This window comes from Falco punctatus (assembly GCF_963210335.1).
Source record: "Falco punctatus genome assembly, chromosome: 5".
Classification (NCBI taxonomy): domain Eukaryota; kingdom Metazoa; phylum Chordata; class Aves; order Falconiformes; family Falconidae; genus Falco; species Falco punctatus.
This window is the reverse complement of record NC_137584.1, coordinates 18,917,946-19,062,124: the sequence shown is the minus strand read 5'-3', so window position 1 is coordinate 19,062,124 and position 144,179 is coordinate 18,917,946. Positions and strand designations below refer to the sequence as shown.

General features: G+C 38.6%; 1 protein-coding gene across 1 annotated transcript; it reads left to right on the top strand.

Moving 5' to 3' along the window:
* Nucleotides 1–27,933: 27,933 nt before the first annotated feature.
* On the top strand, nucleotides 27,934–135,160 carry FAM83B (family with sequence similarity 83 member B). The gene is made up of 4 exons (XM_080388110.1): nucleotides 27,934–61,110; nucleotides 94,344–94,508; nucleotides 102,489–102,613; nucleotides 104,767–135,160. Exons 1-4 carry the CDS (start codon nucleotides 60,667–60,669, stop codon nucleotides 107,114–107,116), a joined length of 3,084 nt encoding a protein of 1,027 aa, XP_080244236.1. The 5' UTR covers nucleotides 27,934–60,666; the 3' UTR covers nucleotides 107,117–135,160.
* Nucleotides 135,161–144,179: the final 9,019 nt, after the last annotated feature.

The following is a 144,179-nucleotide window of genomic DNA, read 5'->3' as shown; positions in this document are numbered from 1 at the left end:
GCATCAAGTGGGAAGATATCTGAAGCACACTGGGAGCATGTGCCTCATGGTCAAAGAGGATGACAGCACTGTTGGCTCCCAGGAATTCCTCATGGGAGAGTAGTTGCAAGTGATGAAGAAAGCAGTTGCCATGAAATCAAGTGTTATGTATTAGTTTTACACTGGGCATACGTACATGCCTGTTATATCAGAACCAGCAGGATTAGTACTAAAGGAAGAGATACATGGACCAGTAGTTTCAGGTAACTTAATTCTTCCAAGTGGATTATCTAAATTGTATATTAACCATACCTTCCCCCATTCCTTCCTCTCCCATGCACATATCACATATACAGAACTGTCCATAAAGTGCTTAATAAAGAAGGCTTGATACAAACAGGTCAAAATCTGCCTGTTGCTATGTAAAAGTACCCCTCTTTTGAGTGAAAACTGCATAAACAGGACTTTTTAAGCTTTGAGAAGAAAATGTACTAAATGTACTATCACAGGGCAATTCATGTGCTTGCTATTATCTGTATTTTTGTTTTATCTAGTTTTTCCCAATCCTCCATTACCCCTGATAACTGAGTGATGACTGTGTACACTTAAAACTCACTGCTTAATGGGAAGAGTTCTTTTCACAGAAGGTCTAAAGACCTAAATGCATGCCTTTGTGCAATTGGGAAAGCTGTAATTATGATACCATTGGGGAAAAAAAGAGACCAATACAGGATTAAATGTGTGTCATGATGTTGTCAAGTCAGAGCTCTCATGAAAAGGTAGTGAATCAAAATAAGAAAGAACTTGAGGAACTGTCAAGGGAATGGAGAACCTCTCAATGGAGAGTAGATGGGAATTGGAGAAGTTTATATAAAAGGAATATATTTACGTAATTTTGGATATTGATTCTGAAGCTGTATTTTTTCTTTAGAGGTATTGGACCTTGAGCAGAAAGGGGATCCATGGAAGATCAAAGGCTTGCATTACACAGGCAACTTACCTAATGGTAGTGATCCCCTCTGGTCTTCAACTCTGTATCATGGCAGAATTATAGGAATCCAGAGCAAACCACATTTTCCCTCTCAGCATTCCCAGAGAGCATAAGTATTGTGAACCTTTTTGGAAGTTAATTCAACTCTGTTGGCTGACTTAGAAAGAGAATTTAGGACCATGGTTCACCTCAGATTTGGGCTTAGATCGTCACTAGTGCATTTGTATACTTCTCTAAAATGCTCCTGTGTTGGCCAGAATATGGAAGAGAATGGAGAGTTAAATACAACTTTCCTGAGGTACAAATGAGTTGGAAATTCACTGAGCAGTTTCTAATCCTCATTGTCCCGGTTTTCCATTGCTGTAAAGGTTTGGAAGAGTGCTGTCACCTTTTGATTGTGAAATGAAAGCTGATGTTCCTATGCGATATAGAATGAGATACATGTTATAAAAACAAAACATACAGAGAAGTTGTGATTGTCACTTCTGAGTATTAACATTATCATATGATGGCTTCCACTTGGATAAAATATGTGTCTATATCTCATGCTTGTTTATTTGCAGATATAGTGAGAACTGGTTGAACACCCTGTAGCATATCAATGAAAACTCTCAGTTTCTGCAAGCTAGAACTAGCAAGACACACCTTGAGTGGCATGAGAGACTAGTAGGCGAGCAACGTGCTTTTCACACATTAATAAGCATGGCATAAGTTTACGGTATGTTGAGGACAGTAAACATGTCTTGAAGGTCAAGGTCCTGCTCAGGAAGAAAGTGTTATGATTTGGAAACACAGTTTTGGGTAAGGCACTGTAATACAGCCTACTCTTCATTTAATTGTCCTGAACGTGCTGGTTAATCATGTGTGGGATGAACTTCCAAGTAATTTGAAGAGTATCATTAAGGAAAAGTAGACAGAACAAGGCACCCTGTGCCAACATTGCTAGAGCTGGCTCTTTCTTAAACACCTCCTACATACTTGATGCTGGGAGAAACATTACAGCTTGCACATTCCACCCCTACTGGCAAGCTTCATCTCAGATTAACAGTCATTGACAGCAAGCTATATAATTTATGAGGAGTGTGAATTATCTCTCACTTAGCATTTCTGCACAAACCTTTAGCAAACAATACGACTTATTCTGTATTTTCAGAAAAAACTTAACCAGTATTTCAGCTCTTCTTGGGGTCTACCATAATATCATTTCTGGATTTGTAAAAATGAAATGAAGGGTTAATGCAAGAAGGAAAGATTTAAATTCCTTATCTAAATCTCATCCATATCATCCACTTCTGACCTCAAATTAAAGTTTTCTTTCTAGAATAAAGAACTTAATAGAAAAAGATAACTTTTATTAAATCTCATATATAATAATCATTTTACTGCATTTAAAAGATGACTTAAAACCTAAATTAAGATTCCAAAACTTTTAAAAAATCTATAAAATTTTCAGAATAATATCTAAATTATAATTATTTTTCTGTCTTTGATAAAGGTTTATGTCACAGGATTTTGTTATTATATGCTGTCGTTTCTAGGATTTCTGATAAACCAGTTTCTAAACAGGCTGACTTTCAGATCTAAAATATTACCAACTTTATCTTCAACCTCCTAATATATTTTACTTGCTTGGATTTTCCCCACACACACCTCCAAACCCTTAGGCCATTCTTTTAAATTATCAAATTAAATTATTTAAATAAGTTTTCCAAATGTGGGATGATAATTTCTGTCAATTTTGAAAAGTAAGTGAAACAAAACAGAAAGTTTTAAGAAAAGATAAAGCAAGAACTTGTCAGGGATAGTGTAGGCAGCTATATCTTAGTCTCAGAACAAAGTTGTGTATCAGATAGCATGGTGAGGGCTGTGCAATTCTATCTTTTTTTTTTTTTTTTTTTTTTTTAATGTATAAGCAACCTTGGGTTAATGGTATCAGAAACTTACCTTGAGCTACAAGTTGAAGTATATGTTAGGCGTGTAAATTAAAATTAAGCTGTTCATTCTCAGAGGATCATAGAAATAAATTAAATATTTTGCTGAAGTGCTTTTTTATTATTTTGGTTGGGTTTTTTTTTAAGAGGACATTTGAAACTTGAAAAATCTACAAAACTTCATCCTAGGTATTCAAAACACAGAAAGCATTATCCTAAAAATTTATTATTACTTTGGCAGAAAAATATAGTTAATTCTAAAATACATTGTACAACCAATTACAATGTCACATGAAGCTTGGCATATCTCAAGTGCTTACTACGTGTAATCTTTCTGGGAATTTTTGGTGCTTTATAGGCGTCATTTTATTATCTTTATTATACAGCACTAGACCATAAAAATTATGGAGGAAGTTGTGATTCAGTTTTTAGTAGAGCCCTTGTGTCCCTGAAGCAGAAGACATTTTCCCCATCCTATTAGGCAGCAAGGAGCATCTCAAATAACATATCTCAGAAGGAGGTTTTATTTGTCTCTTCCTACAACTTATAGTGTAAAGGGGGGTTGCTGAGTGCAAAATGCATGCATGTTTAAAGGCAAAATGGGTTACAGGTGAAGCATGGAGTTTCTATCAAGGGAGCCCAACATACCCAGCGATACAGTATGAAGCAACCTGGACATGAAGAGCAGATGATCAGGGGGTTATAACTAAAGGTTATATGTATGGACTCTGATGTGCCATTTCCATTTCAACCTAGAATTACATCATCCTCCTTATTCTGTTTCATAATATCTTAATTTCAAAATGTGATTTGAAGGGTGGCATCACCTTATATGAATACTTCTACCCTGGAGAAACAGTGGAGGGTAGGGATGCTATTTTCAGGAAAGGGACATTGCAGTCATCTTTTTCTTCTCCAGATGGCTCTTGGATGCTGGTTACATTTGGATTGGATGGTCGCCTGGGTGCTTTCACCCAGGCAGTTAAAATGAAAACTAGCTGGTTAACATAAAAGCAGGTTACCAAACACCAGGAAAGTGAGAGTTACATAAAGAAAAGAGCTGAAACACCTACCAGGCCACACAGGGAGCTTACCAGAGGACTCTCTCCCAGCTCCTGCATTGCTAAACCTTTCCAGACTGCATGTCCACCATTAATGACTGTATGAAGCAAAACCATCAGTAATCTACACCTGTAGCAGGGATTGTCTTCCATGGTATTGCAAAGATGTGATCAACAATTTTGCCTGATGTGCCTTCTGTTCATGAATGGAAACCTAATAAAATGGCATAAACAAGCAATTTTACAACAGGAAAGCAAATTTTACAACAGTAGGCAAATTACAGGGCACAGACACAGCTAGAACTTGTATATTTTGTTTTAATTTTAACTTATTCCATATTTTGCATATTTTCCCTATTTTTCCTTTACAGCTCTGTGTTCTAAATGGCTATGGAAGTAAATGTAAAGTAACTATCTAGTTTATATAAACTAAAAACTGAATGAGGCCTGTAAATTATAAATTTTATATTTTTTAGAAATATTTTAAATACTTAGAAAAATATTGACTGGGAATGGAATAGAAGATCCCATAAAAACAATACACGCTTTATCCTACATCATGTTGGAGTCAAGAAGGGTTTGTAAATGCAAAATAAATCAGGAAATTACTTTCATATAATGAGGAATGGAGGTGGATGGTCAGGTTATCTAACTCTGTAGTTAATCACAAGGCATATTTTGCCCTGTACACAGTGAGTATTTTTCATCTCTATACAGCTTCAGTATACAAATATTACTTTGAAATATCCTGTTTCTTTTATTCCTCCTATTAGATATCTATCTATATTTATTTAAAACTTATATATTGGCATTTTCTCTTGTAAAATGAGCACAAGAATTGTTGCTTTTGCTTCACAAATGCATACATATTTAACAAGTTAGCCAATCCAAATTACACTCAGGTGGAATAGTATGTATACTACACAGGGTATTCCTATACATACCTTGCCATCTGAAAAATAGGAAGTAACACTCATTGTAGCAGTGATTAATATCTCAAGCCAAATGAGTAAGTGAACAGACATTAGCAAGTGTCAGGACTGTCTCCCAGATATGGAAGGGGAGTAGATCAGACATCCCATTGAATTCTCTTCAGCAGTTGCTCATTTATGTAATCTGAGCAAGAAGATGTTTATTAAAGGCTTCCCTGTCTTTGCAATCATCAATAACAGAAGTCGGGGGGTGGTCCCTTAAGTACAATGCCAGTTTTTGACATCTCTGATGTAACTCCAATGAAACTCAAGCAAAGCAAACCTAGTATTATCCATAGGTTCCTCAGGGATATTGAGACAGCAGCAAAACCTGCTTAACCTGTTTGCTTTCCCATACTCCTAGGCTTTACGTAGCTGCCTTATGCCAACCTCCTGTTTAATTGTTTGATTTAATTGTTTCTCATAGAATAATTGTTTTTTCTAACCACATCAACAGCTGTTATACAGTTTTGTTGTTTTTCTTGCTTTCATTTATAGTCACTACATTTTGTTTGTTTGCTTTTGACATTGAGGAGTTTTTACCTCATCCAGTACTTAATTTAGGGCCCTAATGTTTCTCCATTCCCTGTGTCATAGAAAGAGATTAGCAAAGCCAGAAAATTTCATGAGATGAAATTAGCTGAAATTCTTTCAATTATGTCTTCTCATTGTGTTGAAAGAAGACAGGGCCAACAACCTGTAAGTTCTGCTTGTCCTTGGGATCCTAAAAAAAGAAAAGACACAGAGACAATGGGATGGGCCAAATTGCTCCTTTGAAAGGATGGCTGCTGCAACAGCAATACAGCTGCTGGAAAGCATTGTAGGCAAATACTCAGCCCTCCCTCTGTTCTAACAAGCGTGAAATGAATAAGCATGAAGAACTAAACATTTGTCTAACTTCTGTGATTCACTCTCTCATGAACATCTGCAGCCATACCAGTGATTAAATTTAAAAAGCAAACAATGAAAAGCAATGCTCTGCTTGCAAAACTCAGCTGCTTTCTACAGGCCACTCTAAAAAATTCCTTCAGCTGAGTGATGTTTTCTGTCATGCCATATCCCATTACATAGATCCAGTTCCATTGACATTTGTTCAAAACCAAGAACAGCCTAACACGTTCCTATCATGCATCCCAATAGGTACTGCACAGTATTGTTATTTTGAAGGAAATCTCTTAACTTGTTAGAACTTGATTGTGCAAAGGCACATGGTATTGCATGTATTTGCCTGTTAAATGCTAAGTGAAGGTCTTAATTGCTGCGTTTTCAGCTTTTCTCTCACTTCCCAGGGCACATTACCTGTGCTTTAGGTGCTCAGCAGCAAGTTGTTGTTCTGATCACATTTTATCCTATCAGGACTTTCTGTTTCCTTCCTCAGTTTGCAAACAGTTCAATTACTGACGTAAACATTTGCCGGGTTTTATCAATACTCAGTGGAAACCCCGTTATTTTCACTCTGCCTGGCTCACACAGCATGGATGGAAAGCCTGCATCGTAAATATCTGGTGTACGGGGAGGTGTACACAGAAGAGCTGGGCAGTGTCCAAGCCTGTGGTGCATTCCGGTCTGCTGGAATCCACAGCTCAGTGTTCAACTCTCACTGCAAAGCTTCTGCCAATGTCAGCACAACCCCCCTCATATTTTAGCTCATCTCCACCTTTATCAGCAGTTTAAGCTAGAAAGCCAGGCTGCGAATGTGACCAAGTGAGGCAGGCAGAAGTGCTTTCTACCACTCCAGTGTAGTGCTAGCCTTATTAGATGTCTGGGTACGGCCAGTATGATTTCTGGATGTTTTCCAGACGTCTTGGTTGCAGTGCCAACAAACTTCTTAAAAGCCTGCATACGCTCAGTTTTGGGTGGTTTCAGTGTGGCTCATGTGGGACTGACACCACTTTGCTGCTGGGCTGGCAGCGTTAGGCTGGCTCTCCGGCTGCCTCCAGCCCACAGCCAGGAGATGATAGTGAGTGGATACATCCTGGTCATAGCTCTGACAGTGCCAGCCTTTGAACACTGACACAGGGTGAACAGAGGTTTGGGACTGATGAGTGCTGTCTAATTGCAATGGGGGAATAATCCCTGAAGATGGACAGAGAGAGGATGGCTCTGGGACACCAGAATTATCACGGCTTATAACCAGAAACAAGTGCCCAGTCCAGAGTTCTCCACACTATCCTTTAGCAAAGTCAAACAGGCACCTGGGTAACTCTCACACTGCTCAAGGACCTGAAGGTGCAACCAATCCTTGGTTGCAGAAAGGCACTTCACTACATCCAGGACATGGTGCCTTTCTTCCTCTTGAAGTTGATTGACCGTGCTGATCCTTTCTCACAGAGTTGACCCTTGTAGGGTGCTGGGTGACTGAACTGCTCATCCAGCTCATCCATACTCAATTGTATCATGGGCTGGATCAAAATAAGTGTGGCCAGCAGGCTGAGGGAGGTGATTCTGCCCCTCTGCTCCACTCTGGTGAGACCCCACCTGGAGTACTGCATCCAGCTCTGGGGCCCTCAGCGCAGGAAAGACATGGACCTGTTGAGGCAGGTCCAGACGACGGTCATAGAAATGATCAGAGGGCTGGAACACCTCTCCTATGAAGAAAGGCTCAGGGAGTTGGGATTGTTCAACCTGGAGAAGAGAAGGCTCCGGAGAGACCTTATTGCAGCCTGTCGGTACTTCAAGGGGGCTTTTAAGAAACATGGGGACAAACACTTTAGTGAGGCCTGTTGTGATAGGACAAAGGGTAATGATTTTAAACTAAAAGATAGTAGATTTAGACTAGATAATAGGGAGATTTTTTTTTTACAATGAGGGTGGTGAAACACTGGCACAGGCTGCCCAGAGCGGTGGTAGATGCCCCATCCCTGGAAACATTCAAGGTCAGGTTGGACGGGGCTCTGAGCAACCTGATCTAGTTGAAGATGTCCCTGCTTGTTGCAAGGATTTGGACTAGATGACCTTTAAAGGTCCCTTCCAACCCAAACAATTCTATGATTTCATGATTCTAAACCTGGCCTCATGTCTCTTCTCTGCATGATGGACTCCATATGCACACCTTTCGCCTTCTACCTCCATGCAGCAGGACCTGGGAAGAGTTTTGGCAGAAATAAAAGTATGCTAAAGCTGTGGCATGAAGGAAGATGAGGACCAAGAGTGCTTCTGGAGGATGGCCTGGAGTTCCTGAGGAAGGCACGCTAGCTAGGTAAGATGAGCCTTGTAGGACAAGTGAGAACAAAGTAGGATGCAGTCTTTCTGGGGAGATGACCTGTGCTGGAAGAAACTACATATAGGGTATGTTCACATCTTTATTCTTTCTTCTGTTAAGATGAGATGAGGAAAGCCCTATGAATAAAATGGTATTTTCTCACTATTTTTTCCCTACCTGTATCAGTATGATCATACAATCATTTTGAACACATGTGGAAATGAAATGGCAAGACTAATTTGAATCCAGAACTGTTTAACTACTTCTGAGACATTTGAAAAAAGCAGCTCAGAAAACAAAACAGCAACTAGATATAAATTGCCATTTTGCCTCTATGGCTTCAACTGCTATGCTGTATCATGTCATTCATTTCCAAACATAATTTCTCTTTGGAAAGGCGTTTTCCACTAGGTTCCAATAACTATGACCTCACAATTCAAACTTTCTTTTCATTATGGAAATACAAATATTTATTTTGTGTGTTTGTTGAAAACCTGCTTGTTATTAGCCCAACAAACTATTTTTCTGGAGTTCTGCAATATGACTGCAATATGGGGCCAGTTTATGAAATTTGGATGTTTTCATCCTGCTGTAGTATCTAGCTCAGTACTTCTCCTATACTTGCCAGCCATCTCAAATACAAGTAATTAGGTTCTATGGGTCTAATTTTAATTGGCTGTTGTGCCCTATGTTGTGTTTTCTTATAGAGTTGCAATGAATTGCTGTGCTCTTAAATGAGGCAAGAAAGAAGAAATAGATTTTATTAAACTGAGATACTTGTGAGTAAAGGCAGCCACAAATTAGCATGGTGTGGGATCCTCCCTGAATAGATCTCACCTACCAGAACAACGCATTGTGAAATTCCCTGTGTCATGTTATTTAGAGTTTTCAGATCTGAAGGCAGGGGGGAAAGATTGTCATAACAATAGTGGTAATAGCTTTTACTGCAAATATTTTGGAATATAATATTTATTATAAAGTTTATGGAGCAATCAGATTCAGGATTGTGTCACCAGGTCTGAAGATGCCTTTAGGAAAGATGTTACTCGTGGTCTGAAAAAACTGCAATCGGTTTATTAACAGTCATGTGAGTAATCTGTTTGAGAATTCAGGACCCAGCGATGACCCTCATGGAAAACATGATAGCTTCTTTCATTTTGGTGTTGCTGATTCTGATCTAGCTTCACCAATCTGTCAAATATCAGCTGTTTAAATTAGGATCGTTGGGGCTTGTCTTGTTCTGTCCTTCAGCCAGTCATATGCTTTACTTAATTTGCAGCACTACACTGTCACTCTTCCCAACCCCTTATCCAGTGCTTCATGTATTTTGGTTGGTTTGATCTGTTTTTCTGCAAACAGAAAGATACCGCATGCTGTGTCACCAGACCTCAACCTTTGCTAGTACTTTGCACAGTGTACTCAAAGAAATACATAGAGGACATAACTTCTAGCTTCAGGCTTTTGCTTAGGCCAGGATCCATTCTGCAACTGGATGCTTCAGAAGAGGAAAAGACACAGAGATCTGGATTTGCTTACCCATAATCCTGTAGCTATGAAAATAAATATAAAATATTATTGTTAATCAGGAAGAGCATTGCAACTTCTGAGATTACAAATTCAATAAATTATTAAAATGCTGATGAATATTTTTTGTTAAAATTCTGTTTGGAATAAATTCCATCAAAGATTAAATATTACAGGCTTTTCATACAAAAAACTTCAAGAAATCTATTTCCTTCTCTCTACATGATGAAATGCAGATAGTGAATAATGGAATGAATGAGAACTTTGTGTTAATATAAAATAGAATTTTAACAGAAATGTAATTATTTTGGGGTATTTTTAAAATATGAACTTAGAAAATAAAATATTTCTATTTATTTTCAGAAGAAAAGTATTCTCCACTTCAACCAAAAGTTAGAGAGTTGATGCACAGACTGGATGAATTTCTAAAATGTATCATCTTCTTATGGCAGCAGGACTTCTGTTATCAAGATGTATCATCTTTAACCACAGAATTTGAGTTATGTCTCCAACAGCTGGTTATTGGCAAAGGTAGGAACAGGACCTGCATCCAGTGGCTTCCAGGCCAGTGCCCTCTCTGCTGAGCCGTGCAGAGAACACTTTAAAATTTATTACATATATTATGTCTGTTAGAAATGCATATGTTACTGTGTGCTAAACTGGGTAGCTGCTACTCTCGCTTCCACAAATAGTCCTCATGACATGAACTTTATAATGCTGCAAATCAGAGAAGTATATTTTTTATAGCATGTATTCAATACATAGAAACCATTTTTCACTGCTAGGGACAGTGGTGGGTCATCTGTTGATGGAAAAATCAGTTTTAACTAAATGGAAGTGACCTTTTGTCACTCTTGAATACAGCTAGACTGCCAGGTTGGTTTGCTTTCTTGTCTGCTCCAGGGCCAAGTCAACTAATCATTTTACACAGCATACATATTGGTTTACTCCCAAGGTCCAGTTTATAGCAATCCAATGAGTTCTTTTTGATGATGAAACCTTTGGTCAAAAAGAAAAAAAGTTTGCTGAAAGCTGAGTCATTTTTTTTTATTATCCCCAAATGCCACATCCTAATTTATGTATGTCATAGATTTACATGTATAACAAAAATACCCAAGTGTGACAGGCTGCGAAACAAACTTTCCATTATGCACTTGTTTGTCTCTTTTTGCAGCATCTTCTGTTGAGGACAGAGCATGCAACTGCTCACAGTCTTTTCTCAGCCCACTGCAGAGAATTTGCCAGGTTATTTGTGAGAAAATTGGCAAGCCTGCTGTGTGTACTCAGGCATCCTGGGAATTTCACTAGTCAAAGTTGAAAAGTGCAAAAACTGTCAATCAGTGTGTATTTACCATTTTCCTTTCTTTGTCCAAGATTGATGCTGTTGGAGGAGGCAAAAGACTGTGATGAGACAAAAAACCCAGCATGCCTAATGCACAATTTATTCAAGAGTTGTTTTTTTCTCCAAATTTTATGGAACCTTGTGCACTCTGTCTCAAAGTTGCCGTAACACCTGATACACAATACAAAATACATTTATGCACAACACACAACATAAAGGGTACATATGACCCATTATCTTTATATTTCCAGAAAATGGTTCTTATCCAGTTTCCCCATCTTTACACAAATTTTCCAAGGTTTGTTTGAGAGCATTTATGTTTGAATATAATATCCACCTGCCCAATGAAAATTTCCATTTAAAAGACTACCATTTCACCCTGTTCTTATAGCACTTCTTTTTGAGAGGTTTGATTTACTCTTCAAGTCTGAACTTTTAAGTCTTCTTGATAGAGGTAATAAGTCTTTCATTCTACTATACAGTTAGTCCTATCCCAATTCTTACTCCAGTCATTTATTTCTCTCTTCCTAGTCTGCTGTATTGCTATCTGCCCATTTCTTATCCCATCTCCCTCACTGAATTGTGAGGGTTGCCAGTGTAAATATTAAAAGCCTGGGGTTTTAATCCAGCCATAACACAAAATGGTTGCTTATCCTGACATTCCTGTCCTTCCATTTTTTTCAGCTATGCTTACTCAGCCCTACTCTCTCAGAAAATAATATTCAGGAAGGACAGTACCTGCTGACAATAGCTCTTATGAGAATGGATAATACTGTTTCTTCCTCATTTTCCTGAATAATCCTAAAGGGGAAAAAATTGCACTTCAACCATCTATTCCTATCCGTCTTGTTTATTTATCACATTTATCACAATTTAAGGTGTGTTTCAGGTTTTAGAATTTCTTCCAGTAACAGAGACTTTCTTTACATGTTAGGTGTTCTTAACATTTAAAAACTTTGCTTTTAATCAGCTTTCAGCTTTGGAGATAAATTTTACTGTACAAAACCCTATGCTACTTTAGTTAAAAGACAACAATTCTGGGGCATCTACTTCTCAAATGTAAAATGACTTTGAAAGGGTACCTTAGTCCCAGAAGCCACTTTTCGGTTATAGTTGCATACCTTTTCATGTAGAAAATGCACTTAGAATTATCTTTATCAGGGCCAAACACCTTTCCTACTTCATCTAATTCCCTGGAAATATTTCAGTTGAAACAGAAGAAAAAAATAGGAAGATGATTTTAATATGTGCTTTTCATCAGAGTAACACCTTAACCTATAGTAATGCGGTGTCTGCTATGGACTGTTGATATGATACAGTTTTACTCAGTTGAAAAGGGACCAAACAGAGGAATTAACAAAATGAACAAAGGATTTAAGAAGTTTAGCCCCTTTGCTTCATGATTTTTCTGAGGCTCTTAACTCTGAAATCTGTTATCTCTGTACATCTGAAAAGGACAGGACTAGATATATTTTTCCTTGAATTCTGTAAAATTTTACCTTTGAAATTACTACTACAACTGTTGCATTAAGTTGACTGACTGATGAACTGTGGCTTCAGGTTATACTTTGAGTTTTCATAGTGCTTAAAGCAACAGGTTTCCAATGCTAATGGAATCTTTTAGACACTATATTATAGTTATGACCATTTTTTTTAGATTATTGTATATTTATAGTACTCAATCAATGGTTTTATCACACATTTCAGGCTTAGTTATTCATCAGCTACTGTGTGTGGTTTAAAATGATGTCTTCTTTCACATTCTTCATTACTTTACAAACCCTAGCCTAACTGAAGAATCTGAGGCAGCTGAGCTTGTTTGGAGTAGCAGAGTGAAGGCTAAGGAAGTTCTCACAGCAGGCAGCAACTCAAAGGGTAGCTACAAAGATGACAGAGCCAAAGTCTTCTTGGTAGTGGCAATCAATACGACAAGAAGGCCAAAAGATACACTGAACCTTGAAAAGTTCAGATTGGAAAGGAGGAGAGAGAGACAGAGAGAGAGAGGGGGGGGTGGAGTGGGTGTGGGTGTGGGTGTGTGGGTGGGGGTGTCTCTCACTCACTCACTCTCTCACCAGGAAAAAAACGCAACACTGAAACCCCTTATGCCATCCCTGGGGTTTTCAAAACAGACAAAACCATAGCTGAATGAATGTGGTGTTACTGAAAGTCCCACTCTTAGCAAGAAGTTGGACTAGATGTCATCTAGAAGTCACTTGCAAGCATCATTTCCATGATCTACAAGCTCTGTGCAATTTTGATCCACCACGAAGCCAAAAGAATCTCTGCATCACCATCAACATGGGCAGATGCTGAGAAAAATCACAGCCATCTCCTTCTGCACTGAAGGTGTTACAAATTAAATGTGAAACCCTGCAGAGGTGAAATGTGGCATTTGTTCCTTTTATACTGACTTTTGTAGATAGAATGCTTTCCTTGTCCCTGCAAACCACACAGTTTTTTGAAGTTGTGGTGTTTTAAAAATAACTGTCTCCCCCAAAATTCCACACATCTAGCACAAAATCAAAACCTGGTGAATTTATTCACACTGCCTAACAATGGAGGCCTTCAGCAGATCTCGTAAGTACTTTTAAACTACATTTTGGCTGCCTATTTGAGGGGATGGAGCTTCAGAAACAATCATTAAATAACTTAGGTTTGTGTGTTTAAGTCTGTGTAAGTAAATAGACTAGGAGGAAGTCTATTGCAAAAATTATTGTGCCCTTTTTTGCTTGCCTTTTTTTTTTTAATAAATCCTTGTGCTAGACAGTAAAGAGTGCCTTAAACTAAGTAAAAACACAGAATTATGGCACTAAAGAGCCATATTCTTCAAAACACAACCAAGTATCTGTAGATATTCTCAGCTTAGCTGAAAACTGTTGCCTTAGAAATGACTAAATTCAAGTGGATTATCTGCAGCTCATTCTAGAGCTGACAGCTGTGTGGACCTCTTCTTTGATGGTGCTGTTGTCCTTTTTATAGCTGCATTTTCTCATGGCTGAAGTATGTCAAGTGTCAAGACCTGGTGGGGGTTTTTTGTTCTTTTCTTATGCTATAAATCTGTAAATCCAACTCAATCTAAAGCCTGAGAAAAGGGAACTGGACTTTAAAAGCTTTAATTTCAAATAATATAAGCTTCTCTGAGTACCAGTTTGTGAGTACAAGTCTGATGTGTGCTGAAATCTGGTATCTATTCTAACAAAGTAAATTAGGTATTGTACAGTGTAGGATTTATTTTAAAGCATATATTTTGACAAAATGTATAATCCATGATAAAAATAAGAGTATTTACAGCAATATATCTTGAGAGCTCAAAACATAACTGGAGGATATAAACCTCAGAAAAAATAAACACTGGCAAAGTATTAAAAAATAACTTTTAAAGAATCAGATCAGAGAGATTACAAATACTGTGAGGAAAAAAAGAAGAAAACCTGAATACTCAAAAGGAAACAATATCCAGCACCTTTTAAAAAAACTTGATGTAAATTGATGGTCAACTATTTCAAAAGAAGTACAATGAAGACAGAATGTAAGAATGAACCACTCTTGTACCAAGCAATGAAATATTCCATTCTATATTAAAGCTAGTTTTGTCTAGACATAAAACCAAGTAGTACAAAGAAAAAAAATATTTCTCAAGCATGATAATATTGCTTGGAATTAAATCTCAGAGGTGAAAAACTCCCTTTCTATTTTCCTTTCAGACACTTCTCTAGCTAGGGTCTTGACTGAAATTTCATTTCATTTCATTGCTTTTGTTAAACACAGTACAAGAACTATTAAATATTTCTGCAGTAAAAATATTTGACATAGCTCTGGAGAATACACCATTGGACAGCCCTACCAAACCACAATATTTCACTCTGAAGCGGCAGGGTGAAAATATTTATTCTGCAATAATCTCTTAATTCATTATTTTTCATTGACTACCTCTTCCCTTCCCACCTCCTCTGTCTCTCCCTCCTCACACATCCACATTACTGAAGCGGTTTTGAATCTGTAGATACCTCAGAAGAACGAGGAACAAGTGTCTTTAAGCAACATTCACAGTTTTCTGATTCTGAGTGAATCCAAGTGTTGGTGATGTTACGAGAATAATTCACACTTCCAGTTAGGCTAAATCATCTCTCAGTTGACACTAACAAAATCCCTGCAAAGTTAAGAAAGATACAGCCTCGTTCTTAGGTACAGATTTAAATAATAAGATTTAAAGAGCAGATAAATGTTTGTCCTTAGCAAGCCATCTGCTAAGATCCTCTTACACTGCTCTAGGTCTCTTACCCAATGAAGAGAAATAATAACAAATGTGAAGATGTTGCTATCTGAGAATCATCAGGATCATAAAAAATTTGGGCCATCCTCTTGCATCCCAGTATGGGAGTAAAATTCCAGAAAGAGACTTCACAGCAAATAAATATTATTTAACCACTTGCTGATGAGTTTAATACCCCTGCAGTCACATCAGCACAGAAGTGACTAGGGGGGTTCCTGCTAGTGGAAATGGAAACATCATGGTTTCATTGCATGCATTACTTGTTGGCCACTGTTATGCAGCTTCTAAGGAGGCAGAATCTCATCCAAGTGCACAACAGTTGCCTTTGACTTGGATTCACAGTGCCTGGTGCTAGCACTGAGCTGAGCTTTAGAAGTAAGAACACATCTTCGACTTTAAAAACCAGCTGTTAAAGAAGTATGAATCAGAAAGGGTAAGGATATACCAGACAAATGGTAGTTACATGAAAGTTATATCAGACAAAGCATGAATACATGAATTGCCTAGAAAAGTTGCAGGAAATTAACTGTGAATGATACAATACATATAAAATGAAAAAACTGCTGAAATCTGGAGGTCATGAAAAAGATGTAGCAACTGATAAAATTAAAGATTATTAGAATACTGTTTCAGAAAGCTAATTCTTATTCAAAAAGGTGATGGTATCAAGGAGTTTTGAATCTAGCCACATGCATCTTAATGGGCATATTCAAATCCATAACTAAGTAAAAAACTCAAGAGGAAGTGTTTACTGATATGCAACAAATAAAGCTCTATACTAGTTTATACATCACTGGTAATATTATTAACTAAGTGCTGAATCAAATTTCCATTTAAATCAAAACCTAATTTTAAATGAGTCCTTATATTTCACATCATTTTTTCAATTAACATCACCAATACGCAAACCAGAAAGAGCTAGGCTTTACTTTTATGTTCTCATGTGAGTCCAAGGGCTGTGGTTGCATTTTATTTTCTTGTAGAAGCAGCAACTTCATCCTGCAGATATTTCCACACAGTTATTTCAATAGGTCAACCCAAAACAGTTTCAACATGTAATAAAGTCCTGTTAAGGTTCTTTCTCAGCTGTCCAGCTCTCAGTTTATTGTCTGATCCAAATATAAAACTTTGTTATTAGAATAAGTATTTCAGAGCTCTTTGTTGCAAAATACTTTTATTTTTAACAGTAAGACTGTCACAACTATGGTTAGACTGTTGTATTGCTCAGCAAACATCTAAAGTCCTTTTACCATGGCTTTCAAAGGCAAATACATTTTTATGGCAGTATACTGTGACCTGTGCAGTTGTGTAAAGGTGGCTTTGCACTCTCCTTTTATATTTTCTTAAAATTTTCTGACAAAGGCACATAGATGCTGGAATATGTTATGGAATAAGCAGAGCCAAACCCTCCCAAATTATTAGATTATCAGAGGACCAGCCAAATACATATTAGACTGGGTTTTATAAGTACCAGGAAACCCCTTTCATCCTAAAATTAGAGCAGAACTTTATATGCACAATAGGTGATTTCATGTAATAAAGCAGCTTATGCTCTATCACTGTAAACAGGAGATACAATTTTCTTAAAATACAGAAAGCATAAGAATATTTTTTCCATAGAAACAATTATATTGCTGTACATATATTTAATGAACATTTAATTTAAATGGACATTCAAAAAAGGTTAAAACCACTTCATCTGGATATTGAATAATGTCATGGTGAAGGTATACAGCAAGAGGAAAAAAAGCAGCCTGATTTTCAAGGAATTATCAAGGGTGCAAATGTTATCTGGTAGGGAAACCCCTTCCAGAGGTTCCTTAGTACATCCTGTATTAAATAAAGGTGCAACTATTATGATTGTGTCCTTATGCCAACTTGAGGAACACACCCATTTGTCAAGGTGGCTAGCAATTAAATTATTTTTTTTTTACCTTTAGACCTTAATTTCTAAAAATAAATAAAGAAATAGATAATCACAATAAAATGTAGAATCTTATGGGAAATCCCTATGCCAAATCCACTCCTTCAGAATACTGCGTTATAGACAGTCTTCAAGGCATTTTGAAGGCATCCCTGGCATCGATGCCAGTCTGCAGTCTGCAATGACAAAGGTATATGATAAGCACTGATTCAGAAAATACGAGCTCAAAACATCTTTCAGAACACAATAGACCAGATATACATTATTATAATGCCCAGTTAGGTACATTATATTCACATGCATGTGCAAACTCTATGTATTTAGAGATGAAATTTTATTACACATGAAGTAAAAGCTGCAGTTATCGTCAACAGACTCTGTTTCTGAACATGTTCAAAGTTCTCTGAAAGTTCCTGGTTTAGGTCACCCAGACTAACATCCCAAATCACTGGAACCCTTTAAGCTTAAACAACTTCTGTACTATTTTTCTTACTGAAAAAAAAAAATAATCAGTTAATTTGAGTTTTGTGAGACTGAATGAATTAATGTTTGTGAAGCACTCCAACACCCTAGAGGAAATGAATAATTCTGCCTTCCAGCAGTGTTTGAATAACGCAAGGCAAATAAGGCCATGGGGTATACAGTGAACAGTGAGAGGTAAATATAATATACAACTGCTCGCTGTTGGAGTACTGTGTATTCTTCATGCTTAATGAAGCAGGGGTCCTATGTAATTACAGTGTTAGTACATTCAGAAAAAAAAAGAGCTGAATTAAGGTTTCCTGGGCAATCTTAATTCTGGCATCTCCTATCTTTTGAGTACTTGACTCTGTAACCTTAATAATGTTCTTTTGTGTGCAAGATTATTTATATTTTAAAGACATCAATCATTAGAGTATCTAGGCAACACCACATGAAGTACAAACAGCAAATCCTTCATTACAGACAAACTTGCTTTCTTTCATCTCTTCCTCAAGAGGAAATAATCCACAGCACAGTGTATCCCACAGCATGCTCCCAGGAGCAACTCTGTCATTAGCTAGGCACCTGCAGAAAGTAATCTGGTTTTGAATGCTCCTTTAGATTTGAGGACAAGCTTATCTCTGGCAACAGCATGCTCCACAGGGAGAAACCCTTCACTGAAAACACTCTGCCTTCACCCTGTCAGAGTTGAAGCTTTTGTGAACTCCAGTGTCACCATCAAATGCAATAGCTGCATTTGGAGGAAACCAATGTAAAGCAGCAAGCTGCAGAAGCTGAACAGGAAGGCTATATAGGCAAACATGCATTTTAGGGTACTACATTGAATCCAGTGTGGCACAAGTACCCATTTTACAGCAAATTATGGTACAGCCTATTTTCTTCCATCTACAGTAGCAGCCAGGTCACTGAAAAGCAATAAGAGGCTGTAGCTTCTGCAGAGCTTTCAAATTTCATTGGAGTAAATTATAATCCATTTCTGTAGTAGTTAATGCCATGACTTGCTTCAGTTGGGACCTCTAGCAAAAATTTGACTGATATGACCCAGGTGAGGTAGGACTTCTAAAGAAAAGAAATACGCAGCTTCTTACGATTTGGGAAGAAGCCCTGTAGTCCACAGTACACCCAAAAATGTCTTTAGAAATGTTAATCAGAATACACTGTGAGAAAGATACCTGCCCAGGCAGACCTGCTAGGTCTGTCTCTGAGAATGGATGCGGGCAGGAGGGCTTTGTAGTCATGTGCCCACAGCTGGGCTATGTGAAAGGAGACAAAGTTCAAGTCCTTTTTGCTCTCAGTAGACATGTGACTGAACCACATACATACACCAGACACACTGTGGTCAGATAGGAAAACAACACTCTTGCCCAGATGATCCTACAAGCTGCTTATAGCCTATAACAGAGGAAGATCACCGAGAGAGCTCAGCTTTCTTTTTCCAATGAGAATTACTTTAGGTAAAGAACAACACAGAAGTTCAGCTTACTGCATTCATTTTTATTTGACTTCTTCCAGAAAAGGCACTGTGCCTTGGAGACCTTGTTACTGTTCCAGCTCCACCAGGTTCTGTAGAGTATGAAGTCCCCCATCCTCTCCTTTTGAAATAGAGTTTTGTCCTTAAATGAAATTATTACCTACCTCCAACACTATTCTTCTCCTATCAATCTCCAGTACAACTCTTTCAGGACGTATAGAACTTGGGTTTTGAGGAAGATATCTTAGACATGCAGGTATCCTTTTATAATTTGGTTTTTGCTTTTCAATTTCTACAAAAAATAGGGGAAATTTCTATTTCTATGAGGAGTTACAGTCAGTCACTCCTTATGTCTAATAACCAAAGCTGTTTGGAAGGATTATTTGCAAAGTAAGAACACTTTTTTTTTTTTAGCCTGCTGTTTACTACTTCATAATAAATAATAAAAAATTACCAAAACCTTTACTTACTGTCCTTTTTACCTTTTCTTTTTTATATTTGGGATACTAGAATTGCAGCATAAGAATCAGTATTATTTCGTCTTCATCCTCTCTTACATCCATCTCTTTGAGGGATGACAGCTGCACCACTGCATCTCAGATGAATTGTATGGTGATCTGCCTGTAACTCTTCATCAAAGAGAGACTGCTGTTTCCAGTGAAAAGCAAACAGAAAGATATGAGTTTTTTCCCTTGCTAAAGGCTGAAGGAGCAATGGAACAGACTTTTTAATACAGGAAGCATTACTAATATAAGACCAGTTCATTTTACTGTGCTACAGTTCAGCTTTTTGCTCCAAGTGGTAAATGCTTAGAGAGAAATGGAAGAAATATGAGCTATATTTTGTTATTTGCTTAGATTTCTTTAGAAAACAAAACAAAGCAGTCCCACCATTGCTGAAATACTTAATTCTCCTATTGTCAATTTATAAAATCTTTCTCCTGGTAATGCAAAAGATTCAAATTAGAGCCCAGTAAAACCATCTGGAGTCAAGAGAAATGCTCTTGGAGAATTTAGGGGGAAGCAATAATTCAGGATACTCATTGTCAATATAGATTGAACTTGAAGCTGAAATGAGGTTCATGATGAAAGTAAGGAGAGGGGGCCATGATAACATAACCTCTCAAACCTGTATAATGAGAAGTTCCCCATATCAGGTTGTGCTAGTGGGTGGGCAGAGCAATGCTCTCTCTTTTCTCCCTGTGCCCTCTGTGTCAAACTGTGCTGGGTCTGCACCAGCCAGACACATGAGTTACTCCTGGAACAATTCCACAGAGGCCTTGCCATGCATTTCCAGGAAGACATTAACTCCATACACCCTGATTGAGATTCTGAGATGGTACCACAACATGCAGAGAGAAAAAAGATGCCATGCATTCTTATAAAAAAATATGTCTGTCCATCTGATCCAACAGGATTTCCCAACAATGACAATAAGGTTGGCTTAATGTCTTCTGAGAAAACGGGCATGAGTAGCCTATACGGGATGACTGGGAAATAATTGTTTACCATTTTTCGTAATACAATGCAATACAATACAATACATTTAAGAGTTACTCATCTAAGTGAAAGACAGCCATCCTTGGCTCTCCTTTTGCTCAGTGGGAGCTTCTACAGAACAATCCATTTGCATCTGTCCTAAACACTGACTTATCCTAACGTATAGGATAAGCTGTATAGTCTGGGGAGAGTAGCTTCCTCTATTAACTCTATAAAAGAACATTTATGGTGATGCCTTAGACTTGCTTGTAGACAAGTCTAAAGGAGGTCTGTTCTTGGTTTCCTTATGACTAGTGCATGAAATCTGAATTTATCAGGGTCCTAATAAGAGTCAATGTGATTTACATTAGGTGCTGTTTCCACCACATTATGACTAATCCATATGTAACTTGAAAATAATGACAGAATATCAACCTTGTTGAACATTCAGCATGCTAACTCTCTCACTGAATAAAAATGTCCTGATCCAAAGTGAAATCCCATTCTGGTGCAAACCTACAAAGGGATACACTGTTTTTCTTGGATTCTATTATCTACTGTTTCTGTCATAACAGTGTTTAAAAATTTCCATTATGATTATACTACTGAGCTAAGTATTGCATAAATTTGAGAAAACAGATTCCCTCATCTGCAAAAGCATAATTCTAAGGGAAAAGAATTATGACTGACTTTTTTTCCTCATAGCCTCATCACAAGAACCTTTTTTTTTTTCCCAAATTCAGTCTGACAGATGTGAAGGATTACATATAATAAATATTGCAAAGTCAGTATTCTGGTCCTTTTAAGTAATATTTTGGAAAGTTCTGAGCACTATCGAATTCCATATTTGACTTTGAAGTAATTTTTCTTTCTCATCACATGAAGGCAAATCCTGGGAGGTGGCATGTCTGTTTTTTCCTTTACCTCACTGGAAACAGAAAATGAAGGGGAGAAAACATGACAGAGAGGTTAGTGTTTCAAGTTTTCTCTTCCTTTTTTTCGGTCACAGAACTGCAGGATTGCAGTTGAGCTTGGTTACAGGATTTACTAGCCTGGCTGGTGAAGCTGTATGGGCTTTCATGGTATATAACACAAAAATCCAAACCGAAACAAAAAAAGGCAAGAAGCAAACAAGAACCTCTAGCTAGTGCAGGAGCGTTCTGCAGAAACCTGCACAATTTCCAAACCCTCAGCGTAGATCCGGAACAAACATAAGACTTTGTATAGCAAGCAGTTCTCACTTCTTTTTGGTTTGTTTGTTTCTTGAAACAAAAAGGATCAGAAGAACAAACAACAGCCATGTACCTGAGGCTGATACAATACAAACTGACCTTAACCAAAAATTACAGAAATTATAAATATCCCTTTCCATTACTGGCAATTGTATCTTAAAAGCATATCATAATAGTATTGTAATATCATATTTTTCTAATAATTTTGAAATTAATTTTACTGTGTGTCTTAAAAAAATCCTAAATATCAAAAATTAACTCCTGAATTACTTGTATTTTATTGACTTGATGACACCAAAATCTTTCAGTCTTTACTCAGCTGGTGAAGGAACAGGTTTGGTTTGATTTAAACATTATAAACAAGAGGTTAAACACAGATCTTCTAACCACCACCATGTTTTGTTTGTAAAATAGCCTTATTCTCATTTTGCTGTTGAACAAGAATTGTAAGCAATGGTTAACACTACAATATGCATTGTATGACAACTACAACAAAAAAAGTTTATATAACAGTACTGCTCCACTTGGTTTGTAGTTTTGATTTTAAACATAGAAAATATCATTAAAAGATGAAAAAGTGTTAACCAGCTTTTAAAAAATGTTGATTAATAGTCAAAGGCACCAAAGGTAGAGCTGTATCTTCAACACAAGCACTTAATGTAGTTTTATTCCTCATAGTTTCTGCGTGAATAGCCATTGTGGCCTATTACATTTTCATTACTGGATGAATTCCTGAGACTCTCTGTGTGTGTCAATGCAATGGAGCCAACTTTCAAATCCGTATTCCTAACACTAAACTCAATGCTGCCTGATGCAGAATATGTTAGTCTAGTTGAAGAACAAAAGGCAATCAGAAGAGCACACTAATCTTTAACAGCACAAGGCACAATAAAAAGAATGAAACCAACTTAAGCTGTGTTAGTCATACACTTACACTTCAATAATGAATAGATGTTTTGCTGGGTCAGACCTAACAGCTATAGTACTGTACAGATACCACTGAGATTAGGTATCCAAATATTTCTTTCTGTCAACTGAAACACCATAACTTGTCAGCTTTTATTTTAGCAATTTGCTGTCATGTTTTCTCCTTCCAAGCCTGCAACTGTGATAATGGATAAGAGGGGGTTGTCTTGTTGGCTTTGACTTTTTTTTTTTTTTTTTTTCCCCTTTAAACTTCTCTTCTTTAACTGTAATACTGCAGGAAGCAGGTTTTTTATGCTTGGCACTCTGTCAAAAAAGGTGAATGAAATTTTTCTGAGAAATGCCAAAACCCTATCAGCTGTAGCTGTTTACACAGCCAAGACATTTATTTTCAAGAGCCCTGAAGTATAAGGATGATCATCAGGTATGAGAAAATCCAATTGAAAAAATACCGATGTACAGAAATATTTTTTCCATGTTGTAACATGAATTTGAAAATTCTTTACCTAAGTATTGAGTTACACATGAGTATGCTGTGAGACAGCTGCCCGCAAGGCATAGTACAGCTGAAGGTGCAGAGGAGTGAACTCCCCAGAAGAGTCATAATTTACTGCTAACCACACCTACAGCATTTATAAAACGTCAGTACAGCACATCTTGGTGTGGGAGAGAAAAATACAGCCAAGCAATGTTTCCTTTAAGAGCTCTTCTTTTCCGGGATTTATGTCTGCTATACGTTTTCACTGAGTTTGAATGCTCTTTTCTTTTCAAATCAGGATTATCACGTGAACGACACTTACAAATCAGATGCTGTGTACAACTACTCCAGAGGAATTTTGTGGAAGGATTCCAAGTCCTTCTTTCCTTACATATTTATATATATGTGAAAAAAGTTATGGTGTTTGTGGCTAAGATAGACTCAGAACTGCTTGCATCTGGATGCCTTTTCTTGTCTGCAGGGAGACCCTGGGTGGATACCTGGCTCTCACGACTCCATTTGACTCTTTTTTTCTTAGACATTAGTGCTGATACAGCTTTCAGGAGGGAATGTGGTCATGGTATGAGATCCCACTAATGTCAAAAGGGAACATCACATAAAGAAGACACATTGTGTCTTCTGAATCTGCAGACAAAAAGTTCTAGTAGATCTAGTTGTGGCATGGTCTGCTTTGTGGGAGGAATAACAAGAGTTCCAAGAGATCAGGTAGAAGAACAATGTCACTTGAGATAAACTTTTAAACAATCTCTAGAGGGTAGCAGTTTCTTATTACTAACCACCTGGCAGATGAAATGGTAAAAGGAATCAATGTTTTGTGTTGTATTTCTCATGTATTTCTGTTCATTTCGTAAAATGAACACTTGGTCTTCAATGGACCCCTCCAAAGTATTGTCTGTGTGTCTGAGTGCTGGCCCTTTTAAAATAAAAGGCATAAAAACTGTGACAGCTGAGGAACATTTTTACTTACTGAGCAAGTTTGTTCCTCTGTCAGAATTAGTGTTGTGTTTTAAAGGTATTCAGTGAGGATCTGTATGAACATGTTCACAACAAGTAGAGTCACACCCTGCTGCATGGGGTTTACAGCATGAATCAGAGATGGAAAGACAGTTTGAAAGTTTGGCCTGGTTTTTTTTCAGAGTGCAGATATCCCACAGTAGTTGAAAAAGTTATGTGCAAACTTTACTTGGGAGGGCATTTCCTTGTATCTGTAAGCTCATCAGGAGACATTGCCTCTGGGACGTTACTCTTCCAATTAGTAAATCCCAAGACAAACTTTGCAACATCATGAAGTGCCTATAAGCACTCTGTCAGGGGAAGAGTATCAACAGAAGACTGACCATCTACAGTAGAGGATGGAGAAATTATCTAAAAGGTGAAATATTAAACATTAAAAATGTCAAAGACAAAATCATTATAAATCACACAGGATCCTATTTTAAGTCACTCTAGAGCTAGTCTGTAAGCACTACACTTAGAGATCTGCTAGGATGCTTCCGATGAAAATTAAGCTTGTGTTACTGTTCAAATTTAGACATTTTGAGAAATAGGTTTAAAGCAAAATTCTTTTTAAATTCAATTCACTGCCTGAAATTTATGTATTTATATTTATACACTGAGTTTATCTATTTGTTGAACACCTGCTCATAAATGACTCTGCAGGTGGAAACCTGGGTTCAGTCCCTGACTGTCCTCATACTCTTGGTTTCAAGAGAAGGAAACCAAATATTGCTGGTAAACCCAGGCAGGAGTGCTCTGCGAAGGGAAATAGATATACCAATAAATGCCTTTGCAGATGACAAATTCAAAACAGAGAGAGGTGATACGATTTGCCCAAGGAAGATAAAAGGCCAAGAAGAGCAGAAAGGGGAATGGTTCCTGGTCCTCTGGTTAGGGCGATTTGTCTGATTCAATTGTGTGTGTGGTTTGGAATGGTACCACAGAGGACAACTCCTTTAACTTGCACCTTGAGGACAAGTTATGACATTCAGTGAGGATGGACAAACCCCAGCAGCTCCTGTCAGCGATGCAGGCCGGGGCCTGGCTGCCTGAGGGGCAGCTCTGCTGAGGAGGCCTGGGCAGGCCTTGTGGGCAGCGAGGTGAGCCTGAGCCAGCAGGGGCGGCCAGCAGCACCCAGGGCTGTGTTAACAACAGCATGGCCAGGGGGTCAGGGAAAGGTTTATTCCCCTTTGTTTAGCACACTCATTAGACCACATCTACAACATAGTAATTGTATGTAAATTGTATGTAAATAAAAGCACCTAGTATTGTGTCCCCCCTGTCTCCCCCATGACCCCCCCAAAAAAAAAAAAAAAAAAAACAGAAAAAAAAAAAATCAATAAACTGGAGTGATTTTAGGAGAGGCCACCAAGATGCTCAGGGCTGGAGCACTTGCCCTGTGAGGAGAGGCTGAGGGACCTGGGCTTGTTCAGCCTGGAGAAGAAATGGCTCCAGGGGATACTTATGGCAAGGTTATTGAGGAGACAGTGGTGTATCATAGGATGAGAGAAGCTGAAATGGGAGGTTTGGAGTGGGTATAAAGAGAAGTTTTTTCACCATTAAGGGTAGCATGGCAGCATGGCCAGTTGCCCAAAGTGAGGTTGTACAAGTTACCTTCCCTGGTGGTTTTCATACCCATCTGTGTAAAGCCCTGAGCAACCTGTTCTGACCTCACAGATGACCCACGTTTGAGCTGGAGGCATGACTACAGACCTCCTGAGATCCCTTCACACCTGGAATATCCCATGACCCTATGACACTGACTGTGACTATACCTTATGTGACCATTGTGTGCCAACAATAACACTAGAAGTCAACTTAATCATAGCATGCAATACCCATGTTTTATAGAGTATTCTTAAGTGGGTTTTCACACTTTCAGACCAACCAAAGTGAAAACATGAGCTTAAAAATATGAATTAGTACGTGTAGATATTGTTCAAGACAATGAATTTCTTCCAATAGTTAGTATTAGAAAAATGCATCATTAACATTGACCTAATATTCCTAATAAACAATAACTTAAATCATTCCATTAGTGACATTTTAGGGGTACCCTCCTCATGTCACTGAGTACAGCTGCTGGGTCTCTGCTTTAGAAAAACAACATTCTTTTTTGAAGTCACAATAAAAAACAAGCTAGTTCAGTAACATCCAGTTACAAAATACAATAAGGATTGCTCCACATAATTGTGGGTGCAGTATTGGTAATATACATTTCTATATATGCTCAGCTATGTTGGGATTGTTTGTGAGGACACACCATTTCTAATAATTCTGTTGTCATAATCTTTTAATTGATGCTACACGTATAACACGTAAAAAAGGTATGGCAAAATCCTCATGGATAGTCTGAACTGGTGCTTCAAGAATAACATGGAAAATTTTTTGCCAGAAATGAGCTTCATTCTCAAGCAATCCAAAAGATGCTTCTAACTAACAGTAAGGTCCATTATCAGAATCCCTCCAGAAGTCTGTAGCTGGCAGATGACTTGAATTCATGCATTTGTTAGTACTAATCTCATATTACTCAGACATCTAGTTCCAAACCCCCACCATTGCAGTCCTCTTCAAAGATACAGCCCATGATGCCATGCATAAGCAAGGGTGAGCTTCTTCTGGCTCAAATCTGCTAAATGGTGATTCAGACACAGTTGATCCAGAAACCGTGTACTTCCAAGTTTTTTGTTATACAGTAAAACCTTTTGCCACAAACTGTGATGAAAAGAGTGGCTCACTACTAAATCTAGAATTAAGCAGGCATCTTCTGACATGTCTGCTCAGCATAACTGCTGACTTTCAACCTAATCAGATCACAGTGTAATGCTATGCAATTCTGGTAAGGACTGACATTAAGCTGTTGGTTCCAAAAATTTATATGTAAGCTAAAACACAACAGCTTAAATGAAAAACTAAACAACTTCATGTGATTAGTACATTATCTTTCTTTTGGTGGGTGTTCCAGAAACCTGTTAATACTGATATAAAGAGGGGTTACTTGACAATAGTAGTGACTGAAACACAAGGCTGCTTTTAAGCTAGGGCTTCTGTCTTCTCACTTGTCGCTCCTGTGTATTTCTTGCATCAGGCCACTGCATACTCTGCTGCTTAAACCTTTCTCTCTTCTCCTGAGCTGACACTACTGCTAACATCTGTCTGCTTTTGCTGCTGTCCAGTCAGCTAAATCAAGAAAATCAGTGGTGAATATGTAATTTTGGCTAAGGATAGCTTTAAAACTAACCTGGTTCCAAAACCCTTTAATTAGGTATAGGGTATTGCAAACTTGGGGAACATAAAATTGAAAAGGCTGAGTCTTAGAACTGTTATTATTTCAAGTGGTTCACCTCAGAATCAACCCAACTTTTGCACAACAATCCATTCTTTTTTTTTCACGTTCCCTTCCCAAAAATTCCAATGTCACTTCAAACCCTGGAAATAAATTTGCAAATTAGTACGTTTGCTCCTTTTCCACTTGCAAGAAGACATCAACTTGACATATGTCTATTTTTCACTCCTTTCCTTATGTGTAAACTAGCATAATGACAAATTCCTCTAAATGTGAACAAAGCTTTACGATCAAGAGGATTCTCAGAATCTCAAAGCAAGGACATGGCACATTCTCTGTAGTATCTAAAAGCAAATATAGCCCCCCCCCCCCCGTCACCCTGTGCTGGGACTTCCTGAAGCTGTTGAGGAAGCGCTGGAAGAAACACAGTCCATGGTCTCTTATATGCCAGAAGATGCAGATAAACAACCAGCACCCACAGTTCACAGAGGAACTCTATGATAACGAGCCTCCATACTGCCCTCATAGTGATGACTGGCAGAGTGTCATAGCACATATCTTCTCTGCAGATAAATTTACTTCATGGTCCTGGATCCAGAGAGCAAGATGTTGCATCTGAAAGCTAAAACACCATGGGTTTTTGTCTGCTTCCCACCCCTACCACTGCCAAGCACAGGATGCTCTAATGCAGAGATTTCTCCTGAGCAGTAAAAGAGAAGAAAAATAGCAAAGGATCTTTGAATAAAACTGTGTGACACATAAGCATATTTTTATGTTCTACTCCAAGAAAGACCTGCTTCACATCTGACAGCTTTACTGGTTCTGGCTCTCAAAGTATATGTGCTTGCTTTAAGTTGATGTCCTCAGTATTGTTTCTATTCCTTGTCATCCCTCTGTCTGTGACTCCTTCAAACTTAAAGCACTGTGTTTATCCAGGGAGTGATGGGGGTGTTGATATAAAGACATCTGTGATAATCAAACCCCTTCTGTGCTTCTCTGTTGTGTGACAACCTAACATTCTATCTCTGCCTGCCTTCCTACCAGCACTGCCTGGATGCAACACTGTTGATGGGAACTCCGGAATGTGTCACGAGTCCTGGTAGCCTAATCACACACATTGAACTTTGCATTTGGCAATAAAACCAGCTGCAACTGTGTTGCTTAATGTTTTCTTCCTGGTAACCAGATATTCTACAATTAGAGATAAAACAGATCCTATGTAAGTGTTGGTTAATTAATGAGGGATTGGGGTTTTAGATATCTATGATCCAACCCACCAAAATACAATAGTATTAAATGGCCAAATCCATGCCTAAACTGTGTGGCCATCTCTTTACACATGCTTTTTTAAGCACCCAACACAGCTTGCCATGTATCAGAATACACATGGAGGGGAACAGTGAAATTTTAACCTGTGGAAGACAAGCCCTCTATAGTAGGGAATACATTTGTAGGTACCTAAACCCTGTAAGTGAGAACAGCAAGCAAGTTTCATTTTCACTGTTCTTGGAGAGATTTCTATGCCAGCTGAAGATCAGAGGAAGCATTGATAACTTACAGCTTTTTATTTGTGTTCACTGAAGTAATCTTGGAAGGGCTGGCAAGGTAGCCATGGACATAAGGTTCTGTGCAGAGGGATTCTCAGAAGCCATAACAAACCACTGTAGGCCATTATTTCAATCAGCATACACAAAGTTTTAAGGTCTTACGTTTTTGAATTACTGGACCCAGATTTTGAGCTTGGATGCATCGGGATATAAAGTATTTGTGCCTTTTCATACAATTTTTTGGAAAGTTGACTGTTACAGTGTTTTTTTAATTAAATATTAATAATATCTATACGCATATTTCGTTAGAGGTCTCCATCAAAGCCATGAGGTATGTATGTATCAAAGGAAACTCTCCTTCCTGGTGTCATACATGTAACACTACCTTCACTAGAGACAGTGCTGGAATGGGAAATCCCCTTGGGAAATGAGTCTGGAGAGATAAAACAAAGGTGAATGATGAAACAGGGACAAAGAAAATAAGAAAGAACTTCCCCTTTGCTATTTAGATACCTGTTGTGACTTTGTTCAAAGCAGCAGCCTACCAGTGGTTCCTTGGATTTCTAAAAAGTAGTATTTTTTTCACAAGAGAAACATAAATACCCCACAGTGAAGCACACTGACATGGGAACTTTTTCTACAGGCCCTTGAAGCATCAGCAACACTTCTCTCTGTGTAAACAGTCAGCTATGCTGCAGATGACATGTAAAATCTTTACATGCAAATAGCTGAAGCCTGCAAAAATAGACACACGTTTATGTGAATAATCCTGTTAGCATCAGCTGAGCTTCCTGCGGACTGGAAGTGTCCGAGAAGGATGCCTGGAACAGTGAAACCTAGTAATCATGTTTGCAACAGAAGTGACAATGGTAATGTTATGCCCACCTGAAGTTCACATCCTCTTGAAAAATGAGATTCCTTAGCGAGAAACAGTTCAGAGAAATGTCAGGGGACTTATTTTTACCGAGAAAGAACAAGTTATAGATAAAGAATAAAGGACATAAGAGCCTGAAAATACTCAGAAGTTATAAACAGAGAACATATTTATCAGTATGGTGTTAGATCTCCCAAGAGACCAGGTCTCCTAGGTCTTGCTTCCTGTTTCCCTGCTGACATGCTGGCAGCACTGTGGGCAAAGGGAAGCCAAGGAACTGTGTCCTTACACAGTTACTGTGTGGAAATGTCTCTCTGCCCTCCTCCATACACTGCTGTGCTCCAGTTTTATTCTGCATGAGCCACTTGGGAGATGTAGGCCAGGTGCATTTAAGGAAGATGGCATCAGTCTCACTGTCCACAGATGAACTGCATTTGCATCCAAAAGTAAAATGGAGAAAAATACTCAACTTTTCCTAGAAAAATGGGGGGGGAGGGGAAATGGTGGAAAAGGAAATTTAGACATTCTTCCAGAAGAATCCAGCCAAAAGTAAATATTGAAAAATATTATGGAGCAGCAGAAAAAATTACATTGCTTGGCATGTTTAAAAGCAGCCATGCTGGTTTAATTGATAAAACCACTTGTAAGGAGCAGTCCTACACTGCTGGAAGGTGACAAGATGACCTAGTAATTTCTTTCCATTTGCACATTCTTTGGCACTAATCTGTGCTACTTTACACCAATTTTAGACATCAGCAAAATCTGTTGCTCATTCTGAGACCACAAGTGAGGGCAGGACTGAACAACCTGACCCTCTGATAATCCATTTGCTAATACGGAGTTATGTGTGTGATTGCTCAATTGCTTGTTTTCTGGACAGGAGGTGTTTCTTTTTAAAAGCTACAATAGTCGCTAGAGTCAGTACCTTGTATCATTACATAAAATCCAGGTATTTGCCCCCCCAAAATAAAAGGTTAATGCTGTTGGTGAATATCTAGGAAACTCAGCCGCACATGTGTTTCCATACCCTGTATGAACCAGGTCTGTATGGGACTTCAAGAATCAGGTAAAAATGTGGCAAAGGGAAAGTAATAACTTTGACTGTTCTTGTATTCCACTGTCTTTAGGTGACTTCTAATCCCCAAGGATACTGTGCAGGAGACAGGTGTAATCTGCCCTAATACAGCTCAGTCTGCTACAAATGGTTGTTTGAAGGGACAGTGTAGGAGTTTACGAATCAGACAATGTCAGATGAATGGCCAGCGGGAGCCAGAGCTAGCGGACCATTCTTCAGCTCTTATTTTTAGCAGTAGACTGTTCTTTCAACAGCAGCTGATGGTTGGTGGCAAATAAATGTTTGTGTCATGCAAATTCTTCCTGATTGTTTTTCTTTTTCTGAAATAGAGATAATTTCATGTTCTTCCTACGTATGCTATGAAAACACCAGTATTTACATTAAATTGCCTTAAATGAATGTAATAATATTGTATATATAGCATAAATGAAAGATGAGTTCTCATTAAAGTATTAGAGCCTGCCCAAAGCTTTGTGGCATCCTGTTATAACACATGGCAAGTTGCAACATTTTTTCCTCATGCTTGGTTTCTTCTGCATTTGCATTCCTACCTCAAACACACCAATTGCCTAGGGCTTTCCTCAGATGACGAGGATGATGAGGACTCTTCAGCCATTTTAAGGATTTCTGTGGTCTCTGGAGACTTCCTACTTGAGGCCAGAAGTGAGAAAGAAGATATGAATTCCACATTCAAACCTGGGGACTGAGAAGTGACTAATCTATGGTGCAATTTCTTCCTGTGTGGGTTAAGAGAGGTAGGGTAGAATACGCAAAACCAGCATGTGGCTACTGACTGAAAAGGACCTTTTGTAGTCTGAAAGCATATATAGGTTCAGTGCCACTGCAGTCTTTCCCAGAAAAGGACACATCATCTGTAGAAGAGATCATATATTAGAAGGAAGGAGAATTTGGTTTTGTTTTCACACTGGCACAGGAGATAAGGAAGCTTTACCAGATGAGTCTGATCCCAGAGATACCAGGGGTGTCTGTCCAGGAAAGAAATTTCAAGGTCAGGTTGAGCTGACAGCAATTATATTCACAACTATGTCACCTGCCTGTATAGTAACACGATTTTCGTAACATTATTCCTTTCCTTTGTTTCTGTTCACCACAACTAAGGAGAAATAAAAGAAAGTATGTTCAAAAAAAATAGGCCAAAATTGTAAAAATATTTTTGTTGAAAATTTGTTTCAGGGATTTACTTCTGCTGAAAGATTAAAGCTCAAAGTTGGAAGGGACGGAGAGGTAAGAAAAAGTCAGATTTCAGCTGCTGAGATCTTAAAATACTTTCATTTTTTTTTTGAGTAAAACATTGAAATAGTGACATTTGGGCAGATAATATTGCTTTTTTAAAAACAAACAAACAAACATTCAAAATTCAACAGAAGTCTTTCAAGTAGGTCTACAGACTGTCAGGTTTTTATTTTATTTTCTTGAAGAAGAGAGAGTTATTATTGATCGCAACTTGCAATATCTTCATGTATAAATCTTTTTCTATGTTCTGCCATATAACTAAAATTTCTCATCTATTTTTAAGCTGAGATGGATATAAAGCATCTAAATTAAGACAGTAAGGCATACATGTTCAGAAAAATGATCCTAGCTTTCAGAACTAGTCAGAAAATTAGTTGAAGTAATTTCTGCCTAATACTCAACTTGATAGGCATAACTTATCTGAAATGTTGCTAAAATATGCCAGTTGTTTTACTTGTCAATTACTTGAGCATATTAAAAAAGGATAAAAAAGTCAAAGTAACTCTGTATGTTAATTTATTATTACATTCTGAAGATTATTATAGCCCAGAGGCTGCCAAATCCACACGAACAGAAGATTACAGTTTTCCAACCATTTGTTTTGTGTCACTCTTGCCATACAGAAGTCTGGATAAACTGTCTCTGATTAGCTCCCATAGGTGAGACTGATACACTGTGTTCATGATGGGCACGCCCATTTCTTTCTCTGTGAACAATGCCATTAAGAGATTAATTCAGGAAGAAGCAAGCTTAAAATTATTTTGAATAGAAATACAGTATTTTTGCCAGATATTAAAAAGAGCTGCCTCGCTCACCATCTAACATCTGAGTAGCTTCTTTAGTAACAATTAGTTTTAAAAAGAATTACCTGAGTTCAGGATATATGTTATGAAACAGAACAGACTAATACCAGATTAAAACACAAAAAATTGTGCAAGACCAATTTACATTTTATTGTAGTTTTTCCAATGTATTTGTTGCAGATTGTGTACAGTACTGCACTGCAAGGTGTTCTCCTTGTCCCAAAGAACCCACAGACATAACATAGCACAAAACATAGGATTAAAGGCTAAAATAAATAAGAGTGTGAGATTCTTAATGTGGATTATAAAGAAGCGAGTTAGCTTGGAGATACATGTTTGGGAGACGACTGCAGAGTGAGAGAGGAGAGGGTCTGATAGATGAAAGCAGAAGTGGTGTTCTGTCAGGATAGAAGGAAGGAAGCAAAGCAGATAAAAGCAGCAGGAAAATTAAAGGATTGGGAAGAATAAAAAGAACAAGAGAAGGAAGATAAAAGCAGGGGTGAGGTGATGAGATATGCAAAAGTCTACACAGACACTTATAAAAATAAAAACACACCCTGGTGTTTAGAAAACCTACCCACACCTTCTTTTCACCCGCAGATCATTCTTACACTACCTGATAGTCCCATAGATATGCACTCCATTTCACAAATAAAGGCATATAAAATCCACATCTAATTAATTTCCAGTCTAAATCAGATACAGCCCTCATTTGAGCAGTGATTTATATAAACATTGATCTTATTACCATGAGAAATCACATTGATTATTAGTAGGGCTATACACCATCCTGAAGCTTGATATATAAATAGCTACCGGTTGAGACCTTTATGTCTAATGCTTCCCACTTTATTTCTAGTCTAGTGCTATGCCTATTACTAAGAAACTGGTTACCACTAAAGAACGTAAAAGCACACTGATGGTACCCAGTGTGACATAGCACATGAAGTGTCATCATGTGAGATCTTTGGGTGGTGAAAGAAGTACAGTGATCGAGTCAGGGAGCAGTGTTTGGCAGGCACTGCTTTCATCTACACTCAAGGCTGCAGATATTAATGTTTGGGTAAGGGTTTTCTTTTTGTTTCATTTGGTTTGGTGGTCAAACCCATCTTGCTCTGAGGGCCAACTAGTGGCAGGATACCAATGGGAAAGAAATTGTAACATTGGGCTTTGAGATCGTATTTGGGATGGTTTCAGAGCTTGAGTGTGGGGAAAGTCAACCACTAGAAGATGCCTTCAGCAAGAACACATCATACTGGCTGTGTGGATGTGCACTAAAATCTGAGAAGGGATTTGAAAGCTTAAATAACTGAGTGTGGTGAATGTTAACACAGGCACACATTCATGTGTGTGTAGACAGTGTTCTAAGCAGAGAGACAAACATACATGTAGATGTAATAGATGAAAGGGGGAGTGATGGCAATAACTATGTATCTACACCTTTTAATCCTAGGAACATTTCACCAAATGCTTATAGCTCTGAGACCTCCATTTTTACTGTTAGTGCATGTATTGTTTGCAGCAGGATGATCTTGCACTGGAAATGTTTACCCTGATCTATTGTATCCATGCAGTCTATTACAGAATATGATTGCATGAAGAGGTAATATTCCTCCCCAAAGATTCCTGTCTCATTTAGAATACATATTTTCTAGCTCCTAGAATAAGTTAAATAAAGTCTAAATAGAGATGGTCAGCTTTTGAGCCCACTCATATTTCATGGGTCAGATCAATACATACCGTGTTTAATTAATCTAATAAATCCTGTTACACTTGACCTAGTTTGCACGTCTCTCCTAGCGATACAAATACAGCAACATCCTCAATGTCACTGGCCTGCTGACTCACTACCAAAAAAGATTGTCCTGCTGGGCTAGTCTAACACTTGGACCACCAGTGGGTCAGCTCTGTAGCAGATAAGGAACTGAATGCTTACTGTGAAGTGCAGTGGGGAGAACACAGGGGTGTTCTCTTCTGCTTTCAGTAAGGCAACTCCTTCCTGTTGGCTGGAGCTGTGAATATTTGCTGAACATTTGCTGAAGCCTTTGCCACAGCCTGCTTAGGATGGCTGGCTGCACTGCTTGCCTGTGCTGTGGAGAAGGGGGAAAGGAGAAAAAAAGCAGTGCTGGGAAAGGTTTACATCAGAAACGCCTTGCAGTAAAGTGCTCCTGAGGACTGTGGTCCTCTTCTGCACAGATCAGATGAGGGTAGATGGTTAGTCCTTTCCACCCTTACTGACCCTTGGCTCCTTTCGAGACTTTTTGCCACAGAAATGGCTTAAAATGTCTTTACTCTGGTGTGTGTCTTTCAGGCACTGAAAACCAAAAAGCACATTAAAGCTGTATACTGTTGCTATGTTTTCCCAAGCTTTAGGGCTTTCCTAGCAATTATATGGAGGTGCTTATCACATTGATTACAGGGACTGTCAAGTTTGCCACTTCCCTTCGTTATGCATGTCGACTCTGTTACCCCACCACCAGTGGTGAAGGAGATAACATCACATACTTGTTCTCTCTTCTATCACCACATTCCAGAGTTTTACAAGTACTGTGGCATGCTTAGAAGTGATAGTGGGTAAATTCTGTTTAACAGGCCCAGGTAAGAACTGCAGTGGTAGACATTAGGAGGGATAACTGCAGGAGCAAAAGGGCTTGTATTTTAATCTGCGTCAGATATTGGCTCCCATAGACAGTCGCACTGCTTGTTTGGAAGTTTTGAGTATGTCCAGAATATCTACTTGGAGACCAAGAAGAAACATGTGGCAGATATAAGATTATCTCCAAGAAAGTAAGAGATGTCTGTTCCTGAAAGAGCAAAATTGGTCTAATGATTGACCACGGTGAAGAGCTTGGTACTAGAAGGTAGGAAGGGAGCGCTTCTATATAACATCTCTAAAAATTTCCTTATTATAAGTTCAAAAGTGAGTCTTCACAATTTAAGATTCAGGCAGCTGCTTCTGTTTGAGGAAATAATTTCTTGAAGGCTTTGTGGTATCTTTTTAGTGGTAGTGGTTACACCACTGAAAATGACAAATACATCTTAAAACCATTGGCACCGCAGCCTGCACTGTCATCCTGCATGTCCAACAGGTTTCATGTAAATGCTTCAGGAGGGAAGTTTATAGGTTTCTCTAAGTAGTGTTTTGTCTGTTTATTACCTGTAGTTTCTCTGTGCTCTGTCAGAAGATTTGGCTAATATTGCATCATCTTGCTCAAGTAGTATCATGTTGCTGGGTTAGTATTTGGAACAGCATGTGGATTAAAAGCTGCAGAAAAGTCTAAGAAACAGAATTACATTGTCCATAGTAACACAGTGTTCACTTTTGCATGGCAGGGGAGAAATTGTGTATACAGAGGATTTAAAATAAAAGAGAAGTTGACAGATAACACATGTTCTCTTGGTATATGCAATTTCTATTTCATTCAGGCTCTATTTTAACAACATATGAGAATCTTATTATCTCCTCTTTCAAACCCACAGCAATTGTTGTAAATATAGATATTTGACAATTTACTGTTTGGAAAAGTATTAAAATAGATTACATTACATCTAAGTTCCCAGATGATAATTTCAACTTCGTAATTTTCAATTGAAATCTATTATCAGTGTATTTGAATGTTTTAAGACAACAGAATTATCTGTTTCTGGAGGCACTGAGGTCTTCAAAGCATCAATGAAGGCATTTTAAATCTTTATTACTGTCTATATTTTACTATACAGCTGCTTTAAAATGCTCTAATGTGTCTGGTTTAAGTTGAATTTCTTTTTCTGAGCACAAGAACTTATACAATGTCTTATTAAAAATTTAAAGTCCTGGAAGCTCTTGCTAAAAACTATGAAATTCTTAGTGTTTAGTTGGTTGATGGAAATTTTTAACTGAAATTATCTGCTCACCAAAAGGTAATGCGTAAAGCTTATCTGAATTTCTTCATTTTGCAATGTTAAAGGCCCACAACCCAATACATTTCCTTTCTTTCTAACAATTTCTTATTGCAATTAGTGACTGACTTTACCACCACCAATCTCCATTTTGTACCAGTTCCTGAGAGAGTCTTTAATCTTTGTTATCCACATGCCAAATAGATGAAAACACATTTTTTCTCTCTAGGAATACTTCTTTATTTTTTGCAGTGTTACTCGAGGTAAAGGTCCTGTTGTTTATATTTGAATTTTTACCCCATTGTCTACCTGATGTTAGTGGCTGCAGGAGAGATTTTCAGGTTAGTGATATATTTACACTGCTGGTTTTGCTGTGACTGCAGATGGTGCTGACATACCTGAGCGAGGCTGCAAAATCCACTAGGGAAGCTGAATAAATACTTTAGAAGTCAACCAACAAACATCATGCTGCTGCAGTACATTGTACCACCTGAGTCCCAATACTCACCTAATCCATTTAAAACTAGCTGAGATACGTCTTTTGAGCCTGCAGCCAGCCTCCAGAGAGTGCAGTTTAGGTCTACCTTTAGAAGAAATAAAAATGATTCAGGAACATGCCCATGAGCTTGGTGAAGTAACCAGTGATGTTCTCAGTCCAACAGCAACAGGCACTCCTGAGACTGCAGCCTCATAAACAGCAGTTAAGCTTCACGGAAAAATAAGAAGTGGAGGAAGCATAAGGCCATTTCATAGGCACTAGACTGAAATTTGAAAAAGCAAATCCCTACTTAATGGGAAAAAAAAACAAAGCAAAGCAATAAATTATATTACGATTCCCTGACTGCAGTGGGATTGATCTGATATTGATGCTCAGACTAATAGTTATCACTAGACCTCAACCAGTATTCCAAGTCAATTACTACCTTGGTTTGATCAGCGAATTAAATTACACAATCCTGAATAAACATATTTACATTGTCAGTCTTTTGCCATCATGGTTTATAGAAACCTTATTACATGTAACCCTCTGTCTCTGTGACTTCGATGAACGCAGAACCTCCTCCTTGACCTTTAATATTAAAAATTACGGGTTTGTAGTCAATCGCATTCTTTGCCTAAAAAATATTTAGTAGAGATTTTTTTTCTAGCTTATTTCATACTACTGAAAGTGCAAATCTTAGAAAGCATGAATACTCATTTCAGAGCTCAAGGAAAATGGTAGCTAGTTGTTTTCTGATTTCAGAGAAAAGTTATGCCAATAGTTGCTTGTGCCGACCTTATATAATTCTATCAAACAGCAGCTTGAACTGGGAGACACCCAGTCTGCCAGAAGTATTCTTTCCCTGTCCTTTACTTCACACAAATTTCACTTGCAGAATGAACTTATTTCTAAATGGATAAGCAACAACCAAACACAATTTCAGCCTAATACAAGCACTGAAAGCCATGTAGGTTACTGCCAGTCTAAAACTGAAACACAGTGTCTTTTACTCTCACATTGTCATTGGATAGGTCACCTATTGGCATTTGTAGATATATGAAATCTCACTCATCTATTGTATCTAAAACAGTATGACTTCTCAGATCGTATCAAAGTGTCAGCAAACTGCACTTTTTATCACTTTTATCAGCACTTGTAAAAATGGTTCTAAACTCCCCAAAACATTTAACAGCCTTTGTACAATTTGTCCTTGAAATCCTTTTCGCTTTGGTAAATCCTTTACGCTTTGGTTAATATCCTTGAGCTCAGACATGCTGCTACTTTGAAGATGTTTCTTCCAGTTTAAATTAAGCTTGTTTCTTATGTCTGCAATATTGGGCAAAAGGAAAATTTAAGCCTACTCAGTATTTACACAAGACAGCACAACCCAGGGAACAAGTGAGGCTGTGATTTCACCATCCTTAATACCACCCATGCATTACCACATCCCTGAACAAGACAGACTTGTCCTGGGTCACACAGGGGTACACAATCACACTGCAGAGGATAAACGGGCAAGCAGCCACAAGACACGATGCACTGATTTAGTCAGATTAATGTTTTTAATTTTGGCTTGATGCCAGTTGCAGGAAGGCAGATGATAACATACGGTGAATATCTACATTAAATTTCATACAGCATTTGATTGAATTCTAGGGCCTGTTCATTACTATGTCATCATAGTCAATTAGAACAAAGTTTCACAAATCTCTGCTCTTAAGAACAGACCTTATTCATGTTGACTTCATTTGAAATCAACAAGAATGTTCATCTTGTTTGGGCAGGTAATACTGTCTTTATTTCCTTGTGACCTTGTAAGAATTGAGAAAACAAAAAGGTCACAGCAATCAATTGATCTCCAAATATTATATTTTCAAAGTAACAACTAATCAGCAATTCAACACTTCAAAATCATCACAAACAGATCTTTGAATAAATATGCAGTTAGAGGCAAAATAAGCTTTCTGCCACCACATTAAGAATGCAATGGAATTGTACATCTATAGATCTATCTGCACAGGCTTATTTTAATTACGTAAACTTGTGACACAGTATATTATATCTCAGAGAACAGACTCAGCTGCAGGAATTTAAAGTAGCTGACATAGAGAGGGAATCATTCACATGGAAATAAAATCCTTGCCATTTTACTAAAGCCCTGTCAAGAGGCTTGGATTGCAATAATCAGTCCAGATCTCCAGGACTGAGAACAATCCCCTGCACAGAGGTGCTTCTAGTGGCCATAAACATTTTTCCAATTCTGCCTTGTTTACCAACTACCATTCTTAGGCAAAATGGTTAAGAACAGACCGATGCTAAGTTCCAACAACTTGGTATTTCAGAAATGAACTCCAAGTTCCAGCATGTCCTATCTGTCAATATCCTGGACACAATTAGTGTTTCTGTCCTTGGCAAATCATCAAGGTAGCTCTGATGGCTGTAAAAGATTCTATAGGGAGCCATCACTAAACACACAAAATTCTCCAGGTGTTTTAAACAAGGTACAAGAAATAATTCTGTCATATGTAGTATGACATTTCCTTTTATTAACCCTTCCTGCAGTGGACACTGAACTAAAGCTGGGACCAAGCTTGGCCAAGTCCTTAGCAGCGGCAGAGAAAAAAACCCACACCCCTATTGTGCAACAAGTCAGATATGAGCACTAGATTGCTAATAATATCACTGTTTCTTATCAGTTCTTAGAGTGGGTTTACCTTCATGCTGAATAATAGCAATGATAAAACCAATCCCATAAGACTGTGGAGGAGTGCACTAAAGGCTGATTGCATGTTATCATGTAAGCTTAGCAACTCATTATTTAGAAATGTATAAAAGGAAGGATAACACAGGATATTAGTGGAAAAAGTGCCACTCTCAGCTTCCTCATGGATTGTCCTACCTTCCCTCCTACACATCTGCGTGCAGGAACACAGGGAGGCAGGGACAGGAACCAACCTTGCATGGCCTACATTAGGTCAAACAAACACAGCAGTTAACTTCAGGGCACATTGAAGCTACTCTATTATTAATCCAATTTAGGAGCATGGATCTTAATTTGAGACATGGAAAGAGGCAAAGAAGAACTAGTTTAATCTTTCCCAAACATCATGCAATAGTGACAGCTTTTCACACAAGGAAAAACAAAGGAAAACTCCAAAGAAAGATATAGGGATGGGTTCAGAGAAGAGCAATCCTTGAAAGAAGGTTACAAAGTCCTTCCTGCTGCTTCAGTACAGCCCCTGTCCTGGACAATCAACAGCACCAAGTAGTCAATGGTATTTTGGAGAAGGAAGAAATGAAAAGAGGATTATTATATGTAGGAATATAATGCTGTGTTTCAAGGATAGAAGGAATGAGAAATCATAAGAAAAGTTGAAGTTGACAGTAGGCATGCTAAATATCTTTAAAATGATGGAAAATACATGTAAGTGAAATAAAAAAAGGGAAAAAATGCATGTTCATCCATCTAAAATATCTTTAAAAATGTACATAAAATATATGGAATAGTAAGATGTAAGAATAGCAGACACAGATTTAATATGGTTACTAGTGAAGGAAAGCCCAGAATTCTAAGACAAAGAACAGTAAGGCAGATAAAGGAAAGAAAAACTCGTAACACCTGAAGGTCATGAAACAAATTTTTTTTAAAGCACCATAGTAAGAAGACAAAGGGCTTTATACAAAGTCTTTCATAGCACTAAGGTGTTCACACCTCAAAATCATTGAGACTGTTCAGGTGCTAAGCTAATTAAGGATGTCTATCTCAATTTCAGTTTAGACTAGATGCAAGTTGGGACAGTAGTTATCAACACATCATCTTATTTCAGATCAGTTACTTTGGTTTACATTAAAGGCCAAAAAAGCATTAAAATATATGCATTGTTATTAAGCTCCATACTAATTTATTCAGAAAGGATTCTCCATTTACCTTAGCAGGTAATTCTTAGCAGGAATTTCCTAATACACTGCTTCAAGTTAGAAAAAGGATTAAGACATCTTCTTGGCTTTTTCCCCTTTCATTAGCAAATTTCCCATTCCTTAGTATGACTACACTTTACTACTGCAAACACAGTATCTTCTACATATCCTAGACTTTGGGCATTAGTTTCTTAAAAGTGGGTAGTTTAGTCATAATAACTGAAAACCAAATTTCATTAAAAGCTTTTATTTCATTTAGTAATCCAGTTTTAATTCCAAGTGTCTATTTTATTTAAGGATTGGTCTGTCTTTCATTTTTGTGTCAGTCCATCTGGTGTCCTCATCCCCCCTCCACCTCTACAGTACTATTAGTCCATTGGCCAACTGCACACAAACCTGCAGGTAATGCTTTATTAAATTGCTGTGAATTTCATGAAAATTGGTTTCTGGGGAGGGAAAAGGAATGCATATTAATGCTTTTCTGGGGAAAAAGCCTTCCATGTGCTCTGTTTCCCTGCATGAGCAGCCTGGCTGGTCAGTCAGAAATGTGCTAATCTTGCCCTGACAGCCTGCACAGTATGACAGAAAAACTTAAAGCATGAGACCTTTAGAAAGGAACTGACATTATTGCATAAGATGGAGTCTTACATAGGAGATATGTAAGAGCCTTACATGGCATGCATATCCAGTAAAAAATAAGAGTTGTAAGAAAATTACTCTAAAGATTAATAAAAAAATAAAAGACCTTGGGTTTGATTAATGGAAAACAGAATTTTCAAACATCATTTCAGGGTTAGTTTGCAGCCTGCCTGGGTTGCTCTGTTATCTATCCTATGCACAGTTTCTATTCTCACTGCTGGTACTTTCAACAACGCAAGTAAAAGACGTGTGGGACATCATGGTCAAGTTAGTCATTCAAACACTTGTGTGATTCTGAAGTCTTCCTTAGAGGTCTCATAAATAGCTCTCGATACAGACATTGCTAACAAGCATCTCCCCTGGGAAGACTCTAATTTCAGTTGCTTCCAACTTTGACAAATGTTAACTGGTTGGTTGGAATCTCTGACCTTAGATATCTCTTTTGTTGATCATTTCTTACCTTCCCATCTCTGTTCTTGCACTGCTTACTGGAGAAAGACACCTCCCTGTGCTTCATCACAATGCAGTAGCTCTGAGGAGGCTGCAGCAAAGGGATGAAACCAAATCAACATGTCAGCTGGCCAGCTGGAAGGTCAAGTAGAAAGAGTTGTGAGTAGAAGCACATGGGCTCTTTCAGAACAGCTATCAGAAGGATTTGGAATTAGAACTAGAAGGAATGGGCAGGAAGGGGTGAAAGAGGGAGAAAGTGGAGAGGGCACAGGAGATGGACTTGGTTGTTCCACATGAGCCAGAAGCCACTGAGCATTAATGGAAAACTGAGACCAGAACCACAGTAAGGCACACCAAGAGAAGATAAACTTTACAGGACTCTGATGACCTGTAATGGTAGAGACGTGAGTTCTGGGACTGATGTAAAACTAGGAGGCAGGACTACAAACACACTGCTGGGACAAAAGAGGTGCAATGGAGTGGCATCAGTCATGATTAGGGAAAACAGGCACAGATTCTTCTATGGACAGCCTACCCTGTTAGCACAGTGAGGCAAGCGGGCTGGTTCCAAAACAAGGTAACAATTGCCATTAAGGTACTATGCCAATTCATCCATCTGAAAATTGGGGCTTGTTACTAGAGATATGTCCATGTTGATATAAAGATACCACTGATCTGATAGCACAGGAACTGTGCCTGCATTTCCTAGGATGTACGTGGACATCCAGCTCAAGTGGCACTAGTTTAGCATCTCTACAATTCACTCCATACAAACAAATCTGTGCACAAAACTCTTCCACTCTCTTCCAAAGCCTAGGACAGAACCGAAGCACCATTTTTCTCTTCTGGCGAGGTATATTTGTGACACTCGGTACCTCATCTCTCAGCGCCAGAGCTATAAATCCGTTCACTAAAGATCCAATCTCAGTCTCTACAGTCTGAGCCACAGCTACAATACTGTTCTTAAAGTCGATTGCCTTCAAGTTGATTAAAGCTGCGCTTTGAAGATAAAAAGTGTGATAAAAGTATTACGTGGTTTGAAAATGAAGCGTGAGACATCTCATGTTGGGCATCCAAAATTAGGTGATGCTTTTGACAATTCTGACCTTAATCTTTGTGTGTCTCAATTTCTTAGTTATGAAATGAGGATAATAGTGGCACTTAATTTTGTAGGGAACAATAGATTAGCTAATTTTATGAAGCACTTACATGCTATGGTGACAGCACAGCACAACCATCCATGAAGATACTAGATAATTTTACATTTGCTGCTGCAGGATCTCCCTGTTGAATGTTGAGTAAGATCTGATATTAAATATTGGATGAAGGAGAAATATGGAGTAACTACACCTTTATTGAATAAGGCAGGATTTCCCAAAGAGGGAAAAAACAATACCTACACAATCACGTAATTAAAAGCTGCCTGATAATGTATGTACATAAAAAGGGCAGAATTAAATTTGCACAGGAAGCCTTTATTTTTACATTCCTCACATTTTATGCACCTGACTTCGCAATTCTCATCACTGTTTTCATATGGTTTCTCCCTGTAGGCAACTCTATTTTAATTACATAAAGAGTTTATTGCATAAACTAGTTAAGCAGCTTAAAAGTTTTAAAGTTCTGCTTTTCATATACAATGTCATTAAAATTAGTTTGATTGTCCTTTTTATCTTTACCATGTATTTCTGATTCCTTTGTAAGTATTTTTATATTACAATAAAATAATTTATTGTTTTCATTATTGTTACTGAAATCTTATTGGGAAGTTTAGCAGTACTTTAAATTACATAATGCATGAAGTAGGTGGAATCAATTAAATTAATGGAATAATAGACTTCTGACTTTTTTTAAAATAACAAAAATAAAAAAAAAATTCCAATTGGTATCAAAAAGTTGTAAATGAAATTTGTTGTTCAGTACAATGCTCTAACAAATTTATGTGCACAACAGTCCAACTTTCTGTCCAAGAGTAAAGTGAGTCTCCAAGAGAAGGAATTTTTTGTAGGTTATTCCAAGAAGAGCAATATTATTTTGTACAGAAGATTATAACCATTGCATGTTTAGCAATTTGCATTTCAGATGCAAAGCATGTCTCTCCAGTCTTAAATTTTGCAGTAAAAACATGCCAGGTTTTTGTTTGTTTGCTTTGTTTGTTTGTTTTTTAAATCCCCCAACTCTTCCTGGAAGAAATCCTACAAACCTAAGCAGTATAAAATGTAAACAACTTTCCTTGTGAGGGAAAAGGAACAGAGTGAACTGTAACCGGTGTTTCATACACTATTGGCAAGGCTTAGCCAAAACTTGGAGTGATGGATAAAATGGTGAAGGATAAGCAACAAAATCTGTATTGATTGCAATATGGTTTTCAGTGTATTTAAGAGTATTTAATGCAAACATATGCACTCATACTTAAGTATGTTTACTAGCACTAAATGTCACTTAATATCACACAAATTCCATTATAATCAGGGTAAAATATCTGAGCTATAAAGCTGTCCAGTGTAAACAAACACACGAAAAATATTAACCTTAATTAACTACAATCTTTCCTGCATTACAATCTTTGTTTTTCTTTTTAATAACTAATGTTAATTTGAAGAAGAACTGTATTCCAATTACGAGCACCAGCATATTCTGGACAAATGTGTTCATTTAGTTCTATGAATAAATTGATTTGTTTTTCCTATGAAATAAACCATCACTATCACATGATTTCCTTTTTTTATCCTTCCTTTTCAACACATATGCAATGCACCTCATTTTTATGTTAAATTTGCTGATCTGAATAATTTAAGCTCCACCATAAATATTTTAAGCTCTGTATGGATTATTTGTATTTTGAGCTGTATTTCCATTTACTATGATGCCAGTAATTCATTGGACTAATCTACTCCGTTCCACTGTGGCAGCTCTCCTCAAAGTCGCCAGTCGTCCCTACACATTTCTCAGCACTCTGGCTAATACATGTTCAGAATGTTCTTGCATAGATTCCAGTAGTTGTTATGAGTTATAACACTGAATTAGAACTTTAATTTTACACTACATAGCATTAAAACTCATATGTATCTCCTTTCACCCTGTCTTCATATTTAGTCTCAAAGGCCAAGTTCACCCTTACAGCCAAGCATTTTCAGAATTCGGTCAAGGCTTCTTCCCTATATTGAGATATAGGGACGGGGTAACTCCTGTATCTCAGTCAGCAACATGATCTCCATCTCCACTGTACTGTTTTCTATCTGGCAATGGAGTAAAAAGAATTTAGTCAAACACATAGTCACTCAAGCACTTCTTACCATAAACATTACTGATGTTTGTTGTACCTGGCTTTTGGCAATGCCCAATCTGAAATGAAATCAAATCAAAACTTATATACAAGGTACAGAGCCTCAGTGCTATGTGCATTTTTTTCAGTTTATTAGGCTGTGGAGGAATGTCTTGGAGAAATAATGGACAAACCCACAGGGGAAAGGAGAATGAAAATTTATTTTTTTTCAGGAATACCAGGCTTTATCAGGAAACTGAATGATGACAAGGAAACAATCAAATTTCTGACAGTGAAAACTACATTGCTAAGAAGGTATGTTACAAAAGTATGGATCTGCACATTCAGGTAAGGGGATAAGGGAGATTACACAGGAGGCTATTAAGTGATTTGCCTATAAAATAGCCCTGAAGGAACACTTTTGTTCTTATCGCATCTGCAATTACTCGTATTGACATTTCTCACTCTTCCTTTTGTCTCTCACTCTATATTACTTTTGACATAGGGAGTAGTTTCCCAAATTCAGACCATGATTCATTATGACCCTCCTTCACAAAAAAACTGTTTCTTCTATGAATAATACAGCTGTTAAATGCCTAATGTTACTGCCAATTTGGAGGTCATTGATCAAAATGTAAGTGGTGGTGATTGTCTTCCAGCTCCACTATCCTTTTATTGCTTCCTACTGCTAGGATATCCATAATAACAACTGGACATAACCTTGTATTTGTTGTTCTTCCTGTGGGTGTGGACATGTTGCATGCTGGTTTATGATGTAGAAGGTCATTGACACTGCACTTTTCTGAGGTCACCGGAAGACTTACTCACTGCAGTCCATGCACCAGTCTCCTATGATGCACTCTGCTCGTGTCTCTGCTGAGATTTGTGATGTTTATTATGGGCCTGAATTAAAGCTGACTAAAGGAAATTGAAATTAAACCATTTTCTTTCATTTCACTGCAAATCACAGTAAATGAAAACTGAAATACAGCGGAGAGGATCAAAGCCAACAGAGGACCTACATCCCTAAAAACCTTTTGATTAGAGCATCACGTGGGATGCAAGAGGAGGAATTCAAAGCTTCTCGATGTTGATCAAGTTTAAGAGCTAGGTGTGAAGGTGCCCATAGGGGCCAAGATCTTTGTGTATGCAGGCACAGAGTGACAGGCACCCTGGAGCTTTAAAATAAGACCCTGCAGAATCAGTTTAAGTAACAGTTGAGAAGGGCTTATTTGATGAGCAATTTTCACACAGGTGCCTGAGGTCCTGTGTTAGTCATCAAAGTCCCTTGTTAGAGTTGAAATACTTCTGGCTACTTCACTATATAAGTTGTTAGGCTTTGATAAAAATTGAAAGGATAGGATTTACTTCATTTGGAGAAGGTTTTTATTCTGTCTTACATTTCTATGATAGTCCGCCTCATTCTAGTTGGCCATACATTTATAGTTCAGCATGACTGAACTTCAGACATTGTCTAGCTTCAAAACACTTTTCTTTTTTTCTGTAGAAATGATTCCATTTTAAAACAAGTTTAATCCCTGGCAAGGGCAACTGCAAATTTCCATGTTCATAACCCAGCCATTTTTACTGAATTACTCCTTATTCTGTATTTTTTGGTCCTGAGTTGAACCACCCTTATTATTTTACTAATTACTAAATTTGTAAATCCTAATCAGATTGGGATTGCCTTTTAAATGTTAATTTATTTGTTTGATCAAAACAAACTGCAAGCACGTGATGTCTCATAACTGGTAAATGTGAGATGATAACTCAAATCCACCTCTAAGTCTTTATCACACAGGTTAACAATTTTCCAATTGACATGGCTGAAAGGTATGGAGAGAATGCACAAACATTTGAATTTATGAGTATGTTTTTCCCAAGATAGTGTTCAGGAACTTGACTATTTCAGATTAACCATCAAATATCACAGAGGACTCAAAGTGTTAAATTATGTCAAGGTTTGATGCACAACACAATCTCTTGCAGCCATGTCAAAGTTATTGATAAAGCACAGAAACTTTTCAGCTTGCTTGTTTGTAAACATTTGACATAAAATTTCTCTCCAGCATTAGATGGTCCAATAATAACCGGTACAATCTCACAGTATTTGCTTTGCTTGACTTGCAGTTTTGTTAGGGATAATCATGAATACTCCATATATAAGGAATCCACATAGCATCACAGAATTATTGTTTCAGATCTCAGCTTGCATTTAAAAAAAATAAATGTATTTCTGGGCTTCAGGATTTCAAGACAGACCTTAAGGACATTAACAGCTAACTGAAGGCTCCAGTGTTGGGAATGAATGGTCTCCATTACTCTTGGTATTTTAACTCCAAAGCCAATTTAAGTATCAGACAAATTAGCTATTCTATTGCTGATAATATTAGTGGACACAATCAGGTAATAACATTATTTCATAATCTCAAGCTATTACTTCTCACTATTTCTCAGTTGCCTCTCTTATGAACTGGCAACCCCCTCAGTTTCCTAGAGGTAACTTCTGCAGTGCTCTTACATGCTGACAATATAAAACTCTTAAGCTTGTAAAACTAAAATTTTGATTATCAGCAGGTAATTCCAATTAAAGACTGAGGACTATAACACACAACAGAGAAGCATAAAGGAAAACTGCCTTTTAGCAAAGCTCTGGTGAGGACTTTACTGTTCTAGGGATGGAGTAAACTGTCAGAATTACAGAAGTTACAGGAAGAAGAATAAGTACAAAATCACAGTATTATGGAAAAATCAGGTTGGAAAGGATTTCTGGAAGTCATCTAGTTCAACCTCCTGCTTCAAGCCAGTCTAACTGAAAAATTAAAAGAGGATGTCCAAGGCCTTGTCCCATCATGTTTTGAAAATCTCCATGGAGGCGGATCCCACAGGTTGTCCAGGAAGTACATCCCAGTGCTTAACCACCCTCACAGAGAAGAATTTTTCCAGTGCCCAATTAAATTTTCCCTTGCTGCAACTTGTGATTGTTGCGCCTTGTTGTCTCAAAGTCATGGAGAGCACTACGTAAGTGCCATCACAATTCATCTCTTTCCTCTCACAACCTCAGAGCAAGAGTTTTTAAAAACATCTTGAAACAAGTGACTGTGTATTTTCTCTGCTTGGGATTACAGTTATGTTTGGGTTTCCAGTGCACTTTATCCATCATCCCCAACTCACCTATGACTCTGAAAGAGCTGACAGCTGAAGATGGGAGACTAAAGACTTGCCCAAATATTTTGTTCTAACCACTTATGATCAGAAGCATGATATTGAATTTGATGGACCTAGTATGGCTACTCCTGTCTTTGTATGTTTTTTCTCTTTGGTACTTGAAACATCTCTGATTCAACTCAGAGCAATTGTTCACAATTTGTACTTGGATTTGAAGCCTGCTGCATCTGTTTCAGACTTGGAGAAGCTTCAGTGTCCATAAGCTTGTCTACTTTTCACAACAGCATTAGCTGACTTGATGAAAAACATTACTTCTACTCAAAAATATTTATCATCAATATCCTTAGTTTATCATGGTTACAGTAACACTACTACATTAATTCTGAAGATTGCTCGATAAACACAGAGTAAATGATGTTTGTTTCATTAATTGTACATATAAGTTAACAACTCCACACTGATTGTGAAACATCAAATTCACAGGAAAGCATTTGCTGAGCTCCTGTGAACTCCAGCATTTGTTTTGTTTCATTCAGCCAGTAAACAGCCCTTAATCATATTGGCCGTTTGTGTTTTCTGGACAGGTATGTGGACAGTTAAGAAAACCTTGTCTTTGAGTATGGAATATTTTTGGAACTTGTTTACCGCTTATATCATTGATAATTACTTCCTTGGCTATAAATTAATTGGCAGTTTGTGAATCTACCCAGAAAAGAACAAGTCTTCCATTTCTAGCAGCTGCATTCAGACCTACGATTTTATTGACACTTTGGAACATTAACATAACTTTCTGTGCTGTTGAGACTTTTATGTGATTTTATTGTTTGATATAGTCTGCTCTATTCCCTTGTAAATTTTTCCCTTCTACTTCTGCCAGTATTACAATTGATGGCCAGAGACTTCCCAAAGGTATTGTGAAACCTTTAATCCTTCCCAAATTTTAGTATTAGAAGAAGGCTACAGGAGAGATGGGCTTGGGTCTACAAAGCTTATTAGGACCATAAGCACCCAAGTAAACACTAGGGTAACACTGTAGGCTCCAAGCATCCATTGTAACCAGCAGTGGGAAGAAAACTAGCTTCAGGCACTTCTGGGATTGGAAGGAGACAAAGACCTTTCATCCTTTTGCCAACCTCACCTCCAAGCAGAGAGGTGAATACCAGGCCAAAAGCAGATCCTTCTAAGTGCCAACACAGGCCTGTCAAAGTGGTTATAGCTTTGAAAATACACTGTGTGTAAATTGAGAAACAGTTTGTTCCCTCTAGCCCTATTTCATTTTTCGCTTTCTATGCATTTATTTACAGGACTCACCTTTTTTTTTCTCAGTCAGAAGCAACCTAGCAGCTGTGAATTCTCCTTTTGGCTAGAAGATCCTTATGGCTATATAGTGAGAGTCTACACAAACCCAGTGTACATGTTTCGGGTTCCTGGCCTAATGCAGGATTTGGATCTGCAGTTCATTAAAACATTAAGATCAAACAACAGCAGACAGCTTGCCATTCCACAAGGAAATTATTCTCCCTTCCTGTGGGGAGCTGAACACTCATGGAACCTGTACTAAAGAGGAAACAGCTTAAATGGGAAGAGATATTTTCCATTAATAATGCATCAACAGCAAACTGGACTTTGATGTACTTAAATCTTGGTCCAACTGGTGTATCCTGGGACTAAGTCTAGTCTAGCTTTCAATAATTTGATTCTTACTTATACACATTGTGAAGTTGCATCTAATAGTTTCTATAACATTAAAAGATATGCTATAAAAAATTCTCTGTAGGCTTGCCTTTTACTAAATTAGTATAAAATTTTTATTATTGATCTCTGCATTACCCTAAAGTACCTTTGGCTTCAAGAGACAAGCATATTCATCCCTAGTTTCTAACACCTTAAATCCTGAATCTAGATCACAAAATATATGCTTAGGATTTTGTCATTCAAACTCCAGCAGTGTACCAGCCCTTGCGAAGATGTGATGAGAAGGAAAGGCTAAGCCCAGTAGGGAAAATACTTCAGAAAGTTTAGTTTCCTGGGAAAGTGAGAAGATGGAGACCAAGATACTGGAATTAGATATTGGAACTAGATGATCTTTAAGGTCCCTTCCAACCCGAACCATTCTATGATTCATTCTATAAAAGAGGTTTCCAACAAACTGGAAAAACAGATGTATTTATTCTTTTGCTTTATTTTCTGGTCAATTTTGTGTTACTGCCTGCTTGTAGTAGCAATAGTACAATGAGTACTATTTCCAGAGTAAGGCAAAGGTGGATGTTAAAGTAAGAGCAAGTGAGAAAAGAAAAAAAACAATGACAAGAGTCAGCCTGAAGTATGTATTTTGGAAGTTACGACAAGCACATGGATCCCACCTGGACAAAAAGATTTTTAAGATAGAGCCTGAATCACAAGGACACATGAAGTCTGAGAAGACCTCAAAAACTATAAAGGTTTAGGTAATCTTGAAGAAGATACCCACCTGTGTAACTAAAAAACTTGACAAGCCATGGAGAAAACAAGAGAAACTGGGCTACCTGCTGCTAGCTGTGCACCCTTCCTTCCCCTGGGGCAGGGGTAGAATCGTGTCTAAGGGCACACACTGAGAGGTCTAGAAGCCTGCAAGAAGATCAAGGGGAGCCACCTCTCTGACCCACAGAGAAAGAAGTTAATCTGAAGTATGGAAACTGCACTCCTCCCCCTTTTTTACACATTGCCCTTAGCATGCTTGTAAGGAATAGAAGAACAGCTGTATGAAGTCAGAGCAAAGGTCTCCATGGCCCTATATCTGCCCTTCGGTGACTAACAGTGCATGTAGACATGTGGCAAAGAGGAAAAGGAGAGGAATGAAGCAGAAGAATGAAGAATACTTTGCCATCCTCTACCAGTTTGGAACTTCCTATTTCAGACCTTCCTGAGCCAGAGGTGGTGTCTTCATATTACAGCAGATCTCAGAGGAGCTTCCTTCTCTGTAGTCAGCCCTGTTTTACAGCAGAGCTACACATGATGTGACAAACCACATCAAGAAACCTCAGGCACCGATTCCATAACCAACCTGAAGAGTCCCAGTCTGCATGGTTCTTCGTCATATGGCAGCTGTTCTTCACCTTTGATAATTTCTCTCACCCTGCTCTTTTACCCTATCTCTCAGCTATATATATTGGGGGCAGAAAATAAAGACTGGTGGATTTTTATGTATTTACTTGTGTCTCAAAAATAAGGTGTTTTGCATAATTTTATTCTGCTCTTACCATAAGTTCCTTGGAGGAAACCTCCAGATTCTCTTCACAATTGAACTTCCTGAAGTCATTTCAGTAGGTTTGCACAAAGCTTTGACACAGGACCTGACCTTGGATAAAAATCTACCATATAGTATATGGAATATATACCCAGGCCACCATATATCGGTTAGGAACACCCTCTCAGTAAAAAATCTTAATTCTTTGTATTTCAACTAATGGCCATTACTTGATAGCAGCTGTGGGGGTAACTGGTAAACTATCAGTGTTTGGACATTGCCAAGTATTTCCATTACGTCACTATGACCCAATTAATGTGTCCCTGATTTGAGAATATGATACCAAATAGAGTAGGTTATGATTATTTAAGTTGAAAAAAGCATGTACTGAGAGTAGGACACCTGCTCTCCCGTATTAATTTGTCCTTTCTGTGTCATTTTTCTCTCTGCTACTTTATGAAAGGGGTGTGTGTGTGTGTGTGTAGGGCGTGTGTGTGTGTGTGTTGTATCAGTACCAATCAAGCTTTGTAAAAATGCAGTGCAGCTCCTTTTATATCCATACCTGTAATAGCACATATCTTCTAATTTTAAGATTAGTGTGTGAAGCCTCTGCACTTATGCTTTAGATGAGATGGCCTTTGATTCGCGAGTAGTATGAATCTTCAGGACTGTACTCTTTCTTCATCTGTTTAAAATCTAATAAAACTCAGCTCATAGATGTCATGAATTGTATAAACATTCACTGCTTCCAAATCAATACCCCCTTTAGCAAATCTAAATTAAATCTTAGTAAACATGCAGTAGGAATATAAGTATTGTTCATATAAATATTTATCCTTAATAACTACTCATATCATAAACTTATGGACTGGTGTCATTGTATATGTGATAACAATCTTTTATCTTCTGCTTGCATTCAGCTAGACCCGCATGGCAAGATCATCTTTGAATACCAAAAAAAAAGTCTCAGAAGCGACAACTGGAAACTGATGGAAGTTACAGAGATGATCATCCATCACCACCATCATCTGAGTACACAGGTCACTTAAGACAAACAGTGTACCTTCTGATCACATTCTCAGAATGGTGGTATCAGACTTACGTAGTTGATTCTTTTCCCATGAACAAGCTATGTCTACAATAAGAACTTTTTCTGTAGTTTTGAGGTTTCATGAATCAGTGGGATTCCAGTAAAACAATTCTAATCAATAAGATGCTTCAACTGCTCTTGCTCAATGTTATGTTTCTAATGGCAAAAGGAAAAGCTATTTAGGCAAGTGAAAGCCTGGCCAGTTTCTGAAGTCCACTCCCCTCAAACTGCTACAGCTCCGTAACTCTAGGAGTAAGGATGCTGAAGGGCATATCCCCACCTCATCCTATTAGAATCCAGTTTTACACCTATTGTTTAAGAATTTCTCTTACCACTTATTGAGCCTGCTCATACTGTCTGCTTCCACTGCCTCCCATGGCTGTAAGACCCAGAAGCTTACTACCCGCAGAGTACAAAAGTTCTTTATTTTGACAGTTGACTGTGGATAGCTGGTTTCTGAAACATGCTATCCAAGCTAGGTCTTACGAAATGTCTTGTCTAGTAGTATAGCTGCTTTAGGGCTTCAGTTAACAAACTTGGGCAGCCCCCAAATGTGTGGAAGACTCTCCAACAGCATTTGCCATCCCCATTTTCTATCTTCTGTGCAAGGTATTCAATTCACGGTATTTAAGAAGATGTGTTTAAGTTTTCTTCACCTCCTCTCATCATTCTGTTTACCCATTAATTTTAAAGTTGGCATGGTGTACTGGCTATTTAGAGAGCGCAGTGTTCTCCGTAGTAACAACAGCAACAAATTACTGATATTATTGTTGCTGTTTTATATTGTATTGTTCATTTGTATTGCATATATATGTGTGTGTTGCTTAAGATGCCAATATTAGATCAGTTTCCCACTGAGCTGGACACTGTAAAGACACAGAAAAAAACCCTCTTCTTGTACAGACACTCATGTAGCAAAAAAACTTAGGTACTTTTTTCATGTAGCTTTCCTTATTTAGAAAGCTATTACCGGTCTCATTACAGCTTTTTGTTTATGCTAAGCCAGTACTCAACCACTGACTTCTCTAGAGGAAAGGCCCAGTAATACTTGCAAATTTTATGTAATAAAAGTCCAACCAATTCAGTCAAGGTCAAAAGTGCTTTTATGATCATCTCTCTACCTTCCTACCCTTTCAAAAATAATTTTAGAAAATAGAACTGCTTTAAAAAATTTACAGGGCCCCACCTCTTTAACAGACAAGTTTCCACAGAAACACATTCTCCTTCCTGACCGCACATTTTCATGGGATAAAAAGTGTTGCACGCTAACTAACTATAAAGTACTAAGTACATTTTAAAAGTTTGTTTGTTTTTACAGCAGCTTTTCTCCTTTATGTTTCATCAAAACCAGGGAAATTCTTTTTTCGGGTGTGAGAAAAGTCTAATTATTTAACCCAGGTGAACCTATGTCTGTAAAGGGTAGTCCATGAGCATATTGACACCAGCTATTTCCTCTTGCGCATTCCATTACCTAAATGAACTGTACAGAAAAAGCCACTGCGTGGTGGCCACCAGACTTAGACATTTATATACTTATATTGTTGTATAGATATTGCATATTTTTTCTTCCCCCCCCCCCCCCCCTCAGGGAACCATCATCAAAAAGTCTCAGTAAAACCACACTTAGCTTCAGAAATAGGATATACCCTGCACCTACTATTGGGCAGTAGAGGTTAGAAAAAAAAGTTTGTGCTTAAAGCCAGACTGGATGAATTATTGCTGATAAAGCATAATTGTCAGGGTTACGCTGCATTGTCTTAAATGGCTCATGAAAGAGCTGCCTGCAGTTGTGCACCACAGGGTATGGTATGGACAAAGCCTATACAAAGTTTTCTATCTATCGCTGTTAATTTCAAATGACAAAGAAAACTTGGCGTGCTTAAGTCTCGGTGTGCTAAAGTTAGGGACGCGTGACGACCTGATCTGTGGGCAGTTGCATGATCCTACTGAAAAGATGACCGTGGCTGGGAAGAGCCTTTCAGTGAGGGCTCCCAAACGTCCCCCAGAGTGGGGCTGCCACGCTGGCGTGGCCGAGGAGGCTGGCGCTGGCTGCAGGGTGGGGAGCTCTGCCTTCAGGTCCGTTTCCCTGACCTGAGACATCACGAGCAAAAGAAGAGAATTTTAAAGCAAGTGAGCGGTTGAAAGGGGGCTCGTCCACAGCACCGAATTGAAAGGTCCCACACGGGTATCACTCCCTCGCCGCGGCTTGCTCCCCGGACTTAACCTGAAAAACTGTGACTCAAGGCTGACGGGTTTATGTTTTCTTCAAGCCACGGTTTGCTCTGAGCTCTCTCTCCCACGCACACGGACGGCCCGCGGCCAGGCCCCCCCGCGGGCTGCCCATGTGCGCGGCTGGGGCCGGCCCCTGCCCCGCGGGCGCCCGCGGCTGCCCAGGGCAGGGCCGGGCTGCGCTGGGGTGGGCTGGGGTGGGGAGGGATGGGGTGGGATGGGATGGGGCGGGGGGCCCCGCCGCGCCCCTGGGAAGGCGCTGCCCTTCGCTCCGCGCGAGGGCCGGGCTTCCCCAGTTCAGACAAGCCCTTGCCCCGCTCCCGCGGCGGCGGCGGGTTTGGTGCGACACCGTCCTGACATGTTGTAACTGGTTTCCACACCCACCGCGCCCGAGAGCGACGGGAAGTACCTGCGATGAGCCCTGCGCCGCCTTGACTCGCCGCCGCCGCGATCGCAGCAGCTGGGTCGAGCCGCCCCGCCGCTCCGGAGGCGAGACCCCAGCGCGGGGCACCGGCGCGGTGAGTGGGACCCCTGCTGCCCCCCCACCACGGGACGGGGCGGGGCGGGGCGGGGCAGGCTGCGCGCCCGCCGACCCCGCGCTGCGGACGGGCGGGTGGGGCGGCCGCCCCCCGCCCCGCCAAGGGCCGCTCGACGCCGCGGGTCGTGCGGCACGGGGCCGCGGGGATCGCGACACGGCGGCGGCGGCGCGGCGAGGGGAGCCGGCGCCGAGCGGCTGGGGGGCGGTGGCGGCGGGAGAAGGGCCGGGCGGGGCGGGCGGGCGGCGGGGACGCGCTCCCTCGCGGGGCCGCGCGCAGCCCCCCCCTCCCCCCCCCCACCCCCGCCGCCGCCGGGGTCCCGCCGAGGCCGGGCGTGACACAGGCGCGGTGTCCTCAAGGCTGAGGCGTGTTCGAGCACGTGGCGGTGCCAGCGGGGGTTGGGGGGTGGCCGCCGTTTTGCTTGAGAAGTTTAACTTTCTGGTTTAGAAGCAGGGAAAAAAAAATGCGAGAGAAAGAAGCAGGAACGCTTGCGGTGTTGCTTTTCGCTCGGATTTCATGCCCTTTGCATCCACGGAAAATACTGTAATTTCATTAATAATGAAGTAATTGCCTGTCACAGATTAATGTAGGTAATTATTATTTATTCTTGATACAATTCCCTAATACAAAGGTTGGTGAAAAGCAGCTGTCGAGAAACGCCTGTGTATTCTGTCACACCGGCCCCCGAGCGGTGCCGAGGCCCCGCAGTGCAGCTGCAGGTCGGGGTTGCTCAGGTGGGTGCCCCATAAACCGTACCTGAGAGAGGGGCCTGCAACGAGAACTTCCCGTGGTTTAAATTTCCTTTAACCCAGGTGACAAGGTCGAAACTTTATGCAGAGGCTCGTCAAAGCAAACACATTTCAGTCGGAAAAGAGATAAGGACATCCCCAGGAGAGCACCATGGCCAGGGCTTTGCCAAGGACCGGCTGTACGAGCCTGAGGTTAAGGCTGCTCCCCGAAGCTGCTGAATAGGAAATTTTTCAAATCCTGAGAATATTAGTAAGGCGGGGAAGTTGCTTCTCTTTAGCTCTAGCCTGGAGGACTGTGCTTCTGGAACCACTGCAATATGTTGCATCATTTTCTTCAGTGGGCATTTGTCATCAGCTGCTTTTGTGGAAGCTGGGATACTTCTCTGTATCTTTCTGCGAAAAGGCACATTTACTTCTCTTTCAAAGAAAAAGTGGTCTTCCTGCTGGATTCCTGATAATGACACTGGAGAAGTTTGAGCATGTTGTTAATAGGACAAGATGATCACATCACTGCAGGATTCAGAATTTGTGTTCTTCAGCAAAAGATTCAGGTTTAGCCAAGGTTGTTTCTTAGAGGATGAGTAACAGCTTTTCTGGTGCTGGTAAAATTTGTGATCATGTGCGTGAAGTCTGATAAAGCTCTGGAAGCCTGCAGAGATGGGCCTCATTCTGCGCAACCTTGCTAATAGAATTGCTGTCCTGAAGAGGATCTTTGATGAATCAAGCTGATTATGCAGAAATCATTATACATGGGTAAAGAAGGCGCCTGAAATTTTGTTTCAGAATTTTGTCTAAACCTCTGCTTCTCTATCCAAATTTATATCGGTTTCATAGGTGCATTTCCTACAAAATAGCTCTAACCTTCTAAGTCGGAAAGTACCCGTGTCAAGACATCTAGAGCTTTAGTCAAATACACCTGAAGCCATTGTTTTAATTTGGGTGTTTTCTTTTGTTTCTTCTTGTGAACGTATCACATGCTGATGTTTATAATACCAAAACCCAGAATTAGATTTTTTTTCATTTGTCTCCTCTGTTCTGTGATTTATTTCCATGCTGACAGATTTTACATTTACTTTCTTAAATAAATCTGCAGCGCTTTAAGCTTCTTTTATAAACAGCACTTGCAAAGCAAAGATCAACAGCAAAGATGTTCACTGTAAAATAAGTATTCTTATTTGTAAGAAACTGCACTGAAACTCTCACCTTTCTGAGATTACAGTATATTTATACCCTGCTTTCAGCATAAGTCTAAGCATGAGTTATTGCATTGACATTGTTTTCAATGAAAAGTCAAACAATGTACTATACTATTACAAAAAAAAAACAAATCAAAAGAACCAAACCACACAAAAAATGCATGTGAGCCAGCACACACATGCAATCATTTTTTGCCTTTTATTTGTTCATAACATTCAATATTTTATATTACACAACACTACATATTAAGTATAGTTCTGTTCCCTTATATTATTTTCAAAGGAAAGAGTGAGAAGTAGCAGCTTTTGAAATAAACACTTAGGTCTTTCTCAACCATATATGCAATCAGTGGCAAAATACCTATTTTAGAAGTATATCCATTCCAAAGTAGTAAGAAATTCAGAGATATCTTTCACTTGCCTTTGTAAAATCAGATTTAGTCTTAAATGTCATGATAAGGCTGACTGTTTTACCACGCTGTTTAGTTACTTGTCCTGGAGGGCCCTACAAGAGGGGAATGTCAGATTCTCGGTCAAGTCGCCTGTATGCGTGTTCAGACTCTTCAGAACAGCTCAGCTGAGTGACTCTGCATTTGGAACTCTCAGTAGTTTTTCATTCTTCATCTAAAATGTCTTGAGAATCTCTTCCAGATGATTGGCTTCCATGCGACACCGGTGGGAATGTTTTAATTTTACAACATTTTAAGAGTTTGACCTTTGAATTGGTCTGTCTTGTCTTTACTGCGTGCTCGGCTCTCCATCGCCTTATGCCACAGGCTGTATCTGCATCTGGGCAAAGTGTAATGCTATCCCTCCTGGTTTATAAGATTTTATTTCTACCTGTGAGAGCAGTGCAGAATGAAGCCCTGAATATCTGTCAGGGGAATACATTTAATTTTCGATCAGGGGAGAGCAGTTGGATCCCTTTCGCTTGTTGCTTTCCAGTTCACCACAAAGAGCTACTCTGGAACCAGCCAGAAACACTCCTTTCCCCCAGGCTCGAAAGCAATCCTATCTGGGAAGATCTACCCTGCTACTTGGCTGAGAGACAGGATTCAAATGGAATTATTTCATATGACATGCTGATGCCAGCCTTAGATCTGGATTTTTCTTTCCTGTTTTTTTTTTAACCTCAGAGTTCCCAAGTTCCTCAGAAATCTTGGTTTGATTGAACATTTAGTTGGATTTTGGAGTATCATTGATGTATAGAGATTTTGGGTTTCATTCCTTTAGGTTAATGTAGCTAATTTATGTTTCCTTTCAAGAACATTTAAACTGTTCCTAACAGACAGTGGAAAGCAGATGAACTGTTTGCAAAAAATATTTGAAAGGTCTTGATGTGAAGAGAGAATTATGTTGCATTTATATGCCAGTATATGAAGTTAGAACTTTATACGACTATTCCTTGCTATTATACCGGTGTGCTATTAATGAGGCTTGTAGGGAAGCCAAGTGTAAACTTTCAAGCTATACTTTGTATATGCTTTTTGTAACTATTTTGTTAACTATTCTGCCTTTGTTGGATATTCTTACTTCTGCTGTCTTTCTCTTAAGCTTCATGCCTTAGCCTGAAACACATGAAACAGTGCTACCATGTATCTTCTATTTTACATAGCCATGGTCATGCCACTCTCATGACAATCCCCCCACCCCCACCACCTTTTTTTTTTTTTTTTTTTCTGTGTGTGGCTTACCTGCCCAGTGCAGACGTTCACTGCAGTTTAGGTTTTAGGCAAACAGTGGAGTTGCTGGCGTCCTGTAGGGTTGCACTAACATAAAGGAAGAAATGCTGGCCATTTGTCCTCTCTCTGTCTTAAATCCCAGATTGTCACAGCAGGAACCATTCTTCTCAGCCCTTGTTAAATGAAATAAAAAGATGGTAAGAATGAATTTATAAATCATCAGCAGTAAACAACTTATTATTAATGTTTTGGAGGAAAAAAAAGAAAAAAAGGGTAAGATTAAAGCAGCCGCTCCTTTTGGCAGAAGGAATGAGTAGGGTGGAAACTAGACATCAGATTGCTGATTCAGAGTTTGATCCCAGATGTGGGAGGATAAATCTTTCTGGAGTTCCTCATAACTCACTGAAATGAGATAGGCTGGTCCTGCTTGGGAGCAACAAATGGATTAGATCAGCATGGGAGAACAGATAGATAAGGAGAAGGACCTGAATGACTGTGGTTTCAAAGAAGCCAGAGAAAAGGAATGCATTGCAGAGAAAGAGTAATGAATCAAGAAGTAGGAAACACAATTGCTTTCTGCAGTGTTTCTCTGAACACTACTCTGTCAGTTGTTATGAAGAGAGTTTTGAAACACAACCTACAGTAGCATATTGGAATGTGTGTCAGGTATGTATTGGTGTTACTGGTGCAGATCTTCACTATTTTGTGAGCTCTGCTATAGCTTTTAATATGAGAACTTCATCAAATCACTTCATTATGTGTTTAGTTTTGCCTTGTGTAGAAGCAGCTCTTTATCTACCTCTTTAATATTCATTTTGCAGTATTAATCCCTGAGCCTTTTCAAAACATTTTTAAATTCTTGGAAGGTGTTAGAAAAATGTAAAGCAACATTACCAGGGAAGTATTTTGAATAACATCTGTGTGCATGTGCATCTCTACAAATATTCTGATTGTTTTCTTACTTTTCTCTCTTTACAGATACATTTCATCAGCTCATGAATGGAAATTTAAGAGACTTTATACAAAATATCTGTGAAAATGGAAACGTCATCTTTGCTATCATCCTTACATGATGAATGCAGATCAGACAACTATATTGAGCCTCATTACAAAGAATGGTACCGAGTAGCTATTGATGCTCTGATTGAAGGAGGTTTAGAGTCCTACAAAGAATTTCTTTCCAAAGAGAGATGCTCAGAGTTTCTAGCAGATGAGGAAATTGATTATATTTTGAACAATGTTCAGAAACTTCCTCAAAACACAATTTATTCCTCTAACCATGCCATTGATGACACCTCTTCCTCGGGAACCTACTGGCCCATTGAATCAGATGTGGAAGCTCCAAATCTTGACTTAGGTTGGCCCTACCTGATGCCTGGAATTTCTGGTGGCACGAATATTGATCTGCTTTTTCATCCACCACGAGCACAGCCTTACACCATAAAGGAAACCATTCGGAAGATGATACGAGATGCAAGAAAGGTAAACATGAAAAATATTGTTGAAAAAAACATGTGGCCATAATAATCTAGTTGCTGTTTTACTAGAGATTGTTTTTTTATTATTTCTGGCAGTAAAAAATGATCTGGCTGCTAACAATTGAAATGAAAAGCTTTTCCCAGACTGAGATCAGTCCCTTGGTATCACATGCACCAATGTTACTAACCTTATTTACAAGGGGTCAGGGATTAATTGGAGGGATTAATGAAGCATAATTAACATTTTTCTGTAATGCTGACCAGTCCATGGGGAATTTGTAGATAAACAGCACATCTTTTGTTTGACCTCAGCTGAGTATACCTCAAGTGATACAATTCTATCTAACTTCAGGATATATCCTAAGGTTTCTCTTCTGTCAGTGGGAACATGCATTGGTTTGGAACAGTAGCCTGCTGTTACAAGAAAATAACACCTTGGTGTACGCCTGACTCATGTACTTTGAGAGTCTCTGGTTTTGTGATTTTGCATGCCAACTGTCCTTGCAGAAATTAGTCAGAAAGTATTAAAGAGAGCTCAGAAGAAACAAAAAAAAAACCAAACAAAAAAAAGGTTTAGGCAACAAGGAAACAGATTTTACGTGGGTACCTTACCTTCATTTCAGACTAATGACTAATTATAAGAAATAGGGACACTTCTCCAAATGCACTTGTTTCCACTGAAGGGTACTTGCATCTTGTTTCCTAAGGCACACCTGGCTTACACATCAGTGACAGGGTGCTGTGTGTACAAACCACTTTTTGCTTTCCAGTGCCAATATTAAAAAAAAAAAAAAGCAACACCATAAAATGTATTAGCATACAGCTCTGTTCAACCCTGGGTGACATTATCTCTTTAAGCAGATTTGACAAGATTTCAGAAGTATTCCTAGCAAGTACATCATGTTCTCCTGTCTTCCCTGTGAAAAAAATTGGGTTCTGTGTGACTTTATGGGCTTTAAATAGGTAGGATAGGGCTCTAGCTCCAGTGCATCCATAAACACTTCAGTAGCTGAAACGTGCATGTAAACATGCGCAATAGAAATGGACTGGAAAGGGCGGGGAAGGGAAGGACAATGTCTTTTTACAATGTCTCTCCTCTATTTAGATAAAGCATATAATTTGTTTCCATAATAGAGTTATCACTAGGCCTTTTATCCTGCAGTTTACAGTCTAGAATGACTGTACACTCAAAGAAGAGGAGAATTAATTACTTCTTTTCCTTGCTGTGCCTTTCAGAGCAAAATTTGGTGGTTTTTGCTTTTGTTTATAGTGAGTCTTGACTGTGACTAGCCCAAGATATGCCGTGATCTTTTTCAACAGCACCTCCTGAGCTGCCAATGTATCCATTCTAAGGGAAGCCACAAAAGCATAGATAACTTTATTGTGAAAACTAATTCAATTTTCCTACAGGGTCTTGAAATGCTGTAAAGAAAGTCTGTTTTCCATTAGTTGCCATGCTTTTTGTGCCTAGCTGGCTGGTTGCAAGTGATCCAGTCCCTTTCCAGTGGCTCTCTCAGCTGGTGGTGCTGCCTTGTAAAATGCCATTTTAAGCCTTTGAATACCGCTATGGAGCAAAATTAGGTATGATTCTTAGCCTCCTTTGGGAAAAGGTTGAGTGCATAGTATATTGGCTCTCTGAGGTGCTTGTGGTGTTTCCACTTTATAAAGAGGATGTTACGTATGTGTCATTGTCGAATCTGACAGCTGAAAGGTTTGTTTAGTTGATCAGCACAACCTCAACAGCAACAACTGTAGCACTTTTGATACAGTGATATGGGTTGGTCGCTTCAGGAAGCAGCAATTAAATCTAGAAGACACAGTGTTGTTCAGCCTCTTCTGTCTGCAGATGCATAGAAAAGTTTGAAGGATTTCTAAATAAGGTAAAGTAAGGTTTTTAAAACATACAGCAGGCAAACACTTTGTAAACAGTCTAACCTACGTCTGCTAAGCCACTTATAAAAATACAATTATATTAAGCAGGTTTCTTTGTTATGTAGTAGTGGAAATTGTAGTCTTATGAGAATATTCAAAGGAAGTAAGAAAAGGCTACACATGAAAAACAGAAACCTGTAAAGAATAAAGAAGTTCTTCAGCAATTCACATTAAACCATTACAGCTCTGAGCAAAATCTATGGGAATTACAGCAAATTTCTCTGGGAAAATATACAGACTGTTGGAGGCGAGTGTATTCATACCACCTAGCTTTAAGCACCAAACCCAAGTGCCTGAGTTCGGGCACTGATTTCCCTGGGCTACCTGAACACTCAGAGCAGTAGGAAACCAGCTCCTACAAGGGCAAGGCAGAGAATGTTTCTGCACTGATTCACACCATGAAGGAACCCGTTCGATATATATTTATATGTATATACTAGCCCAAAAATTCATGAAGGAGACAGCCACTTAAAACCTAGATTCTTTTGAATACTTGGAGATATATAAGGGTTAGATGACATTATTAGTGGACTTACTCTTGACCTCTTTCATGCTTGATGCATCACAGTGTCACTCCTTGAAATGATTATTACATATGTTAATTTTGACCTTAAGAAAACCTGTTGTAAACAACATTAAGCAACTTGCTTGCTGACAGTGATTTTCCTGACTAAAGAGGAAAATAATTTGTAAGGCTATGCTACACTAGACTAAAACCAGTGACTATGAAAAAGTGTAATAAGAAAATCGTGTCACTTAAATGTTTCTTAAATGCATAATCTGCGTAAAAATTATGCACATCACCTTTATGGTAGGTACAGGCAATGTAATAATGGAGCTTTTCTTACAGAAAAGGATCAATATTGTTAAATACTAGAAAAATGAGCTAATCATTTTAAAGAGATGAATCCATGCTTGTGATACATGTTTCTGAACTTATATTACAGGAGGGGAACCATATTGTACATAGGATGGCATTACGCTGCAGTCTATACAACAGGACTTCAGTGGCATAGGTGTGACGTTAGCGGAGTGCCTTAGGTCAAACCTAACATGTCAACAAAATGGGTTTTCTGTTGGTGTAACTAGACCTCATCTCCAAATGATACAGCTTGGCAACCACCCTCCTCTGTCAGCATAACCTGTCTGTTTGGCATGATGGTGTCAACTGGGGAGACACGCGTCTTTTTCAGATGCTGATATAACCACGTGGGGAAAAAGCACTGCAAGGTCTGTCTGACCTTAATGATGGACAGACTTTTGCAAATAAGCCAGTAGCCTTATTTCTTGTGTGTTTTGGAGGTTTCTACCTTTAATCATTGGTAGTTTCCGGCTTCTCTGAAGCTTGAGGTGCTCCTACAGCCTGACTCATCCTGGCTGGGTTGTCTGAACTGCAACTGATAATGTTTAGCAGTTTTTGCTGAGATTATTCATCTGGGAAATGGTATCAAGATGATTACTCATCTGTGTCATGTTAACGTGAGACTTCCTTCTCTTACTATAAAGCAACACAGAGACTTTGGTAATGAAGTGTCCTCTCCCTGTATGACTTTTCATAAGAGTTGCCTCAAAACTCTCAGTTATGAGACTTGCACGTGTGTGCAAGAAACAGCTTGTACTATCTTTTCAGGCATGGTGAGACAACAGGGAAAGGACAGGACAAAGCACCAAAGGGTCCTTCTGGCAATGTGTTTTTCTCTTCCTTCATTAACTAGATTCCTCTCTCCACCACTGAGGCATTCCTACACAGTTTTAGAGAGAATGCATAGCTCTGAGTCTTTTAGATTGATACCCAAATAAGGATCAGCTCTTCCTGGAGAGAACTCAAACCTGTTTTTTAAAGAACCATGTTGTTTAGACAACCCAAGGTTTGCTGGTTTCTAGCACAAGCCAGAAAACTGAAAGAATTCCCTGACATACTTTTGGGATTCCTGATGGAATGTATGAAGTTGCACGCTATTCAGTAAATATGCAGTACTTTCCCCTGATTTTATTTTATTCAAATAGACTAGTAGTCTTAAGCCTGGGCTCATAAAATCAGTGATAGTTGTAAGACTTTTAAAAAAGTTAATTGTTTAGAAGCTTAAATAAAAATTTAGATGATTAGTGTATCATTTCAGGAACTCAAAAAGGGCAGTTGCTTTTGCTGAATTACTCATGACTGAGCTTTGTAATGTGAGAAAGGGTTGCAAAACTTGGACCCTTGGGAAAGAATTAAGTTGCACTGTAAATGAGTGTAACTTGTTATTAAGTCTTGCTGGACCTACTGTAGGTAGGCCCTTAGTAATTCAAAAAGGACTTTCTTTGAGTTCTTGTGAGGGAGTTATGTACAAAATCTGATGCCTCTGTTGTCTTCCAGAGCAGTGGACCCAGTCAAATAAACAAAATCAAACATTGACTCATTTTACAGTCGTGTGAAAATGAAAACATTTTCTTGTAGTTTGGATTGATCTTTTTTCTTTTTTTTTTTTCTTTTTCTTTTTTTTTTTTTTTCTTCAGGCAAGAGTGAGAGGTTATGTATTACAGAAAAAATGATTATTCACTATTGATCTCCTTTGGTTGTGTGTATAATACAATAATAATAATAATAATAATAATAATAATAATAAAAACTGGCTCTGGCTGCAGTCTAGTGTGAAGGAAGATCAAATTCTTTACATGCCTATATGAAGAGTGATGTTTCTGTACAGAAAGAAACTTGTAGAATATGGGTGTGTTGAGCAATCTTTTTTTACTCTCTCAACAATGCTCTTTGCCAACTGTTTTAAATATGATTTGAATACAGACTGGAATAATGGTAATGAATCCTGCTTGTGGCAATGCTTGTCTTAGCTCATTAATTGCAGCAGTCCAAGCAGATGAGAGAAAGGGGCTGCATTTTTTTGTTTGTAAAAGCTAGAACAGTCTGCTGAATTCAGGGAGAAAGAATAGATAAATGCAATAATCATCCCACTCAAAAGTTTTCTATATTATCTGTAGAGTGATAAACAGTGGATATCTTTTTCAAGCTTAGAGTGAAACAGAAAGACTCAGTTCCCAGCTGAAGACATATAGGCAACATTTTCCCTGCCAAAATATTCTACCCCCCAAGGTTTTCAGCAGGTGTTTTTGGTTCAGCTGCTATGCTGAAGGGTGCTGCATTCATCAGTCATTTCCACTCACCTTCTGTTAAATGACTTCCTGTTAGCTGAAAACCAGCATGGCAGCCATGCATATGGTTTTTAGGTGAAATGTGATTTTTAGCTTTTGATAGATTTATTAGAGAGAGTGAGGTCATGTCCCAGCTTTTCTAATCACCCAGGGCATGTGCCATGCATTGGAAGAGGACAGGTCTTTTTGCCATCTGCTCACAACAAGTAATTATTTCAGGTATTTTTTCTGCTTGGATTTGCTATTGGATTCTTTACACAATTTTACTTGCCTGTCCCCTTCTCTCTCTGCCCTCCCACTCCCTACATGTAAGGGTAGTCCCAGAGCAGACACAGCAGTGCACTTATAATGCAGACAGAGAGGACCACCATTAATGGGTATCGTATTATCAAAATACCACACCTCTGTGATGGATTTAAAAATTAAGTAGGAAAAATTAAAGGCCAGATCTCACAGGCAGCTGTATTTTTTATTAACGTCTATCTCATTCACATATATGTAAGAAGTAAGCATACACATATGCTTTGTACCAATATTTTTTCATTAAAATCTTTTCTTTTGTTGACATAGATCTTTGTCAGTCAAAACAAAAGTGCTATTAAATAGTAATTTATGCTTTTTGCACATTCAGTAGGTTAAAATGTTCTTTTTCATATTCAACAATAACTTTGTACTACAATATACTGAAGCAATTATGGGTCGAAATATGATATAAATACAAAACAATTTATTTAAAATAATTTTGCCAAGGCAGAATGCTTCTTTCAGTGCCCTGTCCAGTGTATTTGGGTTTCATCCCTCTCCTTGTCTTGCTTGTCAAAAAAAACTGAAATGCTGAAGTGCTATTTTTGTTCTTCTGAATTCCTATCCTCAAAAGAGCTGGGTTTTTTCTATTTTTTTTCAGTCAGGGAACAATCACCTTGAAGAATTATAGGCTTAACCACTTCACATTCGTGTTGCCATAGGCCTTTTCTCATCTCTTGCAGTTTGAGCATAGCTTCTGATCTCTCCTAGCTTTCCAACATAGCCAATGATGTTTTGAGGGTTGGGGGACACATTTTGGGTGATTTTAAGCTTTAGATTTGTTTGTTATGTATCAGAATTTGGAAACTAAAATATTATACTATCTGTGATGATAGAATTTTAAATGAGAATATCTCGGTACACAGATACCTGCAATACCTCAGCAGTATTTGTGTAATACGGTATGATAGAAGGTACATGGAAAGCGGAAAACTGCTGACATGGATCAAAACAAAAATCCAAGGAGAGCTGCAGGTTCAGAATTTCCCATGCTGCTCTTTGGAGGGACTGAATTGAAGGCCACCAAGTTATGTGTATTAAGTTTCCTCATATATCAGATCAGAGTACACGTATCTACTTCACTTGTAATTATTTCAGAACAATTTGCTTAATGCTGTGTTATTTTTCCCAAGGAGTACTGCAAGTATTCTAGTGCAGGTGGTAAAAGGAGTCAAAGTACATTTTAGTATTTACTTCTAAAAGAAGTGCAGACCTTGCCATTGATACCAGTGCAACCGTGCCTTTCCTTTTACCTTGTTGATGAAGTATGTCTGCAACAATTTTCTAATAGAGAGGTGCTATTTGTACAATAAAAGTTAAATTCCACATTTTCAAAAATGCTGCTTTTTGTCAGCATACCTGAGACCTCAGAGGGCTTTTAGTCTTTAAAATCCTGCCATAATTGTCCTTTGGGAGGGAAGAAGCAATGGACATTGCAACAGTAACAGGGTGTAACTGACATTGAACTTGCTACTCTATAGTAGGATCTGCAGCCACCCATACAATGACCCACCTCAACAGAGCTGTTCAAAAAAACAGTTGCAAGATCTGGCTATGGCTTGCTTGATCAACAAAGTTAATAATTTTGCAGTATACAGTCCAGTGATCAGTAAGTCAGTTGAATTTACAGTAGTGCTATTTACACTGTAAATATAGAAGTGGAAGCAACCAAACTACCATCTTTGCTTCCCTTGCCTTTGTTTGTCATCTTTTCCCGTATCCTCTCTTTGTTTTCTGAAATGGTGAGCATCATTACGTTTTGCTGTGTGTCTGTATATCATGTAGTTAACTGGTGTCTTAGTTTTCCTGATTGGTGCCAGCCAGTACAGACATACCGCTACCGCAGTATAAACAGTAGATTCAGAATTTATTGATTTCCTTCATCCTTAGCCATCAAAGAAAATGACCGTAGTGTGTTCAGTTTTATAGATGAGAATACTAAGCCACAAAGGCATCAAATTCTATCACAATTCGCAAAGAGATACAGTTATAAACCAGCAGCTTGAGAGTATTATACATTAGCAGATAGTACTCAGAGCAGCTAGGGACCAGATAACAAGTTGTTTTTTTTTCCTGACTTTGTGGGTTTAATTGGTAAAAAAATTATAGGCATGCATTTAGTGTTATAGTTATAAAAACTAATTTCTGGGGAACATCAGTGCTTCTCAAAAAAAGTTTGCATTGGTATATAACTGTAGCTTTGTAGTGCTTACTTTTCAAAAATATTTGTAAAAGCGTAAGTCCTTTCTTATCTTCAGATAAAGAGGGTGTGTCTTTGAGACATACACAGGGTGTTCTCATACCTTAGTTAAGAGCAGATTATTTTAACCAGTTCTGTCTCTTGGTCTGGAGTGCTTGCACTGACTGCCCAGAAGATGTAAGACACGAGGGAACCAGAACAGATTCCTCAAAAACAGAGTCTATGGTGACCCTTGCTCTCCCCAGCAAGGTGTGTGGGCATGAAGCTGCCTTCAGAAAACTTCTGCGGTGCATCTTTTATCCAGGGGGGTTTGCTAACTGCAGCACCAGATCTCCTCAGGCCTTTTCACTTCTGTCAGCGATCCTGCTGTAAGAGATGAAGCTGTGCGATAGGAAAATATGAGAACTTATGCACCGTATCTCATAGAGATGAAAAGAAAACTTTGATATCTGCTTCATCCACTTAGCAGTTGGGCTCAAACAGTAGCACAGGATTGTGTGTTCAGGTAGCCAGGTGGGTGTGCCTCCAGTTCAAAGGGCAGATAAAACATCTCAGCCTTATTTTCATGCTGTTTCCTGGAGCTGCAGGCACTCTTTGCTGAGCAGGCTACACTTCAGCTCAATAAACGGCCTTTATGGCTCAAGCACTAGGTAAAGCACTAGACACCACCTCCTAATTCAGGTGATTCTGAGTGGCATGAGCCCACAGAAGGTATTGTAGTTAGTGTTCTCCTGCCAGGTTTTTGATGCTCAATGAGCCAGAAATAATAATGAGGATGAGATGAAATCACTAGCCCAGAAGAAGAGCAAGTGCCTGCTGATTTTCTGTGGGACCTTTCCCAAGAAATGCCCACCAAGGGACAGCCTTTTTTAAGCTGTGCAGAATTCAATTCTGTACCTGTAGAGAGCTGTACCTCCTGATCAGAGACATCTGAGGCAGCAAACAGAAGTTATAGTGTCAGCCCACAAATCTGATTTCCCTCAAATGCCAGGGGAATACCGCCTGTCAAAGCAAGCAGGTCTCTGTCCAGCGTGACAGAGCACAATAATATCTGAAGCTATTTGCTGTTCTAATAATTTCTTGGCACTGCCTAATGCACAGGCACACAATAATTTGCCTGAAAAGTCACTGTCAGGGGTGTGGGTTTCTTTTAAATAATAGGCAGGTATATGTGGCTGCACAGTATCTGTTTGATAATCTGTGTTTGATGAAGATTGGCCTAAAAATATCAACCATCAACAGATCCAACTTTTACAGTAGTATGTAATTGTAAAAGCTGCTTTAAAATTTAACAAAAACTGTATTATTTTGCCCAGACGAGGTACTTTTGAAATGAGAAAACTAAGCATAGAGATGAAACTGGGAATTATGACTGATTCTTCTATTTATTTGTTTGCTATAACCTTATTTTATGTTTTAACATATATGTATAACATTTATGTATATGATCACCAGTAATATCATATTTTATGATAGATTTTATGATGCACTATATGATTACAGTAATATCATCATCTATTTTGTTCAGGAATTCTGGGCATATTGTATGACAGTAAGCCACTTGTGCCAGAAATCTGATTAGTCAGATGATTTGATTTCTTATGCATAAGTTAAATTTAATGATGGAAGTGCAGTCCAGATCTGAAGTGCTGTGATCAGGATTTCTGTCCCAAGGCTCAGTACTTTGACTTGAAGTTCAGAGAAGTTAAACGGTGTCTTTGCAGGAAGCAATTGAGAGGCCAGGAAGCTCTTCTGTGTAAACATCAGAGCCTTGCAAAGCCAGGGCTCCAAGTGCTTTCTGGAGGAAGAAAAGGAAGAAAAAGACATGCTGTTCTTGGGAATTGGGAAGGAGGCATGTCAGAGAAGCAGGGGTCTTCACTAGTCCTTTCAGTTGCTGGAAGGCTTCCTGTTAGAACCAGTGCAGCAACTAAATGCTGCTTAGACCTCCTGAGGGACCATAACACTCTGGAGTCTGCACCCAGGATGAGGATGCTGGCAGCTTTGGATTACTCTAAGTCTTACAGTGTTATGTGGAGGGAACAGCTTAAGGCCAATGCAGATGGACCAATGTTTGATTTGTCTGGGCTCTGCTCTGTGCTATTGTGTGTCAATCAAAAGTAACTCCATGAGAATCGGTATCAGATGGATGGAAGTAAGGCATGAAAGTTGTGCATGGTGTCTGTAATATGCAGTCACCTCTGCAGGCATATTCTGCTGTCACACCCTGAAGTAACCATAGTTATCATACGGTTAGAAACCTATACATTTCAGTGGTAGATCTTCTTTCCTTCCCCCCACTTCACCCCCAACTCCAGCTCTTCCCCTGGGACAGCCCTCCCTTCTTTCATTGTGCACCTGAGCCAGAGGTGAGCATTTATGCCTGCTTTAGGTACTTTTGGCATCTTCCCTGAATGAAGTTCCAGGTGTGACATCTGGGAATGTGAGCTCCCTCTTAGGTCAATAAAGAAACGTGGGTGCTCTGGAGGATGCCAGTCAGCACACCTGAAGCAAGTGCTTGTATAGAGGATTTGAGTCGTTTCCCTGTTCTGTGTCTCCCAGTAAGAAGTATTAAAACACTGTCATGACATTAGAAATACAGCAATGCTTTTGAATTGCTAGTCAAATCACTCAGTTTTATTGGCAGGTTTCTGGTATTTATTATCAACTGTAGGTCTAATACAGGGGTCCTCAACCTTTTTAACCAGGGGGCCGGCACGCGGATAAAGTGGCAGGCAGTCATCTGCAGCTGCTTTGTTTCCCCCTCCAACCCCCGGCGGGGGGGGTCTGTAAATACCGGGGGCTGGATTGAGGACCCTGGGGGGCCGTATCTGGCCTGCGGGCTGTAGTTTGAGGACCCCTGGTTTAATAGATTAAATATTAGGGGAGATATATTATCTGAATAGGACTTTCATATTTACCCTTTGTTTTATTTTGCAATAAACTGAAGTTTTTGGCAGCAAGGATGCAGTTTAGAGATAGAACATTTGTGTATCAGAAATTACAATAGGCTATTTAATTACAAAAATTACTTGTATACACAACTGATTATCATCTCATTTTGTCTAACAATACATCTAATAAAACTTGAGAAGAATTTTTTAGGTATTTAGTAAAGGGCAGAGAGGGAAAAATATAATACCTGCTCAAAGAATACACTTTTTCTTCTTCAAACAAAATTAGATCCCTAATCCTGAGAGGATTTAAATACTTTTAATTTGTGTACACGAGAGGCTCCATTAACTTAACATGCATATGTGTTTGCAGGGTTGATGCCTAGGGATACGACCATGTATCATTAAGAATCTGATTTCTTTTTCTCTTAAGTCACCACAGAACACTTGTAGTACTAAATGAGCATGTATCTTCAGTTGGTTGCATCCACTGTGAACAACTAAAACAAGAGTAATATATGTCCAAGCAGAATGCAACAGTAATTTTTTTTTTTTTCTAAATAAAACCTGTGTTGAGTAACTGAATATCTGAAACCCAAGCAAGGCATTGAAACCAGTGGAAGGCTTTCCCTTCTGCAGATGCTATTCCACTACTCAGTTCTCCTTTACTGATCCCATCATGCATGCGCAGGCCCAGGTCCCACAGAAGTCTAACCCAAAGGAAGGGATGCACATATGAATGTTATAGAAGGCAGGCTGGTCCCTTAAAAAGAAATTCAAGAGCCAGACTAATTTATCATGTTGATGCATAAAGAACAAGAATAGGTTTTGCCAATATAGAATGTCTTATCAAAGAACATTTTTTTTCTCTAACTTTGTATAAATGGCCTCAACCAAAGTAACTGAGTCCTCTCCTAGCAGACCTTAAAGAGTTTGTACTGGGGATAGAGGCTTCATTATATTCTGCTACATTACACGTGCTCTACTGAGCTCATATACAGGCAGGGAAAATTCCATAGAGAAGTTTCTCAATTTGAACTCTAAAGCTTTTGAAATGGTTGCAAAATACATATTAGAAGCACACGTGCACTTTTTCATGCATGCTGGTATGCAAGCAAACAAAAAGGAAGAAAATACAGTAAGAAGTGAACATCTGGAATTTAGTTAGTATGGTAGTACTGTCCAAAATAGTTTATGTATTTTGTTTTTTTAAATGCTGCAGATTCTTAAATTTTAAAAAATAAAAAAACACCTTGAGAAATAGTTTCATGGACAGTTATGACACTGCTGATACAAGATTGTGTGTACACAGATAGACATGCTTAATTTGAACTTTGTTAGCGGTGTTTCAAAAAATCCTGGGGATCAGAATTTCATAATCTGCTAAATCCTATGGAGTGACATTGCTTATACTATCTGAGGAGGTGACTCGCTGCATTTAATTATACAACATAGTCCTTCTTGAGCTATGAAGTGAAAGAAGAAAGCATTTCAGTTTAATGTGTTACTCTGTTCATAACCTAGCTGTCCATTTTCAAGGTACTAGACTACATGTAACAGAAATACAGATATTTAGAAAAGGGAAAATATTTAATTTCTAAAACATATAATAGTATTGTAAGAGCAGGCATTGAAGTTACAAAGCTGAGTAGTGTATCTGAAATCAGCATTAGAAGATGATCTTTGAGAGACTTTTTTCCATAGAATTTAATTACTTTAAAAAGAACACAAAAAGCTAGGTGTTTAAAGATATTGGGGGATTTCCAGCGAAGTACCTTGACTGCAGTATTCTGGCAGCACAGTTATATAGCATTATCTGTTGTGGAAATACTGTACTGAGTGAGTAACAAAAAGTTCTGGTATTTTAATTCCAAATATAGATATCTCTCTGTCTTGATTTAAAGAAGTAAGGACAACATTATTGGCTGCATTTCAGTTCACCCTGATGTTCACATAGAGGTACTAGTTTTAAAAAAAACAAATGGAACTTAGTCAAAGCTGCTTGTTTTCATAGAGTTTGTATGGGGATCCATGCTATAATGCATGGAAAAAGAAATAGACGTAGGTTTAAGCACAGTTTTTCCTTGCCCAGTAAAACCAAATTTGGGCAGATTCTTTGATCAGTCTTGGCTGAACATGTGTCACAAAGTTTAGGAAAAAAAATGCGTGATAATGCACAGAAGTACAAAAGCCTTGTCAATGCCTGTCAAGGGCATTGCTGTCCTAACAGTGGAGATGTTACTGGTAATTGCACTAAGTATTCTTCTGTTTGGAAATTTGGAAATTGTGCAAGAAACTGCTTTGACCAGGCTTTAAGTTACTTCTCTAGTGAAGAGAATTTCAGAATTATGGGAAGCATTGTAACACACAAAAACAATACAGTACTTTTTTTTTTTAATTACTGTCTTCCATTGACTCTAAATCCTATATATAGTGCCAAGTTACTGTAAACATATAGTGAATTATATTTTCACATCATGGTATATCTGTTTTTTAACAGCTATTAAGAAAGGTCTTAGCAATTACGGTAATGCTTGTAAGTAAAAGCATTGATCTGTTCTGGTTTTGTTTTAAAATTGCTTATGTGTGGCCTGGCTGGGATTTTAGCCCAAAACAGTAAAATGTAAAGCATCCTGCTTGGTGAATCTATACACCCAGTAGGGAAAATCACTTTACTTATAAACAAGGAAAAAAATGACATTAAATAATTATCAAATGATCTGTATAAGCAGGTTACATAATATTTATATAAATAAATATGCACACATGCACTCTGGAACTTCATTGAAAAGCTTGCTGTCAGCAGCTGCCACAGTAAATATTGCACCACACAGGCTGAAATGCAGAACACCTATGAATATGATGTATGTGAAAAATCTTTCATGGTAAATATTAACATATTTAACTAAGTTAACACATTATGAAAATTGAGAATGGCATTTCACTTAGGACATTTTAATTTATTTCAAAGTCATGATTGGCTCTTGAAGGTCAGCAGGTTGTCTGGGAAGGATTTTAATGTATATAAACTATACCCTCTTTTTCCTTCCTTTCTCAAATTTGCTCAAAACCACAAACCCAAGAAAATCTCAAATTAAATGTTTCATTTGTTTTCCAGTTGGCAGGTATTCCTTAGTGTTTCAGAGAGACATTCATCTGCAGGTTTTGCTTGCTTGGTCATTTTCAGGCATGCTTTTTGGTGCTTTGTGCCCAGGATTTTGGAGGGAATGAGTCTTCTGCATTGCATCCAGTGAGGCTTCCAGTGCTCCAGGTTTATTCCCCTCAAATGCTGGCAGCAAGGCTTTAGTTTTGAGCTCGTTCAGAGACATGATCTCCCCCACCCCACCCCGCCAAGACTAGTAGTGATTCTGATATGTTAATGAATATGAATTTTTGTATTAAACTGCCTTCTTTATTTCTTGATTATACGCTGCTGCTTGTTTATATGCTGTGTTCACGTGTCCTCTCCATGGGCCCTGTCATTGCTTTCCTTTTCAGAGATTATTTTCTATCTGATTTTATTGGAAGCTGTTTTGAAAAAGAGCTGGGTAGACGGGAACCTGTGATCAATGTTTGTATCCTTCAAAAACTTGTAATTTGTTACCAGTTTTCAGGGCCCTCCCTATTCATCTTTGCAGCCATTTCCAGACTACAAAATCAGTAGAGGTTTGAAAGAACTGAGAGATTCACAGTTTTTGATACCAGAAGGGACCACTATGATAATGAAATCTGACTCCCTGCAGAGCACAAGGCTGACAGTGTTGCATCTTCAAAGAGCTGATACTAATAATAAATCTGACCTTAAAAGACTTGGGTGCTAGTCCTACAGTCAGCACTTCTGGGTAACTAATTCATAATTGCTCAGGAGATCAGATTGGTTTTTTTGTATACTTTTCTCTGAATGATGGAATTTGCTTGAAGAAACCCGTTTTGAAGCTGAGACCAAGACTGCCTGAGCTTTCTGTTTGTGTATCTCATCACTCAACATGACAGTCAGCCAAAAGAGAAGGTGCAGAGAATTTTAAATGCAGGACTGGAGGGCGAGGTGAGGCTTGAGCTGCTGTGTAGCTGCAGGGGTTGCTTTCAGAGGGACTCTGGGATGCACAGCATCTTTGTAAATACAGGCCATTAGCCTCTGAGGATCTGTTTGCATGGCACAGTCAAGTGCAGTGAGGAGATTCCTGAGGAGCAGGGCATTTTTGCCTTCCCAAAGCATCACATTAATGTGACAGTAACAAAAATAATCAGCGATGGGGTGACTGCAATGTCCCTGCACACCCAGCAGTGTGACTTGCATGTGCACACACACACATATACACCCTATATATTTTCAGTTTCCCAGATAAAAATAGATGCAATAATTATAATAATAATAATAAAAATGTTATTCCCACACTTACTAAATGGTTTGCACTTTACATATGAAAAGCTTTCTGTATATAAGTGTTATTGGAAGTAATTTAAGAGGAATTGTAAAAGCTGCTTATTTTTTTCAGTATTTTTTCTAAGACTTTCATGATAGAGAAGTAGCAGACTTCAGTAAGTTTTAATTTTTTTAGTTATGTCATGGATGCTTTGGAAGGCCATAAATAACATTAGTTTATTAAAAATATATTTCTACATTAATATCTTCTAAAACTAGCTAAATTGCTTTTTTGGAAAGATTCACATACTTTTCTAGGTCATGCATTTGTATTGATTCAAAGACCTTTTCCATCCTTTAAAAAAATTGTTATTCTTTGTATCCTTTTATTTTTGCTGAACCTGAAAGTCTTTTGATTAAAAACATTGGTCTAGCATATGGAAGACTTGTTTATAAATTCCTTCAGAACACACTCCTCATCTAGAAATATGGATAACAGCCTAGAGTGATTTGTGAAGACATGTACATAGTCAAGGGTACTCACGTACTAAGGGTAGTGAGTACAGTTGCAAGACAAGCTGGAATCTACCCTCTCGGGTGCTTCTGGTGGTTTAAAACTATATTTTGTATCAAACTTTTGTGCACTTGTTATTGTCCATGAGATAACCAGAAACATTTCAGTAATATCCAAATACAAAGCAGTTGTTCACTTCCCCATTATCTGACTATGTTCTGCTATTACTTTTTTCTCACAGTATTCCTGTATGCAGCTGTGAGAAACAAGAAAATACCTTTTTTGTTGTTCACTTGAAGTAGTGTTTCTGATTTAGATTGCATTTCAGCAAATGCTTGGTCACCCACATAAATGTCATGAAAGGCTTACCTGTTGCATACCTGGCTCCTGTTTCATTGCAAAAATTGTTCCTGTGTCAATTAAGATGATGTATATTGTATTTTTTAAGATTGATAAGAAACTGGAGTATCTTTTAATTACCAACTACTGGCCACAGTTGACCAAAAATTGTAAACTCCCTGGAAGATTCCTTCCTGTCAGCTGCACCTGCTCTCTCTAGTGAGTGTGGCCTGCACCACACCTGAGAGCAGGTTCAGAATTATAAGGAAAGACTGAAGAACAACAAAAGATACGTACATTTTTAAGTGAGCAAGAAAAAAGGATAAAAGCTGTCCTGTTATTACATCTGAAAATAATGCAGTTTTTTCCACACTTTTGTCAGTATGGTGCTGGTCTGAAATTTTTTATCTAAAGGAAAGAGGCAAATACTAGAATATTTCTTTTTCAGTCAGCGTGTGTGCATGTGTGTGCAATCCTCTACATGCATGTGTACACACTGTGCTACAGAAAGCATGGTTTCTAGGTATGCATACATGCACAGGATGCATAGCAGTCGGGTACAGAGAGCCTTATTACCATGAATTTGGAGTGGGAAGTTTACTCAAAGGAAGATGTTTCCTGAGATCAGAGAGGTACTTCCTAAGTTTGTTCCTAAGAACAAACGTTTATTTGAAAGGCACTAGTTTGCACAAAAAGCAGTTATTTTACAGAGTGTTCTTGGAATAAAATGTTCACCGCTCCACAGAGATATTGGAGGTTCTCATCTCCATCCTTATTTCAAGCAACTCATCTAGCATATTAAGCTATTAGCATGCATCACACATTTTTCAAGAGGAAATTTTTCCAACAGAATGTGGCTTAATGTAAGTCTGTGGATGTTTTGGTCAGTGGTGTTTCTGCCTTTGTTCTTTATGATTAGACAGGTTCTGTTTTCAAGGGCAAAACAAGTGAATTTTCCCCTCTACTCCTCACATTTGCTAGCATGTATACTCCTGAGGTATACATCTATTCAGCACAGGAACGTTCTGTGGCTGCAAGGGTCTCACCAGCACTAATAGCCAGTGAATCTCTCAAAGAAAGCTACTGAAGAGTTGCAGTAGGTGCCCCAAGACTGATTTTCTATTTCCTCTATTTTTAAATCCAGGTGCCTGCTGTGATGTTTTATAAGAAATCCCCTTGCCCCAGTGGGAGCTTTGCGTTTCTTGCAAGTGTTCAGCATGCTTCATGATTAGATCTCTGATTATCATTACCCAAATGGGGGTGGAGTGGGTGTGAACCAGCATGTAGGGCACGTCAGGAGGAATATTTTGTATAAAGAGGAGTGATCTCACATACATGAAGTTGTACAATGGAAGACGTGATAACATGTTTCTCTTCTACCCATTAATAAAACCCTACTAACTTGCCATGTTGGTCACTAGCTCAGTTGAGTATAAAGGGTTCAGTTACTTGCACGCTGGTAACTCAGTTATTTGAGTAACTGTTCATTTTATTCATTTATGAATGAGTGCTTCACATTATCCTTGTGAAGATGAGAAAAATGAGAAGAGGAGACCATGACGGTAGGATGACAGTGCTTGTGGCAATGGAATCTGGATCACAGAACTCTGTCCTGCAGCCCAGCCATGGGTCTGCTCCTCCCCAGATGCATCATGGAAGTGGCATAGGACTGATTTAAGAAAATGTGAATACACTGAATAAACTTTTAAACATCAAAAATAAACTTTTAAATTCAAAAGGAAAGACTAGCAGATATTGAAGATGGAGCATAATGATTACTTGATCTGACTTTATCACAAAGACCAAATAATCTTTCCTGTGATTTTGCATAATTGCAGTATCAAATTGTAAATGATTAATACTTTTCCTGGGGCCTTGCTGAGGAGCTGTATGCAGATCAGTGAAAGCTGATGTTAACTGCACGTACAAAAAAATAGTGTCACCAAGATCATTCTTAAGCTGTATGTACATGGTTGTTGTCTGACAGAGATGGTTATTCAAAATTCAGCTCACATAGAGACTACAAGACCAGTTTAGCAAACACCTGGCAGAAATAAATAGGAAAGAAACATTTCTTTTAAATTTTTAAACTTGTTTCTATTAATTTCCTTTCTTATCCTTTGACTTGCTGCTCCCTCAAATGCCTCACTATCTGCAGGAAGATTCACTTTTGAATAAAACCTGTCAGGTTTCTCTTAAAAAGCTTTTAGAGTGTTTCAAAATCGAAATAATTTTCTATAAATACAATATTTTAGAGCATAGTATTGCTACTGAAATCATAGCTCTTCCAACTAGTAACAGTTTTACTTGTAATTCCTCTCTTTTTATTTTTTTTAAGTGCTGCACTTGATCCAGGAATTAAATTTTGTTTAATACCTTATTTAGTTCCAATTCAGTATTCACTCCACTGGGGTCTACAAGAATTGTAAAGTTACTTATCTGCTTCATTTCAGTTTGCTTCACAGGAGGTTTGAGCAGGGTATTTTTAATTGCTTCCTTACTATTTCAGATGTATTGCTCCATATGGTAACGTGCATAAAAATTTAAATTTGTTTTCTTCCTGAAAAGCTGCACATAATTAGTTATGAAGTAGACTAATCTTTTCTTATCTTTAGGACATTCTGCTGATGCTTTCAGACTAGTCTGCAATTATTTTTTCCTTTTTCGTCTAATCTGTAATAAATAATCTAGCATGCCAGGATAATGGATTTCACCTGACAATCTCAACATGCTTTGCAGACAATAATTAATTAATTAGTTTCACAACGTGTCTTTAAAATAGGTGAAATTGAAATGCAGCCTGCCAGCGCACAGTCATTAGCAACATGTTGCACCATTAACTGTAGCTGCTCTATAAGCAGGTGGTATAATCTGCTTCTCCCAAGTATCAGGGAAGGTTCCTGCTCAAGTGGCACCATGTTTAAAAAAATAAATAGTTCAAATCATCTGACTGGGTTTACCTGCTGTTCAGATGTAATTATGTGCCATATGCAGACATACCTTATGTCTGTAATACATATTGCAGAATATTAATCTTATGTCATTGCTGTTCCTTTTTTTTTTAGCAACATAAATGTTACTACAGGTATTCGTCCAGGCATGATATTTTTATTTATAAATGCATTTTATTATGTCATGTAGCTGAACTGGAAAAAATTGTAGGACATATGTAAGATGAACAGAGAATTTGTCAGAGTTGAACCCTAGGTAAACTTCTCATTATCCATCCTCTTCTATTTATACAGGAGAATTGTTGGCTTTCCTTCATACTGACCCATCACTGACCTGTGACCAGTAATTATAAACAGCCTGGACTCTCTATTTTTCTGGTTTACCGTAACCATATTACTGCCTGATTTGAACTCCTTAAATGGAATTAAGTACACCTATAGGGTTTGAAATTAGTGGCAGTGAAGTAAATAGCATCTGTAGAAGGAAGCAAAAGCTTTATCGTGAATATTACAACAATTTGGTCATAAAATGTGCAGTAAAATGTGATGTGTATTAAAGTTTGCATAAAATATGTAGGAACTCATTTTAAGGCCACATTCAGTATCCAAAACCAGATTTTCTTCTGAATCTCAGATTTCACTAACTTTGAAGTTCTTGAAGGAGGGAAGAAGGAACAGGAAGGGAGAAAGAAAGAATTAAGGCAGTGAAGGGTGAGAGGGAAACAGGAGGAGAGAGGTAGAGAAGGAAGGAAGGAGAAGGCAGTGAGAGAAGGAGGAAGGGGTAACAGAAATAGGCCATAATAACCTGTACATTTTAGTGGTTTTGCTTTCACTTTTGTGACAGCAATATGGAGACCTGTAATGTCATTGAGTCCTACAGGCTGCTAAAAATACTCACAGGCAATCAAAATATTTTCACAGGACAACTGCTTTAAACATCCGGTCATTAACCAGTCCTTAAGTATGCTTATCTCATGTGTCCGTTACTGACTCTTAATCACGTGTATGAAGCTCAATTCAAAAGCTGTAATCTTGAGAAAGGATGAAATAAGCAATATTTGAAAAGATGGGTTTTTCCCACTTCCCTAAATATATAATTAGCCTTTATTTCTGTATTCATTAACTCTTGTGCTGGTTTTCCTTTCAGAAGTTGGGCTGAGCAAAGAACTTGGTCATCAAGCTGTTTTTTTAATATTGGGCAAAAGCGTTATACCCCTGATACTCAAAATTTTAATTAAAAATGACCAACAACAGAGCAGGGAATTCCTTTACTGTCTTAGGTGTAAACTGTCCAGGTCTGGCAATGACAGTTGTTCTAACAAATATTACTGTATTGCAATGGACTGTAACATTCATTCTTACCCTTATAAAACAAGGAGATTATTGCACTTCTTTCCAAAGATTAAGTGGACACTCTGTTGAGGACTGCTTTCTCCACTTCGTTGTTACCTTTGCTATACCAGGATTCACAGAATCACAGAATGGTCAAGATTGGAAGGGACCTCTGGATATCATCTAGCCCAACCTCCTGCTAAAGCAGGTTCACCCGGAGCAGGTTGCACAGTCACATCCAGGTGGGTTTTGAATGTCTCCACGAAAGGAGACTCCACATTATCTCTGGGCAGCCTGTTCCAGTGCTCTGTCACCCTCAAAGAAGAGTTTTTCCTCATGTTCAGATGGAACTTCATGTGTTGCAGTTCGTGTGCGTTGCCCCCTGTCCTGTCACTTGGCAGTACTTAAAAGATCCTGGCCCCATCCTCTTGAAATTTGCCCTTAGGATATTTGTAGACATTGGTAAGGTCCCCTCTCAGTCTTGTCTTCTCCAGGCTGAACAGGCCCAGCTCTCTCAGCCTTTCCTCATAAGGGAGATGCTCCAGTCCCCTAGGCATCTTTGTAACCCTCCACTGGACCTTCCTCAGTAGCTCCCAGTCTCTCTTGAGCTGAGGAGCCCAGCACTGGCCACAGCACCCCAGATGCGACCTCACCGGGGCAGAGTAAAGGGGGAGGATCACCTCCCTCCACCTGCTGGCCACAGTCCTCCCAATGTACCCCAGGGACCCATTGGCCTTCTTGGCCGCCAGGGCACACTGCTGGCTCATGGCCACCTTGCTGCCCACCAGAACTCCCAGGTTCTGCTCCGCAGAGCTGCCTCCCAGCAGGCCAGCCCCAGCCTGTACTGGTGCGTGGGGTTATTCCTGCCCAGGGGCAGGACCCTACACTTGCCTTTGTTGAACTCCATGAGGTCCCTCTCCGCCCAGCTCCCCAGCTTGTCCAGGTCTCGCTGAATGGCAGCGCAGCCTGCTGGGGTCTCAGCCACTGCTCCCAGTTCTGTATCGCCAGCAAACGTGCTGAGGGGACACTCTGTCCCTTCATACAGGGCATTGATGAGTAAACTAAACAAGACTGGACCCAGTACTGACCCCTGGGGAACACCACGAGCTACAGGCCTCCAGCTAGACTCTGTGCTGCTGATCACAGCCCTCTGAGCTCTGCCATTCAGCCAAATCTCAATCCACCTCGCTGTCCACACATCTCACCCACACTTCCTGAGCTTACCTGTAAGGGACAACAACATCCACTGCTCTCCCCTCATCTACCCAGCCAGTCGTTCCACTGTAGAAGGCTGTCATGTTGGTCAGGCATGATTTCCCCTTGATGAATCCATGTTGACTATTCCTGATAACCTTTTCCTCTACATGCTTCAAGATGACGTCTAGGAAAAGCTGTTCCATCATCTTCCCAGGGATGGAGGTGAGGCTGACTGGCCTGTATTTTCCTGGATCCTCCTTCTTGCCCTTTTTGAAGACTGGAGTGACACTGGCTTTCCTGCAGTCCTCAGGCACCTCTCCTGTCCTCTGTGACCTTTCAGAGATGATGGAGAGTGGCTTGGCAATACCATCTGGCAGCTCGCTCAGCACTTGGGGATGCATCCCATCAGGGCCCACGGATGTCTTAACGTGATCCTCCTCAACCAAGGGAAAGTCATCTTTTCTCCAGACTTCCTCTCTTGCCTCCAGGGTCTGGGAAATTTGAGGGCCAGCTTTGGCAGTAAAGACTGAAGCTGAAAAGGCACGCAGTAACTCTGCCTTTTCTGTGTCCTTCATCACCCACCTCATTCAGCAGCAGGCCCACATTTTCCCCAGTCTTCCTTTACTTACTGATGTACTTGAAGAAGCCTGTCTTGTTGTCCTTGATATCTTTTGCCAGACTTAAATCCAAATGGACCTTACCCTTCCTCCTTGCATCCCTGCATGTTCTGACAATGTTTCTATATTCCTCCCAAGTGGCCTGTCCCTTTTTCCACATTCCATAAACTTCCTTCTTCTGTTTGAGTTTTGCCAGAAGCTCCTTGCTCACCCATGCAGGCCTCCTGCCCCCTTTGCTTGATTACTCACTCAGAGGGATGCACCTATCTTGAGCTTGAAGGAAGTGATGCTTGAATGTTAGCCATCTCTCCTGGACCCTGCTACCTTCTAGAGCCCTAACCCATGGGATTCTTCTGAGAAGGTCCTTGAAGAGGCTAATTCAGCTTTCTGGAAGTCCAGAGTTGCAATCTTACTCATTGCCCTGCTTCCTCCATGCAGAATCCTGAACTCCATCATCTCATGGTCACTGCAGCCAAGGCTGACCCCAGCCTTCACATTCCCAACCCGTCCTTTGTTTGTGTGTACAAGGTCCAGCAGCACACCTTGTCTTGTTGGCTTCTCCACCACCTGTGTCAAAAAGTTAGTATCAATGCTCTGTAAGAACCTCCTGGACTGTGTGTACCTTGCTGTGTTTTCTTTCCAGCAGATATGAGGAGAAGTTTTTAACCAGAATGGGTTCTTGTCTCTTTTGTGGTTCTGTGGACATCTAACAATGTTTTCTGCAGGGACTTTAATTTTTTATTAGTCTTTTTCTTCTACATTTATCCCTGAGACAATTTTGCCAGTAGTGTTTGTTAGGATTATGAAATCCATCTTAGAAGTTTTGAGTGTCTGTAGAGGACTAACCTCCAACAGCTAATGATATAATTCGGTTTTTTTCCTCAGAATTAAGTATAATCAGGTCATGCTCATTGGTCATTTGAAATCTGGTAATTTAATTATTTTTTTTTAATTGGGCACTGCCATCCAAAATAGATTTGTTTTCTTTTGGATGTAATGTCTTTTATGTTAGAAAATAATAATATTGTAATGAAGATCTGTTACTTGCTGCAAGGTCATCCAAGTATAAGGCTTGTGGACTTACCAGTACATGCATTACAAGTCCTCCACAACTGTTATGTTTTAATTTTTCCACACATGAAAAGTGTTTGATAGACCATCCATGTGAGCTGTGTGTAACATACTGCATGTAGGCATTCGAAATTACATCTTTCTGAATCATAAACAACTCTTAAATGCATGAGGTTTGTGTGCTGACTTGGAATCGACAAAATCTTCATGTGCTTAGAAACATAGAAACTAAGTGTTTCCTGCTTTTGAAATACTTATTTTCATCTACCTCCATTATTTTACAGGGTCTGCTGTGGAAGCACTGTTTCCACCTCTGTCTTAAGTCCCAGCCTTTCTTTTTTGATTCTTTTCTTAAGTTCTCAAGGGATCAGTAGTACGTATTCATTCCTCTAAGTATCAGCAGGGGTTTTCAAGGCAGTATTATGCAATTGAACAATATAGTTATGTTTTATTGCATTTTTTTTTTTGTCTGAAAAAATATATATACTAGCAGCAGCATTGAATCCTGTGGAGGATATTTAAAATATGTCGTTTATGTATAAAATAAGAGTATTAGATATTCAGCTCTTCCCATTCAATTTCATTTCATTTCAGAAATGTGTTTACTATTAAGGTCCCAAAGATGACAAACAGTGCACAGCTCTTGCATAAACAAACTTAAAAGCAAAATTATTCTTCCCAGTCTACAAAAGTAGGTCTGAATCATCTCTTCTTCCTATAAATCTGCCTTTGACTAAGAGAATCTCATTGTTTCCAAGTGTCTAATTAACAAATGCCAACAAAGTTGTCTACTTTAAAGAAATGTTGCTTGTTTTTAGTTTAAAGTCCACAGCCTGTAAGTGTTCATTAATATTGTGGTTTTCTATACATTGTCTACTGTTTTTCAGTATGTAAAAAGTGGGGTTCACTGTTCACTGTTGGGGTTCACTCAGGAAGTGGGGTTCACTGTTGACAATATGTTTATACAGGATACTTGAGGAAACTGAGTGGAGCAGTGGGAAGGCAGACTGACTCTGAACTTCATTCCATTACCAGTCTGAGAAACCCCACCAAAATGTACTCTTAAAGGTGGCAAAACCAAATGGTTTTTCAGGAACTGTTACCTAGTTTAGCTGAAATCTCAGACATCTACTTTGACTCCTTGATAAGCAGCAAATTATTTTAAGATTTCTGGAAAGAAGTCTCAGTAAGAGCCCTCAGAAGTGTGGGTGTTGAGTCTAGTTCACTTTGGCATGAAGAATATTTGTAAGCATGAGCAATTTGAATGGACAATTTCAGTACATTTTTTTTAAATGTTTTTGTCCCTTTGCGTCCACTGCCACCCCCCTACACCCGAGTTTGAGGTAGCCTTTTCCCATGTTCTTAGCTGTGTATGGTGATTTATGGCAGCTGTTCATACTTTCAAGTATTGACAGAGTCCTCACCCATGCAGTGCTCAGCGCATACTTCCCTTTGGCCAAGTAGAAGCTAGCCAGGAGCATCTACTGCTCTTACTAGTACTCCAGTTATTTGGCAGAAGTCTCAAAACTGAGACTGGTCTCTGAGGCTGTCGTATGAGATTTTCAGTCCTGCACAGCAGATCAAAAAGTAAAATTTGTTAACAGTTTAGTTCCAATTACTATTAACACGTTAAAAAAAATAATGAATGCTTATCACATGGTTGCACATTGTTTGGTTTTGGGCAGTCACTAAGTAACGCACACATGAATAAATGAGTACTTCTACTTACAAACAGATTTAAAATAAAGAAGTAAAACATTGTAATTTTAATTCAAGTAGCCTGAACATTCCCTAAATATTAAGGGATGCAGAGAGAATCCACATATTAAGGCTATTAATAATCTTTTCATTAAAAAAATATTTTTTAAGCAGCAAGTCTTTGAAATTCATAATAGAGAAAGCCAGTGGCTAGAGAACTACCTTTTATTTTTGTCATGAATTTCCATTTTGGTATAGCTGAGTCGTAGGCCGTCAGAAATCCTGGCATTTCCTTTCTGTTTGCTTTCCTTAGGAAAAGCTTGGCAGCTTCCCAAAATAACAACTGAATAACATTCTGAAGAGCTAAATACAAATATTAAAGTCCTGCTACCCAACCAGCTGCAGCCCACATGGCAGTGAGAACAGAGCAACAACATCAATGGCAAAAGAAGAAAGGACAGAGTAAGCTCCCAAACACTTTCCCTCCATCATGCCAAGGATTTTCCATGCTGCCTTAAGGCTTCTCTGTAGGACCTCTGCCCACTTCTGTTTGCAGTGACAGAACACAGCTTGCTTATGAAATACCGAAAGCAGTTTAGTGATTGATCAGAGCATTCCAAGCAGAAAGGAAAGTGTTAAAATTGAGCATTGTGAATGCCTGTTGCTTTAATCACGCTTAAGAGTTCTTTGCAGATTTAGATAAATCTTTTCTTGTGCATGGTGTGCCAGTCACTGGGCAGCAGCTGTTTCTTTGCAGATCCTTTCTTCCAAGGGTTAGGTTTATAAATGCTTCTTGGAAAGTCCCCGCAAAGAGTCCTCAGAATATCCTCTTCCTTCCTCTCGTCTCTGTGGCTTGCTGAAACTCAATTCTGCATGTGCGGAAGTAAAGCTTCAGAGGAATTACCACCTCTGCTGCCAGCCAGAGTGAGGTGGTGTCTCATGTAATTTGGTCAGCTCAAGCCGAGTTCTTGCTAATCCTTCAGGCAGAATAACAACTGCCAAACCCATAGATACAGATCACATTAACAGAATTAATGTAGCTCATTATCCTGTAGCAAAATCCTGTACATTTTGCAGGATACCTGTAAAATTCCCAGTTGAGTGAATTGAAAAGGTAACACCGAAGGTGTCATTTTAGGATGGCACATGTCTGACTTGCTAGCTCAGCCTGCAATAGCTTTCTGAAAGGCAATGCAGAAGGATACTGTACATTCACTTTTCAGAAAAAAAAGCTTAGCTGCACTTCAGAGAACTTTTCTTCTGTGTTGGTTTTAGTTTCATTTGTAGAAGAGCTAATCCTGATCTTCTGATCTGATTTTTTAGAGACATGGAAATCTGCACAAAAGTTGAAAAAAATCATCTTCCCAGTGTATCTCAAAGTTAAATCATGTAATTCTTCAGAGCTGCAGTTTTTACTGCTATATCATTCTTTGCTACCAGAATCAGAACATTTTCCCCCATTACCAATAGCTAGAAAGTTCACACACCTTACATGTTTCTTGGGCAGAACAGATGAGGCTTTGCCATGTGAGCTACACAGTTAACACACGTAAACTATTTGTACAGTGCTTTATGTGATTGGCTGCATTCACAGTTTTCTGAGAATAGTTTGCATTGGTTTTCTATACAGTATTGCAGGAAATTTATAGAATTTTAGCTTACTTTTTTGTTTTCTGGACAGTGACTCTTCTTATGGATTTTTTTTTATGTTGAGCATGTCTAACATCCTGTTACAGAGAGAAGATATTGAGGTAGACTGCTAATGTACATGTCGAAGTTAATTTTTATTCTATTTAAATTTAGTTTTCACTTTAAAATGCTTATGTTGTGTAGGTGGTATGTGACATGATAAACTGAGGCTTGGTGATCAGAATAGAAGACATGTTCAATTTTGAGGCGCACACTTTTTGTATCCACAAAATTGATGGTGGAAATGTTTTGGAGCAGGAGGAGGAGGATAGTGAGGGTTAGGAGAGCTGGTTCTGAGGTAGTGTAGCTGCCTGTTGTAGTGAAATGCCAGACTTCACCCTGTAGTTAATTAAATTGCTTTTAAAGAATGTAATAATGGAAGAACATTTCAAAGTACACTGTATGGTTATGGTCTATTGCTCTCTGAATGCAGAGCCAAGTTAAATAAATTAAATATGATCTCAGGGAGCCAGTGTTGGTGATAATATACTACAAGGGTGACATTAACTTCACAGAAGTTATGTAAGTGTAAATCATCTCAGTCTTTGTGCCATTACGTTACCACAGAAATTGTAGGAGAGTGGATCACACTCAATGTTTGATTACTATTTTTATTAGTGTATCTAGGCTCTGTTTACAGAGGAGTTCTTCACTTTATTTCAAGACTTCTGTTCTGCTACATTTGTTATGTGAGACCTCAGCAATTCAGCCGGCCCAAAGGTGACCTGAGATATTCTGGTGCAACTCACAATGGTTTTAAAGTATGTTTTGCAATGGAAGGATGTGTTGTGCAAGGCATTTCAGGGCTGCATTCAATTTTGAAAATTCAGACAAAATTAATGAGCTATCATCTTAGAAGCACTCTGGTGCTAGCAACAGTGCCAGAAAGTAAGGTTATCAGATGATTTATTGGGGTGCTGCTAATATGAATTGCAGCAAGCATAAACTGGATCTAGACCCTCAACCATAAACAACAGCGTAACATAGTTAAAAAAAACCCCACAATAATATAGCTTACTAGTAGAAATGCTGACGGCATTGATCACAAAATTTGTCTCTTTTATGGTGCCTGAAACCCACCCAGTCAATTTGCTGCCTGCCTCCTGTTGCTAACAGCAAGGTATGCAGTACCAGGTCTTCTTTCTGCACTGTTGCAAGTGTCATGACCTGCCTGATCTCTGAGAAGGGCCAGATTTGGATAGCACCGAGCCTGTGCCTCAAGAAGATTCTCTCCAAAACAGAGATCTGTGAAATGGAAATTGCCTGGAGTGCGGTGGAAAAGGTCAACAAAAAGAGAGTTAACATCTCTATCTGAAATGTGGTTCTTTGGTTTGGGGGTGAGGAAGGGTGGTGGCGTTCACAAGCACTGCACAGCGATATGGACTTTTGCCATAGCGTGCCCCCAGTAAGCCTCGTGTGGGTACAGGAAGTCAAGACTGCAGCAGCGTAGGGTAGGTCTGTAGCATCATTCCCTACGAGGTTGTTGATACAATGGTAGGTGTCTCTTTAGTAAAGCCTGACCTAAGGAAGCAGTTGCTTTAATTCCTCTTTTTTACTCTTTATAGCAAAGGAGGTGTTAAATGGCTCACTCTGCATGATATCTCTTAAAGAATTATAATTAATGCTTGTGAGAGGAGCAAAGATACTGGGATAATGAAACTGTCAGTAGTTCACAAAATAGACTTGCAGAGCATGAGCACTAAAGACCTTTATTTACATCTATGCTTTAATTTCAGTACATACCCATTAACAGGGTTGATTTTGATGTCCTGAAACTGAGCTATGAAGATTAAAATCCATTGATTTTTCTTACCAAAATTCTTACCAGAACTCCTTTACATCTCAGTATTCTTTATTTATAAGAAACACAAAACAAACAAGACTCTGTTTGTACCTATATCCAGTTAGAACTTCTCCTGTTTCTGTTTGACCGTTGACTCTTGACTTGCCACCACTCTGAAGAACCTGGCTTCATCTTCTTGAGATGCTTCCTGTAAAGCACTGGGGGAATACTGCAAGATTCCCTAAAGCCACTGTTGTGTTAAAGGGGAATGGAATAACATTCCAGAGGCACCTTTGCTCTGCACTGAACAAACCCAGCTCCTTCATATATTCTTTGCAGGGCAAGTTCTCCAGCCCTGAACATCTTGGTGGCCCTCCCCTGGACAAGCTCAGGATATGTTTAGTGATAGATGTATTTGTATTGTTGGGATTGGCAACTTCTTTCTATATATGTCTTTGAACAGCATCAGTTTCTGAAGGTGAGAACGGTTTAAGCCAATATGCATGTGAATGAGCCCAAACTAGTAACTCCTTGGAGCAACAGCTGGCCCTGTGACATGATAGATCAACAAAACTGAGCATCAGCCTCCATTTACAGTCTCATAATATCCAGTGTGATGTGATATCATGTACTTAAGCTCCTGTTTTGCAAGAACATGAATAATTTTGCAGGATATTTCATCTATAGCTGTTCATTTGTGACCTTCAAAAATCTGTGTGTGTGTGTCTGTCATGAATCTTGTGACTAGTATTTTATGTAGGAGTGAGTAATATCCTGAACCTGGAGATTATTAAAAACCTTTTAAGTATTAAAAGAACTTTGTATTAAAATGATCTGATAGAGATAATGAGTTTTAAAATGCTACTTTACTCGATACTGTGCAAATTCAGTAAAATGCATCAGCTTACCAAAAAAATATGTGGTTTAAAATATTTGCATAAAAATAGTGCTATTCAACAAAATTTTACTTTTCTGTACTTAAATGTTTCTAAAATGTTAAAAAGTAATATGTGAAGCTTTACTTTTCTATTGCAAACTGTAGTCTTAGTGTCAAGTTAGCTCTACGAATAATAGAATATAACTCTACTGGTGCCTTCATTTAAATTGATAAAACTATCAGCTTTGTTAGGAGCAATTTTGTGCTTATTGACTTGCAGCAGATTTTCTCCTTCTGTAAGGATGCCATTGAAACCAAATTTTAACCTTAAAAAACATTCACCACTTTAAAAAAAAAAATTGGTAGGTAAGATGAAAAGATTAGTAACTATAATCTAAGATTATTTAAGTTTAATTTGAGGGGAAGGAGACTAGTATAAAAATTGATTTCTGCAGTCTTCACTTGAAGTTGATCACTGAAATAAGCTCTTCTATCTAATACGAAATCAGGTGGTGATAATTCACTCTGGCTGTGCATAGTATCAGTATTGTGTGATATTATGCACAGCAAGTACCAGCTCCGCCACTACTTTCTCCTCCCTGAAAGTTAAAAATGCTAAGTTATTCTCAACTGAGTGTCATTTTTGGTCAGGGTGATAATCAGTTTCTCAAGGTTTGGAAAGTTCTCCCAGAATTCTGGTGCTTTCAGCAGAAAACTGCTGCACCCATCCAGTGTCCCCTGCATGGTTGGATGGCCTTTGTATTTCCTATAAAAGCATTGGTGCTTGCTTTTGAAAAGACCTCTGCATTTTGGAAAACAAATATGCTTTGGAAAGAAAATGGCAGTTTATAAGGAAGGTGTCTTTGGGGGAGTTTCTTCACACAGGATGGTGGTGTTATGCCCAAAAGACACAGAATTTGTGGAATAGGCAATTTTCTGACCTATTTTCTACAATTTGAATTGTATGATTTTTTCTTCCTTGCTGGATTTCACTGTCATATGACTTCTTCTTACAAGTATCAGGGTGAAAATTGCCTCTGCAATTGCAAAAACAAATGTAAAAACCCGGTAGTGAAATCTTCCCTTCCATGGTGATGCAGCAAGCGACTAATCCTGTAGCTGTTGTTACAGCTTTCATTAAAGGTAGATACACAGTATAGAATACCTCTTTTGAAGTAACTTCCTAGTCTTGGTCTCCTTAATTAAGCCTTGGGACCCTGAACACCATATTGTTTATTTTTTTCCCCAAGCTCAATACTCCCTTCTGCTGCAAAGCACGCAAATATATAGAGAAATGTACCCTGCACACACACCGTACACACCACACACTCCAAAATATTAAAGGGAATTTAATACATTTAAAAACCAGAATATTTATGAAATTTATGGAATCCACTCTTTCTGCACCAAAATCTATAGTTTATGATCAAACAACTGGTCTGACATAGAAATCACTATACAGAAATTGTCCATTGTAAATTACTTTTCAGTTATGAATGTATATCATATGCATTGTTCAAATTTGGCACTCTTCTTCCTCCAACAATTGAGCCTAATTATGTTTGTGTTGACTAGATTAATTGAGCATTGGTAAGAGTGAATGGGCAGGCTAATGAGGGCATAAAACAAAAGTCATCTTTGGTTTCCAGGGAATGCAAAAATGGATGTCCAGTTGGTTGTCAGATGATGCATGTGGCTTTGCATACATGTCCTTACATCTCGTGAGGATTTTCCAGCTAGCACAAGCTTTAGGTCCCAAAATGTAATTCTTGTTCCAACTCTGGAAGTGTTTTGATGCTTTGCAGAATTAACTCCAAAATTAGTAAGCTAAATGGTTTAAGAACAGTTCTACTAGTGAAGACAAAGAGTTTCCCTGTTCATTTCCAAGTTACAAAATATCTGCATAGTAGCGCACATGCATCCCTCTCATGCCACCAGTTTACTGGCCTGCTTGCTTATGTATTTATTTCTCTCCTCCTCTCTTCATTAAAATAGATATGGCCATTCTAGTCAGCGTTGGTTTTCAGGTCTTATTACTTATTCTTGTTTTTTTCTTTTCTGTGTATTTCCAGTATATTAGTCTTTGCAACCACAGATGATGCAAACAAATTAGCATCTTAGGTATCTGCCATAGGAAAATGTTAGAAAGATTTTTGAAGGCTGTACTATTGATTTTGAATATTTCATATGTTCATGTCAGTGTATGCTGATTAATCCATTCAGGATTTCTCTCTTACATTTAAATAGTTCCTTGAATGTAATGAGCACCTATTTCTAAAAGACCTGAAGAAAAGGAAAGGTTAAGAAGAAATGAGGGAGTTCAGAGGGAGGGGACACAAGTAATGAAACAGAATTATTTAAGGAGAGTCTTTCTTCTTTGGTCTTTTTACCTAACATACTTGATCTGTCTTGGCAGATTTCTGCTCAGACATAAGTGAAACAAGACAGATGAGTAAATAGGGTTGCTATGTTCAGTTAATGTTGTGTATCTCAGAAAAAAGACCAAGCAGAAGGTGCAGTCTGAAAGTGATGAGGTCGTTCGAGTCAAGATAAACTTTTGTGGTTTTCAGTCTTTCCTTTCAAATTTAGATAAAGAAATATAATTTGTACTGGTAAAAATCACATTTAGGTTCTATTTTCAGAAAGTCAATAAAATGAATGAGGTATTGCATGGGCATATTACCTAAGGTTTTTGAAAGAATTTAATTATTTCGTGCTATTCAGTTCCTCTTTGACTGATGGATTTGTAAAGAGTCTTTTTTATTGCCAGGTGACATGTTATGGTAAGGCCAAGTCCTTTCATTTTTACTACTTCAGGAGCTGTCTGTTTAGCTTTCCTAATAACATTGTTATTTTACTTTTTGTAAGTCAGCTCTCATTCATATTTTTACTGTTTTAAGTACGTGTTCAAAGTAAGTGAGTCTTTTAGTTCTCAGCAGGCAGGATTCAAAAAGGTAATTCAGACAACTGATGGAGACATAACTTCTACCGGGCTGTGTGCGACAGCATTTACCAAATTTGTGAGGTAAATGTTTTGAGTTCTGGAATGACTAACTTAAAAACTACACCATTAAAGTTGAGGTACAAGTAGTTCAAGAATTAGTGAAAATGGTAAAAGCATGCTCACTATCAAGCCTGCTCTGATACTTGTGAAAGGCTTTTATTTGCTTTGAATTTGCCTCAGAGACATCTCATTGGAACTTTTCATGAAGACTCTAGTGGATAAAAAAATCATCTTTAAAAGTTACAGACATACCCATTCTTCCTCTGTTATTCCCTCTAATGCTTCAGTATTAGTTCTTGCCAAATTGATAATGATATGTCAGTAGTATATCATCTCCAAAATACCATTAGCAGGACATTGTTTTCCCCAATCACAGAACGGTCAGGGTCAGAAGGGACCTCTGGAGATCATCTAGCTCAACCCCCTGCTAAAGCAGGGTCACCCAGAGCAGGTTGCACAGGATTGTGTCCAGGTGGGTTTTGAATGTCTCCAGAGAAGAAGACTCCACAACATCTCTGGGCAGCCTGTTCCAGTGCTCTGTCACCCTCAAAGTAAAGAATTTTTTCCTTATATTCAGATGGAACTTCATGTGTTGCAGTTTGTGCCCGTTGCCCTTTGTCCTGTGGCTGGGCATCACTGGAAAGCAACTGGTCCCATCCTCTTGACACCTGCCCCTAAGATCAGAAACACTTACTTTATCTCTGTAGATCAAAGGGCATTAGTAACTCATGTTCAGCACTCTAATCTTCTTGAGCCGAGCTCTCACCAGCTGAAGAAGTTTCATCCCAGTAAGAGTGCTGAATCAGTATGGGTCCTGAAGTCATCAGCTTTTCCAGCTCCTTCAAGGAGCTTTTTCCTTGACTCCTTCAAGGACTTGAGCCATTTAGCTTTAGAGGTGATGAAGGATGAAGAAGCTCCTTACACAAAAACATTTTCTGATATTTTTTTTTCATGCACACTGCAGTTATATTGTGATTGGGGGTTTTTTTCCCCACTGTTTTTATATGACTGTTTCCCCTTCTTTTCTCTTCCACTGGATTTCCTTTTCCTTGTATAACCAATCACTACACACACCCACAACACAACTTTTTTTTGGTTGATTTTGGTACTTCTGACAGATGCCACACAAGCAATCATCTGACTTCTCAAAAAGAAGATCCAGTGGTCTTGTAAAGCCTTCTGGGTTAAATGGTACCACATGGAAAATAGTAGAACTTTTTGATGTGTAAAAAAATTTTAGTGTTGGCTGCCCGGTGTGACTTTCAGTTAAGAGTTTTATTTATGTGTTTATACAATAAAATAATTTGTCTTTTCTGTTTTATTCAGGTCATTGCCATTGTTATGGATATGTTTACAGATGTAGATATTTTTAGAGAAATTGTGGAGGCATCTGCTAGAGGGATTGCAGTGTATCTCCTGCTTGATGAGTCAAACTTCAGTCACTTTCTGAAAATGACGGAGAAACAAGGCTGTCAAGTTCAGAGGCTCAGGGTAAGACTTACTGTGTTCCTGTGCATGAATATTCACTACTCATTCCTCTGCAACCCATTAAAAAGGGACTATTAATCGAAAAGTGATTATCAAGTACTGCTTTTTCAAATTAACAATGAGGTATAAATAAGTAAGCTCTCAGCAGGACCTTCTGTACAAATGTTTTTCTCTTTAGAAAGTTTTTTATCTTTTTCATGTGTCAAAACAAGAGTATTTCATAGAATGACATAATTCTCATATATTATTTAAAAAATAATTTTCCGTTATTATGTATTAAGGAATACATCATGTTTGTAAAAGTAGGTTTCTTTTTGCTTTCTCTTAAAGCAGCCTGAAAATAGAGTCATGAAGCTTATGTAAATTAATACATTGCATACTTCATTTTATGACCTTTTTATTTAAAGTTATTATGTATTAAAATACTTCAAAAGGCCCAAGATTCTATTTCATTAGTGTTTTTCTGAAAATCTATATTATCATGTTTATCTGCATCATATATTAGTATTACTTTTTATACATGAAATATGTAAATTTATCCTCTAAGAAAGATAACAAGACTAACGTGTATTTTTCACAAGATGTCCTGTACTGCTCTAATATTTAACAGGGATTAGAATACAAACCATGAGCTGCACTGTCCTAAAGTAAATGCTTCGTAAATACTTTTAGATTTACTGTACTGGAGATAGCACTGAAGAAGTTCCAAGGTCTTTGCCAGAGTTTGTTTTCAGTGCTCTGAGTATGCCTTGGCTGAACTTCCATATAGTTCCATTTGCAATTCCTTGCTTCTGTAACTAGTTAGACCGTGTTCACGCCAGGCAAAAAAAGCTATAAAGGCTCTTCTTCACCACATCCATTTTAAGAACCCAATCTAAAAATCAGATACAGATGTGCTGTATTTGTGAGGATAAAGAGGGCTTTTTGGTAGAATTTTGGAGCAAACTTATTTTATACCAATTTTTGCTCTGTAGTATTGACTTAGGTCCTTAGAAGTATTCCCACACCACTTTCTATGCTTGTTTGTTGTGTATGAGTGTGTGGGATTGCCCTCTGGTGGCCTAATGCACAGAGCTATGGGAATTTTTGGAAAGAAAACATCAAAAACCTGTTGTGGTTCTGTAAACGCTGGTCGTGATTGCCTTCATGAAGTCAGTATGTGGCAATATTTCCATACTTTGGAACTTGAGGTACCACCATTTGCTGGTTACTTGGATTAACTATGCCATAGAGGTTGCCAAAGATGGTGATATGTCTTTTCATGGCATGAGTTTTATCATCCCAAAAGAAAAGAAACTGGGAATATTAATTTCAAGTGAAATCTCAAAAAATGCCATAGTGTACATTTTGACATTAATTCTGTATCTACAGCTGTTTCAAAAGCTTAACTTCTTTTTAGTGGATTCGAGGTTGTCTTTTTAATATGGTTTTATAGACCCACAGGCATTTCTATGTTTGAAAGAATTGATGTACAGACATTAGAGGATTTTGTACAGATTACTGTGGATTGGAGAAGTTTGGACTTGGCCTCTTCAGTGATGTTATGTTTTTTATGTTTCTACTTCATAATGATGGGAGAAATAGAATATATCTTTACTCTGCAAGGTTTACTTAGAATACTTAGAGTTTTATCAGAAAATGAAAAATACATGCCAAAAAGCTAAGCAGTAATCCTGTTGCGCTGGGTTTCCAGTTTAGCTTGTAATGAAGCTTTTCAAAGTAATGGTTTTCTCATCCAAGTGCTAGTCCCAGTGACTGTTGCTCTGAGAATAAAAGCTTGCTACTCCTGCAGTGATTCTCCCGTGCCTTTCGTGAGGATGAAGAGAAGCTGTAGGTGACTGTGAAGGAACAGTCAGTACTCTGGAGAAGTTTTCTCCCATTTCCTTTTTCCCATTGCTTCAATGTTAACAAAAATAAAATAAAATAAAATAAAAAAAAAAAACACAACAAAAAAACCCCAACCACCAAAAAAACCCAACCCAAACCAAAAAAAACCAAAACACAAAATAACCCAAAAGACCCACACAAAACATCTTCAGCTTTCTGTGCTCTTGGCTTTCATTCTTCCGCTGCTGTTCAGTGAAAGCAAGAAGAGGACAGAGGTGTATGGATCGATTTCTTTTCCTCAAACTGTAGCACCAGCAACATTGATCTCGTTATTCCCTGTTATGATTTGGTTCAGTCTTGCAGGAGTATGGCAGATGCTCCTCATGCCATGCACTCATGATGAGGAATTTCTGTAAAGCTTTTCTGACTCAGCGCCTTCTCTAGCTCTTTTTACTGCCATTGAATCAGTAAAATATGAGATGCAGTGATGAATGAAATGTGGTTTTTTTTTAATTCAGATTTACAATTCAGTAGTCTGCATGGGAAAAAATATATTTTATTCAAATCTTCATTAAACGTCTGTGCAGACAGCTTTCCTTATCTGTAGTCTGACTGCATATCAGGGCCTGTTTCCCTCTTTATTGAAAGATATAGCTGAAAAAATGGGTAGATTATATATATTATGATTATTTTGTGAATTCTGTATAGGAGAATATAAAATCGGGGTTTACTAGGAGCTTTTTTAGAATTCTGTACAGTATTTCTTCTTGTGGGTTGGTTTATACTTAATGTTCATCTTAACATCACCAGTGCAACTCAACTCAGATACTTCCACGTTTCTCTTTCCCAAGTTTCATTTATCTGTTTCCTGACTGTCCTACAATTTTCCTCAGTAATTAATGTGTTTCATTTTTTTTTTCTCTTCTCTACCTAAGCTTCTTTGACTAACTCTGTCGCTGGTCTGACTTGTTCAGTCAGCAATTCCTTTACATAGAAAGATGAAGAGTTGTTACAGATTCAGACTTTTTCCAGGTGATTTCTCAAAACCTAATAGCCAAATTTTTCAAGAGATGCTTTTTCCTACTACTGACAGGTGCTGCAGCAAACTGTGAAATAGGTTTGTACTGCAGAATGCAGCACCAAGACAACAATCCCCAGAACCACCAGAATGTTCAAATGCAATAACTTAATTTTGTATTAGAAATAAAGAACCAATGCAGCCAATGTTGCATAATGCTCAAGAAGTCAACCAAGCTCCTCAGCTGATGCCAGATCTTTGTGTTTTACTTGACATAAGGTGAGGCATGTGGAAGAGGCTCCATGCTCTCCAGAAACCTATTTTTACTTCTCTGGCAATAATGGAGAATCATCTTGCTATAGGAGGATATTGAAAGCAATTCAGCAGGAACTGTTTATTACCTGAAAATCCTCTCAGTATTTTTAATGAATTGCAGGAATGAGAAAATAAAACCACTAATGAATTGATTTTACTTTCCTTTTGTGAAGTCTACTCCCAGATATGTGTACTTGAATGCATAGTAGCAGCTACTCTTGAGACCTGATTGCAGCCGGTTATTTCTCACCAGTGTTATCCAATTCAACAAAAGTTTTCCAGTACTTCCAAGTCTGAGTCAGATTTGGTTATTAAATAGACCTGCACAGCACAGTCTTGTATCTGTGAGCAAACTTCTGTGCTAAGGGCCAGATTGCAGTGAAGTCACTGAGATTTTGTCTTCAGTGGTCATTGAATCAGATTCAAAGTCAGAATAGAAGCAAACTTGAAAACTACTTAGCATTTCTACAGCAACTATTATATCTTAGTAAGAAGAGAGACCCAGGATAATAAGTAGTATTAGTAATTATGAACAATATGAGAAAAGTGTTTTGTTTTTTTTTCCTTGAAAACTGTTAGGTGTATTCTTTACAGCAAGTATAGAGTGTGTATTGAACACTGATAAAAACAGTCTCTGCAAGTAAGTGCTGAAGTGAAAGGTTTGAGACCACTATATTCACTGTACTTATCTGTCACACTGGAGGGTTTTTACTGATTAAAATAAATATGTAATTGAATTGCACTTCATAATTTTAAACTGTGCTTATGTGTCTCTCTCTGGGAAGATAATGGTGCACTCATATGTAAGAAGAGGTTAGGGCTTCTTTCTTGTTCATCATTTGGGTGTCATTTAACTGGATAGCCCTAATGGCCTTCCTTAAACTGCAGCCAGCGGCTGTTTTAAATGTCCCTGAGTGTCCTACAGCCTGCTCTTGGAGGAGGGAGGAGATCCTGTGTCTGGCTTCAAAAACCTTCTAAAACATCCAGTCCTTGATTAAACTATCCCTCCGTACACATCCGTTAGCAGTCACTGACAGAAACAGGTTACAGGACCAGACAGACCTTCCGTTTGAATCACTGTGGCTGACCTTACATACGTTTGTGTGTCCCATCAGGCTAGCTTGGTTCCTTCGTGGTGTGTGGGTTTGTTGGTTTCTGGTTTGCCCAGGATTTTCCTCTCAGGGTCAGAAATGAACTATTGCTTTACCCACAACGATGCAGTGATTGGTGACATGCTGCTTTCAGCAGGGGAGACCTTTAGCCTGAGGATGCAACCGAGTAGAAAACAGCGTCTCATACCAGATGGGGCTCGCAATTCACTATGTACATCTTTACTGCTTCTAATTCTAAGTGGAAGGCATTGTCACTGTGTATCCTCAAATTTTGTCTATATTTTGGGCAATTATTCACAGTATGCATCCCTGGCACCTAATTAGAGGGTTCAAAGTAGCTGAAGAATGCCAGATGAACTGTGAGAAAGGTGAGCATGATCTCTGATCTCAGGCACATGCCTTTGTGCTGCCATGTTCCCATCTGTATAGAGGATGACATGGTGAGACAGGAAAAGAGTACGGGATTAAGGAAGCAGGATAGAAAAGCTGGAGGAAGAATGATAGAACAGGGGAAGCAGAGAGTATGATTTTTTTAGAAAGCAGTAACTTAATGGAAATTTTATTCCTTTTCTAGATAGGCCTACTTGAAGTTATATTTCCACTTATGAATACCTAAGGCAAAGCTTTTTTTATATATATATAGTATGGTAATTTGCAAGCCATTAGCCTTGCTTGTGCCTCCAGCATTCCAGATTCCCAAGTGTTATCCTGTTCAACACCAATCCGGCCTTATCTCAGTAAGATTTGATGTGTTCAGCTGACATGTCTTTAGGCCAGCATTACTTGTTATGTTTACTTGAAAATATATAAGCTGCCTCTCAAGTTACCTTCTTCAAATTATAATGACATAGATATAACTTATTATAGTTAAATATAAATCTGAAATAAAAATATAATTACATGGTATACAGAATTGAGTAAATAAGTCATTAAAGTAAATGCAAACTTCATGACTAGTTCACAACATTTTATTTTATAGTAAATAAGGGTTTCCTATTGTGATAAACTTTAGAATGGGTAAATTCCAGTATTTTTTTCTTTTTTCAGTAATTACTTTTTCCACATTATTTAACTTTCAAATAAAAGCTTTTTATTTAATTATTTTTACTTAAAGCTTGAGTAGCTGCTGGAAAGAGAATAATTTTCTTCAATGGGATTGCTTTGTTCAAAATCCAACAAAACCACACTGGAAAAGTGGGAAAATTGACTTTCACTGATAAGAAAACTTCTAACTGGTGTGAAGAAAACTTGAAAGACACAATACTAGGTTGTCAAAAGTGATTAGCAGGTAGAGATGCAAAATTACGTTAACTTCCCATTCAATAATGCAAATTGGGTGGTTATTGTTATTAATTCTTTTTTAGCTGTTTTTGAAAATATACCTAAGCATCCACCTGGGTTTTGACTTTTACAGTTTTACAGCACTTCTAGATAATATTTCTATTATTTACCTAATGAAGAGGTAAATTTACGTTTTATGTTTCTAGCACATTTGCAAAAACATTTAGATTACAAATTTTTAAATACTGTCTTTGTACATTTTAACTGAGTTGCATTTTTGTTCAAACAGTTTGACAAAGATGCTAAGTAAAAATTCACCTATATAAAGAAACAAAATGTAAAGAACTTGGATAGTTTGAACTAAACCATAATTTGCCAGCTCAGCAGCTTTTAAGTGTTACTCTTGCTTCTTTGATTTGATTTTTCTTCCAATAATTGTTTTCAAATACCAACAATGAATTATATACTGATTTAGAAAGCATGTGTTATTTGGAAATGTGCTTTCATTCATTTCATGGAGGTTTTCACCTTTTTTTTTTAAAACTTTCTGTTTGGAAAGATAAAGTTCATTGGATTGTAGCAGACACTATTGTTAAAACTCCTACAACCTCTGTCTATCAGAACCTGATATATTTTAGGTAAATGTGTAAGTGCTCCCATAGACAGTAAAGGTTTATGTAACTGCATTGTAAACTCAGTCATACTTTATAGCCTGGAATCTTAAATACATTTGTAAGTTTAAACATCTCTACATCTTTCTGAGGAGGGTAAGTGGAGAGGGAGGTGCTGAGCTCTCCTCCCTGGTATCCAGTGACAGGACTCATGGGAGTGGTTCAAAAGTGCACTGGGGAGGTTTTCATGGACATTTGGAAGCACGTCTTTACTAAGAGGGTGGTCAAACAGGCTTCCTAGAGAGGTGATTGATGTCCCAAGCCTGTGTTTAAAAAGTGTTTGGACAATGCCCTTAATAGTATGCTTTAGCTTTTGGTCAACCCTGAAGTGGTCAAGCAGTCCATCTAGGTGGTCATTGTGGCTCCCTTCCAACTGAAATTATGCTATTCTATGCTGTTCTGTTCTATTCTATTCTGTTTACTTTCTCCCCCCAGTTTTTCTGAATTTACCCTGCACACAGTCTTACCTGTATTGCTTCATGAACCACCTTAACCCATCTCTACCTGGCCTTTACAGACCATGTCTGCTGTGATTTTCACCCTGTCCTTGTAGCAGTCCCATGAAGCCAGACAGTCCTTTGTATTCACAAGTCTTATATTCCACTATTTCCATTTATACAGTCTATGCAATAATCATATGGGTTTTCTTAAAGGCAGTGCTAAGCTACAGATTTCACTTGCACTGGAATACTTGTAAATTACCACAAATCAGCATTGCTAGAACAAATATTGCAAGGCTAGAAGCTACAGTAAATATCGTGATCATTCACAGCTATATTCTAAGCCATTTTTATGTCTTGTGATGCATTTTGTATCTCACAGACACATGAGTTCAGTGCTGTAGGTTGGTTTGCACTGAATATAAATTTTATTTTTTCTATAAATAAATACCTTTCTGTAACAATTTCTGATAAATGCTTTTACATTTTTTCTACACCCACGTAAGAACTTTTTGAAAATTATATTAGTACAGTGCAGTAACACATCTTTTGAATTTTTTTATTTCTAGAAGACAATGGCTTACCTGAACCAATTTCATTTGCAGCCTGGGAGAAAAATTTACCACATTTTTGAGATCCAACACAGAAAATTTCCCAAGTGCAATTTACTGAGCTTGCATGAGTAAAAAATAAAGTGTCTTAACAGAATTCAAACATGACTGCTGCATAGAGTTCATGCTACCTATGCATGTTGTGATAGCATCTCTGAATTTAGAAATGTGATTGGATTGATGGTGCAAAGCTGATTGAGAAATCTTAATGGTGGTATAACTGCAAGGGATTCTGGTGCCAGGTGGTATCATTCAATGGATTATCTCAGAGTAGGGTATCTGTGTTTGTAGATATAACAGCCTTGTTCAATTAAAAATGATCCTGGTTCTTCGGATTTTGTCTCTGATTAGATGAGATGCTTAGAAATCTTCTAAATATTTTATATCAGATTATGAAAACAATTGGCTCTTTTCAGTACAAAACCTCTTTCTCTTGTCAAAGACATCTTGTGCCAGACCATCATTTCTGGGAGCAGTGGCTATGGAAAAGCAAAATTTCATTGTCTATGGCCTAGGGAATTTCATCAGTCTTGAAGACAAAACAGTAACTTGGATCCCTAGAAGACAAGTTTTACCAGTCTTCCCTGCAGACTTTACTGATATGCAATAGGATAACTCTTCTCCTACTGTACCTCTGACTTTTAAACCCCTGGATGCTAAATATGGAATATATGATATCAACTAAAGTATTTCAATTGTCTTTTTCAGAACATGAGGGTGCGGACAGTGAAAGGACAAGATTACTACTCTAAAACAGGAGCAAAATTCTATGGAAAAATGGAACAAAAATTTATTCTTGTTGACTGTAAGAAAGTCATATATGGTTCTTACAGGTAAGAACAGTTACTGAGGTGTCTGTACAAAACCTGTGATCTTAGTACCTTTCCTATTGCAAATCTGTTGTTTTTTTTTCTATTTCTGAAAATTCTTCCAGGGAACTCCATGGGCAAATTTGATTATCTTTGCTGTAATTTAACAAGTTATCATGGATACTCATTGCTAACACAGAGCCCAGTTTTGACATCTTCTATTAGGTTTTCACAAATAAGAAATAAAGGCTATAGCTTTTGCTACAGCTGGAGACTTGCTAAAAGAGAGAAAAATACTGATTTGTCTTATGTTGTCTGGATTATTCTTGTTTAACATTCACTCCAGAAAAGGCTGCCAAAATTATTTCGTAAGCTTTCTTGGATAGCTTCTCCTCGTAATAATCTTCTAAAGCTACATTGTAGACCTGTTCTGTGGCACTCTGTAGTGTATCACGGTCAAATTCAGAATTTCCCAAGTTAAGCTGGCATAGTTTCTCTTTATATTTGGCTAAGTTTCTTTATTCTACTTCCCATTTTATTGCCAGTGTATGTGTGCAAAGCATAGGCTGGAAGAAGTTATAGTTTTGCAGAGCTGGAAAAAAAAATAAGTTAAAGCAGGGACAGTTCTATCTCACACGTTATTAAATATTTTCCTTCTTTTCATGCTACACTTCTCTCCTTTGGTCTACCGAATTAGTTTCTGCCAGCATAGTGCCTGGGTGCCAGATCCACAACCACTGACTTTCACAGATTTGCACCACTGTAAGCTTTCTAAAATCTGGCTTTTTATTTCCTTTGAGGCTTGGCCAGCCCCAAATTCAGACTGATGTATATAGAGGGTAGTGAGGTAAGTGTCAAGTTCATAAATGAGTCAGTGTAGGAGAGTCCAGGGAGAGTCTGCCTGCTTTGACATCTCCACACAGTGTTAGCTTCTGTGAGAATGTGATGGGTTTTCTCATTTCATTTTGAAAAATAACACTACTTTGAGACCTAGCAGCACAAGGGATGGAATGATCAGTTTCTGTAGACATTAAGCTTGTGTTGTGTAAAAGAATCTAGTGATTTATAACAGGAAAGATGAGTTTTTCTGAATTCTTGCTCTCTGAACTCAATTTAAAGTTTAGAGGTTTTTTAAGTATTACAAAACATATTGGTTTTAATTGTGAAAATAGAAGAGATTTATGCAGCATGGCCTGATTTAATCTCAGCACAGTATTATTTCCTGAAAAATAAAAAAAGAAAAAAAAAAGAAGAAATAAGCAAGGTATTTATGTGAATACAACAAGCCTATTTTCTTATATCCAGAAGATAAATGCAAATAAAAGAAGTTTATAGGTTTAATATTTTTTTTTTCATGAAAATAGCATTGCAAAATTGATTTTTTCTTTGTTGTAATCTACAAATCACAAGCTTTAGACACCATGATACTAGGCTTGTTGAAACATACTTAGTGTACATGTTAATGTATTTTATCTAATTTTCTAGCTGTAAAGCAGCTATAGCTACTTAGGTTTGAGCATATGTTCAGCCTTTCTAAGGTGGGTAGAAAAGATGTAAATTGCCTGCATCAGAACAGCATCATTGCAATTAAAATAAATGTTCATATCCAATCTGGTGTGCATAGTAGAAAATGTAAACTTTTTAACAATTCTGAGGTGCATCTTTTTGAAAATGTGTTTAGAGTGAAGTACATCCAGAACTGTTGAAGTAGTTCTGCATATTATTTCTTTCTTTCTTTTTTTTCTTTTTTTCTATTTTTTTTCCACAACATAACTACACATTAACATTCTCTGACTCAGGAGTAAATGCAGTGGGTCTAGCCAATCCTGGCTTAGTCTTTGTAGAGGTAATTTTGCTCCATTAGGTATTTCTACTCCACTGTTCTACATTTGTGAATGCTTTTTTGTAATATTCACTTTTTTTAAGGGCAATTAAGTGATTATAGACTCATTCCTGCTGTCACTGAAAGCAGTGGAAAATCACCACCTGATTTCGAGTTGTATTAGATTAGACCTTCCAAATCCAAATTATATGAATCATTCCCGCTATTTATTTATTTATTTAGAGAAGACTTGCACAAAACCCAGGTTTGTGTGAAAGCTTTCTTATTAAGAAGGACCAGTGTAATACTTCAGTTCAAAAGAACTGTTTCTAATGGTCTTTTGTTCTTCTTTCAGCTTTATGTGGTCATTTGAAAAAACCAACCTCAGTATGGTTCAAGTTATCACAGGACAGCTGGTTGAATCCTTTGATGAAGAGTTCAGGACACTGTATGCCCGTTCTTCTGTTCCCAATTCATTTGCTCCAGAATTAGTGCGTGTAAACAGTCGCAGGACACTCTGGGATAACGATACATACCAACACTCAGTGTCTTCCTTGGCTTCAGTTTCTAGCCAAAGAAACCTTTTCAGTAGGCAAGACACGGTTCACAAGATAGATCCTATTTGTTGGAAAACTCGTGGAAGATATGCAGTAAATGAAATAGATAAATATGCCTTGAGAAATCAAGCCTATAGTAAACAACCGTTTCATCCAGGTTTTAATATACAAAATACAATCCAGCAGTATCAACCTAGTGAAAAAAATGAGCACTGGAAGAGACATAGTTATGCTGGGGAGAAGCCAGAAAGGACACCTTACCTGTTGCTCAACAGAGCTATTAATAGAGCCAACAATCAATCAAATGCTTGGAAGATGCCATCTGATAGCCTTAGTATTGTTTCTTCGTTGCGGGGAGGATATACAAATAACTACAATACACCCCAGCAAAGTTTTGCTGATCAGTTTTCACGACCAAAGGTAAATCTTGCAGAAAGAAATTCAATTGTACGGAGGTCTTTTAATGGGACAGATAACCATATACGCCATCTGCAGCAAAGGATGCCAACCCTTGAACACACAACAAAATCATTCCTACGTAACTGGCGAATTAAGTCATATTTGAATGATCAATCAGATTATCCAGTGGAGTCTAATGGCTCAGCCTTGGGTGACAGATATGATAGCTATGACACAGCTGAAAATATTAAAGCTCATGCACTGTATTCGCATTCTCGCTTACGCTCATCATTGGTGTTTCAGCCAACTTTACCTGAACAGCAGGAAGTAAGCAGCTGTGCAAGTTCTACAAATTCAACTATAATTGGGTCAGAGGGAAGTGCAACACCTAAAGGGACATCTAATCATGCTCCAAGTGTGCAAAATGGAACAGATAATATTGTAGAAGAACTTAGCACAAGCATCCCTCTTAAATCAGATGCACCAAAACCCCACAGAATTCATATTGCAGACAACACAAAACCTACTGTAAATTCAAATGCAACGGGTGACTCATCTCTCTACTTGTACACAACACTGTGCACAGACAAACATGCAGAAAATCTGAAGAACCTTCAAAATGAAAATATGCTAAAAAGAAGAAGTTTTCCCATGTTCAATTCAAAATCCATATTAGACCCTAGTGCCAACAAACATGCATCCAATTACGTTTACAGCACACTGACTAGGCATAGACTTAAGCAGCCAGTTAGTCCAAAACTTCCAGAAGACACACTGAAGAGCTCTAAAAGTTTACACAGTGTGACCAACCACTTACCACAGGAGGAAAAGAACCTCAAAGGAGAGCTAAAAAGCCCAACTTCTAGCAAGGCAATCTCTATGGCTGCTCTCACTGAAGCTGGCAAGGAGGAGTCTAGTAAGGATTGCACAGCAAAGAAAGAAAGTAAGAATTCCCCAAGTTTTCTAAAGAAAGGATCCCAGAAATTGAGGTCACTTCTTAATCTCACACCAGACAAGAAGGAAAACTTGTCAAAAAACAGGGGTCCTGCCTTTTACAGAATGTGTAGTAGTTCTGACACACTGGTTTCTGAAGAAGAGAATCAAAAACCAAAAATTTCTGAGAATAAGACAGATTCTTCCCCAAGGAGAAAGAGAAATACATCATCAAATTCTCAAGGTAGCTTGAACAGAAGTAAAGAAGATGTCACAGGGAGCCCAACAAAGTCTCCAAAGTCACCAAAGTCTCAAAAACCTCCATCTGATGAAAGCAATAAAAAGTGTCCTCTCTTGTGCCCCCTTGAAAGTAAGTTCATAGAAACTGCAGGAGATGCCTCTACCCCAAGATTTAATACAGAACAGATTCAGTATCAAGATGTAAAGGAAAGCACCACAAACACTACTCCCGAAAGTGCCCCTGTTTCTGCTCTTCAGAGAGCAAGTTCAGTGACACCACAGTTGCCAAGCTCAAAATGCCAGGAGGAGCTAAGATCCCGTTTGAGTGAAAGGCGTGTTTATAGTCGCTTTGAGCCATTCTGTAAGATGGAAAATGCTAGCCAACCTGCAGGAAACACACCCAACAGCACTTCACATCTCTCAGATATTAAAAGCAAGACCTTAGGGAATAGTTACGGCAGGAGTAACCACATGGTCAGCTACAACTCAACTGCTTATCATCCATTGCAGCCTAATGAAAATAAGCTGAGAGGATTTATGCAAAAGTTTGGGAACTTCCTACACAAAAGCAAGTAAAATTTTTGTTGGTTATGTTGAAATACAGCAAGAGTGTCCAAGCTGGAGATAATCTTAACTGGACAAGACCGATGGGCAACTTTTGTAGACCTTTCTTGGGTTTCTTCTGGGATCTAGGACATTGGAATGAATGTACATATTTTTACATAATTGTAACACACTTGTAACAGAATTGTTACACTTAAGTCTTTACAGAAATTCCGTGTCCAGAAGGTGTCTCAAGGGAGTTGTTTATAGTGTTTATATTGTAACATTAATTTTATACATTTTCCTTGTGAAGAAAGTACATACTAGTACATTATAAGATTTAAGTGTGGGGAAAACAGTTTTTAAACTTCAAATACTACTGTTTCCAAAGACTTGCCCTTTAAAAATAGGATAGCACTAGGAATAGTGGCTCGCATTTTTTTAGCATTTATGTACACTTTCAAATGATAAACACAAAATGTTAATGCATTGCATGATACTTGTCTTTAAACTAATTTTTTAAAACCTCCTATAGGCTTCATATTGTTAATAATTTACCCCATAGCAGCTATTGAACTGTTTGGGCAGCAGATGGATCTATCTTACTTTATTGAATTTTCCATGTAATATGATATTTTTCTGAAGTATTTGGCACACATATCTGAAAGTGACCTTAATCTGAGCTTTCACAGACTTGTTTACATGGTTAAACTAGTGTGAATGTAGAATGAACATTGAAAAAGCTATTTATAAAAAAGGTGCCTTGAACATAACTTAGAACTAGTCTAAATTTCAATGGGTTAATTACGTTTGTATAACATGCCAGTATTCTGTAATGTATTCTAAAAATTGCCTTTTGTTACTTTTCTTCTATTTGGTATTTTTTAAAAAAAAATTGTGGAATTCCATTTCTCAGGTAAGTTTTTGATTTTCACATGCAACAGTCTGTTTTAAATGTTGCCAGATGTATTTGCAACTTTGGCTTTAGTATCCTATTTTTTAAAGAAGGTTGCAAGTGCTTCGACTAGGTGTACCAGGGAAATTGCAAGCTCAACCCTGCAATGCTGCCTTATGTCAGGACAAATATTATGTGGCTAGGAGCAATTAGACATCTAAAAATGGGATTTGTAAAGGTCACCACATCAAACAATAAGGCACCTCTCCTAAGCCAAAGAATGTATCAGAGAAGGGTGATGGTAGCAAGTGTTCAACCTTAATGAAGGTATTTAGGGACCTAACAGCAGTCTAAGGGACACATTTTTATTCATCCGAGCCCCTCGGTCATAAAAAATGTCTTGATATTAAGTGACTATACCAGGCTATTGCTTACAAAAAGCACAGGCAGGGTGAGGTGTTTGGGCATGGCATCCACTTCTCATCTGCGGTGTGCAGCCAGAGCATCCAGCTGGCTTGTGCCCTCCTGGATGTGGAGTTTGTCTCTTAGAAGAATGCCGTAACCATTTAGCTTCAAGATGTTCTGTGAAAATTTTGTTCCAAATTCAGAAATTTGGGATAATTAATTGCTGAAAGCTTATAATCCTTATACAGGGTCTTCATGTTTTAGGAGACCACTTTATTCTTAGATCCAAAAGGTTCTACAGTGTTCTATGGAGGGGTCCCACTATGAAGGTCGTGGCTTGATTCTTTAGGAAGAAACATTAAAAAGGCATTTCATACACCAGCTAGATTGAGCTCGCTTGTCTCTTCTACCTGTGGTCCTGGGAAGAGATTTCATACAGAAATCTGCTTCTCACTGAGGATCTGCTCTGGCTCCTGTGAAGTCCCCGCAGTTAGTGTCAGTGGTTTCATTGAAGCAGTGCCAGGTTTTTATTCCAACTGTTTCTCAGGCAGCCCTATTAGGCTGATGCATCATAGCAATAACTGTTTCACTGTGGGGATGGTATTTATTTATGAGCGTGGTGAAGTTTGCATCTCAATCCTCTGCTGAAAGTTTAGGTCTCCCCCTTACCTATAGCCACAGAAAAGATTTTGTGAATTTCTTGATGAATACTGGTGACTTTGTTCACTCCGTGCTGAAATGCCATAGTTGGTGTTTTTGCCAAATTAACATGTATACTAAAATAGCATGTCCTGACAGAGGCAGCATGTTCAGGCCCAAGGTAAGCAGGGTCTTCCTAGTGCTCTAAGTGTATTTTCAGTAGAGGCACAACATACCTCCCCAGGTACGCCGCCAACAGCAATGCAATACTGTGCTTTTTATAACTTAGTATTTTTCAGCAGGGTAGACAGTTATCCAGGATAGTGCCTGAATTAACACTGCAGCAAAGGAACCTAAGATGCACGTGGTGCTAAAAATGTTGGGGGTAGGTTTTAGGAGGATCTTTTTCCCTCCTACCCTTATGAGCTCTGACATATGCTTGTAGGAGGTGCTATATCTGGGAAGGAATTTAGAGAGGGAGAACAAGGGTCTTGGGGCAAGTTTTGAAGTGACAGTGCTTTCTATTTTGTAGTAAACTTCAGGAAATCTATTTTGATACAGTTTGGAAATATTTTACCATATTTTTCAAAGTAGATTGCTAATTAGAGTCCTGAGAAGGCAGATATTTTAATTTACCAAGTCATCTATGTTTATAGGTATATACTGCTATTTTGTACCTATGTAGAAAATTAAGAGCCTTCTGTGAAGAGCCTGCTCGTACACTTAATAATGCAAAAAAGATAATCACAGTAGAACTAGCTTTTTTTCATTTTCAGATCTCTCCTCAGAGATCCCACATAGGCATGCTGCTACATTAAAGCCTGATCTGAGGTTAATTGAAATGAATGCAAAAGACCACCACAGATCTCAGTGGAAGTAGGATCAGACATTTAATGTACTGCCACCACTATTTTAGAAATGCTACAAGATCCAGTGCTGCTTGGGGAGCACGAGGCTCTGACACCAGGGGAAGAGCAGCCCGATGCCCTGCCTGCAGCTGCGGCTTTGAAGGTGGGGAAGCACACTGGGGAGCTCCACAGGTGGTGCAAGGACCAACTGTTAGTTTGTTCCCTCCAGAACTGTGCATTAAAGGTGGGAAAACAGTGCTCACCCAGTCCTGTCAGATTTGCCCGATGTCTCTGCGGGAACCCAGCTGTTCACAAAATAGGAAGGAAAAACAGTTTCTTTGCATGAGAAAAGAAGAAGGATTTGCACGTTTCTGGAGGGAAAGAAAAATATGGTTTATATTTTTAAACTTCCTTTTCCCAAAGCTCGTCTGGATGTTTCTGCTTTTCCAAGGACATGCATTTCATTCAATGTGTCCTAAGTGTGCTCTGCACATTGCAAGTTTGTTACACCCTGCACACACCTAATGCACTCCCAGTTTTGTAAGGCTGTGAAGTAATAGCTGTTGCCGTGCATGACGGTCCTTTGGCCAAATGGCTTGGGAATTGTGAAACCCATAAAAAACAACGTGTCATTTCCACATTAAATAAAACACCATTAGCACCATAATAGATCTAGGAGTGCGAAAGCCGATCAGTTATGCAATGCCGAGTGGGGCTCAGGAGCAGTGCAGCCGGGAGATACAGGCTGCTCATATGGTGCCCATTCCATTCACATCATAAACAAACCACCCCTACATATGGTTGTAATGCCCAGTGAATAAGTTGCTTCATTTCTTCGGCCTTATAATAAACAGTTTTTACTGCCTCTCAGATTGCAAAATGTTGGTTGTTCTCATATTAATGAGTTGCACTGCACTATTTGTTCATGCTAACAAACATGAACTAGATGTAATGAAAGGTTATAATCAGAAAAATCAAATTTCCAGCTGTCTAAATATCTGAGAGTAGTAGTATTTGTAACAAACCTTGAGAGAAACAAAATGCTTATCAGGCAATATATGTTTGTGCATTGAGAGGTGAAAAATTACTGTTCAGAGAGAAAACCGTTTAATTATTTTTCAGCTTTCTGAAATGTATTAGGAAATGTCAATTATAAAAGAAGTAATAAGAAAAATAATACCAAAATCTGTTGCAAGACAATGGAAAAATAAAATTTTAAATTACTCCACTAAGCTGTATGTTAACTATATTTTTTTTTCTCCTTTGTTGCATTATGTGGGATAAGCTGTACAACCAAGTAGCTTTGCAACTGTGTAATGCAGAGAGATCGGTAAAGTTACTGTGGTACTTACTGTAATGTATTCCCCATATCAATATTTTACTGCACAATAGAGTGTTTGGGGGTTTTGTTAGTTTTAATTTAAGTCAGGAGACTTAGAGCATCACAAAGCTGCAGTATTTCACAGGTAATCGAAACACGTTACTCCAATTTTGTCTTCACTTGCATGAGTACATATTCCATTAACACACTGGTGACAAGAGAGGAGATTGCATTGCTCAGAAGGCCATCTTGCCATTTCATTCTGTATTTCATACAGGTGCTTACAGATGTCTTGGTACTTTTCTATAGGGTCTGTTTTTTTTCATAATTTTCAACTCAAAAGTAAGAGTTACAGTTAGGTCTCAATTTTTGACATTTTGACGTGATACCAAAGACACGTTCCATGTTCTGAGAACTCTTTTCTGTATTGAGAAATAGGATGGAAGAAAACATTTGCTCTCAGAAAGAGAGCTCAGAACACAGCTACAGAACTACTTTGCCGTTAAGCAAAGCTAGTAGCGGGGATTTCTACATTAGTGATGTTGACTAGTTAAGTTTTAACCCCTTTAACCTCCTTGCTAAGAATGCTCCCTCCCCACACACCCCAGTCTGTATTTAAAAGCAATTCTTATATATGTAACACTTCAAAAAGTGGTCAGGTCCTATTTCTGAAAAGCCAGGGATATATAGGGGGTTACATTCCCAAATCAATTATTTTTATATCTTGAAAATCATTAGAAGCAAACAATCATTTAAGTTGGAAAAGACTGTTAAGATCATCCAGCACTCAATATCTTCCTTATAGTGAGGTGCCCAAAACTGAACACAGGATTTGAAGTGCGGTCTCACCAGTGCCAAGTACAGGGGGACGATCACTGCCCTTGTCCTGCTGCTGGCCACACTGTTTGTGATACAAACCAGGATGCACTTGGCCTTCTTGGCCACCTGGGCACAGTCCTGGTTCATGCCCACCTAGGTGTTGACCAACACCCCCATGTTTTTTTTCCCCCAGGCAGCTTTCCAGCCACTCTTCCCCAAGATTGTAGTGTTGCATGGGGTTGTTGTGACCCAGGTGCAGGACCTGGCACTTCTTGTTGAACCTCATACAACTGGCCTCACTCCATCAATCCAGCCAGTCCAGATGCCTCTGCAGACCCTTCCTACCCTCAAGCAGATCAACACTCCCTCCCTCCCCAACATAGTGTCATCTGCAAACTTACTGAGGGTGCACTTGATCATTTCATCCGCACCACTGATAAAGATATTAAACAGAACTGGCCCCAGTACTGCACCTTGGGGAACACCACTTGTGACTGGCCAACAACTGGACTGAATTCCATTTACCAGCACTTCATGGGCTCAGCCATCCAGCCAGTGTTTTACCCAGCAAACAGTATGCCCATCCAAGCCATTAGCAGCCAGGTTCTCCAGGAGAACGCTGTGGGAAACGGTGTCAAGGCTTTACTAAAGTCTAGGTAGGCAACATCCACAGTCTTTCCCTCATCTGCTAAGTGGGTCACCTTGTCATACAAGGAGGTCAGGTTAGTCAAGCAGGACCTGCCTTTCCTAAACCCATGCTGACTGGGCCTTATCTGCTGGTTGTCCTGCATGTGCTGTATGATGGCACTCCGGAAGATCTGCTCCGTAACCTTCCCCAGCACTGAGTTCAGGCTGACAGGCCTGCAGTTCCCTGGACCCCCCTTCTGGCCCCTCTTGTCAATGGGCATCACGCTGGCTAACTGCCACGCAGCTGGGACCTCCCCGGTCAGCCAGGACGGCTGATGAACGATCGCAAGTGGCTCGGTGAACACGTCCGCCAGCTCCCTCGGTACCCTTGGGTGGATCCCATCCAGCCCCATGGACTTGTGTGTGTCTAAGTGGTGTAGCAGGTTTCAGACCATCTCCCCTTGGATTATGGGGGCTTTGTTCTGTTCCCTGTCCCTGTCTTCCAGCTCAGGGGGCTGGGTACCTGGAGGACAACTGGTCTTGCTATTAGAGACTGAGGCAAAGAAGGCATTAAGTACCTCAGCCTTTTCCTTGTCCTTTGTCTCTATGTTTCCCCCTGCATCCAATAAAGGATGGAGAGTCTCCTTAGCCCTCTTGCTGTTGCCAATGTATTTCTAGAAACATTTTTTCTTGTCTTTTAACAGTGGTAGCCAGATTAAATTCTAGTTGGGCTTTGGCCCTTCTAATTTTAGCCCTGCATAACCTCATGGCATCCTTGTAGTCCTGAGTTGCCTTCGCCTTCTTCCAAAGGTCATCAACTCTCCTTTTGCCCATATATATCTTTGTGTATTTTTAAAAAATATCTGTATATTGCTGGAAGAGAATCTGGTTTACTGAAAATGACTGGACAACCCTTGAGAAGAAGCTGCTGTGAAGACTATTCATCTTTGTCCCATCACATGTGTTACTTCAACTAAAGATTCACTGGATAAGGGCAAAAGGTAGCTGGAGGGAAAGGATTCATTACTGATGAAAGGCCCGTGACGTATGTTTATTTTGATAGTGTTGCTTCCGTATGTAAATACAGCTGGGAAAAAATTGCTTCTTTTCTCTCCAAAACAGACATTTATGACAGTTGAAGTAGAAATATTTCAAAGACAAAACACCAGTGGCAATATTTTATTGTGCTTGAGAAATGAATGCTACTCATTTATTAGCATTCAAACACAGGACTCTTACATGCCTGTTGCACATCTGTTCTTGCCTCATTTAACAATCAACATGCTCAGAATTCAGACTGATTGTGTACAGCTTCCCAAGCTCTTGAACAACACTGAAACTGATCCAACAAGGCATTAAACACATGCTTAGCTTTTTAAATGAGGCAGTCCCAGGATAAAGCATAACAGCAGGCATATGTCTTTTGTTAGATTTTGGTGTAAAAATAATCTCAGTGTAGTCCTAGCTCATGTACTTTGGGAAACTGTTGACTTGACAATTTCATTGTTTTCTTTGGGTCATGTCTGATTTTGACCACACCACATTTAGGCATTGTGTCTCATATGTTTCTGTCAAATGTCATACACGCTGGTGTTAATACGTCATTATAGTGGTTTCAGAGTTTAGAGCAGACTTTCTTAGTGCAGGGTCTGTGGATCCCTGGTGATCCATAAGATTTCAAAAGGGGAGATGGAAGTGGAGAATTCAAAGTACTGAAAAAACAACCAAGCCAAACAAAAAAGCATTTGCACTTATTTCCACATACAGCAAAGGAAGCAAGTAAAACCAGAAGATAAAGTCATAAGTGAACATTCATAATGTGCTTTTTACCAGTTGAAAGTGAAAGCTGGAACACCAGTGCTGCAGGAAAAATAATAACCAGGTGCTGTTTGATTAAAAAAAAAAAAAAAGCTGAGAAACACTGACCTAGACAATGCAAAAGAAGCATGAGAGGTGCTACAAACACACAAGACCCAGAAGGGATATATCTGAGTAGTTTGGAGTGGCAGGGCAGGGGCTAGAATTCCATCAATTTGGTTTCAATACTGACAGATGTAAAAGACTGTGCTGGTTTCATTTAAAATTCTTACTTGATGTGTAAATCCTTTTTTTTTTTTTTTTTTTTTTTTTAAGACTGAGTTCCTGGGTTGCGTAGCAGCTATGTTTTGGATATACTGTGTGTGTACAGATACAAACCAAAACTGTCTTGAAATAATTTATTGCTTTTATTTTTTACCAAATAAAATGTTTCTTTTAAAGCTCAGCTCATTCCTGTGTTCTTGTTTTCACTGGCTCATACTGTTATTAACATTTCTCATTTCAAAATTTAGAACACCTTTTTTCAAAATGCTGACATCAGGTATGTTGAGTGAAATGTTGTAAATTGAGGTCTCAAAGCTGCTTTGTGGCTGCATCAATGTTAGCAGAACTGCTGCACCTTCTACGGGACCAAGGATCCACTCAAACAACAGAGAAAGGATCAAAGCCAGTATCACTTGATTGTAAAATTTCTGGAATAAAATATAGGTAGAAATAAGCTGGACCAAAAATTAAACAGGGTATGGTCAGCTGTGCTCGCATCCCATGTTTTCTTTCAGAGCCTTGTATCACTTTCTTGTGCTGACATTTTGGATTTGTTTGCCTTCCTGTTAATTCTGCCTTGCTAGCGATACCAGGTTCAATAGTCTTTTCTTTTTCCTCCTTCCATCTCCAGCTTAATTTCCTATTTACATGAAACATCCTTCAGAAATCTGTTTGCCTACCTCTTGCCTTGTAACTGCTATTGAAAAATCACTTCCACCACATTGCTTATGAGAATTAACTTCAGACAACACCATGCATGAGTGCATGCTACTACTGAATGGCTCGTGAGAAATTGATTTTGAGTCCTGAATATTTGCTCAGGGCCTTTGAAAACCCAGTAGGAAACCCAGTAGTGTTTCTGAACAGCTTATGGTCTATATTTAGACTCAATGGAGGAAGGAAATGAAAAGGAAGAGAGGAAGTGAAAAGTGCAAAAGACAGAGGTTATAGAGCTGTGAGGCGGTTACTCAGTTACCACATACAAAACCTTTGATGGTTGGGGTTGTGGCAGTGTGTATGCAGGCACACATGCATGTACCTGCATGCATAATACCAAGGCTCCTACTTGTACAGGAACTTTTACTTACATATTAATACATGTAAAATTAACCTTCGTTAATTGAGGTCAAGCCTTTTTGCAGTTCCCACACAGAAAAGTCATGGTAGTTCCCATCTCTTCTCTATTCCTTAGTTTTCCTCACTTAGGTCTAACCTGAACTTACCCTGCCAGCCACTCTGTCTGCAGCATTTCAGCATCGGTAGGTAACTATTAAAAAAAACATGAACCTTTTCATTTTCTCGTCGTTTCAGTTGGATAGAGTAGGAAGCTATACCTATAGCCAAATGAGGACAAGACTGATGGCTGTATGGGTTGGGGATTTCTGAAAGTACTTCCATGCCATTCATTACTGAAAGTCAAGATGTACCACTTTTTGACAAAACATTGTTAAAAACTAAAATAATTAGAATTACGGCAGAATTACGTGAATCTCCAGGAATTTCTCATAGCTAAGCTAGAGCTGTCATCCCCTTTCAGCAGATGTGAAGCCCAAGGCTCACATGCCAGAGTAGCTGTGAGTGCAGACCTCAAGGCAGTGAAACTGGACATCATTTTACTTCTGTCCAGTTCCACTGCCTTGAATTTACCAATAATATGAGTGACTTGGAGACTCCATTTCTAGGTGTGTAATCTGGGTCTTGCCAAGCACAAGCACACCCTAACAAAAATCTTGCTTCTATTAAGTGCCTGTAAAATTGTCACTTTCAATGTTGCAGATCTTTGTATATAATAAACAGCTTTTCCTTATGTATCTGAAAAATTACCAACTTTCACGCTGTATTTGAAGCACCCAGCTATTTTTTATCCAGTAGTGGGGGGCTATATTGTAATAGATTGTCAATAAGTAGTCCCCACGCACAAAATTAACTATAATTCTGTGTAATAAACTCAGTTTCAAACCCATCAACCAAGGTCTTTACGATTGTTCTGTTCTCCTCACTCCTCAAAGTAAAAAAAACCCCTCAGTGCTTTCTAAGGTGGGACAAACAGCTGGCGCTTACAGTTTGTTGAAGGCTGGAGGTGCCTGCATCCAAGCGATGCAGAGGACTCAGTCTTTAAGTGGACAAGTCAATGAGGCAGCCAGGGCTTGGGGCCAGGATGCTCTCAGAAACTCCTCGTGATGGTTTCCCTACTTAAAAGCATTACAGTGATCAATATAGGCCATAGGGAAGCAAGTTGTTGCCATATCCTTGTTCTCCATACTGATAAGCCTGTCAGCCAGAGAAGTGCTGTAAAGGTGTTGTGCACAGCTCAAGGTCCATATCCTCTGCTCCTCCTCTTCTGAGCAGCGCAAGGGTTCGGGGAAAAACACACAAGAGCTGGAGGAAAAGAAATCTTGGGAGATCAGAGGCAAATTCTGAAGCAAATTCATAATGTTGATGGGAATATTCTGGAGAAATGTCACTGTACACAATCTCTTTTCAGCCCAGTAACTCACAGCAGAGCCTCTCTGCTGTTGTCCAAGGGATCATGCCATCATACTTTGATGCTTCAAGTGATCGGGCAGAGACAGGATCACAAACAACACATCTAAAAGAGTGTCCTCACTTGCTGGGAAGACGCAAGGTGCAAGAGAGAAGCGTGCCTCCCTCTGCAGATTTCAAGAATGGATGTCCCACAAACTAGAGTTTTTTAAACTTAATTTCCTTATACTTTTGTCATACACGGTGTGTAGACTTAGAGCAATAAAAACTGCTCAAACAATAAACTATTGAAGCCGTAGAAGATTATAAACAGAATGAAATTTTTGCCTGCAGCATTTTTGTCCTTTTTTTCCCAGCCACTCCACAGACATGGCCAGAGAACAAAAACAAATGGAAATGAGAGTAATCCAGAGGGCATCTTTGACCCTCATACACATGTTCATACTTTTTCTTCTATTGGTGCTTCTGCACTACACAGTGGTTTTAGCTCTCTGCTGAAAACCTGTGGGCTCAAGTGGCACCTCTTACACCGGTCTTCAAACCCACTTTTCATAGACTAGTGTTTAACCCACTGTTTATCACATTATTACATTCACTCCTTTGCAGGATTTTTAAAAGATAATCTATACCGAAATATATTTTTCCTGAGGAGTATCACTTGTTACAGTGATAGTATTTTGAAGGTTATATATATTCATATATTGATACCCACACACACTTACTTTCCAGCTTGGTCAGCTCTAAAGACATCAAATATATTCAACAATGATCTACAATTCAAAAGAGATTACTTTCTCAGTAGATTAAAACATACAGTCTATAATCTTCAGGTTAATATGGAATATTTTATTCAGTTCACAAGCCAATAATTTGTCTGAATTATTTTCAGATCAATTATTTATAACAAAGTTAATCTCATAACCTTGAGAGTTTAATAGTAAATGAAGTTGATAGTTGACAGGTTGAATTCAATCAACATTTATTTCATTTGCATTTCCTTGAGCAAGCACTATTAAACCTCTCCACAAAGAGTGAGCGCTACCCTAGGATATACACTGCATGGTCTGGCACACATCTGTTTGTACTGACCTAGCAGCAACAGAAAGAAATAAACAACAGCAGATATAAACCTCTCATGCTCAGTTTTGAAGCAAAATGTTAAAAATCATGGCAGCAATTTGGAAATTGAAACCCAAGTGATAGTTTTTTTTTGGGGGGGAGGGGGATAAGCACTGTATCTGGACTTACTCCTTACATTTTGCAGACAAGCATAGCTTGAAAAAACTCAAGCTCAACTCTTACAGATTTTTAAGGGACAAAGATAAATACTTTTAAAAATCTGTAAAGCCTGAAAATTACTTGTGTCATTTTGGAAAGAATGCCTTCAGTCACATACTGAGAGACCAGGGATTCACACCCGAGTCTGCACTTCAGGGGGCACCTTTCCAGAGAATAACTTACTGAATTTTGGTTACATGGATAAAACTTAGAGAGCTTATTTTCAAAAGAACATCAGAAATTCATTGGTATCTTTAAATGGCACATTTTAGAAAGTCTGATTAATAAACAAATTAAATAAAAAATTAAATATGTAAATTAGAACAGAAATAATATATGTTTCTTTTTTGTAAAAAAAAAATATCTTAATTTTTCATTCCCCAAGACCAAACACTTTTTATTAATTAATAAATCTTCTTCCTTTTAATTTTAAATAACTCCTTTCATTACCATGACTGCCTTGGGTTCCAAAATTATAGAAACAAAAAAGACATGACTCTGCAAATTTTAGCTACCTTAAGTCTCAAATATACCACTAAGCATATTTTAGCATGTTCCTTCACAAGTAATTGAATACTTTTTTATTCTTAGTTGTGAAGCAAGAGCCATTATGCCCTTGAACTCTTTAGATTTTTTTTTTTTTTAATGTGAGAGGAAATGTGGGTCAAAGCATTTATAATATAATGTTTGCATGCACATCTAGAAATCTCTTAATTAAATGGGAGAAAGAATCAGAGAAGAGAAAGACATATTAGTCTATCCACCTGCCCATGGCAGCCAAAATGTACATTGTCATGTTTTCATTCCCTGCCAGCAGCAAGGCAAATTTGCAGCCCTTTGAAGTGACAAACAAAAGAAGGTAACAACTAAAAATATTGTGAAGCCCAGGCTAGCATTTCGGACAGAGCATCATGCTTACCTACATCTTTAATCTTTAAATGTGAGTCTCAGAAAATGCCAAAAGCTACAACCCTCTGTTACTTACATGAGCAGAGAGCTGAGTGTGCCCGTGCCAAGCACCACCGAGGCAAGGCAGAGGCTGTGCCAGCACGGTGCCCAGTGCGCACTGGAGGGGGGGACCTCACCTGGTGTTTTTAGTGCTTCCCAGACACTGGATGAACCCCGGTCCAAACACTCTGTAGGTATCCCCTATCCTCCCTGTAATTGTTTCCATTTCTTTATTTTAAGTGTGGAGCTCAAATCTAGAGGTAAAAGACCTGCATCCTGTTCTAGCTCATGCATCGTCAGATGAAATAGTTAGAAAAACCAGTCCCAAAATCTTTTCTCTTGATGTTGGTGAATGACCACATCAGGCCTCAGTGAGATTTCTGTTGTTGGCAAGTGGGCTGCTTGAGAAACTGAAACACCTTGCTGATGATCATAAAAAGGGGAAAAGCAAATGAGTCTCCACCCACCAATATTTTTTAAGTCCCTTTTCAGGTAGGAGATCTCTTGAGACAGGTAGAAGTGCTGAAGAGGCCAGAGAAGGAACCAGTGGCTTTGGAAAACATGAAGCGACATAAAACATGAAGAAATAGGAATCTGACCTCATGAGCACAGTGAGTTAATAGCTTTGTCCATGTAATCATTTCTGAGAAGTCTTAAGCAGGTCTGGTCTATGGTGTTTCTCGTCTGATAAAAATTTCATGCATACAATCGTGATAAAAGACCTGGTCTTCAGTTTTCCCTCATTCCCAAAAGGAATTTCTTCTCTCCCCGCACTGCTACCTATGCATTTGTGGGTACGGTGTAGCACCAGTGTCACTACTTAATGACATCTCGGAGAAATGTGCAATTTTGCAGTTATAATGAGATTGCTAAAGTATCTGAAGTACCATAGCTCACAGCCTGCTCAGGTATTACTGTCCTTTATCGCTGGCAAAAGTACAGACACAGAAAAGATGACAAAACACATCTAAGCTATCCACAGTTTCTGAGATTCAGTATCAGTGTATTGGTTTGACAGCAGTTTTCGTGTGATATCTGACTGTATCCCATGATATCTGTATATAGATAATGTTTATAGTATTAAATAAACAATACATCAATATTTAATACTTATTTGTTTGACCTGGCAAGGTAGTCAAATGCCTCAGAATAAAAGGTATAATAAACAGCCCTGGTTTTGCAGATTGTTCCTTACTGACCTTCAAAAGTAAGGACAGAGTGGTTTTTGAGGTTTGCTTTAGCTAGTAATCAATGATATGAAATGATACTTAGGAAACATATAATTAAGTTACTTTCAGTATAGTGATGGTGCAGGCATAAAAGGATGATCACCAGAAGAAAGAGTATCAAAAAGAGGATGTGACGACAGAGTTTTTCAAACATCTTTTTGGTGGGGTTTGTTGGTTTTTTTTTCATGTACATGATGCATATTCCCTGTATAGATTAAAAACTACAGATGAATCATAAGATAAAAGTAGTGTGAATGAATGGATTTTGCTTGCTATAAAACACAGTTAATAATGTATTCATTACTTCCAGCTAATACTAGAGCCCACAGCTGCTACATTTAAATAACACTGAGGCAATTTTCATGCTGATTTACACCCAAAAGAGGGCAGTTCCAAGTCCTGATTTTCAGGATGGGCAGTATTTTTAAATGAAGGACTGGAGTAGCGCTTGGGAGATTAAGATTCAGTAGTTCATCCACAGGTTTCTTCTGCAGCCAGCTAAGACTTGATTTCTAAACAAGCCACACAACCGCATTTTTGTATCTTTCATTTGTCCTCCAAGGTAAAATAAAGAAGCAGAGCTGGATGCAACAATCAAAGGCAGGATTCCTTCTTCCCCTGATTAAATTTCTCTATCAACAGGCACCTCTTTTTTTGTCCTTATCTGTTTTGCTACCTGATTGCTCATCTTCAACAGTGGTGCTCCTACAGGAGTAATCCTGAGGAGCTGCTGGTTCTCCCTTAGCTTCATGCAAACCACATGCATCAAACAGGGACACATGCAGACCAGGTATAGATGGACCAGCCAGGTACCTTGAATCCAATAAACGGAGGGAAGCTTAACTGAGAAACTCTAAAGGCAGAGATGTGAGAGCAATGATGATTCTCTCTCTGCCAGCAAGATCCAGACCCCTTAGGTGTGACCAAAACCAGAATTTAAATGGTCAGAAAACCATAATACTGACAGCTGACCGGACTCCAGTGACTTCCCAGTCAGACAAAAATGAGGCTGGCTTTTGAGGCTTAAACATTTGGATTCATGTGAATAAAATGGGTGTTGTGCTGGTGGTACATCAGCTGATCTGGTTTCTCATTCATTTTGCTCTTCCCGGTACATAGTCATCCCACTGCAAAAAGAAAAGAAAAAACCACCCATTTCCATTTACCTCTCTGCACCTTGCCAGGGACAAGTTGCAATACTTCCCTGTGCCCGCTCCACAGCCTGCTGCTGCAGCCTCATTTCCTTTCTGTCTAGCTGGTAAGAAATCCTAAATTGTTCCTTAATGTATCCATTTTTTCATGTTCTCAGTGATATGCATTATAACCTTCAGGACAGAGGACTTCTCCTGCTTCATCATTTGGCTGAACTACTTCTGTAACTTATTTAAATTGGTCTAACTTTACAGGCTTGTGAAAAAGACAAGAACAACTGTGCTGTGTAAATCTCCTTTAACATCAATCACTAATTTGAAGCACTTGCAGCAGTGCAGCTCTGAATAAAGATCTTGGGGTTTTTTTTATATTTTAACTAAGAAGATTTGTACTTGTTCAGTTTCAATGATGCTCTTAGTGTATTTAATTTTCCTATAAGAAATCTACCATGGCAATAAAAGGGTAATTCTTTATTTATTTCTCTTCTTTTAAAGCAATATTGCTTAATATTTATAGGATTAATTCCACTCTGGTATTTGATTTTTTTTTTTGTCACAGTTTTCTGCCAAGATGGGAAAATGAGCTGACAGATGCTAGAGATCCACGTGGCTGCTTCTCCTCGTGGCACTGAGAGCACAGTAAATGCCGTGCTGTAGGGAGGAGGCAGGCTGCTGGTGCTCCTTATGGAAGTGAGCAGGGTGACGGGGGCTCCTGGACAAACCACACAGAAAGTATGGTGGAAGATATACACACCTTCTACAGAAGCAGGATGGGTTTCACCATACTCATTCATCAGCCAGGGGTTCTCTTGCCAGCCACAGACAGAGGCAGATTCCTCTGTGGAATAGCTACCAGGTGGGCCAAATTCAAGGTAACCTTGTTAACAACTGATGAAGAGACTGAGATCAGAGCAGTGAGGAGGGCTGAGCTGTGCCTGGGTGCAGGTATCTCACTGGAAGACATGGCACAGGGGTTAGGGCTGGTAACTCCCCCTGGGGACCTGGCACCTCCAGCTCCTGGAAGCCACAGCTCTTCTTGCTAACGTTGCACAAAAGATGTAAAATTAATCACCAAGACTCTGCTGGTAGTCTCAATGTTTTAAGGAGTTTTTTGTTGAGCCATGCTGGGGGAGTGGCTGCACTAATTGAACAAGTGATTGAAATACCTGCTGCAAGCCAGAGGCTAAGCTTGGCTAGGCAAGGATGTGCTGCATGCCCTTGCGAAAAGCTGAGCTGGCGCCGATAAACACAACCATCACTGTGGAGCTTATTTCAAAACCAGACACTTTGCTTTCTTTTTCCTTCTTTGTAACAAATTTCTTTTGGTTGCAGATCTGCATATTGTACCCAGGGTCACTGAAGCAGTAAAAGGCTGGGGATACATTTTAAGGCAATCGGTAAGAAATCCTTCAGAAGAGAGATTTTTTTTTTTTTAAACTGCTAAGCACCCCTCTGATTACAACAGAGGACTTTAAAGCACTTTGAACTGAGTGGCTATATGGGATCAGCAATACTCAAAAACAAACTGGTTTTGGCTTTTGTTTATCAGTTTTACTATTTGTCCATTTTTGTTGTTTATCATGCTATTAAACTATTCCCATGCACCTATATCTTTATCAATACATCATTGCATGAGTGAATCTTCTTAACTTGCATCTTGGCAATTTAAAAAAAAAAAAAAATCTAATCATTCCTTAAAACAAATATCATAACTGGACTGAATATGAACTGTCAAGACTGTAGCTAGTCAGGGATTTTTAGCTGAAAATGTTTTGGGAGGAGACACCCATACCCTGGAATGATTTTTTTTTATTTATTTCATTTCTCGTTTTCGTTTTGCTCCTCTGGGGTTATCTATTTCTGTGAATTTCTCAGATTGAAAAGTTTTAGAAAAATTTTCTGAAGCAGCTTGACCACTGTGTTCAGTCATCCTGGAAGTGGAGATATTCCAGACCATCAAGCTCAAAACGAGCACTAGCTTTCAAATAAGACTGCATGTACAAGACAGTAAATATAAACAACAGTCAAACATCATTGACTGGAATGGCTTGGTAAGTATAATTTTGAAACTTCTTTTACTAGAAAGATTTCACCTTTTGTTTGGTTTTGAACTGAAATCTACTCCTAAATATCAAGAAATCAGAGATGGAAAACAGGTTTCCTTCCCAGCTCTGGTATCATTGTTCTGTTGAACAGATTAAAGACACAAAGTAGTTGTTAACCGTGCAGATTAATGAAGGAAGATTTAGTGTGTTACTATCAGACCTTCCTTGTTTTTGCTTTCCAAAGGAGAATGGTGTTACTGCTTGTTAGTAGATACACAGCAACATGTGTGACCTAAGGAGGACAAAAGACAAAGGACGTAAGCTGAAATAAAAGAGGTTCAGACTAGACTTAAGGAGAAACTTTTACTCCAAGACGACAGCCCAGCTGTAGAGCAGTTTGCCCAGAGAGGTTGTGCCATCTACATCCTTGGAGGTTTTTAAGACCCACCTTAAGCCCTCAGCAACCTGGCCTGACACCATAACTGACCCTGCTTTGGGCAGGAGGTTGGACTGGGGACCTCCTGAGGTCACTTCCAGCCTGAATTATGCTGTGAGCCTCGTTGGAATTCTAAAGGAGCTGCCTTTCCACATGCCTAGCAGGACTTGGGCCTGTCTTCTGTGATCCCACCTCTCTTCCACTGCACTGTGATTTTGGGCACTTGTCAACAGCTGGCTGCTGCGTAGCCTGCCAGCATACTTGTGGCTCCGCTGAAGCTTGAGGAGTTGCACTTTTGAGCAGCAGCCCCGTATGGTGTGTCCCATTCCCAACCCTGCATGCAACGCCCAGCCTCGGGCATGTCCCCAGCATGGGGCACAGGAGGCAGAAAGGCATTATGCAGGTAGGAGAGGGGGAAACCTCAGTTCTCCCCTTCCTGCATGAAGCCTGAAGCTGTACCTGCTCCTGCATTTGGAGCTATCACTATTCTTCTCACGCGACAATCTGTCTTCCTTAAAAGAGTATCCTCAAGGGATGCACAGTATTTATTTATGCTAACTTTTGGGTTTAATGTGCAAGCTGCATTGTGCATTTTGCAACTTTGTTTTATCTTCTGCAGACTGTGTCTATGTAAGCCAGCTCTGTGGGTACAAAGTTTGCTCTGAGATCTTATTTTGACAGATTTAATGTTTCCTGATTTAATTTAGCATCATTCAGCCTGTGTCTATGAACTGCTGTTGCTCCACAGAACATCAAAAGTGTTCCACAAAATTATTCCAGACCACTCCCCCACCCCCAAAAAGAACCCAAACCCTCTTATTCAGTCAGGCACAAAATCAAAATGAAGCAAAATGAGGGAAATCAAATAATAAATGAGTATTTAAAGTTTACACTGTTCTGAGTGGGAAATTAATAGCATTGTGCTGGAACTGCATGAGATAGTCCTTCCTTTTTTCTCTCCAAATAGTACATGGTCCTTTAATTAAATGTTAGTTGACACATCAGTTAAATTAAATTAATTTAGATTTAGTTTTAGATGCTCTGAAAGGCTTTTCGCACCTTATTGATATTCCAGCCACAACACAATACCAATTTGGGCAGTTAAAATTTCTAAGCATTGCTTTTTTCAAAAGTGTAGCTTGCTAATGCCGACTATGCTAATAATGAGATTTTTTCATGAGTTTGTGAGGTAATGGATAAAACTTTCCAAAAGTTCCTTTAATTGTATCACTAATGTTTCTGTAATTGCTGCTGCAACACTGCAGCTGCATTAAACTTGTTTCTGAAATAGAAGGAAATGATTACTTGCTTTCCACTCTGTATTAAGAATATTCTGTGGAAAGATGTCTTAGAATAAGTTTCAGAGGATGCGAGGGATATGTTGTGTACTTATTCCAAAGAATATTTTTGCTCTCAGCTAGAGTTATATCAGTCACGGACAATTCACAGCTAGCCCCAGATGCAGTTCCTGCAGATGAGCAATTTCTCCTAAACCTGGTTCACTCTGCTACTACTCCTGAGCACCTCAGGATGCTTCCTTCACCCCTCAGAGCCGGGCAAGTCAGGGTCTGCCGTGCTCACGAGGTGGAGGTCATGAGCAGTTAAGAACATTTTTCTTTATGAAACAAACCAGCAGGCACTGACTGCCTGAAAGCAGCAAGTACTACAGTCTTGGAGGGAGACTGTTGTGTTAGTGTATGGTGTTAGCTGGGAGCAGGTCAGCTGGCCGGGTTCCTGCGTGCAATCCCCAGCCCATCCATCCCTGTGTTCCAGCCTCTCCCTTGGCTTCCTCTATCTGTTTTAATCACCTCATGTCTTTGAAATCACTTCAAAGGTCTGCTGTTAAAAATTAATACCCAGCAGATGATGCAGCCTGTTGTTTTAGGCAGGGAACTGCCACAAGTAAGGGTCCTGCTCATGTGTGGATGGTTCACTCAACAACTGGCTACATTTCCCTGCATCTCTGTGTCTCCTGTGTAGTTAATCCTTCATAACCTCTTACAAACAGCATGCAGGAAAGAAAACAACTAGTAAACACGAAGTATTTTATGATACTTAAATGTGCAGCTACTGTTCGAAGTTTGCTAGGCATTGTTTGGGAATATTGCATATTAATGATGATCACAGTATCTGGAGGAAACTGCGTTTTCTCCCACTTGTTTTACATCTGAACAAACCCACTGACCTTCGCAGGGATATTCTTGCATTTCAGTGATATGAGATCAGACAAAAGTCTCATGTGTATTTATCCCTTTCAGAAAATTTGCTGTACCATTGTGTGAGTCAGGATCACCTGCACTGAAGTGATTACTCACAGCCATAATCCATAAATATTCTTCTATTGCTGTTAATGTTGTTACTTTGTGTGAAGTTGTAGTTATTTAATACCCATGACTAAAATCCTACGATTAAAATCCTACTCAGTATTTTCTAGTTATAGCTGTCAAATATGTAGTGGTGACATCATTTTATAGGACTAAAGCTGAGAAGCCTTAGGCTGTCAGCCGGTGAGTTTGACCAATATCTTCAACGACTCAACAGGGCAAACTGTAGGCCTTAGACAGATGTTTTGTCCCAGGTAATTGGCTACAAATGGTGAAAAAAATGATTCCTTCTGTGTCCCTTCCTCTTGTGGCATTACTTGCTTCTGTTTCAATTTGATTACCTTCTGGTATGGATGTTTGGGGAGGGAGCAAGGACCAGAGCTCCACTGAACTAGCGTTTAGTTCATATGTTCCTCTTTGAATTACAGCCAACCCAGTTACTCTCTTGCTTTCTTCTCAGTTGTGAATATTTCAACCCTGGAGAAAATACTACTCATTGTGTGCTGTGAATCTTCATTTTATCACTCCGGGAAATTTTATGTGCTCTGTAGTGGCACCTTTTTGTTTCTGAATGCAGATTTGGTACATGCTGTTAAATTTTCAGCTTTAATCTTTTTTATAAAGTGCTGCACTGATTTGCATTGAATCACAGTACTGCTCATAAAAAACACCTGGTTCAGGTCTCAACTACAAATGTCAGTAAAATCTAATCAATAACTAATTTGCAAGATAAACTGTTAAGGAAATGTGAACTATATCAAAGCAGAATTGATTAATTCTTCTCTAAAATGTCTTCTCTGAATCTATCCTGAAATGACATAGGAGATGACCTATGAGATTCGTGTCAGAAAGTGGGACCTGGAGCTCTGCTTAGTGCAAAAGGAGATTTTGCAGTTTAGCTCTAAGGAGGGGGAAAATTTGCTGTACAAAGACCATAGTAATGGCACTGACACAGCCACAGGGAAAGTTTGCTTGTAGAACAACAACCAAAAAAAAATCATAAAAAGGGGTTTAATGAGAATTACATTTTTTATTCATCTACTCTGAAATTTCTTAGATTGGCCTCAGATGTGGTGTACCCCATATGGACTATTAAGTCTGTAAGTCAAGGCTCTTGTTTATGTGTATGGTTATCCATTTAAGGATACTCCCTGTTGACTCACCTGAAAGTGCAGCTTACAAAATATCAGAAAGGCTCATATTCATTGGAGCAATGTGAACATGCAGAATTTCTCTGGCGTGGTTGTCTTGCATGCTGCACACCTGCCTAATAACAAAGGAGTGGAAGTAATTCAGGGATGAATGCATTCAAAACCTGCATCTCCATGGAAACAGATGTAAGATTAGGGTAGCATGAAGACAGGCTTTCAATTAAGTCATCAGGTATGAAATCTGACCTAAGTTACCTCTTTGCAATGCTTCTCAGGCATGTTTATTACTGCAGAGGGAGGAAGTGCTATTCCTTGGCATATGTGTGTCTCCCGCTACCTGCAGGACTGCTCTGCTAAAGAAGGGAGTTTAATTTCTGAGGTCACAGGGAAACACATATTCTGTCATGAAGATTAAAAGTTTTAGTGCCTACCAAAGATCTTCTTGAGCTTAGCAGATGCTGTTTTCTTGACTGGTTTCATCCTGAGTTCTGCCTCAGAAAGGAATGTGCAAATATCATTCTTAATTAGAATTAACTAGCTTCCAAACTGTATTATTCATGCAGGTTGTACTCTAAGTAGTAAACAAAATCTGAGACAGATTTCCCCTGTCTGGCATGATAGCTCATTCCAGCTTTGCCAATGCAAGGAGAGAGAGAGAGCATACAAGAGCAAGACTTCTGAAACAATGCAGATAGAACCCAAACGGTTCTTCATTTTTATTTATTGACATAAGCCCATAAAACTCAAGCCAACATGTGTCATGAAGGCAACACAAAGAAAGCAGCCATAACAGTTCTTGTCTTACCAATAACATAATCAAATGTGACTTTTTAAGTCTCTGAAATGGTGAATACTGTGGGATAATGAAGACTACTTACCATTATACAACTTGTTTGTTAAGCTATTTTTCAGATAATGTAAATGAGCAAGCTAACATGAAAAAAAAATCAGCTAACATGAAAAAAAAAAATCTTAATATATTATTCTCCTGTAAGAAAATTCACTTTGTCCAGATATAAAAATTGTGGGGGTCAACAAAGGAAGGGTGGGAAGAGATGCGCACCATGTAATAACAGTCCTGCCACTCCAATGTGAGCATGTGTTTTCAGCTTTATATATCTTGTCCTTCTTTATCTGAAGCCCTTGAAAGCGAAGACTGACTCTGCTTTTCTTGTGCTAGACAACCATGATTATGACTGTGAAGAGCTGGTTTTGTGTAGCTGCTGGCAGAAAAGTTGCTGACTTTGCCTGTGCTTGACCCATGTATTTACAAAGGGGATTATTTGATACGTGATGGGGTGCCAAATGTTCTCAGCTTCTCACTTTCCAGAGACCTCTGGATTTGAATCAGTCTCTGTACCTACCTGTGAATTTGTGTGCAAAAAACTGTGGGAGGTCAGGCAATATTAGATGGAAAAAGGCTGAATCCTGGCTTATCTGGGTGTTTAAACATATCCTTTATCTCTGTGTGTCTCTCTTTGTCTATGGTCTAACTTTGACTCCCCAGATACTACCACAGTCAAAAGAGATAACTGAATTCTTTTACAGCAAAGTCCTAAACTCTTTTTTTCTTGTTTTGTTATATTATACTTGTCCCAGGTAAGCTCCTTCTTTGCCCATTCTTGAATACTTCCTTTCTTCCAGAAAGATAGCTGGGAAGTGAATCAAAATGCCCTTTCAATAGAAAATAGCTAGAGTTTAATTTCATTACTACCTCAAACAAGGTCCTTTCTATAATACAGTATGCTAACAGATGCATTCAAATAGCATGCCATCAACTTTAGGAACATTCTAGGTAAAAGCAAGTAATGCTTTTAATAGCTTTTTGTATTAGACTGATTAGATTTTTGTAGATAAAATAACACAGTTGCTAGTCCTAGGAGGTATGCTTTGAAACAGAAGCCAATTCTTAGCTTAGGGTACTTAATGAAGAATGAGTGCCCTTTTGCATAGCCTATCATAAGCAAAATGGTAAAATGCAAAAACTACTGTGAAAAAGGATGTCCTTGTCATCCTAAAATACAACTGAAGGAACTGAGTGCAAATTCAAGCTTATCGTGGACTCAGAGGCTAAGGTAAACTTGGGAAATTAATGGCCACATTGGAAAGAACTTTTCTCACATTATTGAATCATAGAACTGTATAATGGTTTTGGTTGGAAGGGACCTTTCAAAGATCATCTAGTTCCCTGGCGTGGACAGGGACATCTTTCACTAGATCAGGTTACTCAAAGCCCTGAGCAGGTAACATGTATCAAATGCCTTTATCTGGACTTGTGTCCTTCAGTACCCTTAAGGCCATGTCTTTGCACAAGCACCACTTTCAAACACGTCAGAAATAGTTGCCTTCCTCCTCCTGAAAAACATTTTAGGAAAAATAAAAAAATACAACTTACCGAGCATTTAGAGATTGTAGCATTTATACTCACTGTAAAGTTCATAATCCTGGATCTCAAGTCAGTCTTTAGAGTCCCAGATCAATACCCTCAGGAGCCAAATCTTTGATCATAACAACAGCATTAACAGTTCCTAAACAATTATTCTCTTATTCTAAAAACAGTCATTAAAACTTACAATTAATCATACAGAAAAGGAGAGAAAAATCAATTAATACTTTTCAGATATGAAGTACTAATGACTTCATTTTAATTATTTCCATTTCACCAGTGCCAGAATTTTCCTAAGGAAAAGCTGCTGCCATATGATGATTTTAGAGAGTGTTGTAGATCGTTTTATATATATATATGCATATATATATGTGTGTGTGTATATATATATATGTGTGTGTATATCTTTATCTATCTATATATAATATTTTTCAGATAGATGACAATAAATTAATTGATGTGCCCTGTAGGTGTTTTTATTGTGAACTTTTGTTCTCCAGGGTTAAAGCAAATTAATATACACAGGTAGATAGATAGATATGTGCTATTATTTGTACGGTGGGCAGAAAAAAAGGAAACACCGATTCTTAACAGAAACTGAAGAGAAAAAATAGAAGATGCATTGAAATAACAAGTGCTCTTTTACTCTAGTCTGGAGATCAGTTTTCAGAATCAGAACAAGGTAACTGTCACCTGATGGGTTTGAAGGATGGTTCATGCCTTCCTGACATCAACTTCATCGCCACAAAAGAAAAGATGTGAATTCTCTTCCAACTAGTAATTTGGATTCATGTGGCAGTTTCCACAAAGACTAAAGGTCTGAAGATCTGCATTTTGCAAAGTCAGATGCTCACCGATGCAGAAAAGATACATGTTCCAAGGTGGTAAGTGGCTTACTTAATTTACCTACCTATTTTCTCTCACCAGTAATGCAGTAATGAGATGGTCCCTTTAAGTCAATACACACCAGTGAAATTCATCAAAAATTATTTTAATTCCTCTGCCATACCAGAGGAAAATTATAGCACAAAATAAAAAATAATCTCTCTTTAAAAGTATCAAGGTGTTTCATCTGTCTAGCATGTGACTACTACTTGTGATCTGTCTTAAAGATATCTTGACAATGAGCATTTGGTTACGACACGTGCCATTTGGGTCTGTTATTGGAATGTGCATATAGTGTACTAGTTCTGTGTTGTAACACTGCCCTGTCCTATGAATTGCCTAGCAATGAAGGGCTTTTGATGTTGTTGTTGACTCCTGAATGTTTTGCTCAATTCATCTTATGTTAGGTTGGTGTTTTGTGGCCTAGAGATTGGAGATAGCTTGCAGGTCCTTTTCGTAATCATAGTGATCAAAATCATAAGTGATCACTGTAGTCTACTACTATATTTTCCATTACATATGTTCCAAAATCTAATGGCTACATTGGGCAATATATAGGAATAAGATTCTTCCTCAATAATAGATCAAAATGGGAGAATGACGTATCATCTTGTATAATAACAGAATATAATTTTTTTTGTGAAAAAATAGATACGTGTACTAGTTCTCTTGAATACAATTTTTTACAGTTTCCTACATGACATAGGTATGAGAAAGTCTGTGCCAGTAATTCTTGAAGAAAACATATAACTATTTTGAAAATGTAAGTTCTATTCTGAAAGCAAGTTAGGTGTCTGCTTGTGCAAGCTAGCAATGACTGAGCCAGCTCCAGAACTAGAAGAATGACAGGTGCAGAAAGGCAAAATGCACCAGCCTTACTGAAGCATCTTTTCAGTAGCTGGGGTGCAGTGTGGAGCAGATGTGGCTATAGTAGTTTTTGAGACGTAATTGATATATGCCTGCTGCACTACATAGCAAACACTTAGGGTTAATCTGGGATTTTTTATGTATTATATTCACTTAAGCACTTATGAAAATGTTACCGCTTGAGCTGGGTCACCACTGTATTTATTGTGTAGCACTTGGTTCATCTCATATCCGTACCTCTGAAACCATTGTCTTCCATCACAATGGAGAAGATGAACTTTTGTTCACATCCATGTTTTTTTCCCATATCAGGGTCAGGTCTCAGACCTTTGTGTCCTATTTGGACTTCCTTGTGTTTTTTTCTCTGTCTGTATGTGGGCAGCATGGTTCCTGTTTTGTGTGCTGCATAGGGCATAATCACGTCAGAGGAGTCAGTGCTTGTAAAACTGAATTAAGTAAGGTGGTGTGGCTGCAGGTAGGTTCCCATCAGCCCTGTCACAGTGGCACTTCCAGCCTCTTCCTTCCTGCAATCTGTGTACCTCCCTCCAGGATCCAGTCTTTCTACATCTTTTCCTTCCTTTATCTGATTGCAGTCTGCATCATTGTCTTACTTCCTGGGGTCAAATCTAACGAGAATTAGTCACACCATGGGAACCTGAAAGATGCCAATAAGCTTCATGTACCGTTCAGTATGCTGATCTACAGCATGGCTTGGACTACTGATGCTGCTAGGGAGTCCAGGGGGGTCACAAGTTGTTTTGTGATTCCTGTTTGGTACTACATCCATTTGAATATCCTGGCATGTGCTGTGACTCATCAGCTCATATGCTGAACTTCAGCACGCTACACCTTGTAAAATCTGCTGTCAATACCTTATCACAGTTCTTGCTGGTGTGATTTAGCTGTCAGAGGCTGGTAATTGTGACCATGTTGTTCTTGACCTTAAAATTGTAGGGGTTTGTCACAACCTTTTCTAAAAATGGGCTGTGATTTCTCAAGTCTGAAAAGTTTTCTGCTTTGGGTAACCAAAGCATTCTCCGTGTACTTTGCACTTTTGCCTGTATGAGCATTCATGACAAAATACATGATGATTGTCTTTTTTTTCAGGCATAATGTCTCTAGGCATGAAATATGCATCCATTAAATTTTGTCACCTTTTAAATCTGCTAGTATTAGTCTGGATCCTCTTAAAGACACACTCTTCCACCCACATTGCACCGCTTTGCTGACAGAAGAAAGTACTTCATGTGATGCTTATTTCTCAGGTTCTGGCCAGCACTAGAGTTTGAACTATTTTACCGTTTGTAGTATCCCATCTTTGTTGGGTTGCCTGAAACTGCTCATCAGAGATGGAAATACAATGCAGTGTATTATAAGTTAGTGTCTTTCACAGTGTCTTATAAGGTACTGAGGTAGGGCCCATATTCACTTCCTTGTATTCAGCGAAAGTTACTCAAGATTTCTTCTTTTCTCCTTTAGTTGTTTGTCATGAAGTTGTCTGTCATCCTTGTGAACTGATGGAACTGTCCTATTCCAAAAAGCAGTCATGAGCAGATCTTCTGTCGGAGCAGAACTCCACTCTGTGCCTGTGACAGTTAGAATATCCCTCTTTAACTAAAAATAAACACAAAACCCCACAAAAATTGGAGGGGCCAAAAAAATCAGAAAATATTTTTGAGTTCACCTAAAACTTTTATTATTATTTTCATTGGATACAATATAGTTATTTTGTCTCCTAGTCCTGGATTGTTTTCACTTTTGACCTCATGATTTTCTTCTGCATTTTACCAGCATCATAGTTTTGACCACAGTTTTAATCTTTCCCTGCTAATTCTCTTTAACATGTAAAGGCAAAGCTCACTTTTTCTCAACAAACTCTCCTAGAAGCAGGGTTAAGGTACCTCAAAAAATAACCAAGCCTCTTATTACCAAGTTTTTATTCTTGATTTTTAATGTGAATACCAGACTGATCAATGCTGCAGCACATCTCCTCTCTCCTCATTCTTGGTTTTAGTCTTAAAAGCTAAGACAAAACAGCCACCCAATTATCTCTCTGTGGTCTCTCTCATCAATCATTTTTAGCACTGTTACAGTCTTCTGAGCATCATTCTGAAGACTGTAAAGCTATTATTTACTTTTTAAAACCTTAATTTTCTGATGTCCATCCTCCTTGGGCATATCTGTGTTCCAGAGTGATTTCTATCACATAAAATTGTGCAACTTGTTTTTCTGCAAACCCAGCATTCCCCATGGTCTCAGTCCCTGCATGCTGTCTATTTGTTCTGCTTCTCATACTTGTCCGGCTTCCCCATGGATCACACTTTCTTTCTTCTTTGCAGGTCACGCTAAACTGAGTGCTACCTAACAGCTAGTCAATGGCACAGGAGGAATCCCTTTTCCTATGAAAACAAGTGTTTTATTTATATGTCAGTTTTCCCCAGCTTCAGTTCAAGTAACAGTCATGAAGAAAAGCCTCTGAACACCTTCTTACTGAAGGCATTCCAGTTCACAGAGGCTGCAGTAATCCCAAAGCCAGTCAGCTCTGTATCCATGGGCCATCATGACTGGATGGTTCCGTGATCCCAGGCATCAGTTTCGTGCTTGTTCCCTTCTATCATCAATTGACATGCAAATTCTGTCAGAAAGTAATTGCAGTTTAATTAACAGTCATTTTCAGCTGTGTTCAGCTATAGATTAGACTATAGGCTCGGTTTCTCAGCTAAGCCTTCAACCTGCCTTGACACTCCCTCTTCCAAGTGCAAACTAGTTCCATGGCAGCTCTGTCAAAGCACAGGGACAAAGTCTCTCTTTACATAAATTGTTTGAATTCCAGTGAATGCTATGCACTAATTCCATCCTAAGCCTTCAGGCATATGTTTTTCTGTAAACATACCCAAATTAAATTAAAATAAAACATCTGGCCATACATAAGCATAGATCCTTTGAAGGACAAGTGATGTAAGCATTAGGGTACACCTCAGAAGAGTTTTTCTCAGCTGTGTCACCAGGTCTACCAGATAGTATGAACTGCATTTGCTGTGTTTGAGAAGCTGGTCGAGGCTTCAGTAGTGATTTTGCCATAGGAAGATGATAAGATATGGCCGGCATAGATCCTCTTTAAAGGCTTGTGTAATGCTTCTTATTGCAGCCTGCTTTATACTGTGTCCCATGCCAAAACACAGGCAACACAGTTACAAAGCACTAACACGTTTTATAGGGCATGGGATATTTCCATCTTTGATAAGTAACTTTTCAGAGGACTCATCATCCATAAACATATGAAGCATCAGTCCATAAACTAGAAAGCTGTTAGAGAATTTTTCTGTTCATCAGGATTGCGTGTTTGCAATACTTGGGCACGCTCGGAGGAGGAAATACATTGATATAGTGAAAGGGAGCCTGAATTTCATGTGATTCCATTTTGTGGTATAATATCACTCAATTAGGAGGTCTGGAGTTGATGTATGACTCTTACAGGGAAATTCTATGATTTATGGCCTCAGGTTCCAGATACCAACCCAGTCTGGATTTAAAACATATTTATTAACTTATGAAACATACTGTGTAGAGTACATTGCTTCAAATGAGCAGGCATGTCGTGGCATGTATGCCTACAGAACAAGCTGTACTGTATCAAAACAGTGTCACACTGTCACTCCAACTTCACACAAGGAAATTCAAGGAGGGATTATGCCCTTAGCTAAAAATCTCATTTAATGCCTATATGAAGGTATGGACCAGATTCTAAAGGTAGTTAGGACTCAAAAAAACCCTATTTTTCATTGATTTCCAGGTTCAGAGTATGATACAGGATAAATATCAATGGTAGTCCAGAATTCTATTATTTCAAACCTGTTCAGAAGATTTTAACTTGTGAAAACTTGGTATAAGCTTGTGTGTAGTAACAACATGACCATGCATGTCCATTTTTAAAGCGGGAGCATGATTTCCCAATACTTTTGTTTCCACAACATATGATTAGCATCACAACATAAATACCTGATTTTCAATATCAAGTAGTAATTTTAAAGGTTTCATTCCCCTAAGGCATATGGATTCTGTTACAGATAAGAGGAAAGAACCTGGCAGGGAAGAAGGATAGGGTAAACAAAGACCCTTGGCTTTAAAGATAATAAATAAAATAAAAAAAGATTGCATTTGCAGTCCCACCAGGAAGTAGAGTTGGTGGTTACACAGATTTGTCTACATATTAATTTATAGATGGCTTGTCCAACATGGTCTACTCATTACCAAGTGAATATACTACATTTGCATATTCACATTAATATATTTCCACTCTGTTCTGCTGCATTAAACTGATCTCTGTAGATTAGTTCAAGTGTATTGCAGGTTATTCCTATCACAGAGTTAAAAATCCCTACAGACTTGAATTAAAATATATTTCAGTGCATAGTTTTTATGGATAATTATTGCTTAATTCAAAGAAGTGAGGAAAGTCCACATCACATGCATAGAACACACTGTGCAGATCCATAGTGGAAAAGAAGCACACCAATAAGGAAGTCATTGTAGGATCAGTGTCATAGATTATTATATGCGGCAACATAAGGAAGCAAACATAAATTAAATAATTAAAACCCATCTCAAGCAGCAAATTAAATAATTAAAAACCATCAAAAGATATTGGATTAAATTAATGCCATTAAAATCACAAGCAATGCAGACAGGCCAGATGCCAGACATAAAGATCCAGCAGTGCCTGTTTGGGCGCACTTCAGATCTCTTTGTTTCATGAGTCCAAAAGCATAGACAGAAGCCCAGTAGCACAGAGGAAAGGACCTTACCTGTTCTGCAGTGACCCTGCCTTGTCAACTTGCTGTAGCAGTTTCACTCACTGCCTTATCTTCCAGACAGCCAGCATCTTTTTCCCAGATGTTAGTTGATGCTGGCCTGCAGCTGGTGCACTGGCCACCAGCCACTCCTTTGTCCTCTTTCTCTTCTTAAACTGTGAAAAATTCTCTTTTAGGTATGATGTTATTATGATTTTAATGTTCTTAGACCCTGGTCACATTTGTTGTCTTTTGGTACAGTGTGAAGAGATTTTGGTTCTTTCCTTTCCACTTTCACCCTGTGGTTGTTTTGATAGGTCTCCTCCTATTTTTTAGTTCTGTCCACTCACCCCAAACCACTGGCATGCAGAGTGCACTGAATACTGATGTTTGTCACAAATGAGGCTGTGAAAATTAAATTACTTAGCAACTTAGTATACTTATTGGTATTGAATTGCATAGGCAGATAGACTTATATATGTGCTTATGTCTTAACTGAAGTTTCACCAGAACCCTGAAAGATAAATGCCCTTTTCTTAACCTTCCAAGAAACAGAAAAAAAAAAAAAAATATATATATATATATATATATATGAATGGCATTGTTGCATTTGTTCTTGTGGGGGTTTTGGGTTTGGTGGTGTTTGGGGTTTTTTTGCTAGGTTTTGTTAGATTGTGTTTTTTGTTTGCAAGTAAATAAAGCTGCAAGATTTGCTTTGGTTTTGTGTCTACACTCAGCTCATAATGGTCTCTTGTTTTGTAGGTTTCATTTTCAGATTCCTCGCTTTCAACATCGTGGTGTCTCTTCCTTTAGAACACCGAAAATGTCTCATCTAGACTATATGTTCAGTCTCCCTCCTGGGGCCAAAAGTCCTTTATCTATCGTTTATGAGGACTAGCGGGAAGAAAACTGAACATTTATCACCCAGGAAGCTGAACTGGATACCTGGCAGTGCCTGCTGAAGCATATATCTAGTGAGAAGCAGTGCCTGGCTGCAAAGAAGTAAAAAAAAAAAAAGGTCTGCTAATTTTAGACTTACTTACGCTCAGAAAACATCATCCATGGAGAATGGAGATCAAACTTTTTTATTATTATTCCATAAAATGTGTTCTTAAAATGTGTCTAAAATTGCAGGTAATACTAATAATGAAATGCAAGAGAAGGCAATGATGTTTGGCATGTTGCTTGCTTTCCCCCATGCCACAAGCCAAGACAGAACAGATAAGTGCTTTAGCTCCATCTAGGAGGCAGAAAGACTATTACTGCACCTGCCTAAAACCAGACTCCACAGGTTTTTCTCATTTATGAACTGCATTTTAAAGGCTCTAATGAATTAGTCTTGTTGTATCTCCCTGAGTCAGACTGCCATTTCTACCATCATTTTTGTGGATGAAATTCTTCAACGCAGGGAGCACAATTTTGCCCAGCATCACAGCAGCTAAGTTTACATAGCTACGTTAACTTGACTAGCTCAGTTAACATGAATGGACCTAATAGAAAATAATATATATAATTTAGACCAAATGAATTAACCCCTGAAAAGGGGAAAATTAATTCTAATTACATTATCGAAGGGGAAAGACCCATTTTAATGGAAACTGAGAATAAAACATAAGAAGTAAATTTGGCCCTGAATGGCTCATTCAAGGTCACATGGAAAGTCAGGCAGATGGAGTGAGCCCCTGTAACACCTTCTCTCACTTTACCCAGCAGGCAGTCCTCGCCTTCCCAGTTAATAATAGTCGGTCATGCTGGAGGCTGGGATGAAGAAAAACCTAGAGCAAATTCTATCCTACAAAGAGATTATATTTTCCATTTTCATTAAGTTTATTTTAGCTTTGTAATGTCAGGATCCCAGCACACACACACAAAACCCAACACGCTTCTATTCTGACATTTGTACCAGATCAATGTTGAATTGCTATTTTATAAAGGAATGGTAGGTTTTTACCTGCCTGTTGTAGTAATCAGGTTGGAACATTAATGTCTTCTGACCATCAACATCCTGTTTTCATTCTTTGCACAGCAGTTTATCAATCTAGTCAGTGTCTCATGAAGTCATGGTTGTTGATCTCCCACTTCTATGGCAGTCTTCCTGCTTGCTTCTTCATACACAGTTTCTACCTACAGATACTGACTGCTCCTTATAAAACTGACTGATTGTTCATCTTTCATCCTTTTTTCTGCTTAGCAAAGACTTCATTTTGCGGCTTTTTTTTCTGAGCTTTAAAAAAGACCACAAAGCATCTCCAGTTCCTTTCACATATCGGTGAGCTAATCCAAATTACAGAATGTTTTTCTGCAAACCTGGGAACATGTCTGCAGTCTTCCGATGTCTTAATAAAATGTAATACACAACTTCTGACATTAAACTCAAAGGCAGAAAGAGGAATGTTACCACCTGCTGCCCAGTGCATTTTGTACCACAGTTCAGTTAAGCCTATCTAATTTATTATCATTCTTCATCTCTTCTCCCAGATAACAAGTGATAGGACAGGAGGGAATGGGCTCAAGTTATGCCAGGGGAGGTTTAGTTCGGAAATTAGAAAAAAAAATTTCACTGAAAGGGCAACCAAGCATTGGAACAGGCTGCCCAGGGAGGTGGTGGAATCACCATCCCTGGAAGTGTTTAAAAAATACATAATGTGGAGCTTAAGGACACCTTTACTGGAGGACTTGACGATGCTATGTTAACGGTTGGACTTGATGACCTTAAAGGTCTTTCCCAACCTAAATGATTTTAAGATTATATGGTTCTATGATTCAAATCATGCCTTCTGTATATACACAGTCAAAAGGTAATCCCCAATTTTAAAAGGGATTTAAGGACCTGTCTGATTTCGAGAACTGGTAGTCTTCTTGCTTTTCCTTTTCTTGTGGTTACAGTTATACTTTAAGCATCCTGTTGCCCTGACGCCACAATGTTTTGGAAGCTCTGCAGAAACTTTGCTGAACTTTCATCTGTTAGATCTTGCAGCTGCAGAGTACTTCCAGTACACCTGAGTATGCTCCTTGATAGCTTTACTCAGCTACCAATTACTTCACTGAATTTGGTGGAGATACCTATGACCAGCAAAGGTGTCAGAATCACCAGAACTGGTATCTCAATTTCTGATCTCGTCTCTGTCTCATGACCATATCAAGGCTCCATGCCATTACTTTATTTTGATAATGACTTCTTTTCACCACTATGTAGAAATAAGAACAAGTTAAATGTCTTGCATGACTAAAAGCAACATTTGGACATAAGAGATAACAACATTAATCTAAAGTAATTGCACTGATTTCCTTGAAGCTCTTCCAGATTTTACAGTGACACAGCTGAGATAACAGTACAAGCATAAATACCTCTGGGGGAGCAAAAGTATGTTGGATAATAGACCTTTAATACCATTCTTCTGTGCAGACTTCAGAAGATAAAAGAAGATTAAACAGTAGGCATCTAGGGAACAATGACTGAATATAGAAGTTCATATTCTAGAGATTGTGGTTGTTTTGAATGCAGGACATGGCTGATAGTCCCTATACACTGCCCAGATACAATGCACTTGGATTCCTCAGGCTTCAGCATTGTTCTTTGGAGCAGCCAAAGTGCATTCAGAAACCTTCAGAGGACTCTAATCACTGAATTTATGTGGAGCATGAAGGTTTAAAGATCCTGTAGGGTTTAGATCAAACATCTTTTCTAGACTCTCTGAGTGTGACTTATTATTTGTTGTCTGCTGGTTAAACTCTTCAGTATAAAACATATACAAAAGCATTTTAGTATCACTATTTTTTAACAAGAACTCTACAGCTTTGCAGAATGAAAGCACCCTGCTAAAATACATGGTTAAGTTGTGTTTTCAATCACAAATGTGCAGAAAACACAATATAAGCACATAGTTAAATGTCTTCTTGCTGTAACCATTAAAGTTTATCTCAATGTTTCCACAATAAGACCTCTTCACAGCAATTTATAACAAAAGCTGGAAGTACTGCTTTGGTACACTATTACAAAATATGCCATTAGAAAAGGAACAGGAAGGATTTAAATAGTTTTCTTGGTTTACATGTCAAATATTTGATTTATTCACAAGAAACAGTAAGTAGGGGCCTTGCTTTAAAATTATCAGCCCACCAGTATCTGGAAAATAGAAACGGTTTGTTATTAAAAATGTGACTGTATACCTTTGTTGTCTTCCCTCATTTGCTTTTTTCTTCAAGACTGGTACAAATATAGTAAGTTTTTTGTTGGGTTTTGACTTACATGCTACAGAGGCTGATATTTTTACAAGTTACATTATACACTTTTAGTATCAGTATCCTTACAGGTAGACAAAAGACTAAGATGCTGTTATATTTTGAGTAAATAGCCACCTTTTTTATTCCTCAAAATTGCCATTTTACTTGTTTGTTCGGGAGATTAGATCTATCTGTATCAATACAGCTCTCATACTTTTCCACAAAGGAGAGAGTTAAGGAAAATTAGTCAAAGTCAAATGACATATTCTAGCCAGATTAATCCTACAGTTAAATATGTGCAGATGTATTTAAATAGTAAAAGCCTGATAACTTTTAATTGATATTTAGTGACTTTTTTCCTTTAGGCAGAAAATCTTGCAAAATTTTACATTTCCATTTCCAAAGGATCATCCTTTGACTTGCAATGTTTGCTTTAAAAATGCATGATGTAGCCAGTAAGGATACCAAATTGATAAACAGAGATATTAAGAATGGACAAATCATAATATAGTCAAGGCACAGGAGACATTGCTGGGAAATAATTTTTCCAGTGATGCCATGACCTTTAAGTCATGCAGAAGGATCTTGCATCTATTTGCTCAAAACAATCCAGTTTACTGGAACAGAATTACCAAGTATAAAGATTTCTTCTGTGGGTTACGGTAATTTTAAAACCATAGTTATATCTGTTACATTTATGCAAAATCATCTTATTTTGGAACATTTGCATAAATATATATTTTTCCATCTGGGATTTTTTTTAAGGATACATTCCAATCATTGTTTGACACAGTGTGTGCTAAGATTTAGTTGTCGCCATCATACGACTCTGAAATCTTTAGTGAAAATTTTCAGCAAAATATTTGAAGAAACAGATTTCATTCAAAGTGGTTTTGAGAGCGCTAGACAGATGGTTAAATAGATAATCTTTCCCAAAAGTCAATTTTTTTCACTTAGTTGCATGCAGTCATGATTTCCATGATCCCTGTTTTCATTCCCATACAAGATCCCAGGATATTTCCCACAGGAAAAGGTAGCTGAAACTCATTTCAGTGTTTGTCAGTATTCATGCACAGAAGTGAGTTGATTTCAAGAGAACATTTCTAGTCAGAGCATTCATCTTTTTTCTTACTTTTACTGAAGATATGCTGGGCCATATTCTGTCTCCTCTGTGACAGCTACAGTGGAAAATTAGAAGTAGGAGCTGTATTTGCTCTTCATCTTCTTCTAATCATTAGGGATCAGCTATCTGAGCATTAGAGAATCTGAAGCCTGTTAGCAATTTTTAAACATAAGAGGAATACAGACAGGGAGAACAGAAAGGGTGAATGCACCAGCCCATCTGTCTCTGCATCACATCATCACCAGTGGCCATCAGCAGATGCCCGGTGTACAAGGACATCAGGATGCTCTTTGAACTTCCAGCAAACTGCAGCCTCAGAGTTTCTTTATCAAGAGGTGGATGTGTATTTAATAAACCTTCACTGAATCTTTTCTTCCTTGGCCATAACTGATACCCTTTTTTTAGCTATATGAAATTCAGCATTCACATCTTTTCATCACTTTCACACAGGGACTTTCAGAGCTTACACCCACACTGATAAGAACTACATTCTTGGGGGTGGGTGGGAATGGGGGAGGGAGTGGGGGGCTTAGCCACCTTCTAGTTTTATTCAATAGCCCATATTATTCTGTTGGAAGACATGGTGAACAATTTTTATTTTTTTTTAATTTTTTTGATCTCTCATATGAGTCAGGTTCTTCGACCTAATCCTCCTTCCTCCCAGTCATCTCTGCTGGCCTCTATGGCCTGGTGTGGGTGAGCTAAAAAGCAGCTTTCAGGCGACAAAAGCAAATGCTGTGGCAATAAAGAGGTACCCATTGCTGGAGTTGGAGGAGTACAGAAACCTTTATAATGCCAGAAGAGTTAAAGGGATGGGAAGCAAGTTGCAACACCTCTCTGCTCCAGTTGGTAGTTGGGGAAGGATGATAAGAAAACAGATGCTGCAGCTTTTGGAGGAACAGTTTCCCATTCCACACTCACTCTGTGTTGTGGGTTGATTGTATTTGCCAGCTGTTGTTTTTATATAATAACAGTCAACTTAATTTTAAAAGATGCTATTTATTATATTATTAATATCCCTAGCTGTTATCCCCTTTTCTGTCTTTACTTTTTCTCATTTACTTCAGCTAACACCCTATGAAGTCAAGAACTAATCTCCAAAATTAATGCTTATTCATATCTCATTTGGTCGTATGTTTTCTGTGCTCTGAAAATTGGCAGTCTAAAGAAACTGGTGTACTGAGTCGGTATTGCCCGCAGCAAAGTACCGTATGACTTCATGTAAACATTAACTTAAAAACCACTGATCCTAAATGATAAATAGCAACAATATTCTACCTGGTGGGTATTCTAGATTAAATGTTAATTGCTACTCTAAGAACTAATAGTTGCTCGTTCCACACTGATCTGAACATATGTAGCTTACTTTGCAAGTGGTAACATCAGATTTAATGAACTGAAAATCTTGCAAATTATTTTAAGGATCTAAGAAAAAAAATATTTCTTATGAATTTTGACATTTTCCACACTGTGCAAAAGTTTCCCCCTCTTTTCAAATAAAGGCTTCCCTTATTTTTTAAGGAGTTTTAGCAGAGGAGAAAAGAACATGGCCTAAAGTTTCTTGTTTCCATGTTCCTTTGGCACCCAACCACTAGTGAAACAGATGATGGTGATCATGCTTCTGTCTCCACAGCTGAGGTGTGAATGTGAAGTTTCCATAGTTCACAGACAGGATGTAATTTACCCTCATAAAAGAAAGGTTTCTTGACAGACCTAGCTAAATTAGGGCCAGGAAATACAAAGGCTGTACAAGTTTCTTAATTTTTAATTAAATATTCCATCACAATGTTGTAAAGTGCCAAAACCAATTTGTTTCTCAAACTGACTGAATAACTTCTAAAGTTTCTGGTTATTTGGTTATCATCCCATCTCCACAATTCATTACCTGGACATACTGGTTTTTTTCTGATGTATCTGACTATAATTTCTTGGTCCTAGGGGCTTTTTTCCCTATAATTCTCTGACCTTATAAATGAGCAAATTTAAACATGACACATATATGGTGAGATAGGAACTACCCATTCCTCTATCAGAAAACCTATTGGTAGTTGGTAAATGTCACTGTTTTTGTTGAAAATACATCTCAAACATCTCTAATAAAACCCGCTGTTAATAGAAAATTTCTAATACACCTGCAGA

Excerpts from the sequence above, each read along its gene's own strand:
- FAM83B (XM_080388110.1), top strand. The coding sequence starts at position 60,667 with ATGGAAACGTCATCTTTGCTATCATCCTTACATGATGAATGCAGATCA. Across the intron at positions 61,111-94,343 it reads TGATACGAGATGCAAGAAAG|GTCATTGCCATTGTTATGGA; the intron begins GTAAACATGAAA and ends TGTTTTATTCAG. Across the intron at positions 94,509-102,488 it reads GTCAAGTTCAGAGGCTCAGG|AACATGAGGGTGCGGACAGT; the intron begins GTAAGACTTACT and ends TGTCTTTTTCAG.